Consider the following 129446-nt stretch of genomic DNA (forward strand, 5'->3'; position numbering starts at 1 on the left):
TACCGAAGACAGACTTTTGTGAGTAACCACCACATGATAAGAGAATGCAGTTAATGAAGAAGTTCACAGGACAAGTTTGTTGAGATATGTGGAACTGTCTGGCCCACTCAACCTTTATTACACGAATCCTCCAAGCTACAGCAGCATGTTGCAGAAGCCGGCCTCAAACAGCTGAAGCAGAGGCTTGCACTGGAAGGAAACTAGAGAAAACACACAGTTCACGAGTTTCTAGTGACTCCTGAAAACATGACTGCCCTTAAAGATTTACTGGTACTACTGGAAGTTAAACACATGCACCTAGAGGAGAAAAGGACTTTGGGTGTATAACCTGCAAAATGGGTCAAAAAGACAGATAGATGAACAGTTTGCTAAAGGGAGAGTGGGAACGTTATTTCATGTTTATGCCATTGAAGTATTCTGCCTTCTGGTTTTAAGAAGGTCTATCTGGACTGTTGAACATTTCGGGCAAATAAATATGTACTTTTATGTGTGAATAAAAGCTCCATTTTAACTGACACCGTATGTTTTACCTTGTTTGTGATCTTAAAACTCCAACGGGGAAGAAAGTTTGCAAGGTAAGTACATTTCCTTCACACAACTGGGGTTTTTTTTCTTTCTTCCTAGAGGTGAAAGATGTAGCCAAATATAGTAATTCCCATAGGCATCCCATATAGCACTGCAGTACTTCACATACTGTGTGACACACTTTACTCAAGTTTTTCTGGAAAAGACTTTTGTTCCATCACAGAAAAGAGTCAGTCTAAACAGCCCTAGCATCTTTCCCATTCCAACCTGAGAAGCTGGGAAACAGACTACATTCCCAACAGAATGGAGTTCAGAACAAAAGCAAACATTGGATGTGAGGGACTCCAAGAGGGACATCAGGTTGAATTCCTACATTCTGATAGGAGCAAAGGAGTGATTCCCAGGTCTTCAGTGGGATTTGAAAGGTAATCACAGAAAAGCTAATTTTTAAGATGCTTTCCAGCGGTGGATTACTTTATTTAAAGACAACAAACGTCACCACCAAGCACATATGCCTGACTGCCAACACCTTCAGAAACGGAAATCGCTGCTGACAGTCCAGACTGTTTCATTATTAAGACCTATAAAAAAAGACCTAAGGATTCCTTGGGGGGAGTCCTTTCCTAAACAATTAAATCTCAATTAGCAATTCCTTCTGCATTTTAAAACACTTCTATGTAAGTGTTAGAAACACCTATCAGCTCCCTGGTTACTCAACCAGAAATATCAGAATAAACCTCTGCAGACTTAAGTTCTTCTTACTTAGAGGAGAAAAATACTCAAAAACCAACTTCAATTCTAGTATGCCTTATACTGTCGAAGACCAACAAGATCCAGAAATATGGATTCCCTGATGGCAGAAAATATGTAAACAGCTGTTACAGCAGATGGGTTATTATAAAAATTCCTTTCAAAAAGAAGGAAAAAAAGAATATAAGCCACTCTCAAGCACACACCTCATCTTGGTGTTCACCTCATCAAACGTAATTTCTACTTTATTTTCTTTTTGCCCTGAAAGGAAATACAGGTCTCAGAGTATCATTACTGTGGGGTCATTTCGAGCCTGCTAAAGTGAAATGGCAGAACTTCCATACTGCAGGAAAATAACTGTGTAAACTGCCAGCATGTGGAGCGGGTGGATGGACTTCCCCTAACAGCACAAAGCCTGTGCTTAGATTTACTTCCATTTAATATTACAAAAGGTAGAGACTAATAAATCCAGCATGGATCTGCTCCATCCACCACTGACTTCTTCAGATATGTTAAGCAGCAAGGGGGAGAAGGGAATTTGTTTTTTCTAACAGCAAATATGGAAAATGACATTAATGTTCAGGCAGAGGATCTCCCACAAACTAAAAATTTTATTTTCCTATTTATCAGGCTCACGTCAGGACTGGAGATTTGAATGACAAAAAGATACACACAGCTGCTACTTGTTATTCTAATGAGGTTCATGAAGTAAGCAGACAAGGAGAATGAGCCTCATCCTCAATACCACTCCTAAGAAAGGCTTATTTGTTCTCTTTTGTATGGAAATCCACCAAGATGTGTCTGGAGGGAGGTAGGAAAACCTCAACTATTTTCACTAGTTAACTCTGGGATTTTGGTAGGCTTTACAACAGTCATAAAAAGCAAAAAGAGCATTTAAAACCAACTGTACAACTCCTTTAAGCTACATTGTGTGTCTCAACAGTTATTCCATGCCTGTCTGTCTGCTATTGCATTCTCAGTGTCAAGGGCCACTACATCACCAAAAATCTTGGTATGGGAGAGGTGGAAGGATTTTCTAGGGGTGGAAGTTTTTTCTAGGTTCCCCAACATCAGTGATGACACCTCTCAAACTGCTTTCCTCTCTAATTTTTAATTTTCCTCTGTATTTACAAGTTTATTCCATCAAACTCAGCCTACAGCTGTGTGTGCAGGGCTATTTAACCTGAGGCTCTTCAGAATACGAAGCTCAACAGCACCATGAGTATGTTTCTGCATAGTAAGTAAAAAAATATAAGTAAAACAAAGGAAAAAACAGTGCTGCTACTTAGGCTGCCAGTCAAGAGAAAACATGGAAGCCCTTCAACAATGATAAAATTCATAATATACTTTCTGCAAAAAAACCACTTCCTTTTGACAGAACCTGACTTCCAGGCTAGTCTGTACTCTGCATGTTTAAAAATTAATATGAGCGTTCCCTGTAACCTTGATATTTCTTATAAATGGTCCCTATAAGAGGGAGTTAGTCCCAAAGTACATTATTCACCAAATCACTCAAGGGAATAAGTTATTCAGAGCCATCCATGTGTCAGCAAACACAATACAGAAATGTCTTAATGCTCTTTGTGGATCTAACTCTATCACAATTTACGATAAAGATACCAAGTATAAAATTTGCATCCCATATACTAATAATGTATGAAATTTTTTCTACTAAAAAAAATGTCTGAAATAAGTCTTTAACTTACATAAAGTAACTAATATGGTTACTATGTACTATTTAAATGAAACAGAAGTTTTATTTGCTTTCAGGCACCCCAGTCCTTTCCTAAATTTCAGGTTAAAAATTAATTGAAGTTTCTATTTTTATAGCTGCAAGTAGCTGTGCCAGCCAGTGATTCAACAGAAATAGTGAGGAATATTTAATTAACTGAAGCTACATGAGGAGTTTCAGATAGGCAGAATGTAATTACTCGAACTAGAACTTACTCTCAAAATTAGGATTAATACCGGTAGCAAACAGCAGAGTTTTAAAAACAGTAAGTCAATGCAATCTGAACTTCACATCACGTCCAAAAGATGGCACCTTCTCTATTTTGCTTCTTCCAGCAAATTAAGAGATGATTTGGGTCAATGTGTGTGTATGCATACAGATGCACTCATATTCTGTGTGCAGATGTGCATATTCTTACCTACTTCAGAATAAAGGATAACCACTAAAAAACAGCTGATATCACTTGTGATTTTCCCTAGAGTCTCACTGAATTTTTAAGTTATTGTGACTTTTTCTTATTTCTAACAAATTATGTTTGAAACCAAAAATCTACATAAAAAGGTACCTATCACTAATTTTCAATAAATACAGTCCTCACCCATCTCAAGTTACACCTCCCACATTTTTCTCTTACAATGACATCAGTCTCCATATGCTTTCAAGCATGAAAAGTATTATTTACCAGTTTGGGGTTTTTTTATAAATCCCAATAACCCAAGATTCTTCCTTAAAATCTCATAATCCTCTCTTGTACATATCATTGACACCAATGAAAAGATACCCTTTAAGGCAGATTCTGGGTATCCCAAGATCCATTCTATTTCCTCTATACAGCCTTCCATGTCCTCTTACTTTAAGCAACCACATGCCCAAATCCTCTGGTAGAAATCAACAGGAATGTGCTGTCACACAATCCCAAATGTAATAATCTACTGTAAGGGTGAGACAGTTTACCACTGCTACTTCTTCATAGCAGATAAGAGGAACTCTTGTCATTACTGGGACTGATAAGGTATTTCAAGGGAAAATGCTCCAGGCAGGTTTGGTAATGATGGGTGCCAGTTTAACAACAGAACATGAACTGCACCTTGTAAATTTGGGTGGTTTGGGGGTTCTACTAGGCAGGACATCATGAAACTTAATTTAGTAGCTTCCTCTGCTTCTGCATTTTAGGCTAAATGTTGGGAGAGCTATATTAATTTAACAAAAAAAACTGATCGCATAAATGCATTAAGACACTGGCTCCTGCCAGAACATTTAAAGTGCTCTACTCCAAGCAATGAGGATGAGCTGCAATCAATATCTTAAGAAAAAAAAACAAATAATGAGCCTAAAAATGCCTTCCTTTTACTAAGAATTGTCATAAGTTTTCTATTTTGTGATACTGTTTCTTGCTTGCACTAATGCAGTATTCAGAACTTGATTTTTAATGTCCGTAAGTCTGCTGTTAAATGTTATACACTTACTAGTTTGAATTTCTCAACACATTAATTAGTACGTTTTTATTTCGATTGGTAATTTTCATTACACTCTCATGAGCAACAATGCTTCTCAGCTTACAAATACTTCAAAATCATTTGAGCTGCAACATTTCTTTTGAGGTAGCCAAACTCTACTGAGCTAAGTACTGTTTAGTAAGGGCCCTGGAGGCAAGTCATAATAAAGGGGTTTAGATGCTCACGTGTTAAATAATTAGAAGGTAAAAGGCAAATGGAAATTAACTTCAGTTCAATCAGCCTTTATCATTCTGCAGTTTTACCTCGAAAGATGTCAGATGCTGATTAACCAGGGCTGCTCAGAACTGTTTTGATGAGGTAGTCAGAAACTGGGGAGGGTTACAAAAGTAAGTGGATAACTTTGTTAAGTAAAAAAGTAAAAATTAATAAATGCTGCTAGCATCATAGTTTTGGACATATCTCTTCTGCAATTAATGAGCATTATCAACACCATTTGATGTAGATGATGAAAATTAAGTAAGTCAGACTGTCAACAGCAATAATAATAAACCAAAAACTAGTTTCTTACAGTAGAACCAGGTATGGGCACCCTATAAGCTTGAGCCTGTTAACAGCCTGTTTTTTTTTCAGAACCTGTAATAAAGACAGACAGATAATTCGTCTCTGATGAACCTGAAAAATTGCTTTAATCAGTAAAAGCCAGGTGGATGAATAAAGCAAGCTAGACAGCTGTATAGAACCAACTCCTATTATAAGCTATTATTTCTACTGTTCCTGAGAGCAGTTGAACTGAAATATTATTACCAAAACCAACATACAGCTACAAAAAAAAAAAAAAAAAAAGACAGATCTTAATGACTGTTTTAAATAAAAACTAACAAGCACAAATGGGTAGACAACTATTCTTGTAACTGTGGAAGGAGACAATTATCAGATGTGTTTTGCTCTAACTGTAATGTTAAGGATCACTTTTAAACAATTCTTGTCCCACAGTACCACAAGAAAATCTTTCTTCTTTCTTTTCATATCCTGTTGCAGAAAGCTACAAAGGCTGCAGCAAAGCTAAGAGATAGAAATGCTAAATAACTTTCTGGTAACTGAACACAAGTAACAAAACTGGTGAAGTAGAGTTGTGAAGGAAGAGATAATAGGTATTTGTTAATTCATAGAATCCCAGACTGGTTTGGGTTGCAAGGGACCTTAAAGCTCATCCAGTTCCAACCCCCTGCCCTGGGCAGGGACGCCTTCCACTAAACCAGTATTGCTACAAGCTCCATCCAATTTGGGTTACTTTAGAACCATATAATACCTACCGAACAACAGAATTCTTATTTTTCTTTCTCTTCTCAGATTTAGGGTGTGAACCTTTTCCCATTAATGGCAAAATCTCACTATACCAAATTGAACACAATCTATCCTATAATTCTCTCCAACTTTAATGGCAGTGGTATCTATAAAACAGACATACAAGGCACTCAAGTCAAAACAGCAAAATACTCATATTATCACAGTGAAGGGAAATGCCACTGAGATTTTAAAGGACAAGAACAGAGAATGCTTAGACAGAGGAAAATTAAGACAGAGGGGGAAAAAAGAACAACCCTAACATGTTGGAGGTTATACTGATAAAAGTTGGAAAGCCTAACAGTTTAAAGACATTCCCCCTTGTCCTCTCCCTACAGGCCCTTGTCAAAAGCCCCTCTCCAGATTTATTGTCACCCCTTTAGGCACTGGAGCTGCTCTAAGGTCTCCCCTTCAGCAGCCTTCTCTCCTCCAGGCTGACCCAGCCCAGCTCTCTCAGCCTGGCTCCAGAGCAGAGCTGCTCCAGCCCTCGCAGCATCCCCATGTCCTGCTCTGGCCTCGCTCTAGCAGCTCTACATCCCATAGCAAAATCCTGAGGAGCTGCGGAGGCCTCACGTGAAGTTTCTAACCCCATCTCTCCTCAGAGAGGGCCATCCTTTTTTCGGGGCCACCGTACCCGAAGTGCTGTGGAAAATGCTAGCTATTACTTGCCTTACACCACGACCACGGCTCGGGACATGAAGGCGGCAGCTCCGCACCTCGGGGCTCCGCAGTAGCTCCTCCCTGAGGGGAGGCCGGGGCTGTGGCGCCGGTTCCAACAGGTTCCAGCCGGTTCTTAAGTAGCAGCCCCTCACTCCCCCCCTCGCCCCGTTCCCGCCGAAGCCCCGGCCCGGCCCCTGAAGCTGAATTCGTGAGGGAAGGTGTTGCTCTAGGGCACATAATGCTCACAGCGTTTGCCTTTTGGTTTCTATCTCCTGACGTGAGGGTCGGGATGAAAATACACAGAATTATCAAGCGGGTCAGCGCTGAGGCGCTGATCACTGAGGTGATCACTGTGCTTGGCTGAGGGAAGTAGCGAGTGGGGCTCCTGAGGCTGCAGTTACAATTAAAGCCAGTATATAAACGTTTAACTCTCCTTTAAAAAGCAGCGAGACATTCGTTAATGATATTCCTTGAATTCTCCATGTAACTGCTGTAGTTGCAAAGGGAGGGTAGGTTTTCAGGAGGAAAAGGCATGTGCAATGGGAGGGAACACGAGCTGTAACATCATCCCTCTGAAAAAGTCACAAAACAGCGTGAAGGCATCTATTTTATGATACATAAATAATGCCATGGCTACTTATTTTCATTAGGTTCAGAGCTGCCTACCCATTTGACAGTCACCTGACTTCCATTTCAGTTAGATTACATTAGGGAAGTGACCGGAGAAAACTTTGAGAACACACAATAAGCAATAACAAAGAAATCAAACTACATTTATGAAATCAGGCAACTGACGCCAGATATTTAAGGTGGTTTGTCATGGGGTTTGCATTTTAAAAAGGTCAAATTAAATTAACCATTAATTTATACCAGAGTTGCTTGTCTTGGAAATCTAATCTAAACGGGCTGATATAGAGCATGAATTTGCTCTAGCTCCCTCAATCGCTGTCTTCCTGGACATAAATCAAGTGTAATGAATGAGGAGGCTCATTTTTTGGATGATCTGTGTATCTGGAAGAAGGATTTTTTGCGATTAATTTTTAGGCATGATCAGAACTCAATAGCCTGGACACAAACTGCTTTTTATTGTTTCCTTAGGTGAAGTTACAGAAGGCAAAAGAAAACTGGTGTAGTCCTGTGAAGCAGGGTGTTCATACAGTAATTAAATGGTTCAGTGGAAATACCTACAAGCTTCACTGATAGAGGAAGTATTAGATGAGACATTAGGAAGAAATTCTTCCCTGTGAGGGTGCTGAGGCCCTGGCACAGGGTGCCCAGAGAAGCTGTGGCTGCCCCATCCCTGGCAGTGTTCAAGGCCAGGTTGGACACAGTGCAACCTGCTCTAGTGGAAGGTGTCCTTGCCTGTGGCAGGGGGTTGGAACTGGATGAGCTTTAAGGTCGCTTCCAACCCAAACCAGTCTGGGATTCTGTGACCCATATCAAGCATCTCCATAATCTGGGGAAGACTACAGAGATGTTGAAAGTAGTGCAGTTGTTTCACAAGTCAACCCACAGGGACTGTGGAGGCACAATAATCTTTTTAGGGCTGTTCCTTGTGCCACAAGATGTGCTGTGTCCTGCTCTGCTTACTGTGCTGCATCTTGGCTAATTCTAAAATTTCATGTGCTCCTATTTCAAAAGTCTGCCCATGGTTAGTTTATTCTAAAAACCCTGTCAGACGTGGCAGGAAAACTGTCAGCTTTCTCAGCAAAGAAGCCAAAACTGGAATTAGGACAGAGAAGGAATAATCCCACAGATCGCAAACATTTTAGGCAGGTTCATGGAGACTGTAGTGGCAGGGCTAGCTTGGATGCACCAAGAAGTGCTCTGTTTGATTGTGAAACGAAAAGGTACTAAGCTTTCAAAGCTCACAAACAAGTTGTTCCAAGACAAGAAGAATGAAAAGTGACACCTTTCCCCGTGGATTTGTGTGATAAATTCCATACTGTGTCCTCAAAAATACCATTTAAGAGAGTTAACAATGTCAGTTCCCCTTCATATCCATGTGCCCTCTCACCTTGGTACCTGTTAGTCCTGTTCCCCAATGTCATGATTTAACCCCAGCCAGCAACTACACACCACAGAACTGCTTGCTCACTCCCCCAGCATTTGGGTGGCAGAGAGAGTTCAAAGAGTAAAAGTGAGAAAACTCATGGTTTGAGATAAAGACAGTTTAAAAACAAAAACCATGTACACAAATGAGATGAAACAGAGAATCCATTCACTACTCCCCATCTGCAGGCAGGTGTTTAGCCACTCCAGTAAAGCAGCAGTCCATCACATGTAATGGATACTTGGGAAGACAAACACCATAACTCCAAATGTCCCCTCACTTCCTTCTTCTCCTACCCCAGCTTTATATGCCGAGCATGACGCTACATGAAATGGAATATCTCTGTGGTCAGTTGGTATCAGCTGTCCAGGCTGTTTCATTTCCCAACTCCTTGTTCACCCCCTGCCCTATCAACGCTGTTTCTAGCACAAATCCAAAACATAGCCCCATACCAGACACTATGAAGAAAATGAACTCTGTCCTACCCAAAACCGGCATACCTAGCCATGACAGCAATGGCTCTAGTATACCTCACTTCTTCCCTCACCACTTTCCCTTCATAGCCAATGTTTCCATTCCCTGGTTGCAAGCTGCCATGAGGCTACATTGCTGTGGGTGTTTTGGAGCTACACACCTATGCTAATGGCTACACAATGTGTGTTGGATGATGAAGTGGTAGACCAAACAGAACAAATACCCTATCTGTCTCTTTTTTCATTGAGGATGCAGTGGTCAGGATCTCTTGCTTCTACAACGCTACTTATTTTCATTAAACTTGTAGAAACTTAATTATGTTTCAGCTCTTTAACCTTTCCTCTGAAGTTGTTAAAACTTGCCATCAAGTTTCTAGAGATTTTGCTGGGTGGAGGTGAATGCAGGGAAGGGAGGAACTCCATTGACAGACACTGAAATTAATTCTTTCTTCAGAAAAAAAAAGCTGAAATAATACCAGCAAGGTACGTGCTATTAAACTTACCTTTGACCAACTGATATGTAGCTTTCTGAGACGGGAACAGCATCCATCACAACAGTGAGGTCCTTGAGTTCAATATATGCTAGGGCTCCTATGTTCCATTCTTGCAGTTGTCTTCACAGGGGGTGTTTTATTCTTTAATTTTCTCCAGATAAACTATACAAATGGAGAAGGAAAGAACATTTTAAGGACAATCACACCTGAAATCAGGGTTTGGAATGAAAAGGAAATAGGAACATGGCAGTAATAGTCATCCTTGCATTAATGAGTAGGAAATCCTGCTGTCAGACTTTGACAATTGATTTAATCTAGACTTAAATTTAGCCTAATCAGTTTATTTTTAGTTGCTGCAATTAGCGTATGTGTTAAAAAACAGGGAATTAAATTTAAGATTAAATGCACTTCCTGGAATCAATCAGAATAAGCACAAAAGAGTTATTCCCATGGGTATTACACCTGCTTGTAGATCTGAACCTGTAGTATTGACAGAGTCAGCGGGAGCCTGATGGCTGGTATACCGCGGCACTGATTTATCCCAGGTTTTGAGTATGGTGAACATTAGGTTTTCAGGTTTTTCTATAGTTGCAAAGTGAATTGCATAATATGGGCTACCTAACTGCTGGTGTAAGCAAAACCCATATAGACTATCACTACCAGTTCACCTGCATGAAGGTGTTAGTCTTGCTGCACATGCACTAGGGCATGACACAAATACATCAGACCTATTGCAGATGTATGTCATTCCTACCTCACTCTTGCACACCAAATCCAGTACTTCACACAGTGCCAGCCTTCTGCACATCACAGAACAGCTGAGTGCTTTCCTCATGGGTAGCTGGACAGGCAGCAGCCTGGCCAGACCTACTGAGCAGTCATTCTCCCACCCAGGTTGCCAAACTTCCCAACAGATTTAGGAAAAGCTCAGAATCCTCACTGGTGGTATTTCCAAGTACAACATGTTCAGTAATATCTAGGTGTGGTAGTTTCAAGCACCACACAATATGAACAGTTCAGCCCTGCATCCCCTGGTGAAAGAAAAAAAGATGGAGTCTGGTGGGAGCCACCCAGATTCTCCCTGCTTCCAGTATCCTTAACCTCATGTGGCATAAGTAATGAAATAAAGATATAAGCCAAGCTGAATATTTATCCACTAGGGAAACTGCAGCCAGGGAAATTAACACAGACAACAGATATTTAAAGGACTTTCTTGCTCATCCTATTTTTCCTGATGTTCCAAATGTTAAAATTCATACAAATAGAATTTATGTATATTCACCAATTTATATTGATGAGACTCAGGATGGTGGTCAAATTTCTGCCTTCAGTTAATTAGAAAACTAAAAGGATAAAAGCGCAGCATAAAATGTGAGTTTATTCATACTGATTTAAAATTATTATAATCAACAACTCTCAGCATTAATGCAACAGATCCACCTAATCTCAATGAGATAAATATTGAAAGCAGACTTTCTCTTTTGGGCAGAGCACAACTGAATACACTCAAAGTGATGCCTTGATTTTGCAAGTGTAAATCTCTATGCAATAGAAAATGCAAGATGTTTAGGACACAAACTGTTGCACATGCGTGCAATAGTTCTAACATACTGAGAAGTACCTGTGTACAAGAAGTGTGTATTAGCATACAGACAGACTTAATTTGTTTAAATAAAAGACAATAGGAATTTAAAATTGTGGTTCATAACAACTTTTCATTCCTTAAAGTTCAGTGATTTAGCACTAGCTTCTGAGCTTGTCCTGGATTTAATTCCAATTAACAGCCACAATGGAGAAAACTGGTCCACACTTTCTTATTGATTTGAGAGAGTTTTCTTTTTTAATTCAAAATTTATCCTGTCCAAATAATACACATTGTCAAAAGGCGAGTTTGCTCCTGGAACGAAATACATGCATTCAATAATCGGCAGTGTTTCTGACACAAGAACCTAAATGACACACTTCATACGGAAGGTGTAAAGCACTGAGCTAGATGATGCTACATTACAGTGGGTAATAAAGAGGCTCTTCCAAAGCAAAGATGTAATTCAGAAATTACTCCAGATCTTTCCCCTTAGTCTCTGGAGAGTACATACACATTTTATTTGCATATATACATATACCTGCTTATAAATAAGTATATAAACAACATCACACTTTGCCAACACCCCCCCCATACTCCCATTAGAACATAAAGTGAATGAAAATGATAGCATCATTAGAATTAATATGTAATGTAATATCTCAAAAGTGATCTACTTGCTTCAAGGCTAAAAATATCAAGGAGACTAAATTAATTTGAGCTTTAAACTTAAGAAGATTTCATGCCTCTGGTTTGTCTATTCCTCGCTATTTGGGATGGCAAAAGCAAAGAGATTAAAGCCTTGCAAAAAAAAAAAAGGTGCTAATTTGTTTATACTATATTTTGGCAAGAACCCAAGTAGGGGAAAAAAAAAGAAGGAAAAAAGCTGCCTCGCAAGAAGTCCCAAATTAAGGAATTGAAAAATAGGTTTCATAATGCATAAATAAAAAAAAAAGGAACTCAATTGTCTTCTTAATTGTGAGAAATTCTCTGAGGTTCAGGCTATCCTTGATCTGTTCCCTTGTGATACTTTCCAGAAGAAAGCCCATCCACAAAAAGTTCCAAATTAATATGAAGCATTCACTTCTGTTTGGCAACTGTGAATTATTCATGTGCAGTACATCTCACCACAGAGGATTACAAGGTAATTACTGTCCCAGAGGTATTCCTTGCACTGCAGCTGGGATGATGTATACTGTAGTTGAGATCATAAAATCATAGAATAGTTAGGGTTGGAAAGGAATTTAAGATAATCCAGTTCCAACCCCCTGCCATGGGCAGGGACACCTCACACTAAACGATGTCACCCAAGGTTCTGTCCAACCTGGCCTTGAACACTGCCAGGGATGGAACATTCACAACCTCCCTGGGCAACCTATTCCAGTGCCTCACCACCCTAACACCACCTCCTTATATCCAATCTAAACTTCCCCTGTTTAAGTTTGAACCTGTTACCCCTTGTCCTATCACTACAGTCCCTAATGAACAGTACCTCCCCAGCATCCCTATATGCCCCCTTCAGATACTGGAAGGCTGCTATGAGGTCTCCACGCAGCCTTCTTTTCTCCAGGCTGAACAGCCCCAACTTTCTCAGCCGATCTTCATATGGGAGGTGCTCCAGTCCCCTGCTCATCCTCATGGCCTCCTCTGGACTTGTTCCAACAGTTCCATGTCCTTTTTATGTTGAGGACACCAGAACTGCACACAGTACTCCCAAGTGAGGCCTCACGAAAGCAGAGCGGCAGGATTACCTCTTTCGACCTGCTGGTCACGCTCCTTTTGATGCAGCCCAGGATACGGTTGGCTTTCTGGGCTGCGAGCGTAAAATGAAGACGGCTCATGTTCAGTTTCTCATCTACTGACACCCCCAAGTCCTTCTCCACAGGGCTGCTCTGAATCTCTTCTCTGCAGAACCTGTAGCTGTGTCTGGGTTTGCTCCGACCCAGGTGTAGGACCTTGCACTTGTCATGGTTAAACTTCATGAGGTTGGCGTCAGCCCACCTCACAAGCGTGCCAAGGTCCCTCTGGATGGCATTCCTTCCCTCCAGCGTACCAACCGAACCACACAGCTTGGGGTCATCGGTAAACTTGCTGAGGGCTCACTCAATCCCACTGTCTACATCACCAACAAAGATGTTAAACAAGACTGGTCCCAACACCGATCCCTGAGGGACACCACTTGTTACTGGTCTCCAGCTGGACATTGAGCCATTGACCACAACCCTTTGTGTGCTGCCATCCAGCCAGTTCTTTATCCACCCAGTGGTCCATCCATCGAATTGATGTCTCTCCAATTTAGAGACAAGGATGTTGTTTGGGACAGTGTCAAACGTTTTACACAAGTCCAGGTAGATGACATCAACTGCTCTACCCTTGTCCATCAGTTCTGTAGCCCCATCATAGAAGGCCATCAAATTGCTCAGGCAGGATTTCCCCTTAGTGAAGCCATGCTGGCTGTCACCAAGCACCTTGTTGATTTTCATGTCCCTTAGCATGCCTTCCAGGAGAAGATTTTGCTCCAAGATTTGCCAGGAACAGAGGTGAGACTGACTGGTCTGTAATTCCCCGGGTCATCCATTCTCCCCTTCTGGAAAATGGGGGTTATATTTCCCTTTTTTCAGTCATCAGGAACTTCACCTGACCGCCACAATTTTTCAAATACGAAGGACAGTGGCTTAGCAACTTCATTCATCAGCTCCTTCAGGATGTACAGATGGATTTCATCAGTTCCCATGGACTTGTGCAAATTCAGGTTCTTAGGACGCTCTTGAACCAGATCGTCTCCTACATTGGGCCTAAGGTCTTCATTCTCACAGTCCCTGTGTCTGCCTTCCAAGGCTTAAATGCTGATGCATAAGTATCAAAGAGATGATGCGTTAGTATTAAAGTAGTATTTTTAAAAGCACCCACCTGAACTGTGCTGTTCATTTCTGTACTGATGGATCCCAGATCAGATCACCTCTAAGGTTTGGACATCTCGATGACACCAAAATACTGTGTTGAAGTAAGCTGCCAGAATTAAGGAATATCCAGGCCAGACGTCAGTTAATGAAGGGAAAATCCTAAATTTCTAAAGATGAGGTTCACTACTCTGTCGACTGCTATTCAACACTACTGGAATATAGACTGAAACTTTCCTGGTTAACTTTTAGTCTATAAATAGCCAAGGTCAAAAGTCTTCTTGGGGGAATATGTTCAAGGAACAATGTCAGCAGAAGACTGTAGGCTGCATATCTGTGGCCACAGATGTGGAGATCTGTGGAGATCCTGGCAAAGACAACATTGAGCATGAAGGGGAAATTGCAGTGAGCTGAACTCACTTTGAGCAGACAAGGCAGACATGAAGCATGTGGCCGAGGAAGAAAAAGTAAAAATGAGAGAGGACTTCAACTGCTGGGAGTCTGAAGATAACACAGAACTACAGTTTCCATTTGAATTGAACAAAAACAAGGCACTGGGTACACTTATATGTCAGGTTAGAGGGATTTTTAGGCTATTGGTTTATTTATGTCCTAGTTAAAATGCAAAATAAATAAAATGGAAGTTAACACACTCTAGTATTTAAAAAAGTAATTAAAAATAAACATGACTGAAAGGGATATGCCTACCAAAATCCCAACAGCCCTGAGAAAGCAGCAATTTGCAAAGAATACAGACATCAAGCCATATTAAGCCAGGCAATCCAAAAAGTAACTTTTGGATTTCCTTTTAGATTTCCTCTTGGATGCTCCAGTCTCAAGTCATTTAAACTAGAAGATGCTGCAAAGCCTAGAAGCAACTGACACACTTCGATACATACATATGCATGCACACATATGTTTAATATATATACATACACCCACACATGTGCAGACATACAGAAAGACTTGGGGAAAACCCCTTGCATGTGTGCATCCTTCTAGTTACCTTAGCTGAATTACAGCTGAAAAGAACTCCAACCACATCTCCAAGTCAAGAGTCTGCTTCCAATAAATTTGAAAACACATTCTTTTAGCTTTCAGGATTCAGAGACAAGGAGCTGTCAAGGATGTAGAGCAAAGAGCCTTTTAGAAAAGCAAAGGGCAGAGGGTTGTATAGGTACTGTATACTAGAACAGAATTAGGTACTACAAGACAAAACACAAGCACAGGTGCACCACAGCAGCTACTGCACCCCACAAATAGACAATTTTTTTCAGGCTTCTTGTGTTTGGAAAAGACAGAAGCCTGAAAAAACCATGACACTCATTCCATGGAAAGCTAGTTGAAAAGATCAAGAACTGCTAAGAAACTATTTCTTAGCACCTACAAGAAAGCAAGAGAAGCAGCAGCCAGCACAGATTTGTCAAGAAAAATCAAATCCCATCAAATCAATTTAATATCCTTCAATGGTGGAACAGATTCAGTGGACAGAAAAGCAGCAGATGATTTCCTACATGATTTCATTGGAGTTATTTTATATCATTTCCTGTTAGGGTGGTGAGGCACTGGAATAGGTTGCCCAAGGAGGTTGTGAATGCTCCATCCCTGGCAGTGTTCAAGTCCAGGCTGGATGAGGCCTTGGGTGATATGGTTTAGAGCGAGGTGTCCCTACCCATGGCAGGGGGGTTGGAACTTGATGATCTTGAGGTCCTTTTCAACCCTAACCATTCTATGATTCTATGATTTCACATATTCTTATAACTGAGCTACGTAAGGATGATTTACACAAAAGTACTTACTATGAAATGGGTGTAAAGCAGGCTGGAGAACAACACTCAGAATGGTATCAGGGGTTCACTGACAAAATGAGTGTGCTTTGCAAAGCTCCATGAAGCTCAACACTGCATCTGGTGACACTCAATACTTCAGTTATCAGTTGGACAATAAAATAGAGGGCAACTCCAGTGAGTGAGAAGAATGTTGGGAAAACAAAGCTGAACTCAAAACATAGTAGAGAAAATGTCCAAAAATTCCAAGTTTTCTCCATCGTGTATGACTGTGAATAAACAACACATACAAATAGAATATTAATTTAAATGTATTATAAAGAGAATACTATCTAATCAGCACCTGGGTTAAAGACGGCACACTGTCCCTGACCCTTTAGGCTGTAGAATACACACAAACTGCCTCTTGGTGTTTCAGAGGGGTGGAGTCCAGTGCTACAGTCTGCTCTCACTGTGTAGAATGCACCTCAGCAATCAAAATTGCACATCCAAAACGGACCCTGCTGAATGCCTCACTCTCCAGGCCAAATAATCAAAGCTTTTCTGTTTAAGTGACAGTCCAGCATACACCGAAAACATTGCTTTTCTTTCTCACCGCTGGTTTTATACTTTTCCTATCCAGTAACAGGAGATAGTTGAGTTTCAAGCCAAAATAAACAGCACATAAAATAGAAAAGGTGTAAGCTTAAAAGCATATGCTGAGGATGGAGATGCAGATGGTTTAAGTGACCTGCCAAGGTCAGAGATGAAGCCTGATGGCAAAACTACGCACTTTCCTTGGGATTAATCCAGTTCAGGGAAGGAATTTGTATTTTTTCCCCCAAGGACTGTGTGTAGGAGAACTACTTTGCTGAGAGATTAGATCAGAGTAATACAACCATGCTTTTCCTCTACAGCCACCAGCACACACAAAAACTTTCATCCAGAAAGCTAAGTTTAAGGTCATGGACTAGAGCCGTCTTAAAGCTAAACACATACTTAAAAACTTAGCTGGAGAGAGGTTCAGTTAAGATTGCAAATCAGTGCACAGCCATCGCCTGATTTTGAACCACTGGTACTTCTGCAACAACAATCCCTGTTCTCAGATATTAAAGGGAGTTGCATGCAGATGTATCAATAGAATCACATTCATGTGTCAGCAAGGTATAATTTGCTACTCTTAGGAATCAATGGAGTTATTTGAGATTTTCATCTGCATAATAAAATGAAAATTGCTGTTCAATTTCATTCCCTGATGTCTTGCTGATTTTTCCTCCCACTGAATAGATAAATTATTTTACAGGTATATTAAGTTCACTTCTCCCAAACTTTTTTTTTTTTCCCCAATCCATTTTCTGCCCTTTCTTCAGCTTCTAAGTGCCTGTGCAAAATTAAACTTGTCCATTCTCACCAGCATTTACCTATTTTTCTCATTTAGCTGCCTCTGGGAATTTCCATTTTATTTCTCTTCCAGATCAATAGCAAAGATACTTGGTAATATCTGAAAGTTCTCAACTAAATATTTTTCCTATGTATCTATCACCAGATATCTCAATTTTCAAGCCATGTGACAACACCCTTCAGATAAGATAATCTGAAAAAGTTTTCATCTAAGCATTCAGAAGGCATTCAATCTCCTGTCTCCAATCTCCTGTGAAACGGAGTAGGCATAACAGAGGTGTTAGTATAATGGGATATCTGTGGAGACTAAGGATATCTGAATAGAAAGAATAACTTACATGCAAAAATAGTTGCACACAAAGTCCGCCACAGCTCTCTAACCTCTTTCATTCCTCTCAATATCTTTGCTTGTGATTTCCTCTAAGTGCAAGCTGTTCGCATTATCAGGGAGTTTTCATTGAGTGCACTAGTAGAGAACTAATATTTTAGCCCTAGCACCCACTGGAATCTGTATTATTTCACTTAGTAACCCATTTCTGCTTCTGTTCTTCAGAGCACTTTGAAAGATGAACATATGCATTTTTGCCTTTCTTCAGAGAACACAAATATTTCCCTAACAATTCTAGCACTTCAGTTTCGCCTTTCACATCCAATATTTTTCTTCCTGCTGACGTGCAATCTCACAATGACTGGCACAATCCTTTTAAATTATGAACATCCTCTAAACAGATCATTTGCTGCCAAAGCACTTTATTAAACCTATCAGGTCCTCCCTTGGATTACTAATTTGATGCTAATATTGAAGGACAAGGTTATGTATGTATAACAAGGTTATACAGCTCTTGCAGCATTTATTATTTAAGAAAAAGTATTATAAACTCAGGTAGCACCAAAGCCACTTGTGAAGCATTCATGATTGAAGAAAAGCAAACCTACCAAAACCAAAACATATGACCACTTAGAATCATAGAAGAATCATAGAATAGCAAGAGTTGGAAATGACCTTAAGATCATCAAGTTCCAACCCCTTGCCATAAGCAGGGACACCTCACACTAAACCGTGCCACCGTTCTGTCCAACCTGGCCTTGAACACCACTGGGGATGGAGCATTCACAACCTCCCTGGGCAACCCATTCCAGTGCCTCACCACCCTTACAGTAAAGAATTTCCTCCTTATATCCAATCTAAACTTCCCCTGTTTAAGTTTGAACCCATTACCCGAACAAGTCCACCCCCCAGCATCCCTATAGCCCCCCTTCAGATACTGGAAGGTCTGCTAGGAAGTCTCCAAGCAGCCTTCTCCAGACTTAACGGCCCCAACCTTCTCAGCCTATCTTCATATGGGAGGTGCCCCAACCCCCTGATCATCCTCGTGGCCCTTTTCACTGAAGGCTTGCAGCCCTCAGCCCATGGAGGGGAGGCTGGGACACATGAACTCGTGCACACACTGCTGCTGGCCTGGCCTGGGTGCCACCCAACTTGGAAGTCTCTGTCTGCCTTCCAAGACTTGGGTGGTGTGGTCAGAACACTTGCCAGTGAAGACTGAGGCAAAGAAGTCATTCAGAACCTCAGTCTTCTCCAAAGCCAGAGTAGCCAGTTCTCCTGATAGCTTCCAGAGAGGGCCCACATTGTCCCTAGTCTATCTTTTATTTGCAATGGAACTATAGAATCCCTTCCTGTTATCTTTAACATCCCTAGCCAAGTTTAATTCTAACTGGGCCTTAGGTTTCCTAACCTGGTCCCTAGCTTCCTGGACAGCATCCATGTATTCTTCCCAGGCCACCTGTCCTTGCTTCGACCTTTTATAAGCCTCTTTTTTCCCTTGAGTTTTCCTCAGCAGCTCCTAATCCATTCAAGGAGGTTTCCTGGCCCTCCTGCTGCACTTCCTTCTAGTTGGGACGCAACACTCCTGAGCTTGCAGGAGGTGATCCTTGAATATCAACCAACAGTCTTGGCCCCCCCTGCCCTATAGGGCTATATCCCACAGAACCTTGCTAAGCAGGTTCCTGAAGAGGCCAAAGTCTGCTCTCTTGAAGCCCAGGGCAGTGAGCTTGCTGCACGCTCTTCTCACTGTCCTGAGGATCTCAAACTCAACCATCTCATGATCGCTGCAACCAAGGCTGCCCTGGAGCGTCACATTTCCAACAAGCTCTTCCGTGTTGGTGAGCATGAGGTCAAGCATGACACCTCTCCTTGTCAGCTCCTCTGTTACTTGCAGAAGAAAGTTGTCTTCCACACAACTGAGCAACCTCCTGGATTGCTTGTCTTGGGGTGTACCATCACTCCAACAGATATCAGGGTGGTTGAAGTCCCCCATGAGAACAAAGGGCATGCAAGCGTGTGAACAAGGGCCTGCAAAGGATGGCTTCTTTTTTCTTTTTTCTTTTTTTACCTGGAATACAGGTAGTGAACAGCATGGTTTTATAGATATAGATAGATAGATACAGATATGAAAATAACATCCTGATTCATTTCCATAAGGATCAGCAATACTTACTTTTCCACACACAGTTGTGTTACCTACAGAATTTATCTAGGTAATCCACAAAACACAGATATCACTTAGCAGCCACCTAAAGCTTTGGCACAAAATGGTCTTCAAAAACAAGCTCTACATATAAGCACATCTTCAAAGTTTCTAGGTAGAATTTCCTGTATCATGGGCCATACATGTCACCCCTATTAGAAGATGCCAAAACCTCTCAGTCCAATTCTGGATTATAGCAGGTAAAGGAGGAACAGTCTTAGTTCCTGAGAATTTTACACTGCCTTCTTCCTTTCTTACAGATGCAAGACCAACCCATCAGCATCCTGGTATCAAGTACCATAGGACACAGTTATGCCTGGTGAATTTCTTTATTTTAGCAATTCTATCATCTTGACTTTCATTTGTTTTCCTCAAGCTTAATGTTACATGGAAGTTTCCTTTAAAAACTTCTTCTTGGAGACACTGAACTTTCTTGGGCTGCACACCTCACAGAACGCAATGTTTGGATCATATCACTACCATTTACAATTCAAGACCTGATTAATTCAGATCTCTTGAAAGCAATTCACAACTGCATATTTCACAAAATACTGTAGTGGGAACCATCCTGTGTATCAGATCTCAGCTCTACAAAGAGCTTTACATGTGCTTAAGTCTCTTTGAAGTAACAAAAAGACTGAATCAGTCACAGTTTCTGAAGACACCCACTGCTTTGACAGCGAAATAAGTATGCTAGATATGCTTCCACCAGTGTGATACAGCTTTGCCTGTCTCTTTTATTATTTCTCTTTTTTTTTATTATTTCTTTTATTTTTTAAGAGAACCTTTGAACTCATCTGCAATAGTTTTGTCATTCTTACTGGCTCTGCCTATCCTCCAACTCTGTCTTAGGAGTCCACAAGTATGTATCACATTAACAGTATAACAGCTGCATCTGAAAAGGGATACATTTTCTAATATCAGTGATTTGCACAATGGACCAAATATCCAACCTGAGGCTATGAATTGGAGATGAATTTATTTGTTTGTTTTGCAGCTAAGCCTTTCTGTATTCACAGTTTAAATAGAAACTGGTATTTGTTGATGTAACTGAATTATCTTCTAGATGCTGTCATCTGTGCACACAAATCTGGTAATGGGCACGAATATGCAACTTTTGAATTATGTACACTTTTTAAAGATTAGCCCATAACATCTCCACCACTTTCTTCATTGTCTTTAATCAAGTGCCTTGTTTAGTACTTAAACACAATTCACATAACTATCAACAATGTCAAACTGAGAAAGCAGGAGGAACGGATGAAAGCTTTTGCACACGAAATTAATAGATTTATGACAACAGCAACCAATTGTGCATTAATATGTAATAACAGTGCCTTTGAGGGCAGATGTGACAGAAAGTATGCCTTGAATTTAGGTGGTTGGGATCACAGTGACAAGAGGGTGTAAGAGGAGAAAGGTCTTCAGTTATTTGCTTTTGTCACTGTATGTAAATCTTGCCATTAATTTTTCTCCTCAAAGAGTATAGCCATAATTTAGATTTCTAAAGCCCAAACTTAAAATCTATAAAATGTACATTTAAATAGTGCAAGGAAATTATACAGAGGCTAAAGATGTGTAGATGTAAATCCACAAGGACCTTAAGGATATTTTTGTCTTGGCATTAATAAATTTTGGATTAGGAAAAGTGAAATTTCTCCAGCAACCCAAAATCCAAACCTGTCACAACCACTCACTTAATTTTAATTCAAATGGGTGCTGGTACAAAAGTATTTAAGACTTGGTACTCTTCTTCGCACTTGCTAGCCATAAAGTCTCCCATTGGTTTTACATTCTTCTGTCTTTATCTTATTTAATATTAATTAATATTCTCTGTAAGTGTATACAGAACCATGGAAATCTAGAAATTCAGGCAGGCAGTGGTCCCTAAAGCATACCTTAACTGCCCTGGCAAAGGGGTAAAGATGTCTCTAAAGGGTTGGAAGAAGTTTAACCCCTCATTCATAAAAGGACAATATCCAAGGAGCAGGAGGCTATAGCTAAGGGAGGGAGGTAGGGGGGAAACAGCCTTTGCAAACTTCTTCCTGTTTTGTTCAGGATCAATGATGTATTGAACCTTCCATCTGTAACTGTCCCTCTTGTGTACTTCTGACCAAGCAGAAAGAATAATTCATAGTCATGTAAGGCAAACAAATGTTAGAGCAACCTCCAAGTTGGTATCCATAACAAAAACTCTTTCCTACAATTTTTCTACAGTCACCCGATAAAGGAGTTGCTGCAGTTTAATATTTCATTGACTCACAGGAAAAAGAGATTAGAAGCTACATAAATGGATCAAGGCCATCACTCCAGGATGGAAAAGCTGCCTTAGTACTGAAATAAGTGATCCCAGGCATAGATCTGTTCTACCATGGATGGATTATTACAGGTATCAGTCCCAGCTAGACTTAAATCCAATTAAGAAAAAACAACCTAAGTGCATGAGAAATGCCACACTGCACTGGACAGGTCATTCTGTGAGCCCAGATTGTCTGTGGAAGCAGGGGACACTGGTCAGAGGATGTCTGGGCAGGCCCTACTGCTGGTTCCCCCCACGCTCCACCAGCATCCACAGCTGTACTATCCAGATGAAGGAGGGCACACCTCTTACCTTTGTCCTGCTTGAGATGTGGACACCAGGATGGCACCAAAGTCACATACCCACCACATCTCTGCATAAGAGTGCTATGATTTCCTCTCTCTTTTCCCACTAAGTGTTCCGCTGAGCAGACACTGCGTAAGATACTACTTACCACCCATTTAAACTGACTGAATCCGAACAACATTATGCAATTATTCCATGTCCTAATTCTCTTTTCTGCCCAAAGCACAAGTAAAAGGGCAGTTTTTACAGCAGATGATAATACTTTTAAGCCAAGGACAACGCATGCAGAAAACACATGAATCTTTTTTACTGGATTAGGACCATTTCCATGTTTACCGTTACCATTTACCCACAAATGACTATTTAACTGTAGCTTCTTTATGATCTACCTCCAGTGTTGTCAAGACAGAGCTGTAGGAGCAGGCCTTAAAGCAATTTCCCGTTAAGGTCTAAATGCAGAACAAATCATTAATTTTCGTAAAAGCAAGCAAAGATTCAAACACCCAGAAGGGAAATGTGTAAGTGCATTCCCAATATTAGACACGTTATTTAAACAACAGCTAGAATAAAGTCTTAAATGAGCTACATTGGCCACAATGTTGTTACCAATGCCTATGTTTATTAATTATATCTTCATCTCATCCTTAAATCAGAATTTTTGTCTGAAAGCATTTTTGTCTGAAAGTCTGTTTTCTGTTTCTCTGTAAAGAGATTATGAAATGGCATATATAAGTAGTATAATCTAAAAGCAGAGCATAGTATCTTTTGAAAGTCATCATGCCAAATTAATAACGGTGATTAATGTTTCTCGTATACCCAGCCCACTTTGCTTTTCAAGTGTCATTTTCAGTGCTTTACATATGTACATGCCACAGGTTTCTACATCAGGCATCTACAACCATCAATGCACCGTGACCAGTGAACAATAAACAGTAAAAATAAAATCCAAGAGGAAACAACTAAAATAAACACCAGCTAGAAAACTTGAAATCAGATTCATTATTAGGAAGTTAGCAGCAACTGCATCTAATAAAGGATGAAAGGAGTACACTGCTATAATGTGGGCTGAGAGACATTGCCACAGCAAAATGCAATGAGATATTACTATGTGTCACAGCCTCTGCTGAAAATTAAAAAAGCTAAAATTAGCCACAGTATAGCCTTCTGAATCTTCTAGATTCTCATCGGTTTGTCCTTCAACCACAGAAAGCTTCGTAACCAAAGAAAGGCTTTCCATTTCCTACAGTCAGAGGAAAAGATATTTTATTTCTCACTTGCACCTTATCTGAACTCTGCAGGAATGACTATTGATGTGACTGTGACTACATGATGGAAGCTAAGGTTCAACGACCACTGTCTCCTTTCTGCACAGAATTTGGCATTGCTATCAGGATGAAGAAACAGGCTGCACTTTTCTAATTCAGATATAATGAGAATCAGTCATGCTTCTGTTGTGAACCTACCTGTAATATTTACTGAAACAATGTCCATGCCAAAGAATTAAAAGCCAACAAAGGTCTATCTATCAGCACCTTATTACTGTTCAATGGGTTTGGGTTGGGGTTTCTTGGTTGGTTTTGGTCTGTTTTTTGGTGGGGATTTTTTTGGGGGGGTGCAAGGAGGGATGGAGTGTTGCTTGGGTTTGGTTCAGTTTTTTGTTTGGTATTTTTTGTGCGGGGAGGACAGGGGTTGCTTGGTCTTGGTTTGGCTTTTTCACTGCTTCTTTCTAGGTTCTTAATATTAAACACATTGTTTTAGCAACTGCTAAATCAGGCAATCTCACAAGTCTGCAGGTTTGATGAATGAATCTTTGCATAGGCAGAGACTACTAACAGGGTCAGTTTTTAATAGTCTTTCATTACTGTGTAAAAAAAAAACATTCCATGAAGGCTGACAGCATTGGTGGGAGTGGTTCACGTGACTTCACATCAGATTGAGGTTCAGGATGACTTCTTATTAGGCCCATTATCAATGTTTCATCAGAAAACATCTCTAGATAAAACAGATCTCTTGCACTCCTCCTGCTCTCAAATTTCTTCACATGCTTTATACTGATACTCTTCTCCCCTTTTATTTTCACTTTTCCAATTTGTTATATGCCTCCATTGTCAGAAGAAGATATTTTTGCTTTAGTCTTCCAACACTAAATGCCACGCTAAAGCTCATACCAATGTTCAACGTATGCTAGGAACATCATTTCCCCTGCCTTTGCAGACTGGAGCTGCAGAAAAAATGTTCCTTCTCTGTGAACAAGACAATACTGGCTTTACCTGAACTGCTGAAATCTAGACATTAATATGTCAGACATGAATACTGTGACCACAACTGAGTGCTTCTTGCAAGCAGAGATAGCCCTTTGAAACTGTGGTAAACAGATTGTAATCCTTTGGTACTTGCTATATTAACATTAACTACATATACATTTTAGTCACAATTAGTCATGTACCTTTTCCTATTCTTCCTGAAATACCTGTCTTCTCACAGTAAGTTATGGTTTTAATAAATACAGAAGATTTTCCATTTCTGTGTGGAGATATTTAGCTGATAACATCTCATTGCTGATTCAGTATTTCTCTGTGCTATGTGAATATATTCACAACAGTTTTTCCCCTTGCTTTTCAGGCTTTGTAAACACATGTCTACCTGCCTCAGACAATTTAAACAAGAGAAACCTAAATAACATTTCAGACCTTTAAGATCTGTGACAGCTATGCTACCATGCACTTCTCAATGGGCATTTTTATCTAATTAAGGAACTATGCATAGCCTATGTATTAGTGCATTTTATACACCTTAAGGAACACTAACCAAAATAATCTATTTTAAACCCACAACCTCAAATATAGGCTCCATTAAGGCCAGTGTTTCTATATATAACTACTGAAGCTTCTTCCTCACTATCAGCCAATGTTGTATGCTTGATTAACTTGCACCCAAAATGTTACACCTCTTCTTTGCCACTGAGGAAACTCGAAGAACTTGATTCTTTTTGATTAACAGCTTCATTTGTCAAAGGTGGTGGGAATATATCTCAATTTTTTTGAATAAGTTAATTTTAGAGCTGCTATTTTGAAAATGTAGTCCCTAATTTTATTAAAATCATCGTATCTTTTAGGATTCTGTCTCATAACAGCTTGACAGAATTCTGTTACTCATCTAAGACAACTGCTATTTAGGGGAGATGGGAGGGGGGAACCCTTCTGTAATGAAACCTAAAAAAACCCTCTTCTGCATATACAAGATAGAATTCATTTAGACACATGAAGAAAGGTATATTTCCCTCCCTAAACAGTAATGATTCATATGGAAAAAATCCTCCACATCTACTAACATATTTTTCCCAAAAATAATTATGGAAGTGATTCAGTCTTGAATTACTTCAGTCCCAGAATACATTGAAATCAACTGACTTCAAAACTGGAATTATATTGCACTGAATCAGTTTTTACATATATTTAAACCAAACTATTTTCAGAGATGTGTCCTTTAAATTTTAAACATCCTCTACTATGCATGTTTCTGCACCTGAATATCAAACTACTCATGTGTGCTCTAACTAACCCTTAGAGATTCCCTTACCCACTTTCTGTTTGTACAAGACAGACATGATAAAGTATTGAAAAATCATATAAAACAGTGAAAAGCAACAGAGCCCTGTTTTCTCATCTTCCCTCACAATAGCCTGCAAATTCTCCTTGGCACTGGGCTTCAAGAAGGACAATAAACCCCTTTCCCTGAGAATCCCTTCCTTGGACAACTAATGTGAAGTGCTCCAATTACATGTTCTCTTCACTGTCTTTCCATCTCTTGAGTACAGATGGATTTCCAAACTAAAAGAGTCCTTATACTATGCATTTTACAAACTGTGAAAGTCTTTATGTTGTCTATATCTAGAGTGATATAGGTAACTCTCTCTATCTCACTATCTAAAGTGAGTAATGCTCACTGAGAAGCAATTGGACTGAAGTTATACATCCTTAAAGGAGGATGGGCAGAATACATAGCATGTGAAACTACCAGACTCTAGCTCTACTACTGATTTTTCATGGATACCTCTCTGTGCATCTTGAAAACTAAAGTGTTTTACATACCAGAAAGGAAAAGAGGGGGAAGAGCTCTATCACTGCCTTTTCCAAAATACACTTTCAAAAGCACATGAAAATCACCCCCAGAAAACTGAGTATTTAGCAAATTCAAATGCATGACTGAAGTGACGGAGTTAGGCATCCAGTATCATGAAATGTCACACACAGATCACTCAACTGAAGTGTTTTTTTTGGAAAAGGATGCAATTAAAATACACATATGCTAGCACAGAAAGTAAGCACAGGGGAGATGAACATAAGCAATAGTTAAAAACTTTTCAGGTGTTACAAGGGACATCAGTAAAGCAGTGATCTTGAATTTCTGCTTAACTTTTTTTTTTCCTGAGTATGCTTGCCAAGTGTAGCATACATAGTTTTAGAAGACAAAATTCCATGAATAAGAAAATGTTAAACCCCTAGTACTATAAATGTTGCTACCTATAGAGCACTCACTCAAGCCATGCTTGATTTCACAGATAAAGTCACTGATATGTTACAACTCAGTATCAAAATTGAAATTAAAATTGCATTTTATTCATCTATACATACATGGGAACATATATAGGAGCTGTGTATTTGCCTGTGTACGCGTGACTCCAGATCCAGGTTTCAACCTTAACCATTCTAAAGTGTAAACACCTACCTCGGGTGTTTCTACTGCGTAAAGATTTTAGCCTTCAGTCGTATTAAACTAGGATCAAGCGTTACTGCAGATGTCCTTAGATTTCTGACTGGATTCCTCACAGTGCAGTACTATTAAAACTTTGGCTATTGTTCCCCGTGATACCACAGATATCTGCAGAAACTTATTTGACTTCTAGCTGTCACACACTCAATTGAAATAGGCTTAAAATGTAAGTTTAAAATGTGTAATCATCCATAATAGCCATCAACAGTGACAGTCATTCATCTGTCATTACGTTTTCAGCATTTTTCAGTAAAAGCCATTGCCTGGTTCCAAGAAAACACCCAAGACTTACACAGAATCAACTAGATTGGAAAAGGCCTTGAAGATCATCAAGTCCAACTATAGCAGACTTCACACAATTCTGAATTTATGCTGATTTCTTATTTATCCAGATTCAGGGTTGGGGGGTGTGGGGTTTGTGTGCATTGAACTTCTAATCAACATGTGCGTGACTGTGTCAGAAGAGCCTTTTAGCCAAAAAAAGGAACGTACTTACTGAGAAACTAAGAGATTTATAAGAAGAGACAAAAGTTACAAAGATAAATTTAACTCAGAGATAAAATCTTGCTGGAGCAGGGATTTTTTCACCCTAACATTCATGCATTATTCCTTACAATGTTTCATGGAAATACTTCCAAGTATTATTTTCCTGTTATTTTGTGGGAGAGAGGGAAGTGGGGGGGTGGTTCTGTTATTTTTCATTAGATTTTTCCCCTATATTTTATTTTTCATTGCTTTCTAGCAGATGCAGTGCAGCAGAATCCATATTAAATGTATCAACTCTTCACCGAGTCTGTAGACTAAACAAGCAGATCAAAACTATGCAAATAACAAAAGCACTACTTGATGATGATTTTTTGCCAATGGGTGTCTTAAATTGACATTGTTATTGGATTAAGTGCTAAAGAAGACAGGACAAAATTGTTTTTTTTCCATATAAGAGCAAAGAGCATCATTGAGACTTAGCAGCTTCTGTCTGAGTCTCTAAACCATGCCGAAGAAGCACAGCATGGCAATCCTGTGATAATGGCAGTGATAACAGAGATCTACTTCCTAACTTCCTTCTCAGGCACTTGTTATTGTCACTTACTGTTAAGCAGTAGTCATCAGGAACATACATCCTGAATTGAGATCTGCCAAAGAACCAGTCAAAAATTTGGTGTGTTCTGTCATTTCACAACATGTGAAGCATTTGTGCTTGTGATGGTATCTGGATGATGGTATCTGGAAGTAGTTAACAGTTAAAACCAACACCCAGCGTCACTTCCCCCTCACCCCCACCTCAACTGCACAATAATATAGATGCTAAAATAGTTTAGAGGTTCTGTCTCTCTTGCTTCATATATATAAATTTCACTTAAGTGCTACATCATTAGGACCATTTCTATGGTCCTCAAATATCTGTGAACATTTTCTGGATGGTTCAAGGTCTCCAACAACTTACTGGTAACAAAGAGCACCAGCTGGGAAACTACAGTTCCTGCTGATGGGGCAGCTATGTTGAGAAATAAGCTGCCTGGTTTTGCCCACATTAAGACAACAGGAGAAATTGAAGAGTCTGGGGAACTGGGGACCTTAAGAATCTGTAAGTGTGCCAAATTGCACTCTGCTGCATTACTGCTACTGCCATGCTGTAAGCAGCTTGGTCCATAGGACACTAGTAATGCAAGACACATCCAAAACACACTCTGGAGTCTGCAAAATCCACAAAAATAACCAAAAGAAATCTGGAGGCAATATTTTTATTTAATGTGGTTCAGGTTAATGTACCACACTAAGAAGATACTACATAGAGCAGAGAGCATCTGATTTATTCATAGGAAGCTGTTAGGACCTCTGCTTTAAATTTCAGAAGTTCAGAAAGAGGTTACTGCTGAATGCAGGATATGTGATGCATAATGAAAATGTACAAGCAAACACCACAGGGCATGGAAAACCCACAACATGATTTTTTTAAAGTAGTAGATGCAGTTTTTGTTTGATATGCACGACAGTGTGAAATGTCAGATAAAACGGCACCCCAAGGAACATGGCATTGATCAAATCTAAGACTTGAAAAGTAATGATTTCTGTTGCTGAGCAGACCTGCCTGATTTACAAACAAACTGCATTTTAAAAGCCCACTTTAACTATTCAGTGGAATTTGAAAATAAAAGCAGCAGCAGCTGCTAAGCCAAATCAACATGAGTTAACAGTGTTCAACAACAGATTTGCTTTCAGTTTTAGGAAGGACTGTGTGTAGTGCCAGTGACTGATAAAGAGTGCAAAGAACTCTGGGTTGTTTAAGGATACACACAGTTTATAAAAACGCATGGGGCTGCTGGAGCAGGTACTCTTGGAACACATTTCTGGGCACATGAAGGAGAGAGTACTGAAAACAGCACAGATTTACCAAGAGTAAGTTACACCTGACCAAGCTGCTCACCTTCTAGCTGAAAATGAGTTTGGGAACAAGGGGAAAGCAACAGAGACAATTCACATCAGCTTTCAAAACTTTTGACACCCTCTCCCAAAAGAGCCTTGTATCCAAATGTGGACATTACAGTCTATATACATAGACAACTACATGGATGGGAAATGGTAGGATGGGCAGGCATTGGTGTGTCATACTCTACCTGGAAGTAGCAAGCGAAGCAATATTGAAACCTATCCTGGGATTTGCCCTCCTTCACATCTTCATCTAGAAGGGACCCAGAGAAAGGGAACCATGGAGGCCACTCTCATCAGGCTTGCATGGGGCACCAAATCGGTCATGGTGGGGAGCAGTTAATACACTCAAAGGCAGAACTGCTGTTTGGAGCATCAGGAATCTTGGGAAACTCAGCAAGGACCAATGCCAAGTCCTGCACCTTGGAAGGAGGATCCCCTTGCAAGGCCACAGCCTGCAGCTCTGTGGAAAAAGAACATTTGGTCTTGGTAGGCACCAAATTGGATGCTGGTCAGCAAGGAGCCCTGGCAGCAGTGAAGGCCAAGAACAACCTGGGCTGCATTACCAGCAGCACATCTGGTATGTCCAGGGCAGTGATTCTCAGTGCTTGCTACACCACATTTAGAACACAGCATTCGATTCTGGAGCCTCCAATACAACTCAGGCACCCGTAAATGGGAAGAAGTTCAGTGGAGGGCAGCTGTGGTGGCTGGTGCCTGGAGCACTGGCTCTGCAAGGAGAGCTGAGGGAGCAGGGCTTGTTCAGCTTAGAGAAGAGTTGGTTTTGGTGGGAAGACCCAACTGGAGCATGATAGTACCTATGACAAAGTTACAGAAGACACAGAAACAGGTTCTTTGCAGTGGTGCAAGGTAGGAGGATGAGAGGCAATTGGCATAAACAGCAAGTGCATTTAAGGAAAAGCTTTTGCATCCTGAGGACAAATTAAACTGTATAATTCAATGAATCAGCTATGTTAAGTAATAAAGTCCAAAGTCAGAGAGTAAATAAAATAGGCAAAACCTCTCTATCCACTGGAAAGAGTAGCTCCTCAGATACTCCAAAACTCTGAGGTCAAAGTTTAGTGGTGGACTTAGCAGTCCTGGGGGAATAGTTGGACTTTGTGATCTTGAAGATCTTTGCCAACCTAATTGATACTACTCCTACATCCTTGCTGATATCCCAAGGAAGGGGTTAGATTTAAATATGGCTACCCAGAAGTTAGGCTTCTACTCTAAGCTAGTTATCTTAGCCAGCAAGGCATTTCCAGGGCTGGTTCCTGTTGTTCTTATTTGATTTAAAGGTATCACCTTCAGGAACCACAGAACTGCTGCCATTAAACCAGCCACCAGGAGCTACTAGAAATAGGCAGGTGTCATGCTGCTGTCTTGTAGGTAACACCGGCACTGCAGCAACACTTCTGTCTGTGTTAACAGAGATACTTCCAGCTCACATACGATCACCTGTACTTTGGGGATTTAGCTGGCTTTTGTTTTTGGGAAAACATTAAGTTTCCCAGTTATCACTACAGTGTAACAGCTGGAAAATATTGCCTTAGCAATGTTTATCTCTGTACCGGAAGACATGTATAATTGTAATTGTACAATGAAGCATCTGACTGCTATGTGCATACATATATATTACCATTAAAATGCTATTACTTCAATGATTGCAGTGTGACAACAGCCATAAGGATTAGCAGGAGAAACCTTACAATCATTTTTTGGAGTATATTTAAAATATTTTATTGTTAATAAGGTTGGAGGAGAGAACCTCCTAATAAATTAGCCAAAATGTTTATGAGCCTTTGCAAGCTATATATGCATTAGTCTCTGGGTTGTTAACTCAGGTTAGTATTTTAGGCTTATTGAATCTACATCATAATAAAGCTTTGTGTTCTAAAATTAGTTGAACTCTGCATATCCCAAAAATAACTTCCAATTGTGACAGCCGCACATGATCAACAATGCTGATGTATCTAGTTTATATTAAAATTATTTTAAGTATGAAAAAAAAACCCCAAGCCAACAAAACTACTCTGTTTTCTGAACTAAGTCTAAGACCTCTAACCTGATCATACATTTAACAACATGAAAATACAGCCGTGTCATCGAGATCAGTACCAAGTCCACCCTTGGCTGCGGTCATGGCTCACATGCAGCCTGCCATAAGGGACACTGAACAGACACACAGAAGTGCAAACCATCCTGACCACAGTAGGAGCCTCTCTAAAACAATGCATTACTTGAAGTAAGTTCAAGTAATATCCAACATCACACTACTTAATTTGTATTGTTACTTCTTTGCCTTAATGGGGATAGAAGCATGGAGAAGAGGTGGAAAAGACAGATTTTCACCTAAAGGAATGACTCTTCCCCCTCACCCCCTAAGTTGTTTATTTCTGACACAGTGGTTTCTCAGTCTGCATACACATAGCAGCTCTTTAATTCTCTGGATCTTCTGTAAAGTTTTGGCTTTTCTGATGGTTGGAACTAGATGATCTTAAGGTCCTTTCCAACCCTAACTATTCTATGATTCTATGTATCCGAACAGATAAGGACTTCCATTCAGAAATGAAGACAACTAGACACATCTGAGAATGTGCTGTGGGCACACACCAACTTTGAAAACTGGGCTATTACTATCCCAGTGTCTGACTACAGAAGGACAAGACAAATCATTTTACTCAGCATTCATTTGCCTATTGCATTTGCATAGTTATTGTATGATCAGGAGAAATTGCTTGAAATTATTGAAGAACAGCATACACACATCCATTTTTAAATGAGTTTTGTCCAATGCTGTCTGCATTTTTATGGTTTTGGTTAGATTTCAGTTTGTTATTGGGGTCTTTACATAATACAATCTCATTTTGTGTATCAACTCAGTGGGAATAGCCAAGTTACTACTGCAGTGACAGCCTTAATCTGGCAGCTGAGCAGCTTCACAGACCCCCTAAACCCTGACAACGCAGCACAGGGACTGGCTGCTTCCTTCCAAGTTCTTATCTCCACATTTTAATTTTTATTTTCAGAATTTGTCTAAAGCAGGTTGCATTTTCCAGCTGTTTTCAATAAATCTCTCCCTCCTCATTGCACTGGTCTATGATCTCTCCCCATTCATGGCAACTTTTCATATCTCACTGTTCTCATTGAGTACCAATTTGCAGTAAATACTCAAAAGCTATGTTACCACATATCATTTCTTCCATGAAAGTTCATGCAATCTATATAGTATTGAATTAAATTTCTAGCAAAAAATGATTCCTTATTCCTTGTATTTAGAGTCAATACTGGGGAATCACAGAACTGTTTGGGTTGGAAGGGACCTTAAAGCTCATCTGGTGCCATCAGCAAGGACACCTTCCACTGGACCAGGTTGCTCCAAGCCCTGTGCAAACTGGCCTTGAATACTGCAAGGGATGGGGCAGCCACAGCTTCTCTGGGCACCCTGTGCCAGGGCCTCACCACCCTCACAGGGAAGAATTTCTTCCTAATGTCTCATCTAAATCTCCCTCTGTCAGGTTAAAGCCATTCCCCCTTGTCCTGTCCCTACAGGCCCTTGTCAAAAGCCCCTCTGCAGATTTCTTATTGGCCCCTTTAGGCACTGGAAGCTGCTCTAAGGTGTCCTCGAAGCCTTCTCCAGACTGAACAAGTCCAGCTCTCTCAGCCTGTCTCCAGAGCAGACGTGCTCCAGCCCCTAGAATATGTTTGTGGCCTCCTCTGGACTCAGCCTGTATTACTAGAGTCCAGCTTCACTGGTGCTATAGTGCAAAATCCTAGAAAGGGCCAGAAAAATAAAATCAACAACAGAAAAAAAACATCTTTGAACAAGTCATGGCAATGCACAGAGCTGATTGAAGTTTTCTGATGGATTCAGAGGGCTTTAGGATCAAGACCTCTGAAGAGAAACAGATTTTCAGCTTTGCACTATACCCACTCCCTAGGATAGAAAAATAATTTTTATTGAAAAATGGAGCAATATTTACCACCACCACTTAAAGATAAAAGAGATAAAAACCACCAGATTCACTTGAACTCAGTCTCTTCACTGTAATATCACTACCAGAAATCCCACCGAGATATTGTGATCCCAACCAACACAGTAAAATATTTCTGAATTATGATATTAGGTGGGGACATTTGTAATTTTTCAGTCCTTTAGGAAAAGTATTTGATGTGCCTGAAAAGCTGGATATAAAAGTCCCCAAGCCATTATTTAGCCAGATTTTCCAGAAAGGAAATGAATTCTTCTCTCAAGCATGGCAAATCTGGAGCACCAAAAGGCAAGGAAGTGCCAGGGAGCCTCCATCCCCCTCAGCTAGAACCAGCTGCAAAGGGACCAAGTGCACTAATTTATATCTGTAAGGAAAAGGGGTGTTTTCTGGGTTTCCTTTTCGCCCTGAAGAATGGCCTTAAGCGGGCTGTCATTTATACCAGTATTTCGCTGATAACACCAAACTGTGCTGTCTTTGTTCTGGAAACCCAAAAATGATTTTATTCTGTGTTCTGCTGACACTCAGGAACTAGATTAAATGACACATTGAAACAAGGGTTAGTCTGGCTTTATTACTGCTCTGTGTATCTGCGTGTATCTATGCACACAGCAGAGCAAATTAAAGTAAAACTGCCTAAGGCATTCTGGGTTTCAAGATTTTAAAATGACCAGCTTCTGAGTCTTTCTCTACCAGCGTTATTGTTACATCAAAACTACACTGCTTCCAGAATATTATTCAATAACATTGCATTTACAAGCTGACCTTCTCTTCCTTTTTCTCTCTTTATGCCTATGGTTGCCTTTCTCTTTCTCCACAGCCTGCAGTATCCCTCCAAGGAGCAAAGCAAAGCAGTTCTGTATTGCTCAGGAAAATGAATCCACCTCCTGACTCCCAGCTGCAATACGAAACAGTCTGTGCTGAACCTCACACACAGAAAATCTCTCCAAGCAATGAGAGGAAAAACAATAATGCCCAATAAAGATATTCCCACTAAAGCGACAATTAGAAGCACCCATTATGGACAGCTGTCTAACAAGACAGAAAATAGTGCTGCTGAAGAAGAATTAGAGTGGAGAATAAAATGGCTGTGGAATACTAGGATTTCTGAGCTGGGTTGTGTTCTCAAATGTGACACTGAAATCTGTTTTATTTTCCTCAGAAGGATGCCTTCACCACCTTGCTTTTACAACACCATGGTTTTTATACCACGGATTTTGTACTGATCATTTCCAAGCTTATTCCTTTTCTTTATGGCACCATAAGTTCCCTCCAATTCCACACACCTCAGCCTGGGGCTGCTCAGCCTGAAGCCCGCTTTCCAGAGGCTATTCACCTTTCTGGACACCAGTACAGTTTAATCTACACAGCAGGTCCTGTTTCTTTCTTTCATTTGTTAGGCTGATTATGTTTTACTGCCCTACCTTCTCAGCAGCCACTTAAGGTTATGTATGCTCCCAAAAAATAAAAGAAAATCTAGACCTACTTCCAACAAGTGGAGAATGCTTAATGAAGGCTTAAACCTAAAACTCTTTTTACTCAATACTACTTTTATGCAGTCTGTGGTCATGTCAAGGAGAAAAAGATGGTCAAAGACACCACCTAAATTAAAACTATTATTCTCACAGAAGAATAAAAAAAACCATTTTTGCCACCTAACAATGAACAGACATTTTAGAAACAAAGCCACTGTTGAAATCCACAGGGGTTTTTCACTTTTTGTTTGTGAGATACTTTAATAAAATCTTGCTTTTAGAGATTGGTGATAGGCTCTGATTCCAGCTTTGGAGGTGGGCTGAGGCAGATCTAGGATGTTAGCTCCACTATTTGAACTACTGTTTTTCTTACCATAACCTGAAAGCCCTACACCAGCATTCGGCCTGAAAGAGGACTGAATAAAATTCATCTAATGAAAGTCTGCCTACATGTAAAATTAAATTAGACAGGCAGCTATCCTTTTGTAGAAAGTGAGCTGCAAGAAACCAGATCAGACTTTCTGAGGAGGTTCCCACCCCTTATCTGAGAAGTGGCAACTGGTGATATGCACAATATTAATTATCTGCAAAAATGAAGCTAAAAGGTTAATTTTAATTCATTATTATTCTAACACTTCAAATACCATTTTATTTCCACACCTGCCAATGGGTTTTATTCTAATATTTCAAATACTACACACTTCCCCATCTGCCAATGGGCCATGCAGGTGCTCCTACACAGAGCAAAGCATGCAGATCAGACTATTAAGAACAAAACCCCTCAATTAATTTCACTAGCATATGAAGTAACCTCCTTTGCTATTGAGGTTCTTGTATTATGCCTTTTACTATCCCATTCAGAACTTTATGTTGCTAAATCTTTCATTGATATGAGTAGGATTTAGCATACTGAAGAAAATGTTTGCAGTCATGTAATGAAAGAGAAAAGTCTTGTATACAGATTTTTGCTTCCTATAATAGCTTCATAAACTACAAGCAACTACAGCTTACAGTGTGTGCAGTGCCATAACTCACTATTTATTTTAATGCAGTAAACTCGGTGGTGCTCCTTGGTTCCTCGCCTCTATATATCTTCTGACAGCAAAAAGCAGATCCTTTCGTTCTCAAGCAATAAAATACAACGTGAGAGCAGTGACCTGAAGTATCAGTTGTCTCTGCCTGAGACTGGCTGTCTTGGTTGCAGTGATTACTATAGGAAGCAATGATGGAAAGTAGAGAGATCTCAGATGGTGTCACTGCGCAGCGATGCCAGCGGAGGATACAAGAGAGAATAGTAGAGATTAAGTTGGCCCCCTCAGAGATTCAAGTATAAGAGAGTGAACAACTCCCCTTCTGTGAAGGAGTTACTTACTCCCAGCAGTGGCACCCAGAGCTGCCCCACACAGTCTGTGAGCACTCTAGGATGAGTCCTGGGAATCTGGCATATCCAGGTTCAAGCAAAACCCAGCAGGCTGCATGCAGGAAGACTAAACAGAGGTTCTGCTTTTAAAAAACCCTGGCCAAATTTATCAGGATTATTCCATATCAAAAATTAATAGAATTAGCAGGCAGCGTATAGGCCTGTGCTGAATATCTGTGAAAGATGTCACTATCACATTCATGATTCTTTGTTAGTTTTGCTCTTCAAGAATTAACATAACCTCGAGGTGGAAAAGAGGCACTGCACCTATGATTATTCATTATCTGCCTTTAAAGAAATGGAAGCATTTATAATTCCAAGAGTGTGAGATAAACAGCTGAAGAGGTAACTGCTGTTTGCTATTGCTTTGGGGTGATGGAGCATGCAGCGCATGACATGAGTGATTACAGGACTCTGGTAAATGTTTCTGTGCTGACATACAAAGGTCTCTGTCTTGATTTGAATCAACCATCCAAAACTAAAACCTAAGAATTAGTTGCCAAATCTACCAAAGCCCCGTGCTTTGATACCTGCTTTTGATACAAAGCCCCAAGAGCAATACCTACCGCAACAGTACAGCCCACGTTCAAGTTTACATGCAAACAGCAAGACATGAAGCTCTTTAAGTTTACATGCAAACAGCAAGACATGAAGCTCTTTACTCCAGAATTATATTAGACACAGTGTGCATATTGCAGCTGTGGTGTCTAATGTAGGAACTCTCTCTGTTTAAATATAGAAGAAATCTATTTTTTCCTTTCAAACACTTCTCACAGCCCTAATTCTAATCCAGTTACTCTTCGGTTCTTTCCCCATGGTAACTCAAGTCATAAAAGAACAAACATTCAAAAAATCCCTACTAGTCTAATTAAAAAGAGCTTGTCTTCAATTGCTGCGACACCTTCTACCCTCTCCCAGGAAGCTTGATGGTCTCTATTTTGAGAGCTCATCAAACTCAAACAGAACAAAAATGATTTTCTGAGTCTTTGTTCCTCTTTTTTTCCTCTCTGGTAATTAAAACTGGCAGACAGGAAGAATGCTCAGGTTGACTTTCTTTTATTAGGGTCAGCTAATTAAATCATCATATTTGGAAAATGCCTATTGTGCTCGTATCAGAGCAGGAGATATTCAAAATATCTTCATGACTCAGGGCTTCAAGAAACAATGATTAAAATTTAGGACCCTAAGTCTGACTGACAAGGGACATGTCTCCAGCTCCTAAGTCATGGAGCTATTTTGAAATCATCAGCCTGAGTGCAAATTTGTGATTTGCAGCCACTAAAGAATAGCTCATAGGATGTTCTAAGTGCAAGCTTTCCCCTTGGGAAAGATGTACCTTTCCCATGCCCACTGGGAGGATAGAGGTCAGCATCTAATCACATCCTGCTTGGACCCCATACAGATCCGCTCCTTTTCTACCAAACCCTGTCCTGCTCTCCAGCAGCTCTTTATGACAGCAGGCAGTGACCCAGCAGAACTGTTCACAAACCAGGCTCAAAGTTAATTTATAAATTGTGAGAGTAAATTTACATTCCAAATATTGCAGAAAAGCATTTTTCATCTATTAACAGAACTATGCTGAGTTTACTCAACACATTCAGAGTAGGCCTTTTCCCCAGCAGAGATGGAGGCACAGCTCCACTGAAATTAATTGAGCCAGACTGATTGACACCAGTGGAGAAGCCAGCTCAGGATTCAGCTGTTTTAACACCGAACAGATTTCACGTAGACTCCAATTTCAACCCAGTGCACCTCCCCTCAGGTACTCATTTAGTATTTTGCATGGCTAATTTGTACTAAACATAAAATATGCATGCTTGATATTGTCTACGGCACTAAAGTGTCCAAACTACCCATGCATGCTCAAGTCAGGCTCCCCTGTACACTCTGGAGTCATAAGAAAATGCTATAATAGGCATACCTGTGCATTTGGGAACACACCTGAAAACTTACAAAAACATTTCCAACTGCTTACTGAGCCTTTAATTGCAGGCACTGATGTGGCGACTCCCCATGCAACTGCACAACAATCAGATATATTTGCACGCCTACAAATTCCGAGTTTTAGCACATTCTTATTTCAGCAAGAACTCAAATCCCACCTGAGCAAGGCAGGAAAACTTCTTTCCTAAGGTTTAGGGTTTTTTTCTAAAGTGAGGAAGACTGGAAGTAAATGACATTCAGAGCTCCGAGCTCCATCTTTCCTTGCCATCACACCAGCAGAGCACACTCTAAGCCCTGGGAATTACATTTCTATCTGAGGCAAAGTCAAATGACACAACCTAGTGCCAAGCAGCACTGCTTCTTTGCCAAGAGCTGCAGGAAGCTTTCTGTCTATTACAAGGCAAAGGCAGGTTGCGTGCTCTTCCCACATGCAGTTCCTTGCATTTTGGTTATACTATGTTAAAAGCAAGGAGGGTTACACACTGACATCTCAAACAGAATGTACTGCTGAATCTGGGCTGTGTGAGCAAGAGAGTAGAATTCAAACTTGTAAATTAGGGAAATTATTATTTTGCACCAGATTTGCTGCCTTACTAATTCCCTCCCAACAGGAGCCATACAAATTCTGTCTGAAGAAAATACAATTCACAGGTCAGACAGAAAAATCAAAAGCTTTAAACTCTCATAAGCAGCCCCTGCTGGTGAGCAGAGGGGAGGCCGAGACAAATTTGTTCCCCATTCTTTCTGGTGGGTAACCTGACATCACCTGAGGCTGTTAATAACCCTGAAGTTCCCTGGCTATTTCTTGCCTGGTAGATAAACAGCTTCTGGAAAATAAGGTTTCTTCTTGGTTTAAGATGCAAAATCTTTCCACTGGCCCTTCCAGCTCCACTGTGCTGTCAGGAAGCCCTATCATGTCTCTGAGCTCAGGAAATGGATCAATCCGGGGCTTGGCACATCCCTAACAAGATGACTACCTCCAAAGCACATCCTTCAGTTTAGATGCCTAGGGAACAAGGTAAGTCACCACTGGCCAAAGACCTAGACTTTATAATCAACTTCCCAACAGCCTCAGGAGAGTAATTTCAAGAGCAGTCTTAGGCTCCTTCCTCTATTTCAGCTTTCATTTTTCAAATCTCATATAGCATTAATTCTGTGAAGCAGGAAACATACCACTTCTAGCTCAATTCCTTGCAATAAAAACACAGGTAAAATTTGACTAAGGGTATTATATTTATCCTGGCAATAACTGGAAGCCGCTTAATGACTAAAATGTTAAGAGCAGCAAAACAAGGCAGCCAGAATAAGGAGTTGAGAAGGGCAAATTCAAGAGAGGAAAGCCTAAGCATGAAAGGCAAGTTTGCAAAGGTGGAAAAGCAAGTGGAGAAGGTCTCTGCCAGCTCCCACTGGCTGAGCCCTCAGGAGCAGCCAGGGAGCCAAAGGAACAGTGCGGCTTCAAACTGCATCAAGTTTAATGTGATAGAGGCAGAGGTCCAGCTTGGACATGTAGCTCATGATTAAATGAAGAGTGGCAGCAGCATCTCACCAGTGCAAAAGAGCACCAGAAAACACAGTTTACTTCATAAAATGGAACTAAACAGGTTATGGGGGCTGTTGTGACTGCTGTATGCAATCTCACCACATCATGTGAGGATTTTTTACTTCCAAAAGAAAAAAATATTGGCAGACAGTGAGATATACACTCTTAGCCTTTAAGCTACACATAGAAGTCATGATATCTTGCACAATAATTTATCCAGGGGAATTATTTCAGCCTCCTGTCATGGGCTTAAACTTATCAAAGACTTTGCAAAGCAAGGTACCTGAACATCTCAGCAAGTCAACAGTATTAAGACAAACTGCTACAGCTATATTCAAGCCATAGCCTACATAATTTTCACTGTTAAGAAGCCTGGCTAGAAGAGCCCTCTGATCTTGTCACTGTGATCTTTTTTTTTTTTTTTTTAACAAATGTTCTATGATTAATTCCTCTCTCTTAAAAAAGCATGATGATGAAATCTGTGATTTAATTCCTCTGCAGTTATAGCTCTGACTACAGCCTAGAGTTCAAAATATTCTTTGTCGACTATCACAGGTTCTACTGAGCATAGATCTTTTGCTGCCAAAGATTTCATGTGAAGTTGAATTTTAAGTACTAGCAGTAGATTAGCTTGGCAAAGGGAAGTACTATTAGGCATTCAACAACTGTTCACACACAGCCTGGAACATAAAAATTGAGCTGATGAAGCCGACAGCTTGACAGAGAAAGAAAGAGCAGGAACACATCCCCATCAATTTTTTTCCAGAGAGACCTCCGAGACAGCAAGCAAAGAAAATAGATCACCCCCCAGCTAATAACAAAGAAAGCAGGCTGGATTTAGATTTGGTTCAAAACCAGTGCAGGCTAACACCACACCACCTATCTGCAACAAGAGATTACTCTGGGACTGATCTAGGGAATGGCAGAGGTCCATGCTCACAGCAGCTCTCAGTCAGTAATGAGCTCCCCTTTTCTCAAGGTTCAGACCTTAAGTGAATAGTTAAAATGTTGTAAAGAGAACTTTTAGTTGTCTCCAATTCATAAAATACATTGCAAAAAACATCTTTCATGTTCAAATCCCTGAGATATTGATGGATTTTAAGGGTTTAGCATTCAAAAAGAATTTAAGGGTCTTGTGTTCAAATGGAGAAGCCCTTTTTGTAGGCATTCAGAATGGCCTCTGTATTTTGGTGGTTACAGTATGATCATTAACTGAAGCACACATTTTAAAGGTATAAAACACAAAGCAAAATAAAACTTTCCAGTTTTGTCTTTAAGCAGCATTTTACTGAGGAATTTTTACTAATGCAGCACACTTTTTTTTTCTCCTCAAAATATTTTGTGACAACTTTGGTAATTTTTGATGGAGAAAATAACATCTGTAACCAAAAAATAGCAAAATCCTCCTTGCTTTTTAAGCCTGTATAATTTCTGACATAGTCCCCAAACTTTTGGTTCAATTAAAATAACTAACAGTGACAAAGCTTTATCTGCAGATGAGAAATGTAGATGATAAGGCCCCACTTCTTGATTCAGCTTCACAGAAAAAAGCACTATGCTGAGAATTAAAATTGCTCTCTACATAACCATGGACCCATGAAACCAAAAAAGTTGAATCATGCTTAAAAGAAAGCAAGCAGGCCCAGATATACAATCCAAAAGTGGAGAGCTATGGAGCAGGGATGAGAAAAGGCTGGTTGTCAAAGCTAGTACGTGGAAGGAGAGAAGCACAGAGAAGAGCCAGGACTATTACATGATTGTAAAAGGTCATGCTAATGGAGGTCAGGTACACCCACACAGGAAGAACATGTCAGACTCTACAGAACTCCTGTAGTGAGGCTGTCATAGCACAGGGTGAGGAAATTATGTCTTAAAGGCAAGATTTAAGCCAAGGAGAACCCACAGAGCATCTTCTGCAATATTTATGAAGAATGAAATAGTCATTTTTAGCCCTTAAGAAAGTTAAATCTCAGTGTAAAGTGAAACTTCATGGAGTTCTGTTCCTAACGGAAAAAATATGTGCTTTCAAAGTACCAGTTTATTGCCCTGATTTTAGGTATATATTTCTGAAGAAATAAATGACACCAGAAAAATCAATTTCTCCCCATTGACTACAACAGGAGTCTAATTTATCCAGGCTTCATCCAAATGTCTGCAGGGTCAGCGAAACCCTACTCATTCAGCCTGAAAGGAAATTAAGAGAATAAGGAATAGAACTACCCATTTTAGATAGTTTCAAGTGTCCTTTTCCAAAATTTCTCTAGTAAATTTTTTTTCCATGCGTTTTTCAGCAAAGGGTCCTTCAAAATGGAAATAGCTCCATGATGTCCACATGCAAATGTCTATATGTTTAGAGTGGATTGAAATCTGCAGGTCATCAACATTTTACCTCTGACTAGTTTAGACTAGACAACTGTGAACAGGTCAGATATCAGTACAATGCAGGTGTGTTAATATCACCAGGTACTAATTTCTAAGCTAAGAAAGTTTAAATTCAAAATGCTTTTTCTGGATCTGTAGCAAAATTTAGGCCTTCAGAATAAGATACCTAACTCTCACTAAATCTTACTCATGCACACTGATTCTAAAAAGCAGACTTTTTTTTGCCATAAAATGCACCTAAGCCAGAGACAGTCAATACCACAAACCTCTGCTCAAAACAGGTGATGCGCTAGCACCAGTAATGCCAATTCCATCGTGCATGGGCAACAGGCAGCTTCCCTGTTCTCCAAAAACACATCTTGAAGGGGTATTAGCTTCTGTACCCATATGGGGTAATGGCTGGACTTAATCTTAAAAATCTTTTCCAACCTGGTTAATTCCATGATTTTATGCCTGGTCTCTCCTGAGTTCAGCATTAACATCATGACCTCATTTTATCTGTGAAGCTGATAATTAATTTATCTTTACTGAAACCATGAACCTTGCTGCTATCCATGCTAGACTGGCCTGGATTTAAACTACTGGCAGAGATGATGGTTATTTCTCACTCCTATTAACAATTTACTAAGCCATGCATTGCTTCCCCTTCATGGCTGAGATATAGCTAATGTATGTTAGGTACACATCTAACATTGTCTTAGAACCATGCAAAGAGCAATAAGAACATTAGCAGAAAGTGTGTGATTAAGTAGAGACGCCTCTGCATGCTCATTTTCAGAATGCTTTAATTGAATTTCCTGATGTGAAGAGAGATAGTTCTGGTCATCTACTCAGTGCCTGTTGCCTTGGAAAAAAGCTTGCAATAGGATGCCATAGTCTGTTTTAACAACAGATATGGAGTGATATTGGAAGAATAAAAGGGAAGAGTAGGCCTGTGTAATTTTCCCCTCTTGCAGAGTTACATACTACAGCACAAACAGATTATCACAAAGGTAATGATTTCCAGATAAATGAGACATGCAAAACCAACGCAGATCTCTTGCCCCAGTGCAGAGTGCACTGCAAAATCCTTCATGTGACACTAATACATTTTCCACTCAGGCTACAAATTCCCTGTCACAGTCCAACTGCCATGGTATCAAGATGTTCCGGGGACATCAATAGATTTGGTTCTGCATTTCTAGAACTCCCCCACTTGTCTACTCTTTTACTTTGAAACTAGATGATTTTAAGGTCCTTTCCAACCCTAACTACTCTATGATTCTGTGTTTCTTAAGCTAACTCTCACTTTGATGCTTGGTGAAAACAGAATGATCAAGCTAAAAGAACATCTCCAAAAACACTGGCCACTAAACTACTCTGCAGCAAAAATAAGGCAGATATTTCAAGACATGCTCTCAGTACACAGACCTACAGGCAAGACTTGTTTTCTCAGCATCTCTCATTTAAAAGGAAAAGTCTGGCACCATTACCAGAAGTACAACAAATTCAGGCTATTTGAATTGGTGAGATGGGAATAATGCACTGCAAAGGAAAGAAGCCTTCTGCAAGAGCTTCCCAACAGCAATACCTGATTTATAGTAACATAGGGTACCTTGTTTGCCTGTGGACCTTATATAAGCCAGCGTTTTGCAGAGCAAAGCAGCACACCAGAACTCCAACAGTACATTTGTTCACGGGTGTTATTTCCCATGTATAAAATTGGCTCACAAAAACTCTTGCAGGACACAGTACCAGAGAACTGAAGCCAGCATAATGAGAGCATAGCCTGAGGTGATGGGAGATGATGTTCAAGAAATCGAAGGACAAAAGAATTAACATTCCAGGTCCTTCACTCTACCACTCAACAACCCACCGGCATGTCTTGTTCTCTTGTTCTAGCCATGTGTCAGCAAACTCAGGGCTTGGGTAAGTGGCTTCTCAACACACTTTGGTCCTGATTTCCTCCAGCATTCAGACTTCAGGGGGGAAGGGGAAGTCTGTACAGCAGAAATTTCAAGAACAGCTAAGATTGTTTTGCTGTGCAAAAATGTTTGTGCTGGTTTTAAGTGAGTTCTGGAGAAGCTCTCCTTCTTATTTCAAAAAGTTATGCTCTCTGACACAACTGAAATTATATATTTTCATACAAAAAAAAAGATCCATAATAAGCTTTAAATGTTATGAAATGTGCAAGGAAGTGATCAGATAAGGGAACAAAGCAGCATCCTCTGGAGTACCATAGTAAGAAATGAAGCACTTCTCATTTTGCTCAAGAAACACCTGCTTTAGAAACACATTTGCATCAGCAAAACAAATACCTTTTCCACTGTCTCAGAGGTTGGCTGGGAGTAGACACAGGAGGATACTAAGTCAACGGGGACTTAGAAGACACCTCACAGCTGAACCATGGTGCGTTAATGGGGTCTTACCTGAAGCAATAAAAACCTGCCTGCGTTTGGGATTTTTGCATAGGCAGATGCACAAACCCACCATGAATAATAGATACCTCTGTCTTGCTTCTAATACTAAGCTCATGCTTTTCATGTATAAAAAATAACTGTGTTTCAGCAGTGGCTGTTGCAGTGACCTCCACAAGACTTTTAATCAAAACTTGCATATAGCTGAGGCTTCAGAGATTATTTGATTTCTTCTCAGCAAAGAACAAGGCAGCTCTTGTTTCAATTAATAATTCCAATCTCACACAACACTGTGCAATCAAAAAATGAAAGAGGCCCCTACAATGTCAAAAAAAAAAGGAACTCAGTAATTAAAATAAAGATTAAAAATATCCTGGAATCCTTATGTGGCCATAGCAGTAGAAATACACCTCAAGCTACCATAGCAACACTTCCTCTCTTATTATCAAGTATATTAAGTCTCTGGCAGGCTTATAAGATGCCAGTCAACACAGATGTATTTTGGGCATCACTCCTTAGAGTATTCATTCCTCCGCTCCTCTCTTGAACTTGTCATATTGAAACACTAGAGGTCAGCCTCCCAAAGAAAACTAACCTCTGCTCTGCTTCAAATCGGTGAGGAATTACGGGATTAGGACTTCATCACGTTGAGAAGCAGCACTGGAGATGCAGTGATCAGCAGAGTGCCAGGCTCAAACCACACAAACACACACAAGGGCATCAGGCCAAATGAATGGTTTTGTTCTTAAAGCCCACCTCTGAGTACCTAGCTGATGGGGATTGAACCAGCTAAACAAGTATGAATTTTGCATTATATTCCACAGACACCTGTGTGAAGCTGGGAGCTGTCAAGCACACTGAGTGAATAAACAAAAGGTTCTGTTGTATTTTGCCCAGGACAGCTAATTCAGGCTCCCCTTTTTGGCCATTTTTGATGTACAGGAATCTCCAAAAGGTAGAAGGCTAACAGGAAAAGAACTGCTAAAGGTAACAAAATGATCACTGGCCCACAGAAAGAAAAGCTGGGTTTCTTGCAGAGAGAAAAATACTTTGTTTCTTCGCTTGTTCTAATTAGCACTGTTTTGTTTCCAAAGATAAATCCCACATGACCAACCTGATCTCCCACCTAGGTGAAAATGAATGGATCTGGGGACAACAGGAGAGCAATGCATGTCATTTACTTCAGCTTTAGTTCTTGACACTACCCCCCAGAGCAGTCATATATTCATGAGATGCACGGATTACTACATATATGGAAAACAGTAGGATGGGCAAGCTAAGAGGGCAGATTGGTAGACCAAACTCTACCTGGAGGTAGCAAGGAAAGCATTATTGAAGCCTATCCTGGGATTTATCCTCCACATCTTCCTCTGAGACTCAGAGGAAGGGAGCTATGGAGGCCACTCTCACCAGGCTTGCATGGGGCACCAAATAGGTCATGGTGTCATGGTGGGGGAGCAGTTAATACACTCAAAGGCAGAACTGCTGTTTGGAGCCTCAGGAATCTTGGGAAACTCCTTCACAGTGCTGTGGGAGCATGAGGGGCAATAGGCATAAATTGAAACAAGAAGGAAAAACTCTTTTACCTTGGGATGCCTAAGTAGTGACAGATTGTACAGGGATGTGCAGACTCAATTACTGGACATTTTTAGCGTCCTGAGTAGCCCAACTTCTCTGCCCAGCTGACCTTGCTTTGGGCTTGAGTTTGGGTAAAGAACTCCTGAGGTCACCCCCAGTGTGAACGGCTTTATAATTTTTCATTTCAGGATATGCTGTTTGAAAAGTCTGTAACAGACATTCCCTTCTTTCATCCTCAAGCTTAGCTGTGAAATTATATATTTTCCCAAACTGGAGAATTATAAAATAGGCTATCTCAGTTACAGTCCTTACTCTATCATTACTCTAACACCATCACTCATTCTATTTCAGGTTGAAGGGCTTTACACAAAAGTAAAGCTTTATTAGATTGGGCTGACCTGTGCTTCTCATCCATGAAACAACCATAAGCACTTTAAGGTGGCAGAAGACACTTCACCTCAACATGCAACAGTGGTTCAAGAGTCCACAGCAACACTGCACAAGACAGCAGGATAGGAGGTGAGGCAAAGTAATGAAGCCATTAGAAAATGACATATGAGCACAATATTAAGACAACCACCAGAACAGAACTGCCCAGACTAAAAATGGGCCAGAACTCAAGGTGACAAATCTCTGCTTTGACAAAATTGGTCATTAAGGTCTCAAATAACTAAGTGCAGGGGAAGGGCAAGCCGTGCTGAACCCCAGGGTCCCTGCAGCCTCCTGCCACCTACTAACCAGGCTCAGTTTTGCTCATTTTTCTCAGTCCAGTGAAATTGCTGCCTGCAGCGTGTCCTCTGTTTGCAATTTGCTCACTTTGCTGAACGGCCTTTTCATCTCCAGCCATTTCACACCCTGCTTCTCGTGCTGTTTGCCTTTCCCATCGCTGTTTATACACTCAATTAGCTCTCCATTCTCAATTCCTCTCCCTAAGCAGGCATCACTGCACTCCTTGCTCAGCCATAACCACCTCCAAGTCTCTCCGTAACCTTCAGTTCTTCCAGAGCTAATGACCAGAACGGACCATGTGGCAATGCAGGTGACACCCCACCTCACCTGCAAGCTGGTCAGATGAGCAGGAGGTCTTCTGACAACAATGTGGTAGAACAGGTATATCCCCTAGCTGCTATATATCCATCAAAACAGCTAAATGCCTTTCAATGGCCTGTAGGGACAGGACAAGGGGGAATGGTTTTAAACTGACAGAGGGGAGATCTGGATGATACATTAGGAAGAAATTCTTCCCTGTGAGGGTGCTGAGGCGCTGGCACAGGGTGCCCAGAGAAGCTGTGGCTGCCCCATCCCTGGCAGTGTTCAAGGCCAGGTTGGACACAGGGGCTTGGAGCAACCTGGTCTAGCAGAAGGTGTCCCTGCCCATGGCAGGGGCTTGGAACCGAGTTGGGTGAGCTTTAACGTCCCTTCCAACTCAAACCAGTCTGGGATTCTAAATGCTGATGACTGCTTTCTAGTGTAAATCCTTTTTTTTTTTTTTTTGTTTCATGACTCAATGAAAACAAAGGTGAGGAAGATAAAAAAAGAGTGAGAGAGAAGAACAAGTCTAAATAAATGGAACTATTTTCACAGGCAACCTATGTCTAAAATTAGGATGTAGGAGAGAAAAGATGAAGAATGACTGAATAATATTTCATACCCAAATGGAAATACTGAACATTGCAACTTCTAGTCCAAAGTAATGAAATGCACAGTTGTGTTGCTATTCTCCAGCTCTCAGTGGAAAACAAAAAGCAGCACAAATCCACTGCAGGCACAGTAGCTTACATCAGCAAAAGTACCAGTTGTTTTATTGTAAGAAAACTGTATTTTTAGAAAGGCAGAAAATCTTTGGGTTTGGGTTTTTTCTGTTATTTTTTTTCCCTTTTTTTTTTTTAAGTGCCTTCTTCCCCCATTTTACAAAAGCTTATTACTTAAACTGTGCATTTTGGATCTGTATTTGCGATCCAGAAGCATAAAAAGCACAACTTCAGTGAGGCTGCAGTTCCTGAAATCCTCTAAAAACTGGGTCTTACTGATCCTGCCTGACATGAGGGACAAACTACATAAATGTGTCTCAGGTTTGGCAAGAAACTGTCTGAATAATCAGGTTTAGCACACACAGTGGGATAGTTTAAGACAGAGCTGTGGAAGTAGCAGGAAAAGATGACAGGAAAGTGCTACAAAGGATGTTTCCTCCCTCCCTGCACAATTTAAGCCATGTATTTATGAAGCATAGTGAAGGTCTAATTATGTTAACTTGTAATGAATGCTTAATTGTAATTAGCCACAGTTTCAAGCTGGAGGGAACAATTATTTTCATTACTGCTAATTAATGTACAGGATGCTGTGTAAGATATTTGCTGTTAATTCTAACAATTCTAGCCTCACCCCTTCGTTACTTTTTTAATACAGCAGATTTCAGCTCTGCCTTCTCTGCTGCTCATCCCAACCCCATTGCATTTAATCTTTTCCTCCTTTTAAATTTTCAAGCTGTGTCACCTCTATCCATGTCACCAGTACAGCAAAGCAGGTGTATATGCTAAGAAAATGCTCAATAAGAAAACCCAGACATTTCTCAGAAATGGATTTGAAAGAGTCTCCTTTCAGCAGACATTTTCCTGAAAATTGTATTTCTTATTTTCCTTTTTTTTTTTTTAATTTCCACATTTATAATTTTTTTGCTGAAACATTTTGATATTCAAAGTTAGGCTGGGAAATAAAAACCAATCTTTTTCACAAATAAATGAAATGATCAAATGAAGTTATTCATATAGACAAAAAGTAGTTGAATATGGGGACTTACTTTTTCTATACTTGGTTGTTGTTTGGCACCATCATGAAGATGATTTCCTGCATTTTCCCCACTATTTTTACTTTCTCTTCAAGTCAGTAGTGATCTGCCACCCTCCCTGAATCAATTATCAGCTCTTCCTTTTGCTGTTTTCTCCTGACAATCAAGAACCAGGATTATGGAGTCAGGTTCAGCTTCACATCTTTGATATCTTCTTGGTATCATTTCAAAGCAGTCTGCTGTATGATCATCCAGCAATTACCTTCTTATTCCTCTTTGTCTTTGGGGTTGAGAAGGACTATTTCTAATTCCTGGGGAAGTTGATATGAATTTGGCTACCACATAATTCCCAACAGCTGTATTATTATAGCAGAAAATTACAGTCTTTTACCAAACCTAGCACATTTTGAGCACTTAGAATGCAGGCAGCACCACTGAGCACAATTCCAGCTTGGCAATCCTTTCACAAAAAAAAAACCAAAATTTGCATTTAAAATTGGCATTTCATGATTTGTAGCATAATGATAGGCCAATGAGGGAAAGCTTGAATTCCTTTTGTGTTCCATCTAGATTGCATAAACAGAGAGATGACACTGTCCAAGAGTATTTGTGAGAAATAGTAAAATCCACTGAAACAGTCATAACTCACACATGTGCTCAGTACCACATCAAGGCAAAAGGAGTGCAGGTTTTTTAAGCATATATGCCAGTCTTACATGTTACTCTGCTATTTAATTCAGTTAAACAACAAAAAATGAGAAGTATATAAACCCTGATTTCTCAAGGCATAAATCAGACTAATAATTAGAGGTTAGAATGGCATCAAAGAAGAGCGTATTACTTTTCTTTATATATTCATCTCAAGTGCCTGGTACTACCTACTGCTGTTGGATATGGACACTAGGGCAAATGAACTGCATGGTTAATCCAGTGCAATGATTTACAAAAGCAATTATTATCTCTCTATAGCTATGAAACAACAGGAGCAACAATCCCTGACATAATCCTATCACAGTCTGCTACCCCATTATCTCCATACAGGTAAGTCACAGACCTGGTTTTCAGTCTACAATAAGATGCAAATCATCAAGGCTGACACTTGAATAGCTTAGTGCTTGTCACAACTCAGGGAAATGAGTCATTGAATACTGAGCTGTATGGATTGCATGGGTTACTACTAGGAGGTAGCACGGTCAGAGAAAACATTCCTGAGATGGCTCAGTTCCCTCAGTTCATGTACAACCTACAGACCTACCTAAGGAGCATGTTTGTTTCCACAGAGTAGGACCCACAACTTTACAGACACCCATCTTTCAGGGCAGCCTAAAAGCCACTGTGTGAAAATCAGCTCTATGTTTTTCCTACATATTAAATGTTACCTTATGTGATAAACCCGCAGCAACCTACCAGAATGTAGGTTAATGTAAAGCGCAGTTTTAATGTTTTGTGTTTCCTTCCTGCTGCATCTCCTACCTTGGCTTATATTCGCTTGGAGTGTTTTTTCAAACCGGTTTCCCCACACTGCTAACAGTAATGAAGAAGAAACTCCAAAGATGATCAAGAGAGATTTGAAATACTCCATGGCAATATGCAGGTACACTAAAATAGCTCACAGCACTCAGACTATCACCAAGAGGCATGTTTTAGTATGACAGATACATAGTTTATCCTCTCCAAAAGCAGGGAGGAGAAAGAAACAACACCAAGTTCTGTGAGCACTTTGCAACATCCTTTTCTCATTAACTTGTGAATTACATCAGTCAGGGAATATGCAGATTCCTCCCATGAAGTCCCAGGCAGCTGATATGTCCCTCTTCCTATAGTTCTTTAATTAAAAGGGGAAAAAAACCCCAACCCACTGGCCATTGAAGATGCCATTACATTTCTCTGCAGCTCCTGGATAAGTTTTTGATGTTTTCCTTGGCAGGAGGTAATGGAATAATGCACATTGTGAAGGCCAAGCCTATTTCAATGAAAGAGGCCATTTCTGCAATTCCCCCCCCCCCACAGTTAATTCTGAAACCAGAATCTTTGAATTAAGGTCAGCAAATCAAGTGACATAAAATGAAATCATGAGCCTTGCAGCTCTAATTCCTGAAGTGCAATACAGCATATCCTGCCCTCAAAGGATTAACACCAACATGCAAAAAGCATGAGCAGCAGAAAGATACTTTATACTTTAGCTATCGGCTTGAGTGTTACTATGCTGAAATACAGCATACAAAAAAACCCAAACCAAACCAACACAAGAGGGATGTGGAGCTGCTCAAGCAAGTCCAAAGGAGGCCATGGAGATGCTCTGAGGGTTGGAGCAGCTCTGCTCTTGGAGACAGGCTGACAGAGCTTGGGCAGCCTGGAGAAGGTTCTGCAGAGACCTTAGAGCAGCTTCCAGTGCCTAAAGGAGCCAACAAGAAATCTGGAGAGAGTGGCTTTTGACAAGGAAGGGCCTGAAGGAACAGGACAAGGGGAGATTGAGATGAGACATTAGGAAGAGGTTCTTCCCTGTGAGGGTGCTGAGGCCCTGGCACAGGGTGCCCAGAGAAGCTGTGGCTGCCCCATCCCTGGCAGCGTTCGGCCAGGTTGAACAGGGCTTGGAGCAGCCTGCTCTAGTGAAAGTTGTCCCTTCCTGTGGCAGGGGGTTGGAATTGGATGAGCTTACAAGTCCCTTCCAACCCAAACCAGTCTGGGATTCTATGTATTTATCACAATATATTCATCACAGCGACTACATAGTCTCCGGTAGAATGGAAAGAAAAGCCCCGACGCACAGCCTAGAAAACAATATCTGCCCCATGTGAAACCATGTCATAAAGACATCTTCAGCTGCTTGAAGTCTGGAATTCAATAAATTTTTCAGCCCTGGACAGTGGAGCAGGTCCTTAGGAGCTTCTGTCCCCAGCACAACCTGGCCCATAGCTGATGAGCACCTGGGGTACCTTACTGTGGCCATTTAAGATGCTGCTATCTGCTGCTCAGTATCTCAGTCTGTGCCAGAGACTAAAAAAGGAGATTTGAACAGAGGCAACAGGTTTTGAGCCAGACATGTTTCAATATCAGTCTGCTGCTCCGTACTGGGGGTAGCAGCTCTGACGTGTCAATCCTCAGGGGGCAGGAGAAACTGGCAACTGCTGTTGCCAGATGCATGGCATCCACAAAAGCCTTAGAAAGCTCTGGGCAGAATTTGAGTCTTCTATGGCTCTCCTGATGCACTGTCCTCCAGATTCATTAGAAAGTGTTGTGACTCAATTAGCAATTTAACCCAGAATGTATGAGAGATCTACGGCATGGTTTTGAGGGGCAATAGATCTGCTCCTTCTGACTCTAAACAATGCGAACAAAAAATATGATTTTGATTCACTTTTCCTGTTTGCCCCTTTATTGCACAATAGTGTAAGACTAAAGGAAAAAAAGCAGCAGCTTTAGGTGAATATCAGAGAGTATGTCTGATCACGTACTTTGATCAAGACAGAATGACAGCCAAGATGAAAAGGGGAATTCCCTGACCTGTGCTGCTCAGATCCCTTGTTTTCAAGTTTTCTATGATTCTAATACTCAGTCCACAATAATAGAGGTATCATACAGTTAAAACTGTTACATACTTAAAAACCACTCTTAGTAGCATCTATTATCTCTACCTTTTCATGATATTAGATTCATCCTTCCAGTGTCCATCTTTTTGATGCCTCCAGTTTTCCTCAAGCAGAGGGAGAGTACATCAACATCCTGAGGTCTTTGTCATCAGGAGTTCAATGTTCACAGGGCCAGCCCCTTCTTCCTCCTCAGTCTTCAAATCTACTAAGGGTCATTTTCATGTTTTCTTGACAAGAGTCTGTCTATATGATCTTTCTTTCCTTTGGCTCCTGATTATTTGTTGGGGGGTTTTTTTGGTCGTTTGCTGTTAACTCTGCACTGGCTTCATCCAATGGCAACTCTTCACCAAAGGCAACTCTCCTGTAATGACTGCTGACTGGAACCCCCAATATCACCTTGCCTTTTCAGTCTGTGACGCAATCTTTTATTTTTACAAATGGTTGCTTGCTGTTACTATAAAACAAAGCTAAAGTGAAGCCAAATCATGCTGGAATCACCTGACTACTGCACAATCATAGCTAAAGCCAGCCTGGCTGCAGCAGTCCCAGAGAGTCCCTCACATCAACACGTTAATGCTAAGCCTGCAGCCTGGGACTAGGAATGTCACAAATCCTATTCACTGGGCAGTGAGTGTTCTGATCAAGTCTGATCCATTGGATGTAAAGCTTCAAAAGCTGGGAAACAGAAGTTTATTTTACAAGAAGTGCCAAAAAGATGTTACAGTCCATGATTTAATGAACTTTGGAGTGGGTGGCATCCCTGTGCTGTGTCTTTATATCCCCATCTCATTTAATTAGGCTGTAAAAGTTTGTTGAAAGCTTAGATCTAGCGAGTCATACTTTCCAAGGTAATTTGGGGTTGAAAGATTCCCAGTTTCCAGTAGGAAGGTTGGAAGTTCAACAACAGTAACAGCAATAACTGGGACCCAAGTTCTCCCAGATAATTCTGAGCCTCACTCCAATTTTAAGTCTCCCTCTTCTCCACAAGGTTTGCAGATAACGATAAGGTCCTGTTACAGCACAGTGGTTTTTTTTACATTGCTAATCCATAAAATACTATAAAGGAGGCATAAAAGATTGAACTTTATAAAGTGTTCAACACAAAGAACTAAGTATGTGGTTAACGTAACAACGTCCTTTTAAGTTCCCCTGATAATACATGACTGAAATATAACAAGAAAAAAAATAGTCTTTTTTTTTTTTATTAAGGAAATGTCCCTTGCCCTTCACTGCAGGATTAGTCAACTTGTCTGGCTCCACAGGATCTTACAGCTGTCTGGGATACAGAGACCTTTTAAGTTGCTAGGCAGTGTAAGATCTAAACCTTTTGCCTAGCAAATGGCCTAAATAATTCTATTCCGTCAGTTATGAAAGCCTAACAGTCTCTCTCCTGATCTCATCTGCTCACAACTTTAAAGTGTTTGAAGCCTTAATAAATAAGCCTTCTAATTCCCACACACATTATGTTAACAAAAGTGACTCAGTGATCATGTCTGCAGTGAGCTTCCACAGCCACACAAGAGATGTGTGTTCACTCCACCTTCCTGCAGAGTGAAGATACCAGAGCAACATCCCTCACTATTCATCAGCACCCTCACTGAGAGACCATAAAACAAGGGCAACCTACATTACTTCCAACCAAAACAACTAGGGACCTCTCTCAGCTTAGTGCCACCTCCCTGAAAGATCCAGTGTCTCAACAAGATTTCTTTCTTAGTTAAGATCTGTGTTGGGTACCTCCTTTCAAAAGTAGTTTGGGGGGGGGTGGGGGGGGTGATGTTAATGATCTTACTGGATGACAGGCATTAGGATCTTATAGCACATTCAAAGGTAAAGACATGATCAAGGTTTAAGTGTGTGTCAATAGAAGGCATCCACCTATTTTTGAAACAGCTATTGTTCATCTTGATGAGGGCTTCTGGCAGTACCATTTCTCTGAGGTTTTACACAGAACAGCAGAACTAACCCAAATCTTGTTGCTCCAGGATAATCTAGCTCCCATTCAGCTCCAAAAATTGGAGGATCAAGCCTGCATTATCTCCTACCTCCTCAGGGAGGTTAATATACCCCAAGATTCTTCTGACAGCCTCAGTCCTCACTGCCAGAATTAACTAACTTCCTGTAGCAAGGACGTTGATAGCAAGCACTATCCAATGCAGCATATACTAACAGAGCCATTCCTGAGGCTTACCTCCTTCAGATGCATCCTCTGTTCAAAATGAAGACAGAAGACATCTCACACAATGACAGTTTATTGACCTTTCGCATCCTACAGGGTCAGCAAGACTTTCTCCAGAACCTAGGGCAAAATCATACAGCTCAATTAAGGAAAACACCCAAATGAATCCCAGAAGATACTGACTATATCCATATCTACTTGTCTATTGATAAATCATAGTGATATTAAAGAGGCAGAGCATACAGATGTTTTATTTAAGCCATTATTAGAACTGAAAATGATTATTTTGTTTCCAAGGATTAGTGACTAGGCTACAGACCCAGTTGCCATGATGTCAGCTTCAACAGCCTAAAAATTTTACCTGTTTTGTAACGATGGTTTTCAGAGGCCAAAGAGCTAAATTTACTGCTAAATCAACAGAGCCCTGCTAAATTACAACTGCAAGGAACACAGCACCAAAGCTTAATGAGTTGGATTTGACTCAGGTCACAGAGCTGACAGCTTCTGTCTCTCAAATCACCTTTCAGCAGATCAGCAAAGAGGCAATGGCAGAGCCCAGCAGCATCCCAACTCTCCTGTGCCAGAAGGAAAGGGGCACCAAGAGGGAAATGAGGATGCAAAAACCCATCAGAGCCAACCCATCAGAGTCACAAGAAATAAAGCTCAGCCTGTCATCATGGATATCTTGTTACTTCGTAAATGAGAAGTAGGTGCTTGCTCCCGATCACCATTTCTGCTTCACTTGCACAACCATTATGCATTTATTTCCTCCCTATCTCAGAAGTAGACAAACTCCTGCTGCTTCTTACAAAGCACTTTAAAGTCTTACAGGATAAGGCATAAAATCTTATTTGTTATTACTGTATAACTGTCAGGGAGCTGCGCCACAAGGTGATGGTGAGCCAAGAGCTAGCAGTGGCCACAGTGCAGGCTGGGCAGTAAACCCATCGACAGGCACCACAGCACCAGAACTGGGCAAGCAGAATGGGGCGGTGATAGCAAGATGTCCTATCAACAGTCCTGTGATCACCAGGCAGATATAAAGGGCCAATTCAGGTCCAAGGTTAGTTCAGGAAACCCAAACAACAATCCAGGAACAGACCTAGGAACAGCTACATCCACAACACGGTGAAAGGACTGGGTCTCTAAGCCTGAGCTTCAACGAAACCCCTAGGCCCTTGGTCAGAATATGTGGCATGAGGTCCCAGATAAGGTTAGGTAGAGCATTAAAAGCCTGCTGGTGACAAGGTGTAAGCGCCAACAGCAATTCCAAGAATACCTTCCCAACAAAGCAAAGCCTTTCCCACAAGAACTTGAGGCATCTTTCATATGACCAAGCTGCAATAAATTGTTGATTGGTGAAGAAAGTCAGGAAAATTTTTCTGTTCAAAATTTGATCCTTGCAGATCTTATCAGCTAAGAAGGGATTAAACTCAAGTTAATTATTTGGTGCAAATTACAGGCAAAGCAAGTCTGTGCTGAAACACTGTGCTTGAACCCAGTTGTGGCTGAGACTGACTGCCCAGATCTGGCTCCAGGCTCTTTAGGATGGAGCTGCACACTCTAGAGACAGAAGCAGTGGATCAGTACCAGTGTGGAGCAGCTTTGCCCCTGAGAGAGCAGAAAGAGCCACGCTGGGTAAATTCCACATAGATATTGCAGAGTATCCCAAGACTGGCCAGTTTTCCCCACTGCCTGCACCAATCCAGATCAACAATCAGCACAACAGACCCATCTTTATGTGTCCCAAGTTTTCTCTGGGACAAATTATGCCCCAAAGTGGATGGAAAGGTTGCTTCACAACAGACCTTTTGCCCCTAAGCTCTAAAAAGGGAGATGAATTCCAGTTCTGATTGAAGACTGATGTTATGCTTTAGCAGCTAGTGATCTCTGAGCAAAATAAAAAAGTGATTAGAAATCAAAAGCTGGGCACTGGCTTGAAGTTAATGAAGTTAATTTATCATAGATCCTGCTTCAAGTAAAAATAACATACTGTCTCATGAAAATCTGGGATAATGGTTGCTCTGACACCAGTCAGCGCTTCCAGAGTGAACAGCAAAATTAGTGGTCAAGGAAATGAAAAGTGAAACAGTGATTTATATGCAGCCCTAGGTAATAGCAGTGAAATTAGTGAAATTAGCTCCAGATATTATTTCTGCTCCTTAGGTAAATCATTTGAAACATGTCAGGCAAAAGCAAATTCTTGTATCAACTGCAACTGCCCTGAGAATGCATTTCCAGGGGTGTAAACCTAGGGAAAAAGAGAACTGCAAAGGCAGATTAATGCATCATAATGCACAAAGTAAGGGGAAAAGGTCTAAACAACATGAAAGTTTCCATCATTAAGGATTTGTAAGGGAATGAATTAGATGGTTTGCTATGTTAAAGCTCCAGAGCCTACTGACGGAGTGTTCTATCAAAGCCCATGCACACTCGCTGTTTCATTCCCCTCAAAAAAACATTCTGAATGTTCACATCCTAGTGTAATGCACTACAGAAAGAAGTCAAATGCGTACTAAAGATGGAAATTCAACAAGGAATCAAGACGATATTTAAGGCACAAGTGTTTCTTTGAATGCAAATGTAACATTTGCAGTATGTGCTAAAATGGGTAAAACAGATAGATAAGCAGTAGAGTCAGAATCAACAAGGTTGAAAAAGACCTTTAAGACCAAGTCCAACCGCTACCCCAGCACTGCCAAGCCCACCATTAACCCATACCACTAAGGGCAAACTGATCTCCCCTCATGGCTGCCCCTCATGATTTCCACTTGCCGCCACCCCTCATCTGCCCCCCACAGCTGCCCACACTGTACCGCTGCTGCCCCTATACCTCATGGCCACTCCTCCTCCCCACTCATGATCACCCCCTCATGACTGCCCCTCACCAGTCATGGCCATTCTTCATGCCCCATGGCCGCCCTTGCTCTCCCCTCATGATCTTTCCTTGTGGCCACCCTTCCTCTCCCCTCACGACATCCCCTCACCACTCATGGCTATTCCTCCTCTCCCCTCACGAGCTCCCTTTGTGGCTGCTCCCTTCTTTTTCCTCACCATCTCCCCACATGACCGTCCCTTCACCTGTCATGGCTGCCCCTTCTTTCCCCTCGCGACCTTCCATCATGGCCGCCCCACCTCTCCCCTCACGGCTGCCCCTCTCTCCCTCTCCCCACCCCTCTGACTGACCTCCTTTGGATCTGTAATGGCGCAGATGAGGACGCACCAGCTCCTGTGTTCTCCACCTGTCTGGGACAAATTCAGACCCAAACTCCTCTGGTCCAGGCCCAGATTCACGGCCGTGCAGGGAAGTTACCCTCGAATGGCCCCACATCAGGGATTTCCTGTAACTCACCCTGAACATCGGCCATGATGCGTGGTGCCCAGGCAGGAACGGCTGCGTTAGTGCTGCAGGACACGCACGTGGCTCCTCTGGGAAGAGCGCTGCGAATTCACAACGTTCACTTCGCATTTGCCTTTCCTGTCCTTTTTAGGGGGTTTTTCCCCCTGTGGTACATTGTGGTGCCCTGGTACTCAGCCAGCTCACCCAGCTAACAGCAAGGTAGGTGACAGACAAGGCTGCCTGAAACCTGGAGGCAGACACCCGGCAGGCAGCCCGTCCTGCTCCAGGCATCTGAGTTCTGGCTGCAGCTCCTCTCAAGCCTGTGGGGCTTCCCTAATATTCACTGGCTTGTCTACATAATAAAGCAATAAAGTAACCAATGAATTACATTGTTTGCTAGTCTAACAGCCCAATAAGGACAATGATGTTAAGATCTCACACTGAACCCGCAAAGAGATGTTATCTAACATTCAGTATTTGGACCCACTAAGAACTGAAATAAGAGCACAAAGGACTTTAGCTCAAAGCAAAGCTTCCAAATGTCAATGTCAAACAACTACAGATGTACAATTTTGCCTCACTGGTTTATGAAAAAGCCTGCTACAGAAAGAAGAACACTTAAGAGAGAGCAGGCGTATCACTGAAATCCATCCTGGTCAAGTTTAAGGGCATCAGAAGCTGATGCAGTTCGATAGCAATACAAAAGCAATAAGCAAACGCTTTCTTAATATACAACCACTTTCACAGGTAGGATTGAGCGCTCTAAAATAGAAATTAAGAAGCATAAAGAGAAACAGTGAATTTCACATGGCAAGGACTGTCCCAAATAACTGCTGGGGTTTAAGAACTACAGTCACCTCAAGAAAAAAATAAAACCCAGACCACAAAGATTGCTTCTATAGAGATTTTATAGAGATGATAAAACCTATGGACATCTAAGCCAGACAAATGACTACTTGAAAGTGCCCTAAAGAAGTGGCTCTACTCTTTTCGTTTCCAGATGGAAGCAGTTATTAGCAGAATGTGATTAATGTGATTAATCAATGCAAAACAGTGGAGAGAAACCAGAGTAGGAAGCATCGGCCACGTTTCCATTATTTTCCTATGCCAACAATTCTTCTGTCTTTATCCTCGTTCAGCCACTCTTCCAAATAACCATTTTCAACAGGTTTGCTTTCCAAGATGTGGAAGCACTAAAACCATACGCATTTACTGCAACAGCAGTAGCATGTCTTCAGCTGTGCATGTCCAACTGAATGACCTACATCCAATAACTGCATTAAGGCTGGATTGTCATATTTCATAAGCAACAACAGAATGTCCCAACTCGCATCTCAGAAGTGCTGCTCTATTAGAGACAGGAACATCCTCCTAACTCCTTGAATGTGTCTTGAAAATTATAACCTGTATCAACCAGAAAAGCATGATCACAGGTTTTGTCATGCATTGAGATGCAAAAAACTAAGCCAAAAAAAAATCTATTATACTGAGATGCTTCTGTCAGTGAAGTCTGTATTTAGGAGCTGGTCCCTGTGCTACAGAGCTTATTCTGCAGTCATCAGTAGCCTGCTCTGTAGAGGTCGTTGTGAAGAACCTGCATTTCATCTATCAGCAAATGGCACAGAGTAGAAGACAAATAATGTGCGTCCAAAAGAATTGACATGACAGGTAAGCAGAAAAACACATGCTCCCAATGCTGTGGGAGAGGTAGGCAAGAGTTGCATTGTCATCACACCTCCTGATTTCAATATATATTGGCATCTCCATAGTTTAACTAATAGCAGTGATAATGAGAAAGTAGTATCTCAGTATAGCCTGGCATCCTGCACCCAGGAGCAGCAGTGAGGTTTCTCCAAATACTCGGGGCACTTTCATGACCATTATCACCACTTCTAAGTGGGGAATGTAGAAGGGGGAACAAAAACAGGTTTGAAAAAATAAATAGACTCACTGTAATAGGAGAAACAACAACTCCCACCAGAGCTTCTTAAAGCTACTACAATTGAGCATGCATGTGCAAACACACCTTGCCATGCTTTAAGATGCAGCTTCAGATGTGAGAGCCAGAGAGACATGTATCACATACAAGAATATGCATAACCATTTGGAGATCAGTAATTGAGAAGTACTTTCTGAAGCGAACACTTTATGATATTCCGCACAGACTTGCACAAACCAGATGGGGTGGCCAGCTCACTAGGAGCAGGCTGACAGCATGGTCAACGTCCCCAGCTGGTTCTGAAGCCACCAGGTATGTGGCAGCCCTTTCTAATACTTTCTAGCCAGGATCAAATTTTATTTGAACGGCAGCAAATGGAGAAAGTCTGACAAGCGGCACAGCTTTCTGCAGACCGATCTTGCTGATAGGCAAGAGTGCATGGTAACTATTTCATGATTCTATGACATTACCCACCAGAAAGCAGCTTGAAAAAGAGAGCCCAGAATAGTCAATGGCAAAGGTAAAGCAAGAAGGGGACAAGGAGCTCTCCATGCTTTGGGTAAGAGTCTGTTCACAGGAGAGGGTTCCAACATGAAGAGAGCTCCAATATGAAAAGGGCTCAGAAAAAGGGGATGGGAAGGTACTTCCACAATTTTTAGTAAAGTATAGAAAGCAAAAGCATAGTATTTTTTCAGAATTTAAGAGTTGTAAAATAAAAGGTCAGATATTTTATTTTTTAACCAGCCAGAAAGCAAACTTCACTCCATAAAGATAAGGCTACAGTTCAAAGTCAATGCTGAAGTTGTTAGCATCTGCTCAGTCCCCTCTATCCAGCATTGCAGTTAAAGGTTCTTACTGACAATTAGGCAGCTCTAGCCCCATGCTGTCCCTGCTGCAGTAGCATCTGTCACCAGCATCAAATTTCTATTCATCACCCTCCCACTGCATATCCCTGCATCTTCCCTTTCCTGCCTTCTGGTCCTGGACTGTGCTCCCTGCACTGGAGCATCTCTTCTGAGACCTAGCACTGATCATCTTTTTGTCTCCTATAAGCCCTTTGGAGAGTCCTTTTGAAGGAGGACTGTCATTTTAAGAGTTTTGCATTATGTAGCTTGCCTCTTCCCCAGCTGCATCATCATCTTCGGAAACATCCCTCTCAATACCCTTAAGCCTTCACTTTCTGTCACATACCAGCATTTCTAAAAGCCCGAAACACTTCTTCCCCATATCTCATACTGAAATAGCTGCTGTCTATATACACAGGCAATGTGTCAAAGAAATCACGTTGTCACAAGTTTATTCATATTTTTCTGTGGTACAAATAATCACTCTGCACTAATCACTTGCAGCACCAGGGACCTTATTTTCAAGTCAGAAAGACTTCAGTTTAGCAGTGCAAGACTCCAGGATATGCAGTCATTCTGCAGAACTGCAGCCTCAAAGCAGTTCCTGCAGATACAACAGAATCACTAATACTCAGTATCATTAGCTGAAAGTGTAAGGCAACTGAAGCACAACCCATCTGTAATTATAGAGATTGTCCTGTCAGTAAGAGTAAAAACATTTGATTCATACATCACTATTCTCTTACAAAAATTATTCCCCACTCATCCATGAATGAAATAGGAATTTTGCTTCAGCTGATAGTCTGCAATTCATAAACCAGAATGTACCTCCTATTTCTCTATCACTTAAAAGCACATCCTTCAGGCTGTACAGTGGTTCAATTAAAACTTCAATATTAGTGTGTGATGCTATCATAAGGGGGTAACTACCTAATAACTGATTTTCTTTTCATCTAGAGCAGAGATTTTGGCTCAAACATATCATGGAAATTTGTGGACACCATGGCCCTATTCAAAGTAGATAAAATAGTTTGGATTCTGGTTAGTAAATTCCTTTCTGTAGGATGGAGGATTATCTCCTAGAAAATTCTTGTAACCATCTGGATTATCAGCATACCCAGCCAAGCACACAAGTTCCATGTGCTATAGGACTAAATGCCAGAGGCATCCTGGCAGTGTTCATTTGTCAAGGCACTAGAATGGTATTCCCATTGTCCCTATATCCACATCCCTATTACTTTTAATTTTAAATACTTGCCAGTGTGAGAATTTTTTTCTACCCTTTTCCAAATGTGAGATTTTAAGGCAAAGCTTGTTGGGTACATCTCTAGGAAACCGATTATTCAGGTTACAAGTCCTTTACATGGAACAGGGTTATCAGCATGAGGCAGCAAAGTAGCTGCACTCCACAGGAATAACAGCTAAAAAAGCTTAAGATCAAAGTTTGGACTATTCAGGGCAGGCAATTCTCAGCTTGTAACTCTAGATATAACGTGTTACCAGAAAAGCTGAAATGAGTGAAATAATTTCCTCTCTGAAAAGACCTTATACTAGTGTCCAGGGTTTTGAGCCATCTGGAAAGGTGCAGCACAGATAACACCCAAGTGTTCAGAAAACACTTCCTCCTTTGGAGCACATTGCCACCATCAGCTTGCAAGGAGAAGTTCTTCTGAGAAAATACAGAAGAATGGAGAGCTAAAATCAGAAATCAGGGTAGACCACCAACTCAAAAGAAGCAGATGCTAAAATGTCTTGCATTTTACAGTTACCAGAGGGACTAGTAACCCATAAAAATGAACCAGTAGATGATGTTAAGATAAGCCCACACAGTTCCTGTAATGGTCAGAGACTACTACTCCGACATTTCTGGCTTTGATGGTATAAACAATGCTTGCCTCTCAGAGACATACACAGACACACACACTTTCCAAGTTTCTGACCTTCTGCAAACCATTTCCAGAGTGTGGCTGAACCAAAAGCTGTAACCAAGATCTGAATGTGCAGCCCTGCACTACTGCCCTCCAGAATTTTCCTAACTGCTCAGGAGGTGTTACCACCCTCCATCCCCACTCAAACTAATGTTATATCCAATGCTGCCAAAGGATATTTCTGCTTCTGCTCCCAAGACATCTCTGGCACAGATTAAAGCCTAACAGCAGACCTACTTTCAAGACTCAGAATCCCAAACTCAAAAGGCAGCAGCTCTTTAAGTGTAGTATGGAGAGCAGAGCTCTTTGTTCCATTTTCATTGACACAAATAGGAAATAAAGTTGTTGCCCTTTTATTACATCTACCAGAAGAACACAACATCTTTCTCTCAACAATACTCTGTCCTGAAAGGCAGACACTATCACAGCTTTTCCTCCCTGCAACATATACAGCCAGAAACAGCTCTTTCTCGTACCAATTCATGAAATGTGGCTGATCATCAAAACCTTTCAACTTCTCATTTTCAAGCTTTTAAGAAATCACAATACTTTCGTAGAATCACTGTCAGGTTCTGCCTTCTCCAGGATGCAGGATTATGTCTATCTTACTTTGCTGCTGAACTCTTCAGTACTTCTATTGCATTTCAAAGCAGCTATTCTTGACATATTGCCATACCTCATGCCCTGCTTGATTATTAGCCAATACTTCTTTTTAACTCCATTGGTGGATCAGTCAAGACTGGATTAAGGCAAAACATTCTCAGCTGAAAGTCCTGAGTGTGAAATTCAAGCAAAGAGCACAGCACACGGTCCCTGGGACAAAGCCTCTGCAAATATTTCTGACAGCTTTATTCCTAATAGGTTTCTGGGAGCCATTCACTCTTTTGGTTTCATTTCACAGGCGGTGTGTTTCTAATAGGGGTCTTCCAGCCCTCTGGGATCCCTTAAAAAGACTTTGGTCTCATACTTTTCCTCAGTAATAATACAATCTGTTACTTTGTCAGATTTTTGCCTGCAAGTTAGCTCTTTATTATGGGAGTAGCTTATTCTGGAATTAACACTACATGTTTCTGGCACTGAATTTGCATGTCGACACCTATGAACCAGGAGCATACTGCACAAATATTAAGCAAGGATGATGGCAAGAGAGAAGTTGTAGATAGAAAGGCTCTACATTAATATTGCATGACCTAGGAAAACAGACTGCACAAACCTATATTAATTCAGGAGGAGGGGGAAGGAATAGAGGATGGAAACATGCTTAAAGCCAAAGCTTTATGGCATGAAGGTCTAAGATTTGTCTATTAAAAGCAGGTGTGCACACACATACAGATATCCCAAGAAATCAATTTTGACTTAAAAAAAAAAAATAATGGGAAAAATGCCAGTGAGGCTGTATGGCTACTTGATATGCATGACTCATACAGCACCTCTTTCTCAATGTCACCAGACAAGTTTGAATCTAACCTCATAAGGAGATGGGAAGTGTATTTTATTTGGATCATGAACAGAAAACTTGAGTTTCTCAGCTGGAGTATTTTCTTTGCCACAGAGACAAGCTATCTCCTCTGTCCCTGTTTCCTTCTCCCTCACATCATCTTAGCCAAGCTGCTTTTTTTTCAGCTGGTAGTATAGAGCTCCTTTACAAATCAGTTCCTCCTTGGAAGGTATACAGATATACATGGACTTTTTATGAAGAGAGACAAAGTGCCAGCAAAAGAATTGTGTTTAGTTAATTTAAAATGCTTGGAAATACAACCTGCAATCTCAGTAGGTTCAATATAGTCTTCATCAGTCACTGATAAAGATTTCAAGTCCCTGCTGAAAGTCAGCAAGCACACTTCCTTTCAAATTATATTAAGTTGGAAGTTTGCTAGAGGAAACAGTTTTCTCTCTTGCTCTCTTAAAGAAATCCTTTCCTGCTCCAGTCAGCCCTTGGCCAAGCTTTTGTTGCTTACACAGAACTAAATAATTTCTTCTTTCAAATAGCAGTCTCTTGCTCAGTCCCTACACCAGAATGATTCAGACAAATGCACACAGTTCTTGCACCAGCTGCACAGAACTATCCTCTGAAGTCAATTCTATGATTCTGTGAAATCGTCTTTCATATAGCTCAGATGCACAAAGGCATACTAAAACCTTTTAGGTTGGTTCCCTATGCTGTGATGCCAGGAACACTTGTAAACAGCAGTTACCATTAATATACAAAGTGGCTTCTAGATCAGTTGTTAAGATAAGGAACATTTCATCTTAAGTTTGTTATTTTTAATACGCATTTAAGCATAAACTGAACTGTGGCTCATCAAACTGATTTGTTTGACTATCATTGTACAGCACAATAATGATACACAATTCTACTGTAACAACATGTACTAGACATCTGATAAAACAGAAATTTAACTGCCTACATAATAAGCCAATGTTACAAATAGCTGTATTTTTCTAATACTTCTTACAATCTAAACCTCAAAATATTATGCAACACTTCAGTGAAGCCTCCAAAGGTAAAACGCCACCACTGTGGAAATCATCACAGAAATAAAATAGCTATACCTCAACAAGAGGATCCTGAAATGACCAAACAGCAGCACTTTAGTGCAGTTTTCTAAACTTTGAACTGATTGACGTGGGGCTTCAAATCTTCCCAGCCTGGATCACACATCTCCAGGGCCTGCTCCTGCACTTACTAACTAGATTCATTTGTTTCAGTAGGAACTGGGGAAGTTTTATCATCATTAAGCTTCCACACAGGGCAAAGACACAATCCCTTCTGCTTCCACTCTGAACTTTAATCTGTCACCAAGCAGAAAGCTTCAATGACCCCAGAGCTAAGTGTGACAGAAATGCAGGTCCGCATTCAGTAACTTTGAAACGTAAAAACACTCGTCTGGTTTAACCCAGTTTCATTAGGCTAAAGCACTTGGGTTTGCCCTGAAAAAACCTGGGACAGTCATAAAGATCAGCCAGCTCTAATATGACATGACTAGGAATAACCAGTAAATGGTTTTAAGGTACCCAGGAAGCAATTACATCTTAAACAACTCTGGATGTTTGCAAAGACAAGTCATTTCTACTCTCAGACACACAATCAAACTAATACTGCTTAATATGGTTTAGTTCACGCTGGCAATGGACACATGCGAAGCCACAGATTCATTACACCACAGCACCGTGACCAGGTATACAAGTCCTTTGCATTCTTCCAATGGAAGAATTGACATACCGATGGAATTGACATTCCAGTGGAAGAATAGGATTGATGTACAGTTGACATACAATGTAGTTCAGGATAGGAAAAAAACCCTGAGAATTATGGCAACAGCAAAAGATGGAAGGGTTATGAGTACACCCAAATGAGCTTTGGTTCCATGTGGGACAAGCTCAGCTTATGCCATTTGCAAGGCCACAGAATGCTTGAATATGGAGGAGTTGAGGCTACAGAGAAAACAGAGAAGAAAGAAGCTTCTCTCGCACTAGGCAGTGTTTATTAGGGCAGCACCGAATCAGAAAGGAAAGGGGAAGCAGTAGAGAGGAAGCTGCAAAGACCATGGTGAGCTCAGCCAATGAAAAAAGCAACAGTGTTCCTCTTTCCTCTGAAAATGCCAGTATTTTGGAGTAAGTCTCAGCTTGTACTCTAAAATGAAATGAAAGGTTAGAAATATTAGTATTTCTCTGAATATCTATTGTTTCTATGGGAAATAAAACTAATTGGCTAAAAACTACCTTTAAAAAATTCCAGCCGGATCATCATCTTCAACTCTCAGTGGTTTGTGCCTAAGCCTCTCTTTCCGCAAAGGAATTAATGTCAGACAAAAGCACTCCCTGCCACGGACCACAAACCTAGGAGCCTTGTCAGCCTTAGCCTGAATATAATGCTTTAAGTGGTTTGGGAACTCTGCAAGTCATGCTGCCGTCCACAGCTAAGGGAGACATTCTGCCCTGTGTCCCTGCATCTCTGCTGTGCTGAGAAAGCCTCAGGAAAAAGCAGTGAATATTGCAGGAAGCACCTTCTTCGCAGCAACACACAGAGGCAGCAAAAAGATAGGATTTCAGCCTTCTAAATACATGTCACCGCTTTGAAATGCAACTACTAATAATCAACTGAAAGAAACCATTTTTGGACCAATTCACTTCTGTACATTACCTTGACATCACAAGTCCACATACACAAGCATTCTATTCTAAACTCTGTTTTTTCAGTTAGCTGAATACTTCATTTTACATTTTGGGTTCATGGAGCATCATCCCCATTCCTGTTCCTTCACTCCTCAGCCCCACCTTCTTTCTCCTTTTTTGTTCTACCCCACCTCTGAGCATGCTTCAAATGTAAACAGGGGAGACTGAGATGAGACATTAGGAAGAAATTCTTCCCTGTGAGGGTGCTGAGGCCCTGGCACAGGGTGCCCAGAGAAGCTGTGGCTGCCCCATCCCTGGCAGTGTTCAAGGCCAGGTTGGACACAGGGGCTTGGAGCAACCTGCTCTAGTGGAAGGTGTCCTTCCCTGTGACAGGGGGTTGGAACTGCATGAGCTTTAAGGTCCCTTCCAACTCAAACCAGTCTGGGATTCTGTGACTTTGTGACACTTTTTAATTTCATGTTGAACAGCACCCATACATTAAACAGATAGACATTTCTTTATGGCCCTGACATCATTAGCAGTAGCTGAATCACCCTTGTTATGCATTTACTAGCCTTTTAGAAGATGTCTCTCTGAATGCATAAGCTAGCTGTATTCACTGTCATCATTCAGTAGTTACCACTATGGTAAGTAACGGAACCAATCAAGCTGAGCATGCCATGTGACTTTCTGCTGTTTCATAGAAAGGACTTCATGCAGTGGATCAGTCATCAGGTATCCACTGGTTTTCGGACACCAAACTGAGCTAACCTGCCTCTCAACAACTCTGGAATATAAATTTGTAGCTCAGGGGTTGCTAGTAGGATTGAAGGACTGTAATGTTCCCTTTTGTACAGCTATGGATGAAATATAGTCCAACCCACAGGACCCCATCAAGAATATGTTAAAGGAAAGACTGTTCTAGGCAAAATAAAGAGCATTTCAATACCTATAATACTGGCTGCAGAGTCCCTTGTTCCTATTCAGTCACGTACAAGAGACATAAATGTTGGGAATACAACAAAGAGAGCCCTGTGCAGGCTGTACACATTGCCAGGGAAAGACACAGCCCAGTTATTACTCCATCTGGATTTGCAGACTGGAAAGCTTGCTTTTTAACCTGCCCTTATGTTTTTCATTCTGTCCTGTTTATAAATTGCTGAATCTTCCTGAAAACATAATGCCAGCTACATTAAGAGTCTTGATGTCACGTAACAAACAATTGTGCCTGGGGATATTTTCTTGCCCACGGGGTGTTAAGCAATGCCTTCACATGATCCAAATTGACTGAAGAACTCTGCACCCAGTCTTACCTCACACCTAACCCTCCCAGTGTTCACTGGGCAGGGGTGAAACGCTTCCACTGGTGGGACAAAGCCTTTGGCTTTGTGATTAGACCTGGTCACTGCAGGACAACCTCCTTGGAAAGCTGGAGCTTAGGTGCAAATCTGCTTGCTGTCTGCTTCAGTTGTACAGCTTACAGGAAAGAAGATCAGCACACAGAAGAGAAAGAAGAGTGTGCATCACTAGGAAATCTGTTTTATCAGGTCACTAAGTGCACTTACATCAAAACTTTACATGAGCAAATTAAATCAGCACCAACATTAAAATACTGGAATGCAAAGAGGAAATCCAAAGGGACAATCTTGCTGCTTTAACTACCTCCCTTAGGAAGCAGGACCTTGATGTGAATCCAGCTTCACACTCACAAATGCCACCCTGCCTGATAGTGGAGTTTATGATAGTTTTGCGTCTTTCGTTTGACCCTCTGCTCCTGTTGCAACTACAGTAGTTGTGTGCATGCTTGTACTTCCTGTGTAAACAAACTGAAACTGGGTCCTGTTTCTATACAGGAGAAAAGCCAACACCACCCCCTAGGGCTGTTTTTTTTCCTCCTGTTTGCTGTACATTTAACACCCAAAATAATCCCAAGCAATCAGTCTTGACTCCACCTCACCCATTTGCCTACTGCTGCCTATGTACCATTCATAACCAGGCAGAGATAAATGCCTCCTATACATCAACATTTCAGAATGTGACATGCTTCAAAATGCCAGGAGCATCAGTAAATGAAGAACATCACATGTACAGGGCATCAAGTTCTTCCTGTAAGGCAGAACTCTAAGCACGTTGTATTTACCAGCGCGTCTGTCTCACCCAGAGAGGCGGCAGTTCTGAACACTTCTGAGGAGTTCTGAAATGCAGGCAGCGCATGTTGTCATTGACACACAAACGACACATTTTGTTTCTCAAAGAATAAGCTCTTGATAGCCATTGTCAAGGGATGTGGCAATCTATTCAATAAAAGAAAACGAGCCCAGATTTCAGCTGCAGCAGATCCCTGCTGCAGTGCCCTCGATAACAATAGGGCTATGTCGGCTTGGAGCAGCACGAGTGTATAAAATCTCCCCTGATAAATTCACAGTGCATGAGAACATCACCACCCTCCAAGTGACGCCCAGTGCAGCTCAACTTTGTTGCCCAAAATTACCTCAAAAAATGGAAGGGAACTACATCTTTCCTCTCCTCTTTGGAAGCTCATGGGGCTGATAGGCAATGAATGGAAACGGGATATGAACACAAATCATACATTGTTCTATAAAATCCAAAACACCACCAAAAACATAGGGATTTATTTCTTAAAAGACCCAAGGATTTTGCAGTTGGAGCCAGCCTTTCTCACAGGGAGAAAGTTGCATTGAGTTATATTTTTTTAAAGTACTGTTAGTAAACAAGAGGGATTCATGAGAATGAATTAGACTGGAAAAGCTTCTCTGAGCATTCTGCTCTTGTCCCACTTTGAAGGTTACAAGTACAAGCAATATGGCCATGAGTTTATCTTAAAGGACATAAACACTTAATCTTTTCAGCCTGTTATTCCATTTAACTGGGCCTGAAATCAGTGCGGTTCCTCTAAAAATCCATTCAGAAAAAAAATCTTTTTATATATAGTGCTTCAAATGTTTTTGAAGCATTTATCTTCACCTTAGAAATTATGCACTGGCTTTCAGTTATACTTCCATAACTGTCAGTGGATCTGCTGTTACCTTTTCCTACTTGAAGACACAAGTGTGACATTCAGTGTAGTCAAAACAAGAAACTTGCTACAGAAGTACAAAGGAAAAAGTTCCTTTATTCCATCTTCTCCTCTTAGAATCCATAAGATTTATTTTTTACTGTGATGGTGTCAAACACAGGAACAGGTTTCCCAGAGATCGCATAGATTTTCCATTTATGGGATCGTGGGCAGCCTGCTGACCCTTCCAACCCAAACAATGCTCTGATACAGATAAACAAGAACAAAGTCTTGAGCTCTTTAATTTTCTTGTTGTTAAACAGTGAACCAGACAGATGTTTGTTAGGTACATTTAAGTTTCCATATCCCTTTTGTACCCTAAATGCACTACTATCTCTAACACGCTGTTGTGTAGGCATATGGCTACCCAAGACGAATCATAGGTTCTTTTACAGTTTGATTGTCAGTAAAGTAAGACCAAGTAAAGCTGGTTTTACTTTGATCTGTCTGACAAGATTTGGATTCAAGCAAAATATGTGTTCACCTTAAGGAGTTACATCTATGGAACACACAGCAGCACAGCCTTGTGGGGATGGAGCCTCTCAATCTGGAGACAACAGCACAAACTCTCCCTTTGCACAGCTAACACAATTGCACATCAGAAGTAATAAAAACTTGCTGACTTTAGTACCTTGTGCTCATCTAAGAACCCATAAAGAACACTTAGAATCATAGAATTATAGAATAGTTAGGGTTGGAAAGGACCTTAAGATCTAGTTCCAACCCCCCTGCCATGGGCAGGGACACCTCACACTAAACCATGCCATCCAAGGCTTTGCCCAACTTGAAGGCAGTATTTTATCTTAGAATTCACCTCTGACTAGACTTTCTTGGTTTACTGCAAGTGAAACTTTACGCAGTTTTTTCACCTTAGACAGCATGCACATGTTGTCAGGTGAGGTCTGTGTGACAAACTCCAGTGCTCGAAGTTTCTGAGTAACGATGCTACTCAAAGATTCTTCACCCTGCCCTTTTTTAGCTACTTTGATAGGCGTTAGTTAACTATATCATGTAGACTTCCATTAACTTAACAGGAAAGAAAAATAGTTAACACAAGATACACTCACTCAGAAGCTGCCCTTTTCCATTCTCCTAGTGATGGGTATTTGCCTGTGTGTTCTGCTTCATTTAGTCGCTTCCTACATCAAGGTTTGACTCTACTAGAGCTGAGCTCCGTTGTGTTTGATAACCAGGTTCAGTGGCTGCATAAAGCTTAGAGCAAAAACATGAGGATGATGACATGAAACAAACAAGCCCATTGTTTCATCCAGACCAGGAAGAGATGTAGAAGTGGAAAGAAGCAGCAGCAAAGGCAATTTGTCCAAAAAGTAATGGTGCCCAAGAGCCAGCAATGCACCCTTCTGGCAAAGGCAGCCAACAGCAGCCTGGGCTGCATTACCAGTGCTGCCAGCAGGTTAAGGTAGGTAAGGTAACTCTGACTCAACCCAGTGCTACTGAGGCCACAGATGGAGTGCTAGGTCCATGCACTTACTGGAGCAATTCCAGCAAAGGGCCACAAAGATGAGGAAAGGACTGAAGCATCTCCCCTACAAGGAGAGGCTGAGAGAGCTGGGACTGTTGGGTTGTGGATCTCATTTTTTATTAATACCTGATAGCAGAGAGGAAAGAAGAGGGAACCAGGCTCTTCTCAGTAGTGTCCAGTGACAGGACATATGGGTACAAACTGGAACACAAGAGGTTCCACTTAAACCTGAGAAGAAACTTCTTCTCAGTGAGGGTGACGGAACACTGGAACAGGCTGCCCAGGGAGGTTGTGGAGTCTCCTTCTCTGGAGACATTCAAAACCCGCCTGGACACGTTCCTGTGTAACCTTATCTAGGTGTTCCTGCTCCGGCAGGGGGATTGGACTAGATGATCTTTTGAGGTCCCTTCCAATCTCTAACATACTGTGATACTGTGACATAAGGGAGACAAAAGACATGGAATTCCATCTAAACACACAAATCAGTTTTTACTGTGAGAGTGGTCAAGCAGCAGAGCAGGTTGCCTAGGGATGCTGTGGAGGTTTCACCCTCTGAGAAATTCAAGGCAAAAATAATACATGGCAACATAGATAAATTATCAACAAGATCAAACCCATTTTTAGCATGTAAACAAAAGTAATCCCACTTTCAAGCAATAAGAAAGAAGCAGCAGCACAAACAACCCTCATCTATCAGAAACTGTCAATGACAATCCCTCCCCCAGCTTAGTTTTATATTTCAGCTGCGCTCCTGAGGGGTCATTTCAGAGATGAGGCAAATTGGCAGAGCTAAACCAGTGATTTTACTGAGTATTCTTTCATTGTCTGCATCCATGCATTATCTAGAGAAGGCTGACTTAAATGCCTACAAATTAGATTGAGAGGGGCAGGAGAAGCAAAGTAGCATTTTATAGCCTGTAATTAATGAGTCACTCAGCTTGTAGACAAACATTTTGCATACCAATTGCAGCAACCATCATTCTTCCACCCATCATTTACACCAGCAATAGTGTCACAGCAGCAAGAGCTCTGTGGTGCCCCACAGCCTGAACTAGGCCCTGCAGAGCCAACTTAAAACGGCTGGAGAACGAAGAAGAGTTAAGGGATGGGGACATCACCTTGGTGCTGAGCAGGAAAGGATATTAAGGGGTCAACTTCAAGCGTAATAATTGCTTCGTAGGTTTATCAAGGTTATCTGAAATTATTAATCACCCACATTGGATGTGTTCACCACCACAGAATCAGAGTGGTTTGGGTTGAAAGGGGCCTTAAAGATCATCTAGTTCTGTCCTTCATTGTCAGGCCAGATCCAAAGGGCCTGACTCAACTTGAAACAAGTATTTGCACTGCTGGCAAGCAGCACTCAGATCCACACAGAGTAAGTTCAAGCTTTATCGTTTTCCCTATAATCAATGCTACTTCTGCTCTTAATTTACACACAGAATCTGGCACAGGAAGGGCATCTGTTGTACCGCTGGTTTAGAAGCACGCTCAGGCTGAAGCAGGAGACAGGCACTCACTCTGGCAGGTTGTTTATAATTGTTTAATATGAAGTAGCTGTTTTCCTCCACAGCAATGTCTCACTGCTCTTCCCTCCCTTCCTGCTACCTTATAGACAAAGTATGCTAGCGGGGATGTGACAAACATCTGGTTGTCACAATTGGGGTGTGCTGTACTAATCACCTAATGACAAATCAGGCCATTAATATCTAATAGTTATCGCTTCCATACACAAGCTGCATCATCTCCACAAAGCTCTTGGGGGCCATTTCACTGCAAGGTGAGGAATCTCATGCATTTTAAAGGAAGATAAAGACAAAAGACCAACAGCCAGATGTTCTTTAGCACGTGTTTGAAAGACAGTTGATTTTACTATTGTTTTAAAAATACAGAGTCACAGACTGGTTTGAGTTGGAAGGGACCTTAAAGCTCATCCAGTTCCAACCCCCTGCCATAGGCAGGGACATCTTCCATGAAACCAGGTTGCTCCAAGTCCCTTCCAGCCTGGCCTTGCACACTGTCAGAGATGGAGCAGCCACACCTCACCTTCTGAACAGCCTGGATAATATCAGCTATTGCAAGAAGACCATAGGCTTCTTTTATGGAGCACACTTCTTCAAAGTCTCCTGTCACGTCATAGCCCTCTGATGTATGCAATCTTGTAAACACTTCTCATGGCAATTAAAAATAGGCTGTTACTTGCCTGGTTGACCACTTACCTCTTATCTGAATTACCCCCCTCATTAGGCAAAATTACTGCCCGAGACATGCTGATCTGCTACACAATAGCAGCCATTGAGTCTTCAGCATGAAACATTGATGTCTGGGTGAAGCGCGACCTAAACCAAATACATCTTAACATGTATCGACCCTGTTGTTTTTTCACTTTTAATTAAAAATCGACTTTTTCAGTCATTTTGCATTAGTAACAGATGGGGATGAAATAAAGACAAGCAAAGATTTGCTTCTCGTACCTAGAAGACCCAATATTGCAGCAGTATAGAGAAATGGGCTTGAAATAGTCCTGTGCACGTGCCCCCAGTAACAAAATATCTACCAAAGTGACAGCATCAGCCTTGGGGAGGGAAAGAGTGCTGGTGAAATTCAGATTCACTATAGCCCAAGCAATTGGATTTCTGACAAATACTGGTATATTTTAAACCCAAAGGAATGCACACACAAAACTAATAAGGGCAGCATTACCAGCTACCCCCAGTTTTATCACACCTCATGATATTTTGTGTCTTCCTTGGAGGCCTGTTATCAACCTATCTCAGCTTTTTTCCTTTCTTTGTTAAAAAAAAAAAAGGTATATTTGTAGACCTCATTGCTTAGAAAGGTTAAAAATTCAAACCAACCATTTGTTATAAGAGAGCTCTTGGGGCAAAAAAGAAAGAAAAATCAAAAACCCACTACAGTTGTATTGACTTTAAAGCTATTCCTGTGATCTGGGAAAGCCTGATGTTGGCAGTACTGTACCGACATGGATGTAACCCTCTTGGTTTCCTTCAGAACTCTTTTGGGAAAGGCATGCAGACTAGGGTTCTGTCTTGCATTAACCTATTGAATGTATGTGCTCATAGTTTGCGTTCTTGGAGAGTTTTTGGCAGCTTCAAATTCCTCTTAAATTAGAAGGAATTGTTCTGATTTATATTACTGCCTCCTTCATCTGCCTTTACTGGAATTATATCAAGCATAAGACACTTGCACAAATTTATTACAGGATTATTGCATTACATGCATAGAATCCCAGACTGGTTTGGGTTGGAAGGGACCTTAAAGCTCCTCCAGTTGCAACCCCCTGCCATAGGCAGGGACACCTTCCACTACAGCAGCTTGCTCCAAGCCCCATCCAACCTAGCCTTGAACACTGCCAGGGATGGGGCAGCCACAGCTTCTCTGGGCACCCTGTGCCAGGGCCTCAGCACCCTCACAGGGAAGAATTTCTTCCTAATGTCTCATCTCAATCTCCCCTCTGTCAGGTTAAAGCCATTCCCCCTTGTCCTGTCCCTGCAGGCCCTTTTCATAACCTGACTATGAAACCCTCATATCCAAAGGTCATTACCTATTCCAAAGTATCACGTAGCAGGGGGCGTGTGTTCGTAACTAAATAGAAAGGCCATTGCCTAAACTTCCTAAGGATCATCTGTCTCTTCCCCAACATAAATAGGCCACAGTATGCATAGCAGCAGTTGGATTTGCTTTTTTATCTGTGCATTTGTCATTATTTCCCTAATTAAATATACCAGAATTCAGGAGGGCTGTATTTCTGGAACACCGCCATTGGCAGCACTGGAAAACACTAGAACCTGCTCTGCCCCAGCTGTGCCTGCTCAGTACTAACATTCATAGAGCTGCAATGTCACAGCTCCACATGCAGCACCCAGCAGAGATGCAGCAGTGCCAGTCTCACCCCAGCCAGCAGTAGACAAATGTAACCCCTTCTGGGAACATTAATAATGCAAGGTAGGCAAAGTACAAGGCTTGGCACAGCCTCATGTGTGCATTAGCTGAGGCAACCAGGATGAACAAAGTTAAATATGGCTGGATGAGTCACCAGCCTGCGTGAATTCCTGGTACCCTTTTTCCATCACCCTCAAGGGCTTCATGAATAAAGATAAGCTGCACATTCTCCATTTATCACACTCCTCGCCCTCTTCCATCAGTGTACGTGCACACTTAATAAACTTCCTTATCTTTTTTTGGTAGCAGTGACCCAAAAGATTCAACAAACCCAAGCCTGAATAATTTAACTATAACCAAACAAATAGCTGAGCAAAACGATAAGGGAAGGCTTAGCTGACAATGGTGCATGAAGAAAAACTTATCTTTAGCTGACAATGTGGTCAGTGTATGATGTCAACACAACAAAAACTGCATCAGGTGAATAACAAAAAGTCACCTTGACCTTTCCGACTGTCATTCCATAATTTCAAGTTAAATGTCGGCAGCAATAAAAGACAAAGAAATGAGGGAGGAAAACATTTAAACTTGTTATGGCTTTGCGTTACGAGGGTCAGGTTTCGAAAACCCATGGATTTGGTATTAGATTAAATGCAAAGTCCTGTATTTCTTCCACTATGTTTTCAGAGCTTGTGAACAACTCCTGCACATTTCCCATGCTGCAGCAAGACAGCATACCATTGTCTATCAGAAAAGGAGATTAGAAGATGCTATGCTTTCCGACAGAGTTACCACCCCAAGGCATTTAATCTTATTTACTGAGTTGCTTGGATTTCACAAACCCAGCTAAATTAATGCAGCCTATAAGTACTTGGAGTGACTGGTTTACTTGTTTCTAGTACACCCCAAACAGACATAAGCAGCACACTTAAGGACCCAAGCACTTACAGTATTTGGGACTTACCTAAGCAATTTAATTACAAATGGCCTTGGAACATTAACATTTCAAACAAGCTCCCTCATTATGGACTTCCAAATTTGCTTCAAGTTAAAGAGGCTCCAGTATACAAAAAACAAGGGCATACAAGATGAGCTCGCAGAGCCTGATTGCAATAAGTGAATTCCCAGAACCACTAGGCCAGAACTTAGAGCAAATACATTATAAAGCATTAGAAGTCTGGCCGTACATGGGATATGCACAGATCTCTTATCGTCAGTATAAGGATAGCATATGTTTATATGAATATATGTATGAGAAACTGAACATGAATCACCGGCAGTGTGTGCTCGCAGCCCAGAACGCCAACCATATCCTGGGCTGCATCAAAAGGAGCGTGACCAGCAGGTCGAAAGAGGTAATCCTGCCCCTTTACTCTGCTCTTGTGAGACCTCCCTTGGAGCACTGTGTGCAGTTCTGGTGTCCTCAACATAAAAAGGACATGGAACTGTTGGAACAAGTCCAGAGGAGGCCATGAGGATGAGCAGGGGACTGAAGCACCTCCCATATGAAGATGATAGGCTGAGAAAGTTGGGGCTGTTCAGCCTGGAGAAGAGAAGGCTGCGTGGAGACCTCAGAGCAGCCTTCCAGTATCTGAAGGGGGCCTATAGGGATGTTGGGGAGGGACTCTTTGTTAGGGACTGTAGTGATAGGACAAGGGGTAATGGGTTAAAACTTAAACAGGGGAAGTTTAGATTGGATATAAGGAGGAAGTTCTTTCCTGTGAGGGTGGTGAGGCACTGGAATGGGTTGCCCAGGGAGGGTGTGAATGCTCCATCCCTGGCAGTGTTCAAGGCCAGGTTGGACAGAGCCTTGGGTGACATGGTTTAGTGTGAGGTGTGCCTGCCCATGGCAGGGGGGTTAGAACTGGATTATCTTAAGGTCCTTTCCAACCCTATGTATTCTATGATTCTATATACTCTATGTTATGTTTCAGGGGGGTTGGTTTTGGGATTCCCCCCCCCCCCCCCATCTCTGTATAAAGACTATACAGAAGACACCAGAGAATTCCTACAGGAATCCACTTTCTACAAACCCCAGGTAAGAGTCCTTAAAAAAAAAAAAAATAAAGGGGGGGGGGGGGGAATTTCTTGGAATATTCCAAATTTGGGAACTCTTAAGAAATGTAGAAAATTCCTAGGTAGTTAGGGAAAAAGTTTCCATGAAAGCTGATGAGGATTTCTTAGAAACATGAAAAGTTAACAGGAAAACAGGAATTCCTACTAAGCTGAGCAGAAAGGTCATACAAAAGAAACTGGAGAATCCTGGAAAGCACTGCACAGTTCCCAAAAGGCAAGCTTTTTCCCTTAAAAGCACAAGGGAACCCCTAGGAAGCAAACGGGACATTCCTAGACAGAAATCAGGGAATTCTTAGGAAATGAGGCGCTCACAGGAAGTAGATCTGTCATTCCTAGGAAGCGGACAAGAAATTCCTGAAAGCAAACAGAGAATTACTAGACACCAGGAAAGGAAACTCTGGGAAATAATCAGGGAATTCCTAGAAAGCAAATGAAGAGCTCTTGGTAAAGAAGGAATGAATTTCTAGAGAGCACAGAAGGTTTTGGAACGCGGATGGGGAATTCTTAGAAAGGAAGAGGGGAATTATTAGAAAACAGATGGGGATTTCTAAGTAAAGCAAGCAATGGATTCTTGACAGCAGCAGGGAATTCACAGCAAGGCAAAGGGAAAAAGAACACCATGCTCCAAGAGATGCTGTTTATAGTCTAGAGAGAACCCAGGGACCTTCCAGAAAGCACTGGGGAACTGCTAGAACGGAAAGAGACAATTCCTTGAGCAAGCAGGGCTTTCCTTGAGAGCACAGTAGGGAATTCCCGCAAAGCAGAGAGGAATTCCCAGAAATAAGACTGAATTTGTCTAAAAGAGGGGTCCTTCCTAGAAATCAAGTAGGGGTTCCCTAGACTGGGGGATTTCCTATAAGGCCATGGGGGAATTTTGAGAAAGGAAGAAATGCCAGGAATCAAATCAAGGTTTCCTCAAACCAAGTGACCATCCATAGAAAGATGAGGGCATACTACTAGAAAGCAAATAAGGCATTCCTGCAAAGCCAATGAAGAACTCAGCCTAAAAAGCACAAAGAACTCCTTCATAGTGTAGGCAGGCCTAGAGAGCAATGGGAAACTGCTGGAAAGCAGAAGAAAAATTCACAGGCAGCAGGTAGGGACATTTGTAAGAGGTAGATAGGAATGCACAAAGGAGACATGGAGATTTCTTAGGAACCAGAGGAGAGCCATTCCTAGAAAGCCAAAGACTGGTACTCCTAGTAAATGAATTCCTTTCGAGTGTGGAAAAGTCCTAGGAAGTGTTAAGGGGCAAATTGTAGAAAGCTGAAGATGTGATTACTAGAACACAAACCAGCTGCATCACAGAAATCCTGGAAAGTTCCTGTAAAGCAAGAGGAATTTTTAGGACTTAAACTTGCAGAGTCCTAGACAATGTGGATAATTCCTACAAACAGGTCATGGGAGTCCTTAGAACACACCAAGGAGTGCTGAGAAGCAAAACGGGAGGATTCCTAGGGAAGCAAAAATAATGGGTTCCTACAGATTGTGAAAGCTTCCTAGAAATCAAAAAGCGGGGAGAGAATCCTGGAAGAAACAGAGAGAGCCCTAGAAAGCATTAAAGGGCAAGTCCTAAAATAATGCACACATTTCCTAGAAAGCAAACAGGTGAGGGTTTATGGAATGGCAAATGAAGAGGGTTGTGGTCCTAAAAGAGAGCAGGAGAAGCTTCCCTTAATGCTTCTAGAAAGCATTTTGAGGAAACCATTCTTGATTTTGAAGGAGAGAACACTCAGACTGCAGGACAGGGCTTTTTCCACACTACACGTGCCTGTCAGTTGCAGCCTTATGCAACAGAGAGAGCATGTGAAAAAGCATCAACAGAAACCAGCTCCAGCTAAATCCTTACATCTTTGAACTGTGAAAGCCATTGAGCCTTGGGCCTCGGAGAAGTTAAGGGCTGGGCAGAAGGTTCAGAGCTAGAATCCAGCTCCAATGATAAGGTCACACATAGCAGATTTTGAGAAGCTCACCATAGGACATTTACCTTCACCATCAATTTCCCCTTGAACAACTGTGCGGGCTTATCTGCAGAAAATGGCAGTGGTGCACCTGCAAACTCTGGGGAAATTGAAAGAGAACAGATTTCCATAGGAAAGCCAGAATGTACACACAGAGGGTTATTTTACAAGTCTTATCTGTACGCCTGTAAGGGATTACTCAGCAGCCCTCTGTGTTAAGACACGGGGTGATTTCTTCTTACAGCCTTACCCACCTATTAATCTGTATGTTTTATGTAAACTACTACTCCAAGCTGAAACACAGCAAAGCAGCTACAGCCACTTCATCATTAAATGGGAAATGGGTAAGAGAAAAATCTGTGATTCCTTGATCCCTGTCTGATGAGAAGCTCTTCACCAAGTTTTTAGTTCCATAAGCCAAAATGTTGCACCAACCCGTTACCAGAGCATCGTAAGGGTTCAGTGCTGGTCTAAGTGGACTGACCCACCTTCCATGGACATCAACTGGAGCTTTGCCACAAAACCTGAAAGAGAGCTGGATGGAGTGTCCATTATTCTCCTTTGTTGCCTGACTTTGCCTCTGTTTACACAGTGCCTGGCTCCTTCCCTAAGGAAATCAACTCCTCTGAGCCAGGACTTGACTCCCCCCATCTTTCCCCTCCCACACGTCTGTTTTATTTCAGGAATTACTTGCACGCTTTGCATTCAAAGGAGACCACATCAGAATGCCATATGTTTATTCATCACCATGCCCTGTCAATCTTCCAGACATGATGACAGACTGACAAGGCAAAAGCGTGCATTTCCAAACCCACCTGAATGCTCCTGCTTCAGGTGGCACATGGGAATCGCTCACAATCTTCGCTAGCAGGAATGGAAATTTTAAGAACCGCTTAATTTTCACTCTCATCTTAGGTTTGCAGCCCTAGAAAGCAAGGTGGCTTGTAAACAAGGAGAGTTTTAGATGGGATTTAGCAAATAGATATGGTATCACGCAGCATAGGATCACTTTAACTATCTCAGCCTGAGAAATCCAGGGAGCACATCTTAAAGGAATGGTGAATATGAAATAGCTGAGTCTACCCCAGGCAGGACAGACCTGCCAGGAATCCCAAACAAGCTACACTGGGCCCCGAGGGCACAGAGGGTATGCTACTGCAAAGCAGATCAGCATTGTCTGCAGCTTTTCCTGTTTTTCATGGGTAACTGAGCAGCTTCATCCAATAAAAGTTTCTTCCTAAACTAAAACAAAACACCACAATGAACCAAAAAAACCCCACCTCCAACTTCCAAACTTTAAAGCTTCCTCTTTCCTCTCCTCCAGAACTATAATAATTGTGAAGAAACTCATGCTTAAAACGTTGAGGCAACTGACTTAAGGTCGTAAAGATTCAGCTTGAGAAGAATTTCCCTTTAAGTTAAAATAAGACCATATAACAAAGATAGCTCTCGCTTCCATGTAATTAATACTGCCATATCATCAGCAACATACTGAGTGGAGCATACTGCATGGACCACAGTGCAGGAAGCAGGCGTGTTTTCATTGTTTTTGACAAGACCTTCATGCTAGTGGTATCAGTGGCAGAGTACATCAGTAAGATGACTTCAAGTCTGTTTGGCAGAGCTCCGAGCTGCAGGAACAGTTACAGTGAGAACCGTCACCTCCGAAATACACGGTCATATTAAAGGTCTTTTTCAACCTGCTTGGCTCTATATCCCCAAGTAGAAATCTATGCCTGCCTAAATAGATCTACAAAGCCAATAAGGATAGAAGTGATATATCAGTTGTCTTGTGTATAAGAAATTCCTACACTAATTAGGTGACTGTAAATACAGGATGAGGAACAGTGCTGTTCTGCGGCAACTCAAACGCCATGGAGATAAAAGCCTCGTACTTAAAATACACAGACAAATACATAAATCAGGAAACCTTATTAACTTGTTCATTCACCTGGGATGTCAGCAGTTCAGTACAAATGCCTAAACTGTGATGGTTAATCAGTTTGCTATTAGAGGCACTTAACAAGGTTTAGGGTGGGATGGCCAGGGCTCATCTCCAGCTGCCTTGGCAGTGCTTTCTTCATGTGCTGAGTGGTTCAAGGTTTTGGAGTAGGCAATATTTGCCAAAACTAAACTGCCACAGAGCTTCAGATTATGCGGTAAAACTGAGGCTTACAGTTTGTCTGCACTTTGCATGTCATGTGCCCAAGCCCAAACAGGTCACTCACCAGAGCAGGAACTCTTGACCTGTGAAACACTGCCATAGCTAAGACTGAGCCAAACCCATTCATGCTAGTACTTCAAACAGGCTGCCCAGGGCAGTGGTGGAATCACCATCCCTGGAAGTGTTCACAAACCATGTAGACGAGGCCCTCAGTGCCATGGGTTAGTGGTGGCCTTGGCAGTGCTGGGGAATGGTTGGGCTGGATGATCTTGAAGGTCATTTCCAACCTCACTGATCCTAGAAACATTTGTTTTTGGCTGACGGGTGATCCTGACCACCCACACATCTCTATTAATTATTATTCCATACTACACAGTTAGTACATAGAAGCTATAAGCATGTATATGACCAAGATTTCTTCTTAGAGGCTCATTGCAGAGACAGATTAAGCTAGGTTTTGAAGGGTGAGGCAACAGAGTGGTGATGAGGGAGGCATGAGGAAATAAAAAGGGGTACTATACAGGAGGGCAGGATCTCAGCAAATAGCTCGGGCAGGAACCAAAAGATGGGAAGCAAAGAAAAGCCTCAGCAGCAATAAAGAACAATAAAGCCCAGGATATATACCTGAATAATGTCCTGAAAAGACTACAGAGATCAAAGGGTAGAGGTTCTGATGGCTGTCCCTTCGTTTTCCTCTCCCTGAGGAACAGCTCAGCCCATCACAAGACCCATGCAGCTGCAGAAGACCCCAGAGGGGCTGATCTGTGTGGAATATTGTCTCCAGCTCCTAAAACAGATACTCAGTGACATTCATCTCAAATACTTACTGCAAAAAAATGCAGGGTTATAGGAGCTATCAACTCCCAGTGCAGAGCATCAAGGGGGATGTTCTATGCAAAGAACAATTACAAGGAATCAGACGGGGGGGGGATAACAAAATCAGAGTTGTTTCTAATTTTCTCTAATTTCCTTTCTAGCAATTTAGAGGTATCTTGTTTTCTGTACAGAAAAGGTCATTTATACCCTGGGAATAATAGGATGGGCAGGTTGTGAAAGCAGGAGACTTCCCATAGGTTTGGTGGAATTTCAATAGCTGAATGAATGAGCTGCAAAATCAGCCAGCTCGGAATGGAAAGCAACCCTTGAATAACTGCTTCAAGTAGTGTAATAATTAGTAATTATTGCACTGCTAGGAGAAAAATAATGCAAAGAAAAATGCTGAGCAAATGACACTGTCTGATTCTCTAACAATTACATCTTTGAGAATATGAGATACATGCAATGAATGTGCCTGAAAGAGAATAGTAGCTTTAGAGTCAAGAAATTGCTCCAAAACTGATGACCCAGTAAGATAAAATGATTGCTTAGAAAGAATAAAACAAGTAAATGGAATACTAATGACTTACTAATAGCTACAGCCTTCTAGGTAAGCCTGCGAGTAGTTTACTCTTAGTTTTATGCTTAAAAGACAAAAAAAACCCTAATGTTTTAACATGTAGGTAGATAAGATAAGCAGAGTTTTGTTCCCTTTACATTACATCCAATGATGTGTGACAAATTAGCCTGCTAAGTATAGAAATAACCTGTTTTCAGGAAGAAGCCTCTGCCTCTGTCCTACAGAGCAGCATGCCAGGGCTCTTTGGGAAGTGAGCAGAGCTGATGCGTAGCAGTAAGGAAAAAATGCTGGGAGCCAGGATCAAATCATTGCCACAAGTGCTACTACTGCTTTGTTACATGCATCAGCTAACTGGAAGGAACTAGGCTGAATACAGAGATATGAAATCAGTAAGTAAATATTCAGGTCTTTATCAAAGGCTGATGAAACAGCTGCACAGCCCAACAGTCCTGGCTCAGCTTGCTGCCCAAGACCAGCTCCCTGGTAAAAGCCGCTGTGGAGAAGGTGCTGGGAGATTCCCTGGTTGGGTTTCTCTCCTTTTGCCTGGGAACTGCTTAACACTGAGGCTCATGTCCTTGGTGTCCCTTAATCTACACCACAACTGCACTGCAACAGTCCCTGTGCCTGAGAAGGTAACCCATGGATCTGGACCAGCTTTAACATCCTAACTGGAGCCCTGCAAACATCCTGCCCCACACACTGGCTACAGAATTAAGTCAAAGAATCAAGCAGCTTGTTCCAAAGGAAGAGCATCCTCCTTGCAGAGATACGATGAGGAGGTAACATTTCTCATTTTTCCCTGCTCAGGCAAGATACAGCCTTAAATCTGCTAAAAGCAAGTAACTAAATGAAAGCGCCACACTCTTACACTCATAGGCAGCAGCTGGGAGAGGTAACCTCAATCTTGAAATCACCTTCACGTCTTTGACAGACAGGTGACATACAGGCAGCCAGGTCATCATAAACTTTGCAACTGCCAAAGTGCTGGATATGGAGGGACAGCATTCCTGAGTTAAACAGGTTTGCAATAAACCCAGCTGCAAATGAACAGTGCCTTTGGCATCCATCATTTAAAACTCCTTCCCCTACAGCTGTTCCAGGATTGGTTCTTTCCTAGTAGTTTTTCTTTCTTCCTGTATTCATTTGCCAGTGCAGATGAAGGTCAGGGGAAAACTATTCAACACAAGCTGACTACAAGTTCAGAGCTCACCTTGCTACACAGACATAATCAAGGCATCAAACCAGAAGGACAGCATCCACTTTCTGCTAGGAATGCCTGCCAGACTTCAAAACTCAAACCAGATGGTGATCTACTCCTTTCCAAACACGCTTTATTCGTTACAAAGACAATTCCAAGCAACACTACATCACCTGTCAGGCTAAATGCAGATGAGCCTTCCCAAATTTCAGATTCAAATTAATTTACATTTCCTAAGCGGGGAGCTATAAATGTAGTTGTGTGTTTGGGGCAATTTCCAGCCCAAAAGCCATTGGCTTAATTGACACACAAACACATCAGAGGACTATGGGAAATCAGGCTGTCAAGCAGCTTCTAAGGTGTAGGCATCCATACAAATACATACACTTGCAATCCAAGCTTCATGAAGTAGCAGCCTACCAAGGATGACCAGGAAAGCAAATCCCACATGTCCCTGCCACCCACCTCTCCCCTGTTCCCAGCACCTCACATACACACAGTCACAATGAACTTGACATGGGGGTTCCCAATGAGCTAAGCAAGCTCTGGTCAAGCCTGTGCTTCCCATCTCCAAGCCCAGGAAACCTTCTCAATAGAGAATAGATCAAGTGATAAGAAACAACCCAAAGTATCCTCACCAACAGAGTATTATAGTGATACTGAAAAAAACAGAAACCACCACACATCACTTCTGAAGACTTCTAAATGGATTGCAGCACTACAGCCCACCATCACAGACTTCTTTAAGGACTGTATTACAGCTATTCCAGACAGAGATGTGGACCTGCTTGAGCAAGTCTAGAGAAGGTCATGAAGATGCTCTGAGGTCTGGAGCACCTCTGCTCTGGAGCCAGGCTGGTTCAGTTTGAAGAGGAGAAGGCTCCAGGGGAACCTTAGAGCAGCTCCATGCCTGAAAGGGCTACGAGGAATCTGGAAAGAGGGGCTTTTGACAAGGGCCTGTAGGGACAGGACAAGGGGGAATGGCTTTAACCTGACAGAGGGGAGATTGAGATGAGACATTAGGAAGAAATTCTTCCCTGTGAGGGTGCTGAGGCCCTGCCACAGGGTGCCCAGAGAAGCTGTGGCTGCCCCATCCCTGGCAGTGTTCAAGGCCAGGTTGGACACAAGGGCTTGGAGCAACCTGCTCCAGTGGAAGGTGTCCCTGCCCATGGCAGGGGGTTGGAACTGGATGAGCTTTAAGGTCCCTTCCAACCCAAACCAGTCTGGGATTTTAATTCTATGACTTCCCCCGCCCCCCCCCCCCCATACACCTTCAGATAACACCTAATACCTTGCATATTATCCTTGTGTATTATCAGTGGAAGCAGGCACAGCTCTAGCAGGCATTGAGGGGTTTTCTTCCCCATGAGGATTTTATAATTCACAGACTCCAGCTGAGGCTCCCCACTGGAAGCAATTCCCATCTCCACCTGCGCTGCAATGCCCTGAAGGTGCCACTCATTCACTTGAAACACACACCTCATAACCAGGGGCTCCCATCAGCATACGCACACATCCCACACTCAGAGGTCTCCAAGGGAGGCATCGCACCCAAGCAGATGCTGCGCTCAGAAGTGACATCCTTGGCAGCTGGCATTGTGAATATTCCTTAGAAATTCATGCCATTTATCTACCTGTTCTTCTGCGACAGGCAGACCCAAAAGCAACTCAAATATTGATCCATCTGGGACAGAGATGTGTCATCTTATTTAAAACCCTCACAAGCCTATGCCAGAGGAAATGGAGTTTCTAAAGCCTTTTACAGGGGGATGCCCAGGAAGACGCTGCATCCCTGACAACCTGCATTAGTCACAGAAGGAAGAACGATGCCACCGAAGCAGGGAGCTTGGCAGGGCATCAGGAATGCTGTTTGTGTGCATGGAGCTGTTTGAAACCAGCACCTCAGTACACAGTGCCCTTACAACAGCTACTTTGGTATGAGAAGGTCAGAGACCTTCACACAGTGCGCAGGGACATCAGAGAGGTGGTATCACAGGCTGTATTGACTAAACCTGCAATGGGACCAGTGAGACTACAAGAGGTTTCCAAAATAAACCAAAAACCTGCTGCTTATAATTTGTTCTGAGTATTTACTCCACAGCTCTTGGATTTGAAAAGTATCCCAGGAACTTCAGACTACTCTGTAGGTGTGGAAAATGTGGTGGCCACACTTAAGCACTTCTTAAGCTGATCTGGAATTCACTTCAGCACTGAGCTTAACCTGAAACCTGGATATCATCCATACTTCTGCAACCTTCACTACTCTATTTCAACCATTCACCACATCTACAACTCCATTTCTTTCACTGCCTGTTTCACCACCACTTCCCAAAAGCCAGGTTAACACACAAATAAAGGTAAACCTGGTCTGCTCTTTCTTCCTAAGCTCTTTCCACCCAACCCCTGACAGCTCAGGCTCCCAAATCCATCTTGTTGTTTGACTCAGAGCCCTCGCACCTCTCTCCAGAACACTTCTACCTCCTGCCTCTGATCCAGCTCCAGATCCTGTTGTGATCACCTCCCATCACTTGCCCTCAGCTGGCACTGCCCAGACTTCTGACCAGAGCAAAACTGCATCTCACACACACACACAGAAGCCATGCTGAGCCTTCCATCTTGCTTCCTCAATATATCTACAGTTCTGTGTACCTGCCATTTCAGGTCACGTTCCTCCTTTTCCAAAGCCTCCCTCAGCCTCCCAGGCAGAGATCTGCAAAAACCACAGGTGGTAACAGATCAGGAAATGCAGTGTTAGGACATAAGAAGGGAAAAAACCCAAACTGCTGGAAAATCACAGAAACATCATAGGACAGCGTGAGAGAGCTGGGCTTGTTCAGCCTGGAGGAGAGAAGGCTCCTTAAGAAGAGACCTTAGAGCAGCTTCCAGTGCCTAAAGGGCAAACAGAAAGCTGGAGAGGAGCTTTTGACAAGGGCCTGTAGGGACAGGACAAGGGGGAATGGCTTTAACCTGACAGAGGGGAGATCGAGATGAGCCATTAGGAAGAAATTCTTCCCTGTGAGGGTGCTGAGGCCCTGGCACAGGGTGCCCAGAGAAGTTGTGGCTGCCCCATCCCTGGCAGTGTTCAAGGCCAGGTTGGACACAGGGGCTTGGAACTGGATGAGCTTTAAGGTCCCTTCCAACCCAAACCATTCTATGTTTTAAAAGGATTCAAGAAGCTCTATTCCACCATCCCAGTCTGCCTCAAAGCTGGGGTTCACGGGGAGCTAAAGCCATACCAACACCTCAGTAATACAGCTGTGGCACCTGCCCAACAGCCCACACCTGCAGCAGCACAGCATCCACACTCACTGTGGGCTCCTCCCCTCATTAGCTAGCGAGGCATCATATCATATATTCACCACCCTCATGGTTCAGTATCTAATGGCACAGTTCAGTGGAGCAAGTGCCTAATTGCTTCAGCACACGCCATGATGTGTCAGCCTCTCTTCGGAGGCTCAGATGACTACTGAGCTATTTTGGTAGCTATTTAGTGTGTTATTTGACAGCTGAACAGTGAAGTGACTGCTTTGCTTTCTCATGAGCCAGAGACATCAGGGCCAGATTTGTCCCGTTATTTAATTGGCATTGGCTTAAATTTGACTCTTTTCCTCTGTTTGGGATCTTACTCATGTGTTCCTCGTGGGGGTTGCAAACCCCACACAGGCAGTATCAGCAGTGGGTGTGAAGTCATACCAGTCCTCAATTAGTGTTCCAAGGATTCAGCACAGCGTGAGGCAGCCCAGGGTTCCCCAGTTTGTGAAAGCCTGCCATCACAGCTCACACAACCACCACCTCTCACGGCGTTACCCTCCGAGGAACCACAGTGCCAGCTGCTGTGTCATCAGCAATAAAGCTTGTGAAGAGAGTTATTTTTAACATCACTGCACCCTGGAAGACAGTGTACCTTTGGAGTCTCAACACTCAATGCTGACACAGCCTCAAACGGGATCAGATCTACTGCTATTTGTCTGATCATGTCAACAGGGGGAAAAGACAAAGAGATGACTGCTTAAAATGGTAGGAATTAGTACCTGCTAACGATGGTAGATAAACATTTGCTGATTCCTACCTGTCATCAGCTGCTACTATTGGATGCTTCAGCCATAGGCTGACTGTACCTTTTCCTTTTGAACCTAATTCTCCTCTTTGCAAACCAAGCAAAGAGACAGCCCACAGAGCATTTCCTTTTTATCTCTCACATGCACAAAACACTTGAAAAGCAATAAATTATACAAAGCAGAGCCACTCAGAGGAGCTGTCTCCTATGGCACTGTCCACCAGCCCTCATTCTACTCCCATTGCAATCAGTCCAAAACGAGTTTAACCAACAAAGAGGAATAGTTGCAGAGACACAGATGGGGGTAACTGTGAAGGACAGTGACAAGCAAGCTCTGAGATCAGAGGCTGGGTGAAGGAGTCTCAAGGAACTTGGGCTAAATGAAAGTAGTTCAACCAAAAATTGCTAAACATTTCCCAGGCAACTTTCTGCAAAATCAGGAAAAAAAAAAAACGAAATTTTACAGAGTTATTGGGAAGAAAACAAAAATAATGCCTTTTTTTCTACGGATAAAAGGGATGAATAGCGAGGGGTGGGACAGGACTATTCTGGTGTCCCTTGGTCGCTGACATGCGCACAAAACACACCAAAACCAAAATACAAAGTGTGAATTCTACCATTACTTGCCACCTCCTTCTGACCTGTAATTAATAATTACTTTGCTATATTCATTACATGACTGAGTATTATACTGCCAAGAATGGTCACTGGATGTTACACAGGCTACTCCTGACTCTCAGGGGAATCCAAGGGCCACTAGTAGGAAATGTAATTACAGGAATACAGAGCAGAAGAGCAACATTTCTATGGGCTTTTTAACATGGGTGTGAGGGGCAGTGTCCCAAGCACCTACCAAATAACACATCTGGAAACAATATTCACCTGTGGCAGGGGGTTGGAACCAGATGAGCTTTAAGGGCCCCTCCAACCCAAACCACTCTATGATTCTATTACCCTAGGTATATATACTCCTTTCCCTCAGCAGAGAGCCCCTAACCCAATGGGTTAAACACCTAAGGTCTCTCTCCTGTGTGACTACCCTGACTATAGGGAGAAGTAGGTCAGGCAATCTGCCACTCGAAGTTACTCACATTAGATGATTTCAATCCATTAAGCGCTGTCTGTCTCGAACCCAAGTCGGAGATCAAACTGAAAATACACTATAACCTGTGGTCTAGATGTCTTGAAAGCATTAGAGGTACAGTCTAAGTAAACTGTATGCAGACTGATCAAATACATATAAAGCACACACCAAAATAAAGCACATTCACTTGTGTAAACAGTACTTTTGTCGAAATAACACTTCCAGATTTACACAAGTCTAAATGGTGTTTATCCAAGAGTCCAAAATAGCTCCCAAGTTACTACAGTATTCCACCCTTTCCCAGACTACATGAAACCACGTACAAGTGTTGATCCACGCTGGTGGTGCATCACTGTTTCCAAACAAAGCCCTTCATGACTATGGAGGTAGTGCTGGATTCTCAGGGAATATTTACCCTGCATGTCAAGCATGGATGTGACACTGAAGAGGAGCACCCCACAGTGTTATTCCTTTGCACCCCAAAACCCTGAGTATACCCACGCTGCTGAGAGACGCATGATAGCATCAGGTAAAGCTGGTGTATTTTACACCATGTGCTCATCTTTGCTGCTTCTGCTGTACGTTTTCTCTGCTCCCTGCCTGTGCAGCACACAATATCCCTTCAGCAGCAGAGCTTGGCACTTAGCTCCTGCTTCACAAATTGGCAATGCCCTGTAAAATCTTAGTGTCACTAAGGCTCTGCAGATATTCACTGGAGAGCTGAAAATGAGCAGTAACCCTCCTGGCAGGGACTATGCAAAAGGACAGCAAGAAGCAACACTTCACCGGGTGCAGAAAATGGCTGACAAACCAAAAAAGGCAGCTATCAATAACCTGCAAGAGCTATTCATTTGAAAAAAATCGACCAGACTGCTCATGTCAAGGGTTTGCAGCAATATAATCCCCAAAATCCTTCCTTTTCACTGCCTCCAGAACCAGCTGCGGAAGCACCAGCCTTTTGAACTCAGCCTGTAGCCTGCTAACGCAGCAATTAGTTTAAGCCCCAAGAGAAGCAGGTGGAAACCAGTAATTATTTGTAGAAGGGATTACATTGTACTAGTGATAACCAAAATAGCTTTGTTCCTTCCTTGCCTGTACTTTGTTCTTTGGAATATAGATGACCCAAATAATTACCTATTCCATCAGGCTCCACAGAGGCGAGCCCGGCGCTCTGGTTCGAATCCTGCATGCAAAACAGCCTAGAATTGTTAACTGCAGCTTGTAATTGCAAACAATGAATCAAAGAGTAAGAAGCAGTACAAAATATACCCACTGTAATTACAAGCCAAATTGATGCTTCTGCAATGAATATACCCTCCTTTTTTCCACCTGGCTTCAAACACTGTTTCCTCTCCTACCCATATCCCTAGATTCAGAGGTTCACTTTGTTCCCAGCTCATCTCCTGCCTTGCAGAGGAGCTCCTTCACAGGCAGAACCTCAAAGTCCACAATGAACCTCACAGTAAGTTGTATTCCCTCTGCAGGAAACATCCCCAGGTTTTACAGGTGCTACAGGGACCATAACCACCTCCTCTAAAAGTCTTAGTTCAGCCCTTTTAGGTACTCAGAGCAATTCACCTACACTTAAATCTAAGCCTAATTTCAGAGAAGTAAACTCATCTGACCCCAACAAAAGACAGGAAGCACCTTTTGCTTCCAAAAGGATGGCGATAGATGTTTGACCAGGATAAGGATGATGCATCATCTGCACTTGAGAGCGGTGGCAAAATGCATGTAGTGCAACAAGCACAGCAGCATCAGTAATGTGATAAAAGTGGTCTTTCCCTTAGGTTAGTTACAAAATTAATTAGTCCAGTTAACCAATCACCTGAATTTAGCCATGATTTTTTATTTCACATACCATTAGGAAGGGCCAGGAAGAGGCTAAATGAGACTCAGCAGGAGATCTCCTTGCAAGCACAGAGCAAAAAGGCACGGTTATCTGCTAAAACCTAAGTGGTGAAATATTAAGACATCAATGACCAAAACAAGACTCAGCCTCTCCATTTCCCATGAGGTGTAAGTATCTGCAAAGCTTACGATGAGAACTGCTCTGTTGGAAGGCTGATATTTGCATATTTGGGTCACTACCTACTCCAGTTTTGACAGGAAAACTAATGGTGGTAGACAGGGATAAAAGGAAAAACAGAGTGGACCTTGCATTGTAGGCGACGTGCTGCTCCTGCTTCCCCATTAGGCGATACCAGTGCAGCACTGCACTGAGCATGAGCCCTCCCCACCTATATTACACCCCCATCCCTACTTCCCAGGCCAGTAACAACCCTTAGCTCCCAGTTTCAACACTGCCCCTCTCAAGGATAATACTAGGTATCAAGGGGGGGCTTTCTCCATCTAGAAGAGAGAAATACAACAAAAGCAACAGGCCAAATTAAGTCAGATTATTCAGATTACAGACAAGGCATTTTTTACAGATAAGGCATTATCCACTAGGAAAAGCTTATCCCAAGGAATAGCCCAAATTAAGTCCAGCACCAAAAAGGGTGCTTGCTGAATGGCAGCTTTTAGCTCAACTAAGTTACTGAGCTCCAGATACAACAGGGAGAAATTGATAGGAGTGAAGACTAAATGAGGTGAACCAACAGTTTGTTTAAACAAAACCTAATCCACCATTGCAAAAACAAAACGTAGCAGCTGTAGCATTGAAAACAAGAGTTATTTCCTAGAGCATCACAGATCATTTTACCAATTGAGCACTGCGGGAGTTATATAAAGAAAACCAGATTACTAAATTAGTGCAGACAAAAGGTTTACTGATACATTACATTAATATGGTGGCTGGAAATATGAAATACAAGAGGATAAAAACTCGAATCAGATATTAGACCTCATTGCTAACCAAAACCAACTTCTGCGCCCATCCCACTTTTTGGGGTGTTTTAGGGAGCACAACATAAAGCTTGAGGGAAAAAAGGGTTGTGGTAATCATTCAGGAGATCAGATGAAATTAGAGGAGCAGTTTTTAAATCACTGCTTGCCACTCCATTACTCACCCAAATCAAAGACGTACTATGCCATCTCCTCCTCCCAGTCAATGGGTGGCAAAAAGCCTTCGACTGGAACAGAAGCTCCACTTCCTGCCTTTGGCTTATCCTTTCACTCCCTCTTTTACTTGTTTCGCTTGTTTTGGTCTCAGAAAAGCAAGGTGGGATTTTAGCAACAGGTGCTTCAGCTCACTTTCTTCTCAGTGCTCTGCAGACAAAGGCGATTCGTAACAATAGCTAATAGCAGGACTTCAAACAGCTGCCAAACAGATCTCCCTCCTCCCCTCCCCAAACCAATTCTCTTCTGCTTTCAACCACTTTTTGTTTCTTTTCTTTTTCCTTAACTAAGAAAAGGTTAGGGAAGATTTTCATGCAAGCAGAAGCCAAGGGACCAAGCAAGCAACCACATCCTCTCTTTGAATCCCAAGCTCTGCTTTACTGTTTAGTGCTGTACAGTGACCTGGGACAAATGCTGCAGGCACTGTGGGTTACACCACCCACTTCTTGAAACAAGGCCTATACACAATCGCTCCCTACCCAGATACTCAGTTCCTAGTGGCACTCGTTCTGTATTTTAGTCTTTGGTTAAAAAGACAAGTTCCTAAGGACACTGAAACCCTTTCAAAGGTATTGACAGAGCTAAGCAAAGTGACAAGTATAGAAATACCTCCCCATGTTAAAAGCACAGGCACGTGTTCCTTCATGTCATCATTTCTTTCCATTGCATTGCTGCGGTAAGCGTGAATACAAATGAAAACCTCATTTTTATGCTCAGCTATTTACTAAAAGCCTGTTTTGATGCTGTTTCACAACTCGCATGGGGCCAGAAGTTATTCAGCAAGGGAAACTCTCCTGCTTTCCAAAACCAGAAGTCTTAGCCGGTCAGTAGAGACTTCAAACTCTCAGCCTAAGCAATTGGCTCTTCTTACACAACAGAAAGTGAGACCTGATCTGAAGAGGTCAAGAACACTTTCAACCACATGCAAGAAGCACCCATTAGATGAGATTCAGAGCTTGGGAAGAGAAAGAAAATGTGATCATTTTGAAACATGCCAAAGACACCAAAACCAGCACATCTGAGATTCATAAGGAACCAACTTTAGCACCTGATTTTAAACACATTTGCGAGGTCTGAATTTCAGCAGCTTATTGCTGATCAGCCTCTGGAAAACCAGTTCACTCCCGAGCTTGCTTCTGGCTTAGCACTCTCAAACAACATTAGAGAGCCACACAAAATGACTAAGAATACTGTGCATCTCTCCCAAGGCTCCCACACATCAACTTGCCATCACATGCTGGAGGTCAAAACACGCATTTCACATTCATAGCTCACTTCTGTTTCTAAAACTTAGACCATGATTGACGGCCTTAAACACACATGGCAAGTCCTTTCAAAATGAGAGATGGAAATGAACAAGCAGCCATATGCTAGTTCTAAAGGGAAAGCTGTCATATTTTGAGCTTCTACAGCCTATGGCATCAGTAAAGGAAGCCTTGACAACTTTGCGTTACTAATTTGCTGTCACTGACAACAAGGCATCACTGCTCCAAAACACGCATTGCACTGTCACTGCTGGTGACAGACTTGCAGCTGGAGGTTACTGCCTTCAGGATGCAAATCCACCTGTAATTCCCACAGTTTTTCTTCCTTCTGTAGAGGAATGTGTTTTATAAACTGCTTCCTTCCACAAGCTGGTGTTAGTATAGCCAAGTATTCTACTGCCTATAACAAACATTGCATCAGCCAAAGCCAGACCTGTGCTGTCTGGGCAGCAGGTCTCAGTGGAGGAGCAAGGCCCACTGGAACCACACTTTGTAACTAGCCAAGATACTGCAGGTTTTCAATGTGAAGATGTGAAAAGCATTTTTGGAGTGTCATGGTTTAGCCCCAGGCAGCAGCTCAGCACCACAGAGCTGCTCACTCTCTCCCCCCGTGTTCAAATGGGGACAGAATCAGAAAAGTGAGAAAACTCCTGGGTTGAGGGAAAGGCAGGCTAATAAGTAAAGCAAAAGCCATGAAGACAAGTGAAGCCAGAAAAAGAATTCCTTCACCACTTTCCATCAGCAGCCATCCCCAGGAAAGCATTGATCCATCACATGTAATAGTTACTTGGAAAGACAAACACCTTAACTCCAAAAGTCCACCCTCTTCCTCCTCCTTCCCCCAGCTTTATATGGCTTTAAAATGACAGAGGGGAGGTTGAGATGAGCTCTTCGACAGAAATTCTTCCCTGTGAGGGTTCTGAGGGTGCCCAGAGAAGCTGTGGCTGCCCCATCCCTGGCAGTGTTCAAGGCCAGGTTGGACACAGGGGCTTGGAGCAACCTCGTCTAGTGGAAGGTGTCCCTGCCCATGGCAGGGGGTTGGAACTGGATGAGCTTCAAGGTCTCTTCCAACCCAAACCGTTCTATGATTCCATGATACACTGAGTATGATGCTACATGGGAGGGAATATCCCTTTGGTCAGTTGGGGTCAGCTGTCCTGGCTGTTTCACCTCCCAGCTCCTTGTGCACCCCCAGCCTACATGCTGGTGGGGTGAGAAACAGAAAAGCCTTTGTGTAAGCTGCTCAGCAGTAACTAAAACATCCCTGCGTCACCAGCACTGTTCCCAGCACAAATCCAAACCGTAGCCCCATAGCAGACATTATGAAGAAAACGAACTTTATCCCAGCCAAATCCAGTACAGAGGGAAATCAGTTTACATCCAGCTCCCTAGAAAGCAAGTGCAGTCTAAGGGGTGGGCAAAGCAGGTGGCAACTGCAGAGGGATAACACTCCCAGGACTCCAAGAAAAACTAAGGAGGATCAGAATACACTTTAACATCCATCCTCATTTGCCAACAGGGCAACAAGCCTGGAAGGAGCATCTTCAGAAGGAGGGGAGAGAGGGAGGGACAGGAGGAAACTCTGCTCAGGGCTCCGAGCAGGGCTGTTAAAAGCGGTGCCGAGCTGCTTTAACCCCTGCGTTAACCCGGCGCTGGCACGGAGCTGTCTCGGCAGGCTCTGAAGCCCTGCTGCTGCCTGCCAAGCCCTCACTGCTGGGCTGAAGGCACCATCTAGTGACAGCAGCACCTCCGAGGGGCTCTCCCTTCTGCCGGCATAGCCCAGGGCCCTGGGGACAGAGGCACACAGACTCCCAGCTCCAGGGAAACAGGAAACATCCAAGCCCCGGTCCTGTGGTCCCCCTCGTTACCTTCAGCACTGCAGGATGCGCCCCTTGTACCCTGGCAGCTTGTTCTGCTATACCAAAACCCCTCAGCCACGCAGCTCAGAACCCAGGGAGTACACAGTCACACTGTGTGTGTTTAATTAATGGCAGAGTCAAAGGTTGGCCCCAAGCTACAAAGCAGGGATTTCAGTGCCATTGCATATTATCATACTAATAATCTAATAACTCAATCTGTTTGGAGCCTGGTAGAAAAATGTGAAAATTATTGAAGAATATCAAACTCTATTAACTCTTGCTGTGTAAGCTTACCCACTTTGTGTTCAGAGAACAGTTATGAACATCACACCTTCCTTGGAAGGACTGCCTGTATCACTCACATGCATGTCATGTATCGTTCACTCACAAATGCCCAGCTTGATGCTGAAAGTGAGAAGTGACCAATGCAGATGTTTCCTTTGGTTCAGACAATTAGGTTTGAAAGGGATGCAGTAGTTGGATTTGATAGATTGTTCATTCTAAACAGAAGTGTATAAACTTACAAGGCTATAAAGTTAGCATTGGTTAAATCTGCATCATTTGAGTAATGGAAGAACTCTACTGAATGACATCTGTTGATTCCATTCTATGCTCAGAGTCTTACAAAAAGAACAAACTATATTACAGAAGTAAACTTGGCAGAAAAATGCCATGAAATAATAACAACAAGGTATTACACTTCATCTCCCCCAAGCATCTCCCTACAAGTATTTTCTAAAGGCATTTATAAGTTAAGGAAAATGAGTGGTTTTAAAATCAGCGATTCTAAATCAGCAGCCTGAGCTGGAAACTGGCCAGGCACAAAGAAGTCATTCTTCCAGATTAAATATGTGATTAACTCCACGAAGTGCTTGGGAATTCTAATCACTGCTAATAGATGGGGTGTGGTAACTTAGAAGCCAAAATCCCTCTTCTTATAATAGCCAATGAATATGGCTTGAAGCTTAGGGTCATGGACCACTTTCAGATTGCAGAGAAACCTTAGCAGGCAGCCTCATGTGGCTTGAGCTGAAGCCTGGAGCAGAAACTCTGTAGTAACAAGGGAGAACTTAAACCCTTTTACTCCCTTCAGATGTTGGCTCAGTACCCAAGCAACAAAGCCAACAGGATCAAGCAAAGGCATCATGCTACAAACAGGAAGTTTCCCTACGGTTATCTCCTCATTCCTGTCCCATTCCTCTGCATCGCCTTCCTTTTAAGTACCTCCAAATCCTTCTTCACACGGACTTCGGTTCCTGCACTAGAGCTGCTAAAACATCAACAGTTGGTAACTGAGTAACTGTCAACAGGAGATGACAGAGGAGACACACAGAAGTCCCACATCTCAGCATCAATACAAATCATTCCCCACTCATAACAACAATGAAGACACCATTGTCATGATAGGATAAGACCACGGTCTAACTAACTCACTGTTAGGGAGTTAAGACACATACTATAACATGCATCCTATGGCTCAGAAGACATGGTGTAAATCAAGATCTACTGATCAGCATTTGATCTATTAATGATGAAGAGGTGCATAGTCAAGAACTGGCACATATTAGCCCCATATTTGAACAGAATTCACATTATTGTACATTTTTACCTTACCACAACACACCTGCAAGACAACGAATGCTAGTTTCTCCTGCTTCATTCATGACAGCTCAGGTGCTAGAAGAGCATTTCAGAGAAAAACTGCTTGCAATAAACATGCACATCCTCCCCCTGAAGCCATCATTGCTGTTTTATCTCCCCCCACTCCCCAAAATGGTACAGCAGTTCCAGAACGAGACAGTAGCACAAATATGCAAGTGACAAAAGACAAACGACCATAACACCAAATAACTCCACATAGATGCTTTTAAAGCTCTTGATTCTCCCAGATCTATTATTGTTCAAGGAAGTTCTATAGACAGCAAGAAACCCAGTAATGTTTCTCAAGGCTCCTTCTGAGTGATCCCAATTTGGAACTAACTGTTCATAGTAGCATTCTTCATAATATGAAACAGAAAGTCCTGAATGAAAGGGTTTGGTAGGTGTTCTTTTTCTAAATCCAGAATAAATAAAACCAAGTAAACACAGCATAGCTTTAACCTCCAGCTTCTAACATGCATAATCTTATTTGGGAATGGCTTAAATAAGATGCAGTAGGAAAACTGAAATAGCAAAGAAATGCAAACACTGCAAGGGAGGAAGAAGCCCACATGTATTTTAATTCCAATTTTCCCTGTTTCTTGTAAAACAATCCTTTTACAATCGACTGTGCTTACTGCCTAACGTACAAGTGACACATTAACACAGGCTTCTTAATGTGCATTTGAAGACACGACTGGGGTGCTGATTTCAAATACAAAAGGGCATTTCCTCCCTAGCAGAACAAAGCTCCCAGACAGCAACTACAGATGCCCCTACAGCTACAGTTCTGCTGCAGGAACAGCGACTGCCCAGCCTGGCACCTGGATTCTGAGGTCATAGCTTGAAGAACCAGGGGAAGAGCCAGGTATAAACGTTACATAGACACAGGCATCAGTTGGTCCTGGACTGGGATCATCCCCTCTAAGATGGTCCTGTGATGACTAGATAGCCCTTGGTGCATTTCTCAACAAGAGACTTGCTCAGCCTGGAGAGGAGAAGACCTTTTAACAGTCTTCTAGTATCTAAAGGGGCCAACAAGGAATCTGGAGAGGGGCTTTTGACAAGGGCCTGTAGGGACAGGACAAGGGGGAATGGCTTTAACCTGACAGAGGGGAGACTGAGATGAGACATTAGGAAGAAATTCTTCCCTGTGAGGGTGCTGAGGCCCTGGCACAGGGTGCCCAGAGAAGCTGTGGCTGCCCCATCCCTGGCAGTGTTCAAGGCCAGGTTGGACACAGGGGCTTGGAGCAACCTGGCCTAGCATGCTGATAGATTTAACTTGTAGGCTTATTTGTAGGCTTCATCTATACAACTAAGGCTTTGCCCACAAACCAGTTAAGGTATCTCCAATCTCTTCCTCTCTACTGTAACTGTGAACCACTTGGAGACGCATCACAGGTTGCAAAGAACATTGATGGAGTTTTACATTACTGGAAACTAAGAGGAAGAGAGGACAAGGGCACCAATTTTGAAAGTCAGTGTTTTCCACCTCGCAAACTGGGATAGCAGTAACATACCCAAAACTGCAGGATGTGCTACTGCTGGGGGAGAGCGAAAAGCAAGCCGGCAGTATGGTGGAATTAGAAAAGAAAAATGCTCCTTAGAAGAAATGCCCAACTGGCACCAAGGGAACTGTGGGTGACAAACTCCTGACTGTTCTAACACCATCTGCCAACACATTAAAAACTCAATTCCAGGCACAAAGAGCAGGATAACAAATTCAAGAACCTGCTGAGCACAAGGGTTCTGAAATCCTAGCTCCAAGAGGCCAGGAAGAAAAAAGTTGACAAGAAACGTGTTTCTTGCTACATATGGCTGGTCACCACTAAACATGCACGGTTCTAAAGATAAGCTAGTCAAAACAAGAAAGCTTATTTCTGAGATCCAGTACAGCAGCTGGTTTTGGAGTACTTGTACTTGCTGGCAGAAGCTATTTACTGCATACTCGTCTTCACTATGGAGTCATTGCACAGTAAATATCCTAGTGTCCAGAAACACATTCAAGCATTTATTCATGGCTGCTCCTGGCTTCTCTCCCATAAAGTTATTTTCCTCAGAGGTAACTCTGTTCCACACTTCAGACAAATGGTCAGTGTAGTGCACCACCAGCACTGCTCACTTACGTGGATTTAAAATGCAGCCCAAGACAGCAAGCACTGGGCTCCAGGAAGCAAACATGGCCCTGATGCAACTTTTTCTTCCCATTATTTGGGATTTAGGAAGGTTGTGATAACCAATATTACCTTGTGAGTGCTAAAGTCGGAGGATCAAATGTATACAGCCAGTTTCAGAAAACATCATATCTGGGAGACAGATCAACAGGATGTCTGTCCTGCACTGAGGATGCTCTGAGCTGAAGGTTACCTACAAAGCTGTTTCCAAAGCAAGTAGGGGTAGGCAAACAAAAGATAAAACCCCAAAGAACAAACAGTTCCAATACAGCAAGCAGCAAAATGCCTCTAGGTCATGGGAATGACTAAGCCCTGCCTGCTCCATGGGGCTGGCCTCACGGAGGTATTGCATACCTCCTGCCAAGCTAAAACACTATCTGCTATAGCTGAAATGTATCTCCTATAGTAAAAATGTTAAGGTCACATTTTACAGCTAGACCTGTAGCATTTCGGGTGGTCTGTTAAGCATGCTGCGGTTAGAGATGGCCCATGAAGGTGACAGTAACTGTGTTTCATGGATTTTTTTCCCCCTCTCTCAATACACAAGCAAGCACCAATACTGGCGAAAGCAGGACCCTGTACAACACATAGGACACAGCAGCATTCACTAACAGACCATAATAATTTCGTTCCATGCCTCTCATATGAGGATGTCTGCAGAACAGACATTACTCATTTCCATTTCAAATACTTGGTTTGGGAGGTTGAAAGGGGTGGGGAGCTTTCTTTAACAGAAACGGCTGAGAAAATAAGGCTTATCCCTTATACTGGTATTTGAGCAAGTGTTTCAGCCGAGAAAGGGGTTTAGTGAATTGCTGGACTCACAGTGAGGCTTTTAATCAATCAATCACTAATTCATGAAACCTAAATAATTGATTCAGCACAAGGCAGCAGAACCCTTGGAGAGAAAACAATGAGATCAGCTCATTTGCTCACACTCACCATGCCTGCTGAACCTACTCTCCATCACCCCCTGGGTGGTATCCTGACTAATACCTCTGTGCTCGTTGACACAGAAGGGGGTACCACACTTCATACTGAGATAGGATCAGCATGAAATGAGAGTAAAGGGATTTGGTGCTAAACTGTCTCATCACTTGGCTGAATTAGCTGACCTCAGAGCCTTAGCTTTCTGGGCTCAGAGATAAACAGCTTTAAATGTTTCATTCAAATTGTTACTCCCTTCCCCTCCAGGCATACTGGGGCATCTTTCACCAGGGTTACTTGTCTTTTCAGACACCTCAGCAAAATAACTGGATAATGCAGTAGGTAGTGTGCAGCAGGTGACCAACATTATAATGCCAGAGCATCTTCTCTCTACTGCTTTCACCAGCAAAAGAGTGGTTTTTTACTCCAGAATTGTGGATAGGTAGGTAAATAGCAGGACTCACTCCTTCTGCCATGAAGTCACCCCATGGTCCAAGCAGGCTGTCAGAGCAAGTGGATGGATGCAAGATCAGGGTCCTGAGCACAGCATATCCTGCATCTCCCTATCTCACATTCACCACCACCTTCTTGTCTTAAGGCAGAGAGCTGATGAGACATGCTGGAAGCAGATGAGGTTCCCTTCCAACCCAAAACAGACTGTGATTATACGATTTGGAGCTTTGTATTTTTATGGCTTAGAAGTGCTTTTTGTCCTCCAGAGGCTCCGTTTCCAGCAGGGAACTGCAACCCCTAACTTTTAGGTACCACAAAAATCTATAGGAATCCAAAAGTTCCACTCTTAATGCTAAATCCTGTCTCAAATGGACATAGAAAACTGGCTGTGCAAGACCCACAGAACTTGGCAAGAAAGTTACCTTGGCATTAGGCTCGGAGTGGAATTCACTCCGGATCAGAGGGAAGCAACCATCTCTGTGTGGGATTCACAGTCAGACTTATTCACAGATTTATTCCAGTCAGAGCATCACTCCCGTTTATTGAACATGCAGGAACCATATATTCCTTCTTCATCTGAGGAGTCCCAAGTCCCATCTCCAGTGGGGTACAGGATGTTACAGCCCTGCAGCTTTCTTTCCCATTGCCCCAGGATTTGCTTCACTCTTGTAGCACACCTAAACAAATGTAGGAACCTTCCTCTAAACCTTCCCTCTTCTGAGGGGCTGCCTGTGCTCACAGCAGCAACACGGAGAACCCCTTCCTCTCCAAAAACAAACCCCTCTAAATTAAATAATGTCTGTAATCAAAGTGTCTGTACAAACACCACTCTCGATTTAATGAAATATTGATGCTCACAGATTTGCCTGTGCACATCTGCAGACGCAAGCTGTATCTATCCTCAATTGATTGCACACTGCTTGCGAGTTGTCTTATTCCACCTGAAACACAGAGTGAAGATCGTTATTTCAAACGAGGGCAGATGACCCTGTTGCAGTGTAGAAAGCATCTGAGTGCTGTTGCATCTACCTGCCTACACCATCTTCCTACCATTCCTTTATCTCCCACACTTCGGCTAGCACTGCTATCCATCCAGGAGCTGGTACTCACTGAAGATGGGAGACACTGAGCATCAGTTTATCCCTCAGTGGGAGGAGGGAAACCAACTCCAATGCCTACTGATTGCCATCCCTACTGGGGAGGATGGGAGACCTATGGCTTATTCCCATACACTCACCAGTTCAGAGGGCAGACTGATGGGTTTGACACAAGGCTTTCCTTTCTCTAGGGAGCACTCGAATGATTCAGCTGTGTAGTAATTCTCTTGCTATTTGGAGCAATTGGTACTTAAATACCCTGGAGAAAGAGCTCTTCTCAGCAAGAAAGGGAGTACAAGAAGCCTACTTTAGGACTCCTTATGGCCAGGTTCAGTTAGAAGTGGAAAACATGTATTCAGAGTCCTCCAGCAGACAGAACATTAAATCCTAGGACTGCCTTCACTGGCTGAATTCTCCACCTGCTGTGTACTGCAGTGAGGAAGCAAGGGCAGGCAGGAGGAGAGCCTGTGGATCGTGCTTCATTTGGGTGATTAGATGGCTATGTACTTTGTTATCAGCCACTTACAAACATTTTCTTGTGCAGAAAAAATAGCCAGAACAACCTCTGGACCAAAGGGGGAAATGTCACTGTAGTGAGAAGGAAGCATTAGCAGCCTAGGCAGTGAAACTACCCCCATGACATTAACACCAAATTCCTAGAGGCTACAATAGACAACACTTGTGCACAAGCCTTGCTGCCAGAAGAATGAAGTGAAAGAGCCACGATTGGAAGTAAAGTAGCTTTTAATGATTCCCCCCCCCCCAACTGGTGTTTTCACTATAGACATCAGCAGAGGCCTCATCCTGTCAGCTTTGTACTAATTCAGCTCTTTGAGGATCAGACCTTGCAGCTATTGTCTCCCATCCTGTAAACACGCAAGCTGAAAGACTTCCAGGCCTGCTAACATATGCAGAAGTAATTGCTTCAGAGACCAGAGATAATGCAAACAAATAACATGCCAATTTAATGTCTGCTTCTCTTGGTTGTGGGCACAGAAAGTTGTCTCAGGGTTTTACATCCAACTCTCCTAGAGAGGAGGAAATACTTAATGAAGTTTGTCCAAGTTAAAGCTATTTTAGTGTCTCCATCTGTGCCCTTCTGATTTCTCAGTCAAGTGTTTGGGTGGTTTGTTGTTTCGGTTCCTTTTCAAACACTCTTGATATATTAGATTGAGATATTGTATGAAAAGTCAAGAAATTAATGTTGTTATTTAACGAATGCTTTTAAGTGAATTACACTGGGAATTCTTTACAACTAGAGAACAAAAAGGTATTTTTATTGCCACAGGATCTGCCAAGTATGTCCTGCCCTAGGGTCATAATGTAAGAGTCTAACAGTTTGGACACCCTCCCTTCCAAAGACTTACAGCTGAATTTAGGCCCACCAAGTCTCTACTTTCTTTTGCTGGGAATAAACGGATAAGAAGCCTACTGGCAGGAAGGGAGTACATTTTGTCTTCCTATAGTTGAGTAAAATAGAGTGAGCATTCAATATCGCCGTTACCATTATTCATTGTTCAAACACCTCTTCAGTTACAACATGACCACAAGGGCCAGAATCTCCTGACCCTGCATGGTTTTTTCCTTTATTTATTGTTATTTTGGAAATTCTCTCCAGATCAAAAGTCTTGATTTAAATGAACATCCGAGTGTAGATCCAGCATCAAAAGATGACAAAACCCCTCACTGCATATGCATCACAGCAAATTCTTACTACATCAGTATCTCTTTTTCAACAGAGCTCCTGCATAGCTAAGGAGTTGCTCTGTTATCTCTTGCTAACCAAACTTGGAAACTGGTTAATGAATAGGGGAGTAGATGATCTGAGCCCTGCCGAGGTGCCCACATGGCAGAGGAATGGTTAAACACCCACACCTGCTAGATTGCTACACTTCCAGTATCATTTCTAACTGATAACACTCAACATCTAAAGCTCAGCACTTTAACCTAGTGAATATGGACAGCCCATAAGTCTCCTGGCTGCAAAACACGACTGTGTTGTCACACACAAGACACACAAAATAAGTTTGTGCAACTCTTTGCAGCATCTTGGGATACCAGGAAAACTGATTTTTGCCAGAGCATAGGCATGCACCACAGAAAGATTCCTGTGCTGAACCACAACTGAGGAAAACAAAAAGGAATATTAATAACTATTCATATACTGAACAAACACCACACAAACATTTGCACTAGACCATGACTAGTAAGAGAACATCTCATGACACATGCGAGGGCTGTGAACACAAAGCTTGCAATATGAACATTCTTCACTTTCCTCCCTGCCAACCTACTCCATCCCATCACAGCAGCCAAAGGGGTATTTGTGATGCACCTAAGAAACAGGATTGAAAGGGGAAAGTCCAGCTGGGAAGCTTATTGATTTAATTCAACCTTCCAAGGTGTTTTCGTCTCAGACCCTTCTAATCTAATTCCACAGTGGAGATGTGTTTGTTTCCTAAGCAAAGAAATTTAGTTCCTGCCAGTCAGAAAAATCTGATACAGGAGAGAAATTTAACACTGCTCTGCTGCAAGAAACGGAAGAGCTGTTCCCTGACTGTGGGCTCATTTGTATTACATGTCTACTGACAGCAAGGCTAAGCTACTGCAGGGAAGCTTTCAATTCTTTCTACTGTCAGAACCCTCTCATATGCCTGTATGAAAGGATTACACGGTGTTCATTTGAGGTAACTTCTCCTGTTTGTGCAAGATATCAGGCTAATGTTATTCAGCATATAGGTAATGGGAAATAAGGTTTTGATCTCCAGCTTTCCCTACGGTTTCACTTCTGCTGCAGAAAGCAGTGACAGCACGGATGCAAGGCAGTAAATGATTTCTTGCAATAATACGGGATGCTCAACAGGCTAGCACCTTACATGCCTTACTCGTTACAGCCACTGAGCTGTGCTAGCAGCAAGATCCAGTTAGTCATGGAAAAGCACAAAACCAAACACCACCGTCCCCCAAAACCCCAACCACCACATTGCTATAAACCTACAATATGCAAAATCCAGGCAGTGGTTTTGGTAGATGCAGTGGTATTGTGCCAGAAGGAAGCGGTCTGTATTTGCCTGATATGAAGCACCCATCCAGCAAGCAGGGAAAAACACCATAGCCCATAGGAAATGCATTTAATGCTTCTCTCTTCTCCAGATGCCAGCATTACACTGAGCATTTGTACGACCCCGCTTCTCAGGGTGAAAACAATGGAGCTTTACTCCAAATAGCAATGCATGCTCAAGAATCTGGCCTCGTTATAACAAGACTTGTCAGACTGAGAGGGAACAGGATGGTTTAGGTGACCCAAAAGTAGTTCCAGAGACATAAGAAGTGAGAAATAATCAAGTCACCAAAATATAACACAGGCATTTTCCCTTTCTCAACCCCTTCTTAGCCATACATACACTCAGGAAATTCTCCAGTTAGAAAAGGAGTTTAAGACACTAGTTTCCAGTAAGCTCAGTGTGGAGCTCAGCTGACTTGAACAAATATATCAAGTGCAAAACCAGCTCTGAGCTCTGTTCAGCCTGGAGAAAAGATGGCTCAGGGAAGACTTTATCACCATGTTCCTGTATTTAAAGGGTGGCTACAAAGAAGACAGAGACTCCCTTTTTATGAGGAATCGCATGGAAAAGGCCAGGGGTGATGGGCACAGGTTACTCCCAGAGAGATTCCGACTAGACACAAGAGGAAAGTTTTCCACAATGGGAACGATCAGCCATTGGAATAATCTCCCCAGAGAAGTGGTGGATAGCCCAGCACTGGGCACTTTTAAGATTCAGTGGACAGGGTGCTGGGTCATGCTTTGCCTCTGAAAGGTTGGACCAGAAGATCCTTGAGGCCTCTTCCAACCTGCGATTCTAGGATTTTATACTGCTGTAACACAGTGAGGTGTTAAACTGTCAGCCCTTGCAATTGCTGTTTGCTACATGTATACAACCAACTGATCAGTTTAAATCCTCTTTATCCATACCAGGTTTCTCTAAAGCTACCAGGCATCTGCTCCTCCTCCCAGCCTCATCATTTTCTTTCTCCTTCTGCCTTCTTGGGTGTTTGCCATTTCTCAGTGGTTCAGTTCCAATTCCCATCACTCTCCTTTCCCTTTTTAGCCCCATGCCCTTCCTTCTCACTGTACATCTTGGTTTTCAAGAGAAAATAATGAGTTATTCAGGCATAAAAATCTATACATCTATTGTATTAAACACACATTGGGATGTGTTTGACTCTGTGTGAAGAGGATGTATACATACCCTGAACCTTTTGTCCCCTTTAACATGGTATCCTAGGCAACCCAGGTTGGAGATACAACCATCCAGGCTTTTCTTTTTATAATATAAAGATTAACCTTTGCACATCATCTGAGAATTTCAGAAAGCACATAACTTGATTATGCCTAATCTCCATGAAATATTCATTTGTCTGCAAGTAAGAGAGATCACATTTAATTACGTTTGAGGGGCATCTTCTATAGAATTAAATGTCAAAACCTCATTTGCCTACCTAGTAATTTCAAACACAGCCTACACTGGGCTTTACATGCACACACATGCATGGCATTAATTCAGAAGATGAAGGGAAATTAAAAACATACCAACACTTCCATACATATAAATAACGTTTACTCAAGTTGCTTGTATATTAAATCCAACACAGCCTTGTCTGTTATTACAAACTGCAAACAACAATGAATTAATAGTACAGAGTTATCTAGAATGTGGCCATTGCTCATATAAGGCATTTATGCAATCTGTTTATAAGATTAGTTTTTTTAAACAGCTACAGGCCAATGTTAGCTATTGAAAATGTGTATCAAGCACATAGTAACAGCCTCTTGTCATGCCTTAAATCAACTTCAAATAAGAGACTTTGACTGTAATCAATATTACTTATCTGTGTAAGCACTTCGCAGAACACTTTTACCCTGAAACACTGATGAAAAGCACTTCACAAAAGCTAAAATAATAAAATAATATAAATGCTTCCACTATTTCAAAGGAACTCATTGCCAAAAGCTAAGACAAAGTCTGTTGTTGCCCTTCCGTCCCCCCCAATCACTTATTTAAGGGCCTACTCACCACTGTGTTAATCTAATTTCACACACATGTAACCTGTAAGAGCTCAGCGTAGCCATTCCCCAGTAAAGCTGGAAGTGAACCAAGGTCAAGTGATTCCATTATTTCTCTGTATTAAGGGGTTTTTATTTTCATGTGGAACTAATGTAAACCAAAACTATTTACTGACAATGAAGGCTTTTGTTTGTAGGGCCTGGTGTACAGGCTGCTTCCCTTCCTATGGCAAAGTGACCCATAGCTGCAGTCACCATATCTTTCACCCTGCAGCCAGCAACACCTGCAACCAGCAGATGAAGACCTACTGAGAAGACACCTATTGAAGAGGCTGCTATTATTCTTAACTGCTTGCAGAGTGCATTTCCAAAGCCAAAAAGAGAAACTGCTTTTTACCTATGTTCTCTGCTGGTGCTGGGGCTTTTTTAAAGTGTAACTTCCATATATGAAACTCTTCCTAGATGTATGGCTTTCCAAATATATAGATGGTATTTGGAGATGAAGCTAAGCACCCCATTCCTCCAAACATCACAGCTTTAAAGCCTTCAACTATCCTACTCCAAACATACAACTGCACTTACAAAAACTCATTTGACTGAGAAACAAACACAACATTGAGCAACAAATAAAGAACAAGTCTGCCAAGACTTCTGAGTAAAGCAGGCAATTCAGTGCATACAAATCAAATGAAAACAGTAGATCTCAGCTGATGATTTCTTGGTGATGGGGATAACTGTTTGTGCAGGATCCAGTTGCGGGTTGGCAGGAGGACTTGCTGCTGGCCCAAAGTAGCAGCAGTGCCCCACAGGTCTGGGGCTTCGCTTGTCGGTGAGGCAAAGTTTGACAAGGCACTGATTTTAGGGGGCCTATAAGGATGCTGGGGAGGGGCTGCTCATTAGGGACTGTAGTGATAGGACAAGGGGTAATGGGTTCAAACCTAGGGGAAGTTTAGATTGGATTTGAGGAGGAGTTGTTTACTGTTAGGGTGGTGAGGCACTGGAATGGGTTGCCCAGGGAGGTTGTGAATGCTCCATCCCTGGCAGTGTTCAAGGCCAGGTTGGACAGAGCCCTGGTTGAGATGGTTTAGTGTGAGGTGTCCCTGCCCATGGCAGGAGGGCTGGAACTGGATGATCTTAAGGTCCTATCCAACCCTAACTATTCTATGAGTGGCACTCACACGTGTCACTAGGTATATGATGGAGGGAGCAGCCCTTGATGGTTTTGAACTGAATCAATGTTTAAAAACAACTCAAGAAATGTAAAACCCCTAGGCTGTCAAAACCACTGGGAAGTGTTTAATATGGCATTACTCCCCCCCATGACTACTGAGGAAAAAGAGCAAGTGAGAGAAACTGGTACCAGATACGGGTCAACACTGCACAGATCAGTCCTGGACTTCGAATCCCCTGGAAATTCCAGGGATGGGATCTCACACTTAATAACAATAAACAGCAAAGGCTCCTCTCTTATTTATAGGCTTAGGACGAAAGAAAACATTATTTTCAAATCCAGCAGTTTAAGTTTAACCCCCTTGGCTTTAAATTGGAGCTCTAATTTCAGAACAAAGCAAGCACCACAGATACCAATTAGTTTCACTGCTTTTCTCTTAGTCTTTCTTGACAAATCTCAATTGTGAATCACCAGTAAAGCAAAAATAAGGAAGAAGCCCTCTGTTTTCCTCGGTCACTTTCTCTGCCACATGGAGAGGAAGAGGCCACAGCAACTTAAGGTATTGTGTTCCAAACAAGGCACATTTTCACCACAGTAGCCTGAAGAAGTGCCCTGCACTTGGGATGAAGCTTGGTTTATGCTACAGCTTGTGTCTTATAAAGGACAGAGAGAAACCATTCAGCCTTCCCTGCCTGAGGCTTCACCCAGGGAACAGTCATTCACAGGAGTAACCCCATTGGCTTCAGTTACTACCCAGCAGTTGGAGTATCAGCATCCTGCTAAAGCATCTTCATTTTCAGCTGCTGAGCAGCTATGTGTGCTCAACAGAGCCAACAGCCTGTGATCCTGCCTTCAGGAGCCTCTGAACACAGCTGTCATTACTGGTGTGAATGCACAGGAATAAGTTGTGGTGGGTGTATCCCAGGTACAATATATAGTTTAAATAGGTACGGCTCTAAAACCAGAAAATCACTTCCCTTCTCCTACTTAGCACCCTTTTTATACCAACAAAGCCTCACATGTAAGTTACAAGTCTACCCTGATGGCTTTTTTCCCCATCTTCTTGCAAGTTTGTTTTCCATTTCAAGGCAACTAAATGGCTAACATTATATTTTAATACTTTAATATGCAACATCTCATTGCTTTGTGAAATATTAATGAGCCCTCAATGCTTCCTTATGGAACTGCTGGAGGTGTCCAGACTGCCTGCTTACCTCAGGACTGCCATGCTGCGTAACTTTGGGGTTTGTTACTTTTCTAAATGCATCATATGAGCTCCCTAACATAAATAGATTCTATGGATAATTGTCCTCGCATGGCAGCACTCTGAGCTGGGCACAAGGGTCTTTTTTGCCCAGTCTTACAGAGATTCATACAAGGATTTAAGGGTGCCCAGAGAGTAACCCGACTCCAGCAATACTCAGATAAATATTATGTCCCTCCTTTCATCAATCAGGACATTGCATTATATCAAACATGCCCTTTCCCTAAGCCATAATTCAAACACCCCCATGCAGCCAGGCACTCCAGCATCCATTGTAGCAGAAGCTAAAATCCCAGCAGTACCTGCATCCATGAACACAAAGCCTCAATGGGACATTAAGCATGTGCTGAAAGCTAAATCCACACTGGGCCTGGCTGGGACTGTTCTGAACATGAGGAATGATGTGCTCTCCCAGGCTGCAAGAAGCTGCAGGCTTTTCCTTGATGACATTAGTGGGAAGGCAGCTGTAAAGGATCTGTCTGATTAGGACTGGTCCATGCAGCAGGGCAGGAGGGTCACTCTGGGTTCAGGTGTGTTTTTTTCTTGGTAAAAGGAGACAACTTCCCATCCCCCAAAAAGTTTGAATTTCCAAAATTCCTTATTTACCTGTTAAAAATACCTTCCAGTTTGTTGGTGCCCCATTTCCTCTCCTTTCTTATTCCCATCACTAAGGAACACTGTTCTTTTTTTACTGTGCGTAACCCACATGGTACTAATTTCATGCAAGTTTGGTGAAATTCCAATGGTAAAGAGGATAAAGCCCATTAACCACTCCAGACAAGCTGCCGACACCTGTACTGGCACCTCACCAAATCCTGAAGGATTAACAGCAAGAACCTGCTACCATTCTCCAGTAACAGCCTACAGCCCTCCAGCAACAGAGCTTGTACCATTGGCTTTACCATCAGCCCTACAAATATTTCACCATCCTTCCTCCCCTCTAAGCTTGTACTCAAAAATGCCATTGAAGCAGTTATTCCACGTGGCTTTGCAGGCAAACTCTGGAACCATTACTCCAGCTTTCTGGAGCACATCACCCTCAGCCATAGCATCCCTGCGTCCTCACTGCCAAGATATACGGGGCTGTGGGCTGTACATGCACTGTGTAGTAACCGTTTACACAGAGGTGGATTTTCACCAGAAGAACAGAAACTGAATGTTCGTTTTACTTCATCTCTTTTATCTCCCTATGTCCACCTAACACAAGGAATGCCATGTTTGTCACCTGCACAGGTTTGCTTACGGCTGCCTCCTTATCTAACAGAGCAGAGGACGTTGTATCAGACCTCCAGAAAGACTTCATACAAGTCAATATAGCAACTCAGAGAATCACATCCTTATCCCATGAGCTGTAACTTAATAAGATAACATATAAAATTCGCTGCATTTTCTAACCAACCACACATGCTGCAGGTCTCCCCGAGACAGCCAAAACCACACACATATTCTGGAGCAGCTACACACACAGAGCCATAATCACAGATGCTGTACAACCATGTTTAAAATACAGCCGCTTTCAAGGGGCTTTCCCTACAAAAGTGAGTAAACTCATGTGAGTGTTACATAGCTAACATTAACCTTGAACCCAGCAAAGCTGCCAAGCCCACAGATATGGTTATAGACAAAACATCTATTCCAACTTAGGGCAGCTCATGCTTCAGGAACCTGCTTATCAACGCAACTTTCATCTGTCCACAATTACCCAAACCAAACACAGAGGAAAAGATCAGCACAGTTTTAGTGTCCAATGAAGCAGATGCAGCCACTCTCTCAGCACCACTTAAATCAAGCTTTAGCATTGCCTTCAAACACAGAAGCTTTCCTTCAGCTTCTCCCTCCAAGCACCCTGTAACACACTGTCTTTTGCAGCAGCTATTCACTAAGAAGAGAACTTACCTTTTGCTCCACTGCTTACAGGGGCACCTCCTGAGCTCACAACACCCTTCACCCCCAGAAAACCAAGGTATAGAGGTTTCCAGTTATGGGACAGCTTATGCAGACTAGAAGAGCTGCTCTCACCTTCTAGCAAGAGCAACCACAGACATGGTGCTCACAGGTGCATGGCAATAAGAGCTGCCACAGCTGCATGTGTTTATCTAATTAGTGCCCACTTCACTGATGAGTGATATGAGACAGCTGGGAGAGTCTTAGCTCTGCCTAATAGATGAGTGAAATGCTGTCTTCACACAGCTGAGGTGAGAGCTGTAACAGTTCTCCTTGTGACCCAACAGAGCTACAAACTAACTACACATCTTCAGAAGATGGGGACCCTTCCCACAGGGAAGAATTTCTTCCTAATGTCTCATCTCAATCTCCCCTCTGTCAGGTTAAAGCCATTCCCCCTTGTCCTGTCCCTACAGCCCCTTGTCGAAACCCCCTCTCCAGGTTTCTTGTCAGCTCCCTTTAGGTATTGGAAAACTGTTATAAGGTCTCCTGAGCCTTTTCCAGGCTGAAGACCCTTCAAACATCCTTCAAACCCTCCTCCCCACATCCACTGCTGGAAGACGGGGTGCAGGTGCCCTCACCTCAATCACTGAGCTCATCTCCCATCTCCTTGGCAACACAAGCAGCAAAGCTCTGGCACTGTCACAGGGTGAAGCCTGCATGCAGCACAGGCCTACCACACTGGTTTCCCACCAGTGCAAAGCACTGCAGGGCACACAGAGGCATGATCCTGTTCCCTGCAGCACACCCTCCGCTGTGGGTGCAGGGTCCCAGATTTACCGCACAGCATCGAATGGCTCCCAAGCACACTGCAGTGTGGTACCTCAGCCCCTAACAGGGTCCCCCCCTCTGAAACACTCACCATCCCTGTGTGCCAAGCAGGGAGTGCCACCACACTCCCTTTGCAAAGGATGCTCTGGCTTTGCATGTCTTCATTTACTTCTATAACCTTAGGATGTGTACAGCATGGAGCATGTAGGATACCCTTCAAACTCTGTCTGCTGAGCGAAGGTGTACTCTCATGGTTTTTAAATATGGGAATCTTACCCTGAGGGTGTTGGACACCTTGGGAAGTTGAACAATTCAGTGATGTTACCTGAAAATGGACCGATAAATACAAAATAGGAGGTTCTGACCTGCACGCTTTGTTCAAGATTATGCAGCCAGAGATGAGGGCAGAACTAGTAAAGACCATCATATCTTTGAACACACTATTAACTTAATGAAACTCAAGTATTTGAAAGCACTGACCAGAGCTGAGAGTACCAAATCATGTCTACAAAAGGTGCCTTTATGAGCCATCCAGCTCCCACAGAAACCAATAGGGCCCTGCCCGTGTTTAGCTCGGACCCTAGAAGACAGATTACCCTTTTAGGGGTAATCCTTCACACCAAAGCTGTCTGAACAGAGAAAAGAAGGGAGAAATTATTTCCCCATCAGACGTGCTCCCTAGGCCAAATGCTCTGATATGCTCTCTGCTACACAGGCACAGCACAGCTGCCCTCTGTTTTCCAAACACTTGGTGTAGGTTTTGTGCATGCTACAGGTCAGGGCAGTTTCACCCTAATTCAGAAAAGCGCATCTTCCTTCTCTGAAAATACAAAAGGTCAAGAAAGAGGCAGAAAAATATTAACCTGGCGTTTAAAAAAAAGAAAACCATCAGGACCTCAAAGCCATTTCAGGTTCTGTGGGGCAGAGAGGTGGGGAGGGTGAAAGCGATGCACAGCCATTCTCCTTAGCCTTTTGCCCTCCTGTCTGAGAAGGTGCTAATTTTTGCTGTGAACACTGTTATTCTGTCTGCCCCAGTAAGGAGCAATGCTGAGCTCCCCACTGCTTCTAGGATTAAGAGAGCTCATTCCAGTTACCTAGAGTTAATGCTGCTGATCCTGTCCGCTGTTTCATAACCGCTGTTGTATAAAAGCTGTTTGAGATGTGAGTTCACCGCTGTTGTATTCCCATGGAGAAAGGCAGTATTCCTGTCGTGGAGAAACCTGGATTGAACTCTGAGATCCTATTATGATCAGCAAAACCTCCCTGGATTTTATCAGCGTTGAGATTTCACTCATGCTCTTCAGAAGGCACCTTTCTGCATGGCAAACCCACTGCAGTGTTTGAAAGCTCAGAGCTCCTCCACAGAACTGGATAGGTTCCTTGCTTAAGTCCTTACCTGCACATAGTTCTCCTATGAAACTTCACTTCACTTTGCCTGCTGCAGTCTGAACAACACAGGTAAGGGCTGTGTCAGCCTGTCTTTATGAGGATTATTATGGACCCAACATAGTGTTGGAGTCCCTGGTCTGTGCTTTTATTTCATTCTTGTACCAGCACAGCTAGTCCTTTCTTCTGCCTCAAGAAATCTCCCTCTTTTGACCCCATCAGCTATTCAAAGGAGACAGCGAGAAGCTCTGATGTCTGAAGGTGCCCCAGCACAGATTGATGCTGGAGTGTCAGTGACCATCTGCCTCCCGGACCATAGCTGTTCATATGAGCATTGCAGCATCTGCTCTGAAAGGATAGACCAACTCCTTCAGACTTCATTTGAGCTCAGCTTACAGGGCAGCCACTGATTAAGGAGGGCAGGTTACATCCACTGGCTTTCATCTTTCCCTCTTGGGCCCAGCTGGTACAGGGAAGACTCATGGTGAAGTTAGCAGAGCTGAACCAAGCCCTGGTACAAGGAGGGATTACACACAGAACAGCCCCTGCCTTTTAATAACACCCCAACTATATGGGCTCATTTAAATTTTGTAGTATGCAGTTTTAACAGCTAACAAGCCATATCATTTTTATGACTGAGACAGTAATAACACTCTCATTAGTTTTAAATGCTCTGCTGGCAGGCACGGGACTTCTGCAGAGCATCTCATTCTCACAAAGTCTACTGTATGCTGATGGGTAAGTGAGAGCTGCCTGGGTTGAGAGTGATCACAATGAAGACACTGGAAACAGCAAAGAGATAAAGTGAAGACTGCTTCAATTCAGAAATCTCATCCAGCCCCAAATTATTCCCACGGGGAAGACTCTCTGGTTTTAGTTTGGATGACCAGCTGCTGAAGCCATAATCACAGGAAAGGTCCAGCTCTATTCCATCAGAACATGCTCAGTGCGGGCATCTTAAGTTGTATTTAAATACCTTGAGGGAGATGTTGCTGAAGCATCTCTCCAAATGTGTGTACAAACACACTACCTGGGAAGAACATACAGAAGAAAATCTATCAATGACAACCAGAGCAGCTTCTGTCTGCCCTGACATTGCTAAATGTGTCAAACAAAAACGTTTCTGGGGATTTCCTTCAATGCAGTCTTACAAAGTGAAGTTCAATTTATTCAGCTTGTTGAAAAGGAGGGCGAGAGGTGACTCAATCATTGTGTATAGGTAATTACAGATGGAAACAGGATCTGATGGCAAGGGACTTCTTAATCTCACAAAGAACCAGCAAAACCACGTGGCTGGAATCTAAACAAAACCGCGCCAATTCAAACCTGAAATGAAACTGCTCCTGCCATTAGCAGTGGAAAGGCAATTAGGGAATGGAAAAGAATATAAGGGGAAGCTTTAGAGTCATTCACTGGAGATGTTATGGCAAGAGGAGATATCGTTCCCACAGACAGGCGTTATATTCAGATTCTGAGACATGTTTTACTGGCTGCACATCATGGCAGCCCCATTTTGTCTTGAGACTCTCTTCCTGCAGAGTATTCTTCCTTATGTTGTCCCTAATATATCTGTAATAATCCTAATGCTACCATTAAGATAACAACCACAACTGCACATTTTGGAGCATCAGACACCCTGCAGGATTTAGAAACAACGTTAACTTCCTATCCTCCCCACCTCCCCAGTTCTCCACTGATGAGGCATCTTACTTTCCTATCATCTTTTCCATCATCTTGCTTTAAACAACAAGGGACAGAAGAGATCATCACTAAATAAGATTACAACACACCCAGAATGACAGATCAGAACTGCAAATGAGGAACGCTCTTTGGTGCATGACTGGTGTGCATCCCTTTCATGTGCAGGCAAAACTCAGACCAGATTTGGGCAGCTAGGAAAGAACATCCCAAGGAAATTTCCCTCATTTTTCTGTTGCCGTATGGGGGTAGCAGTGTAGGTCAAACAACAGAGCAAGAAAGATAAATTAATCCATTCAATAATATTGCTAGTGCTATTTCACCTGACTTTATGCATCTAAGTCTTCCAATACCTTAAAGGGGGCCTAAAGAAATCTGCAGAGGGGCTTTTGACAAGGCCCTGTAGGGACAGGACAAGGGGGAACAGCTTTAACCTGACAGAGGGGAGATTGAGATGAGACATTGGGAAGAAATTCTTCCCTGTGAGGGTGCTGAGGCCCTGGCACAGGGTGCCCAGAGAAGCTGTGGCTGCCCCATCCCTGGCAGTGTTCAAGGCCAGGTTGGACACAGGGGCTTGGAGCAACTTGGTCTAGTGGAAGGTGCCCCTGCCCATGGCAGGGAATAGGAACTGGATGGTCCCTTCCAACCCAAAGCAGTCTGTGATTCTATGATCTATTATTGTTAGTTATTTTAATGTAACTTCTCCTGTTGTATTAAAACCTGCTAAGACTCTTAATTACACTTTGTACAGAACGTAAATCATGTTAACTTGCATGCTTCAAGGTGAAATCAGAAACAATTCCAAGGGAACGTTTTCTCTCTTGGTCTTACGATGTATAACACCAGATGTTCTCATTGCATCTTACGTTGCTAAACAACTGGGCAACAGATACACAGTATGCTAACAGTTCACAAACACTGTAAGGTGCATCCACTCAGGAAAAAGCTTTAATATTCTGGAGTTGAACATCCTAATGCAACCTTGACATTTTGGTTTCAATACAGAGAGTCCTGACAGCAGAGTTAGCAAAGCTTCACCATACTCCAGTCTCCTCATGGACTTCTTCCACTTGCACCTCTGACTTCTCCCCAGAGAAGTCTCATTTCTCACTACCGTCTATGAAGTCTCTTGCTAGAGATCAACACGTCCAGTTCCAATTCTCATTTAGAGTCAAACACTTCACACCCCTCTGCCAGTACAAAAGGGTTGTGGTCAGCCACAATAATACTGCACCTTTAATAATGTGAGGGCTTAAACTAGATCAGGAATCTTAGGCCAAGCCTTTTTAGCACTTCGAACATGAATATATTTCAAGGAGCATATATCAAAGAAATTTTATCATCAAGTTCTTCCTAAATGTACCTGAAAAATTTGAGGAAGTTGATTTAAATTTGACTGCAGGAAGAAAAAAATACTCATTTGAAAAGGGAGATTTGCTTTAAACTTGCCTACAAAGGAGCTTTCTGTTTCTTTAGATGTTATAAGTGCTATACAATAACAAAGAACATAGAATGGACTAAACTTTAAGCAGGCTGAAAAGCATTAAAGGAATCTCCAGGCTTTCTGCCAGCAGCATTCAATAGGAGAGAGAAGAAGGGGAACAAGAGAACCAGCAAAAGGTGTTGGGACAGTGTTTCTGGAAAAGAGAGCCTGGATGTAAGAAAAGTGCAAATAAGAAGAAAAGAAACTAGAGGAGAGCTCATCAAAAGTAGCAGAGGACAGCTTCTGCCTTTTCAGTGAACTGACAAAGGGGCAAGTTATGGAAGAAAAGGTTAATTTAATTAGCAAAATACTCAGGTGCAGACATTACTTCATGTCTGCTGGCCAACGGGAAAATAAAAACAATTTCTGATCAGAGTTTAACATAACCTTTTCATTATTAAAAGGTGGTATTTCATCTTCTTGTTTGCCTATTTAGCAACTGATGATCACACACTTCATCTTCACCACCCATTCCCCTAAACGCCCGGTCTGTCGTTACGTGGTTTCCATAAGTAATTGCCTGACCTTTACTTCAAGAACAGGAGGGCAGCAGAGCAACAAGAGCATTTATAAAGTACAACAATGCATATAATTGAGGATTTAATCTGAAAACAAAATAGTATTTATGTCCCTTATGCCCACATAGGATGAGCCCAAAGTCTTTTCTACCTCGAGCAGACTCAGTGTATGCCCATCACACTGGAGGGGGACAGCCCCTGCCCTTGTCTCCAACATACAGCACAGGGAAGTATAATACTTAGAATAATCTTTCCCTTGGATTCCTTTTCCTCTTGGCTGCAGCCTTTCCTTTATTCTCTTTTCCTGAGATCAGTGCAAGTAATACATATGGACCACCCTGTGACAGCCCTTGGTTTGCCTGCTTCCCTGGGTGGGGAAAGCACCTTCTCCCTTGCCATTGCAACAGCCCAAGGAAGCAGTCATTTGCATTTCGTGTTGACCATAGCAACTAGTGAACAATCAGGAGTCAGAAGAGAAGGGTCCAAGGAGAGCTTACAGCACATTTATATAGTGACTAAAGGGGCAACAAGAAATCTGGAGAGGGGCTTCTGACAAGGGCCTGCAGGGACAGGACAAGGGGGAATGGCTTTAACCTGACAGAGGGGAGACTGAGATGAGACATTAGGAAGGAATTCTTCCCTGTGAGGGTGCTGAGGCCCTGGCACAGGGTGCCCAGAGAAGCTGTGGCTGCCCCATCCCTGGCAGTGTTGAAGGACACAGGGGCTTGGAGCAACCTGGTCTAGTGAAAGGTGCCCTTACCTGTAGCTGGGCCTTGGGTGAGCTTTAAGGTCCCTTCCAACCCAAAGCAGTCTGGGATTCTATGATCTAAAATTAAGAAGATTGATTCCTGAAATACTACTCCAGGCATGATAAATTACTCACACATCTGAGCAAAAACTAGAGCATATGGTATGAGTCAAGAATAAACTGACAGTCTTTAATACATATTCTCTGTAGAAAATAGCATCTGTGTGTATATATATGCTTTTCTCGTGCACAAGCCTGACACTATGTATTTTTGGGAACCAGTTAACACCAACAACCACTCCAGTGCCTCCAAGCCCTTCTCGAACTGCTTCCCCATTTAGATTATCCCAATGTAATCTAAAATATTTACTGCAATCACTTGTGCCTCCCTTAAGAAAAGATCTAGTTTACTTTTTACATGGTTCAGGCTAGAGGAGCCTGCTATGGTCAAGCCAGCCTCCCCGACTGAGTCAGAAAGCTCACCCTGTGGGATGAGGTTTGAAATACCGTATCTTTGAAATACCTCTAGGGATGGTGACTCCACCACTTCCCCGAGCAGCCTGTCCCAAAGACTGACAGCCCTTTTGGTGAACATGTTGTCTAACATTTGGTATATCCATTATTTTAAAAGTTAGCTCCTGAGATGGATCGTGTAAGTATAGTTCCTAGAATCAGAGAAAACGAAAACATAAGTATTCAAAGCATGAAGAAAAACCCACATACATTTCTTCAATTCTTTGTTTTAAAATCCTATTCTTCATTTCACTTCCTAACCAAGAGGATGAAACAGGGGAGAGAGGAGTAATTTTGAGCTATTTTGAGAATTAGGCATCAACAACACCATTCTTCCATGGGCTATTTTACATCTTCTGATCCCCAAGTGAGTATCTGCCTAAGAGCTTGCGTCTGCTGTGTGACAGAGGATGAGCATCTGCACTGGGGCTGGCTAACTGGGATGTTTGCTAGCTCCATGCACACCAGCTGAGGCAGACACGCTGGGTAGCTCTGGAGGAGCCAGGACAGGGATGCCAATGCCCGGCACACACCAGAGCTAACAACCAACCCAGGATCTGAGCTGTCTGCATGCAAACCCATGTGGCTACACACAGCTCCTTAGCCAATTGGAGGATCCACCTCTCCAGGGGTCACTGCCTTCCCATTATCCTGCGTGGTGCCAGGTCTGGGCAGAAGAGGCTGCAACAACATGAAGTACATACACAGGGATCTGTGAACATCCTTGCTACAGCAGAGCCCACGTTGGCCATGAACAACTGTCTCAGGCTGGTACAAGGCGCTGGTGAAGAGCACGTGCTAGTTGAGGACAGAGGGGTCAGGACAGCAGATGTGCAGCTCCACTGGGCTATAAACCCAGCATGCCAGGGGCACACGTCAGCTGGAGGTGTGAATGCCAGCTCCTGAACTTGTCAGCATGAACCCTTCATCTTTAATCTCCTATACCCAGCCAAGTGACAAGCTTATCTCAACTCAGTACTTTACAAGGGGGAAAGGCTGCACCTCCTGGGCTGCCCACCCCATTGCTCTTGGTTGAAAGAATGAAAAACTGAGAACTTTTGACTTCTTTTTTTCCCCTCCTCTCTGTCTCCTCTGCTTTGGTTTGGTTAATGGGCACGGAGCCTGCTGTGCAATGGTGGAGCTGCTCATCTGCTGTAATTTCAGTAAGACTACCAAGGATGGTTCCCAAGAGCCTGGGCAATACCAGCTGCCCACCACATCCTTATTGCTGATAGAGCACACTCCTTCAAGATGTCAATTACAGACTCTCTGCAATTAACTCTGTGCTTAACAAAACCTCCCATGGCTTTTGTCCAGGGAGGTGGGCAACTTGCACACACACCAGAAAAGGAATGTAAATAATCATACTTGTCCTATGTAGAGTTTCAAACAGGAAAGGAAACAAAGAACTCTAATCAGATTCCCCCAGGCAACCCCTTTTGTCACTCAAAAAACCCTTCCACCAATGAGCATTACATGTAACACTCCAAAGAGCCTCTTCTTTAATCACATTTAACACAATTTCAGTACCTTTCAAAGAGGAACAACTTCTCAGTAACAACACGTATGTCATATGGCAAAGTGCGTGTGCTAAATCTGCTTTTCTGGAGGGAGGCATTTGCAGACAAACAGCTATTGGACTTTTTGGCTGACCTCAGTTTGATTATAGGATTGACAATAAGCTGTAAATATTTATTATTATCATGTATGTAGTTCGTATTTTAATTACCAAGTGCTAAGGCAGCAGGACAGACCCTGTGTTATAAATACAAATCAAGTTCCAAAATGAAGAAACAAAGTCAGTGGCACATGGCCTATAAAATGTAATCAAACAATATTCATTATCTTCTCTTAACTTTTCCAAGAAGCTGAACAAATCACGTCAGGAAGGTGCAGTGCTAATTTCCATTCACTGCCCCAGTGAAACGCATTCAAGTATATGGGGTTTTCTACAAAGGTAACTGCTATTTCCACTGGCCAGGTTCTAGACATGAAATTACTATCAACGATTTAACTTTCTGTTGCTATTGTGTATTAGCACAAAGAGCTATATGTCACTTAAATTCCGGCAACGGGTGTATGCAGAGGGGTTTTTGTTTGTGTTGGGGTGTGGGTTGGGGTTTTTTGGTTGGGTTTTGTGTGGGGGTGTTTTTGTTGGTCCATTCACAGGGTAAATCCTATGTAACAAACCACTCTCCTAAAACATTAGCGTTTAGACAATAGCATAAAAATAGTAATGGGAGCAATACTGTAGTGGTTTAACCCCAGCCAGACAGCTTATCTGAAACAGAAAGCTTTGCTGTTTTCTAACAAATCCTTACCAATCCACATCCTAAGGACAGAAAACCATCAAAGGCAATCCTAAAGTAATGTTGACAGTGAGACAATGAGTTGGTGAGACACTGGCACAGGGTGCCCAGAGAAGCTGCGGCTGCCCCATCCCTGGCAGTGTTCAAGGCCAAGCTGGAGCAACCTGCTCTAGTGAAAGGTGTCCCTGCCCGTGGCAGGGGACTGGAACTGGATGAGCTTTAAGGGCCCTTCCAACACAAACCATTCTGTAATTATATGAATATACATACGGTAGGTCAGTAAGCTGCCTTCACATCATCGACTTTTCCTTTAGTACTACAGTTTCTCATTCTTACCTCTAAAGGAATTAATTCACAGCAAAGTATGGTATTACTCTAAAAAAATGTTGCTGTCTCTGAGGTCTCCTTGTCCTCCTACGAAACAGGTTCAACAAAATACTATTCAAAGGATTAAATACAGTCACAGCTCAAATAAAGATGTAGCATCAAATCTCAGTCACTTCTTGGGAGTTTTGAGCTTTGTCTAGAGCTATAGCACCAGTGAGTTTACAGATTTTGATGGTGAGTTGAGGTTTGAAGAGATAGGAGGTGAAAGTAAAGTGAAGCTGTGCCAGTGTTAGGAGGCACAGAAATGGGTGCAGTTAGAGTTCGTGTGAAATAAAACAAGGTAAATATACTAGCCTCATTTTTGTGTTTTTTCCACATAGAAATAACTTCATGGTAGTGCTTAGATCTTAATAGGCCTTACAGAATTAAATATGTATTTAAAATGAAGTTATTTGTGTTTTCTTCCTTTTTTTATCTATTAAAATATATTTAAACTTCCACATTTATGAGCCTATGCCAAAAGAATTTAAGATATATAATGTCATTAAAATCATTATATATACATATAGTCATTAAAATCATTGTATAACTATATGAAAAGAGCAGGATTTTAAGATGTACTAAGTTTTAAATATTGATTTTTATTTCAGATACTGTTAAGATGTGAAAATGTATTTCAATAAAACCTTTCCTAGCTAAAAGTGACATTTTAAAAGGTTTATAAGAGTTTGAAGTTACACTCTTTGTAGTTTTAATTGCATGTAGAGAAATTCTGTCATCTATCGGCATTCACACTTTTCTAAGCAGTAGTTAAGGAAGCATACTTCAAACTTGGTTAATCTGTGGCTATATATATATATATAAAAATAGAGCATATATATAAAAGACTAAGTGTAATTGCAAAGGTGAACATACTGCACAATTGCAATACCACTTGCAATTCCTGTCCATCATAAGCTAGTAAGCTGATGTATTGCTAAGCTCAACTGCAATATTAGATGCTTCATCATGGAAAATAACAGAGCAATTACAGATGATAAATTATGTTTATGCATGTGGTTCATTAACTGCCTGGCTCACTGTGCAAAGTAGTTGTACAATCTCATACTGGACAATGTAGTGCACTGACAATTCTAATGGCATTGATACCTAGCTTAAAGAGAGTTGGGCAACTGGGGCTCTCCCCTGTATGCTTTATGGTAATTGCATTAAAAAAATCGTTATTTTCTGCTGGTTGCACTCAAACATGAAGTTTCTTAATGTTGAAAAAGGAAATAAGGCTTTTAAACCACACTAGAAAGTGCATACAATAACCTTTGACATGAATCTCTTGGAAAAGAAAGCAAATTATCAAAGATTTTTGGTCTGATCCATTTTGTGCACTTAGAGCATTTAGCTTCCCATTTAGATGGAAATTCAGGAATGTGTACATCTAGGCAGGCAGCTATTCTGGGAAATTACGTGGCTTTTTATCATACATAATACCCTAAGAGTTGCTCATACCCAATTAAGCGATCGTTAAAAGGTCTTCACACCTCATGAAGATTTCCAATGTAAGTCACACGGGTTTCTGAATAGGTGCAAATGCAATCTCTGGTGGAAGGAGAGTCTGAAACACTTGTTCATTCTGTATTCAAGGAAAAAACCCAACAAACTAAATATACATGGTCTGGCCTTTTGTTGTTGCTCTCCTTCTCCAAAGGTGCTGGAATTGCTTATAATGCCCTGTAAGAGAAGACCTTGTTAGAGCTTATGTGGAACAACAAAACGCCGCAGAGCAGAGTGTTGCCTGGTACTGAGGTGTAATATATCTCTTCCTCCAGTCTGACTTACTGTTTTTGAAGTAGCAGGGGAAGATCTAATTGCATCTCTCTCACAGGGAAGAATTTCTTCCTAATGTCTCATCTCAATCTCCCCTCTGTCAGGTTAAAGCCATTCCCCTGTGTCCTGTCCCTACAGGCCCTTGTCAGAAGCCCCTCTCCAGGTTTCTTGTCATCCCCTTTAAGCACTGGAAGCTGCTCTGAGGTCTCTTCTGAGCCTTCTCTTCTTCAGGTCCTTTTGACTCCTGGCTGTTCACTAGTCGCTATGGTCAACACAAAATATGTTTCTTTTTGCAAATGACTGCTTCCGTGGGCTGCTGTCCTGTTTTAGTTATAAAAGTATGTCTAAAACTCACAACTTTGTTTTCATGCATAACACTGGCATGCAGAGAAAGTAAATGAGTATTTTTCAATAACTCATAGTTACTCAAAAGGATCTAATTAAGAGTCTGTTTGATTGAATCGCAGCATCAAGAGAAGTTTCCAGAAAACCAAGGTGGGCTGATAAGGCCTTTCGAAAGCACAAAAACTAGACTGCAATTATGTTCTACAAGAGTCCTCTTCAAAGACCTGAGCTTCTCAAAGCAGGTTTCAGCAAGGTTGTTTAGCTTCTGCACCTGACCCCAACCCTGCACATCATCCAGATACTAAAGGTGTAAATCTGTGATCTCAAGAGCTAAGGAAGGAGGGAGGAAAACTCTGCACACTGAATGAGCAAACTGATGCAAAGGGTTAGCCAATGTACAGGGGGGTTAGGGTTAAGCCACTTGCCTGACAATGTTACTGCTCATTCATGCTTATCCTACTTGCCATGTATGCTAGAACAAGATGTAAGGATGTGGCTATTGTTAAGAGGTAGGGACCGTGACTTGGTTCCCATCCTTTGGACGCCCAGGCCAGCTGAAATTGTCTCTGGGCTTTGGACAATGACCAAGCCTCCAGGGAGCATGAGTAACGACTAAGGGTGAACAGTTCAGGCTCGAGGAATACTCGTTTACTTCATCTTGAGACCCTCACCCACGACCACCAGGAGGCACAGTGCAAGTGAAAAGGACGTCTTAGCTCATTATAATACACAGCAGGGATAGGACATGAATATGTATAGGCGTGTTGTGCAACCTCATGCATATGTATAACTTTAGAGGATAAATGTAAAGGGGAAACAACGCTGAGGTGTGCATGCCTTTGGAGGAGCGATCCCCCATGCGCCTCAGCGCTGAATAAAAGCATACCTACTTTACAACTTTAATGAGTTGTGGAGTTTATCCATGTATCGCAAACAGACAAAAAAGGAAAAGTACAATAAAGGCCAACACAGTTATGAGTAAGAAAATCACATACCCGGGCATGTCATTTGCAGCCAGAGGTTTTGCACTTTTGAGCATCTGGGCTGTAGACTCCTTTAAGTAGCATTTCCAAACATTCCCCATCATCACCACAAGCGGTTGAGCACACGGGGCTCACTTGTTCTGCTCCTTTGTCACAGATCACATCAGCGTTAGCAACTCCAGAATGCTGCAAATACTTAAAGTCAACTAATTATTTGTGAGACATTATAGAACAATTACATTGTAATTTTCTGGTTATTTCTCATATGGTCATTAAGAACAAAAATAGTACCTTTTTTTTTTTTTACCACTGCTGAGTTTGCTTAAAAGAACAACATTTATCATTCAATAATATGCTAATAACAGTGTTTTGGCACTGGTTTACATTCCTGACTGGCTGTACAAGTTACATTGTCACCTGCAGGCTCGGGTACCTCTAAAATCTTGTATTCCATTATTCTATGAAGCCAAGCAATAAATATGTTCTAATCAGAACCACAGACAGATATTTGATATTACCCAGCAATCCCTTCTACAGCAACACTGAATGCCAGTGGCATGCATTTAGATTCAGGCTTCTCTGGAGTTTGGAGGGAAAGGGAGCTGCAGCGTGTGAGCTGCAGCCAAAATGAACATTTCTTTCTGCTGAACAGCACTCACTGGGATACTGAAGCAGAAAAGATCATCTTATTTCATAACTGACCCCTGTGACCTGCATCCTTCCCCAGCTGACGAGGATGGGTGTACAAACACCGGTTCGTTTGATACTTGGATTTATCGATGATGCCCAGAGGTTGCAAGCTACATACTGTTGGAAAAGCTTCGAAGGCAGTATTTGATGTAAACACATTTTTTGGGAATGACAACTTTGCCAACCCATCTTTTGTTCCTGAAGAGCTGAAGGGAAAAAAAGCAGCACTCTCAATATCTGCTGTAGCCTGACTGCCTCATCAGCTTGAGAAGTCCTCAGTCTGGCACACAGCTTCAATGACAGCTTAGCTGATGATCCCCTTCCACTAACAGTTAAGATCAAAGATCTGCTGATTATTTTGCTGTTTCAAAAGTCTTTAGTTTGTATTAAATACCTTTGTTTCTAAGTGCTGCCAACCATGAATCACAGGGCTCCTGGGAGAAGCTTCTCTGCAGTGACCTGCTACTCTGGGAATTGCTTTCCATTCTTGGTTTTCTGCTGCAAAAACTGCTTATTTTGGGGAAATTGGGTATACCCATAAATACAGCAGGGGTCTGGGAGGTTGGGATCTGCCCCTTGCCATGGCCACCCCATGCCACAATCCGTAGGCTGGTGTCTTTCTCCTGGGCTTGGCAGCTGATGCTTGCACCTGATGGAACAGCCAATACACTGCACAGTAAATCACTACCATTACACAGCACCAAATAAACAACAAATTACCTTTAACTGGTAGTTGGTGACTTCACAGAGCGGCCTCACTATTCAGCAGTTTGTCCATAGTAATAAGGGAACCATTAGCAGGCTGCTGCTGTTTAAGCTGTCACTGTCATGACAAAGTGACCTTCCTCACCCGCATAGCCAAGTGACCTTCCTGACTTCTCTGTGTGTGGCTTAGGGCAACAGGTTTCCTATTTTCTACATTGTAAAGAACTAACTTACATTTAAAAGACAGCATTCTAAAGACTTGGGACTATACGTCTTCTTCAAATAAGTATAATGGTCTGCTGCAGAAACACACCATATCCATCAGCCTACTTCTGAAGTTTATAAAATACTAGAACATGCACTGCAGCAAAGACAAAAAAAAGTAATCTTTTGGCATTAGTTATTTGTGCTGCACTGTTAAAATTGCACTAAAATAACATACTACAAAGCAAAACCACTTTCTCCACATAGAGGACACTGCCATTATTCAATATGCCAATAATCTTCTTCAGCTGACAGATAGCCAGGTTCACACAGCCACAAATTGTTAGCAGTATTTTGTATGCTAATAATAATATGTAAGAAGTGGAACTATAAATCATTATAATGGCTTATTAATATCTACAACCCTACTTAAGCATTAGGTGTGGGTTTCTGCTCCTGCTCTGAAAGAAGATAGACCAGGGGGCACTGGTCCAGCTCCCTGAAAGTGCAGGGCAGCAGATAAACAACTGGTAGACATAGAATCATAGAATCATAGAATAGTTAGGGTTGGAAAGGACCTTAAGATCATCAAGTTCCAACCCCCCTGCCATGGGCAGGGACACCTCGCCCTAAACCATATTACCCAAGGCCTCGTCCAACCTGGCTTGAACACTGCCAGGGATGAAGCATTACCCTCCCTGGACAACCATTCCAGTGCCTCACACCCTAAAGGAAAGAATTTCCTCCTTATATCCAATCTAAACTTCCCCTGTTTAAGTTTAACCCATTACCCCTATACAGTCCCTAATGAAGAGTCCACCCCAGCATCCCTATATGCCCCTTCAGATACTGGAAGGCTGCTATGAGGTCTCCACGCAGCCTTCTCCAGGCTGAACAGCCCCAACTTTCTCGCATCTTCATATGGGAGGTGCTCCAGTCCCCTGATCATTCTCGTGGCCCTCCTCTGGGCTTGTTCCAACAGATCCACATGCTGCAGGAAAGGCAATGGGATGAAAGGTATTTCTTTACCATACTTTTGGGGTTTTAAAGATGTATTCCCCCACACATATTGACAGACCAGTTTGTAGGATTTCTCTGGTTAGGTTAAGACACCCTCAGGTTTAATAGAAACCGATTTAGTTTTGGTTGAAAGGAATAATTGTGATGAAGTTTTATATGTCCATGTGAATGGCACTATTGCTGTCACTTCAGGACCAAAGAGAGATTATCTTCACTGAACAATATCCTATAACAGGGGCAATGTTATCAGAATCAAACTGCTTTGCTCATGCTACTGAGTATAGTTAATATCGTGAATATAGGTCTTCAATCTATTCACAGCTTTGATTTCCTGTTTCTTGCTATTAATTAAGAAAAAATACATCAAATTACCAAACCAAAAAGATTTAAATAATCAATAATGATTTTGCATACCTGCTTGTATCTAACGTTAAATTGAAAATATTGAAAGCTGACATCAGTGTTCAAAACTGGAACTAAAACTGTAAATCTGTATCCAATGACAATTCATGCAGGTCTAAAAACCCAAGTTAAATGCATAACAACCATTACCAGGTGACAGAAGCTTTCTTAAGCTCTCCAGCTGTCCAAGCTGAGCAGCAACAAACAGACATGTAATTCAAAATCTTCCTCAAATTCCTTGCTTGCTCCTTTCTCCAGGAGTATTTTTATTTTTTTCAGTGTATCCCTAAAATCAATATTTTTCCCCTTAAAAAGCACTGGGAAACTGACAAAACTTACTTCCTTCCATACACACACACATCCTGAACAGAAATCAGACAAATGTATTTCATCAAGCTCTTTACTGTGAGGGTGGTGAGGGACTGGCACAGGTTGCCCAAAGAAGTGGTAAATGCTCCATCCATGGTAGTGTTCAAGGCCAGGTTGGATGGAGTCTTGGGCAACATGGTCTAGCGTGAGGCATCTCTGCCCAACTGGATAGTCTTCAGGTCCTTTCCAACCTAAACTATTCTATGATTCTATTGTCAATACTCAATACTTAAATAGAAGCTGAAAAATTAATGGTGGAACAAATTAGATAAACTTAATTTTTCACATTTGCTTATTTACCCAATAAAAAGAAATGGAAATTGAATTAGTTTATTAGAACCATTAAGCTAATGTAGTTCTGTTCTGGAAATAAATCATATGTCTCGCTTACGAAGAGATACCAAACAGGACTCTTTGTCAAAATACCTCATAACAGATTCACTTTCAAAATATAATAAATGAACTCATAAGTATTTATAATACTTGAAAAATTACTGCTTCCTAACATCTGATGTAGTCTCAATATGTTCTTTTAGTGCATTTCAACTCCATTAGCATTTAGACTGCTTTACAGCTGTCAAGATAGGTTAGGGAAAAAATCACCTGCTAACAATGCCAAAAATAGAGAAATCATCGTTCAGAACACAGCAACCGTCACAAGCAACCATCCACACCCCTGGCAGTATTCAAGGGCAGGCTGGATGGGGCTTGGAGCAACCTGGTCTAGTGGAAGGTGTCCTTGCCCATGGCAGGGGGCTGGAACTGGATGAGCTTTATGGTCCTTTCCAACACAAACCAGTCTGGGATAATAATACACACAAATTCTTTCTGCCTTTTCTAGCATAGATCAGAATCTAAGCAGCCGTGGTACTTGCACCAGGAACAACACCGCTTCTCCTGGCCTGAGATCCTATTCACCGTGAAAGGTTTCTAGTGCCAGCACAGGTGAAGAAACAAGTGAAATCACAAGAACACAGAGCACAGTTTAAACACCAATGCAGACATCAACAGAGAAGTTTCAATGCTGAAGTCAAAAGGTTGTGGTCAGAATTTCTGGGCTAGTTTTGAAACCTTTTTCCTAAGCCATGTTCAACATAACCAGTACCACTTTTAATGTCAGCATGCTTATTCTTGCAAACATGCACTGTGCTGCTCTTCAAGGTAGTCTTCCTATCAGCATAGGACTACACTGATCTAGTTGAAGATGTCTGTGCCCATTGCAGGGAGGGCGGACTAAGTGACCTTTGAAGGTCCCTTCCAGCCCAAACTATTCTATGATACATGCTCCATGAACAGTGACAGTTTCTGTTAAGCAGATGCTATTAGTCTGGAGGTAGATATTCTGATCATTTTTCTCTAAAGATTTTTAATCAATAATGCATTATACTTCACTGTAATTATTCATAGAAACATTCCAGTTAGCTCAATATACTTTTAACGAAGGAGCATAATGGAAAATATACAATTCCTCCTAGCATCAGTAATATTCCTACTCAGTTTTACAGCAGAGCAACACGGATTTCCCCAAAACAGAGGCAGGGAAATGGAAATCTAGCCATAATATCTTTTGCTAGACCTGTTAAAAACAGACCTATATTAAACTAACAGAAAAAAAGAACGATTCTATTGCACAGGTTTTGAACAGAGCAATTATCTGGAGAAGGATACAGATCCCGCTTACAGGCAAATACATAGACTCTAAAGAAAACAACTATCTCAATTATCACCGAACATTTTCCTTTAAGGACGGAGACTCCAATGAAAACCTCCTAAATCCACTGCAGTGGTTTTCCGTTTCTTAGGTTCTGCTGACGCCTGGTGGCGCACAGGCAAAGAGTCCTAAAGCAAGAAACATCCGTGTTCCTGCTCTGCCAGCTGCATCATACCTCAAGCTCTAGGAATAAAGATTTGCCATTTCTA

The 129446-nt window shown here is 42.2% G+C and overlaps 1 long non-coding RNA gene across 6 annotated transcripts; it reads right to left on the reverse strand.

Annotated features, from left to right (window-relative positions):
* Positions 1 to 28328: 28328 nt before the first annotated feature.
* LOC133219643 (uncharacterized) lies at positions 28329 to 111321 on the reverse strand. 6 transcript variants are annotated; one of them, XR_009727479.1, is made up of 5 exons: positions 111187 to 111321; positions 82207 to 82369; positions 79431 to 79518; positions 54764 to 54871; positions 28329 to 29933 (listed from the first exon to the last, which is right to left on the reverse strand). It is a non-coding gene; the product is annotated as an uncharacterized LOC133219643 (long non-coding RNA). The 6 variants fall into 6 exon arrangements; XR_009727474.1 differs by lacking the exon at positions 28329 to 29933 and adding an exon at positions 39931 to 40828; XR_009727477.1 differs by lacking the exon at positions 28329 to 29933 and adding an exon at positions 43392 to 44937.
* Between the last annotated feature and the right edge of the window lie 18125 nt (positions 111322 to 129446).

The sequence above is a fragment of the Neopsephotus bourkii genome, unplaced genomic scaffold, assembly GCF_033783945.1.
Source record: "Neopsephotus bourkii isolate Nb327-2 ecotype Australia unplaced genomic scaffold, CSIRO-AGI_Nbou_v1 NB_1373, whole genome shotgun sequence".
Classification (NCBI taxonomy): domain Eukaryota; kingdom Metazoa; phylum Chordata; class Aves; order Psittaciformes; family Psittacidae; genus Neopsephotus; species Neopsephotus bourkii.